Below are 144179 nucleotides of genomic sequence, written 5' to 3'. Positions count from 1 at the left end.
CTGATGTGTTCGAGGTGAGGGAGATTCTGGACTGCAAAAGGGTAGGAGGAAGGACTTTCTATTTGGTGGGCTGGAGAGGGTTTGGTCCTGAGGAGAGCTCCTGGGAGCCAGAAGAGAACCTCAGTGCTCCTGCTCTCATTAAGAAATTCCTCTCTGGCTCCAAGAAAAGGGGGCGTAAGAGGGGGGATACTGTAGCACCATGGCCGCGGGCCACCGGGTTCACTCACCTCCCCACGCCCGCAGCCATGGATCTGTGAACGCTTTTCCCCATCTTCTTCCTAGGAGACGCCAGCATTCACTTCTGCTCCGGTCTGCTGTGTCCCGTAGGGTGCGCGCTCACGCTCGTGCCCGCTCTTAAAGTGCCAGCGCGCAAACATGAAAATAATCAACCCACATGATTTCCTGGTCTATAAGAAGGCCCCAGCCCTTCTGATCCTTGCCTGAGCGTTGTTAGTATATCCCTAGTCTGTCTTGCAAATGGTCCCTGTGTTTCCCGTTCCAGTTGTTACCTGTGCCCTGTTACCTGTTCCTGTATCCCGTACTGTTTTCTTATTTTCTTGTTCCTGTGCCTACTAGTGTTGGAGACATGTCCTACTGCACCTGCTATCGTTTGCCACGTCCAGTGTCTTCTGCCACATCTACTGCCCGCCACATCTGGTGCAACCTACTGCACCGACCTCCATCCGTGCTGAAGCCACAGCCACTGTCTGGACTAGTTCAGGTACCCGAGTATTACAAACTGCTATAGACTTACGAACTGCTATAGACTTTTGTATAGACTGAGACCTGGTCAGCTGCCTCTCCGCTATGGCGGAGCGGCCTAGTGGTTCCACACACCCTGTGACCATGACAGAGCCAATTTGATGGCCAGTAACTCTTGATCCCCAATAGAGTAATTGCGCTATGCAGGGTAAAAACGTTTCGAGTAATAGCCACACACCAATGCCTTTCCTTTGAAACTTCTTTGGAACAGTAGTGCACCTGTACCAACAGAGGAAGCGTCCACCTCCAACGAGATCTGCCGAGACACGTCAGGATGATGGAGGATTGAGGCTGAAGTGAAGACTTTCTTGAGGCTATTAAATGCTGATTCTGCCTCTGGAGTCCACACCTTGGCGTTCATACCTTTCTTGGTAAGAATAGTGATGGGGCCGTCAATAATAAGAAGTTTGGGATAAACTGCCGGTAGAAGTTGGCGAATCCAAAATAAAACGCTTTATGGACCGCAGTCTCCGAGGACGTGGCCATTCCAGGACGCACTTTTCTTTCTCAGGATCCATCTTGAGACCCTGATCCGAGATGGTGTAGCCCAAGAAGGGCAGAGAATTTTTATCAAAAATGCACTTCTACAGCTTGACATACAGACGATTCTCCCTTAAACGCAGCAGAAATTGACGGACATGCCTCCAATGTGTCGTCTGATCTGGAGAGATTATCAAAATATCATCAAGATAGACCACAACACAGAAATAGGGGAGGTCTCGGAATATATCATTGATTCCTGGAAGACTGCGGGTGCGTTACACAGTCCGATGGGCATCACCAAGTATTTGTAGTGCCCGTCTTGCGTTTTGAATGCCGTCTTTCACTCATCACCTTGATGGATTCGGATTAAATTGTAAGCCGCACGCAAGTCTAGTTTAGAGAAAATCCTGGCTCCACGTATGCGGTCAGATAGTTCGGATATTAGTGGCAACGGGTCTTTATTCTTGACTGTGATCTGGTTGAGACCACGGTAGTCAATGCAGGGTCGAAGAGATCCGTCTTAATTTTTAACGCAGAAGAAACTGGCCCCCGGCCGCGGAAGAGGATTTTCGTATGAAACCCCTCTCCAGATTCTCGTTGACATAGGTTAACCTAGACGGAGTCTCTGGCAAGGAGAGTGGATATACCCATCCACAGGGAGGCATTAGGAACCAGTTCAATCGGACAGTCGTACGCCCGGTGTGGAGGAAGCATCTCAGCCTCCTTCTTGCTGAAGACATCTGCAAACTGCAAATAATGAGTGGGTAATCCCGTTAACGACTGAGACAGAAGGCAAAACAGGATGGATCTCTAACAGGCAGCGGTGGAGACATTTGGAGCCCCATTGGAGATCCCCGAAATTCCAGTCCAGGACTGGGTCATGAAGCCGGAGCCAACGCAGGCCCAGCAAAACAAGATTCACAGCTTTAGGCAAGACAAGGAATGTAATCTGTTTGATATGAAGGGCTCCCACTTGGAGCTTCAGTGGCTTGGTCACAGACACCATAGGATCGGGCAGAGGACGTCCATTCACCGAGGCAACAGCCAAGGTTGTCTCCAAAGAAACCGTCGGCAACTGGAGCTGATCCACTAGATCCTGTTGGATAAAGTTTGCCGCGGACCCGCAGTCCAGCTAGGCAGAGGCCTTCTCATCGGACAATATAATCACGGGTTTGGACAATTTTGGAGAGAGTTTCTTATATAGAGCTGTTCCGCCTAGGGTTGTTTCTCCAACCAATCCTAGACACTGGAGTTTTTTGGCTTCTGGAGACACAAACTCACAAAATGGCCTCCTAAGCCGCAATATAGACACAGTCCCAAAGTGCGTCTGCCTTTTTTTTTTCTCCTGCACTGACCATTTGAGCCGGTCCACTTGCCTAGGCTCTACTGGTGGAATCACTGATGAGGGAAGCAGGGGTTGCTGGAAAATAGGAGCCAGCCTAGGGAGTCTTCTCTCCCGGTGGACATCTTGGGACCGTTACCAGTTGCTCATGTCGATCCGGGTGGCCAGAAGGATGAGATTGTCCAGGGTAGGTGGCAGCTCTCGAGTGGCAAGCTCGTCTTTAATCATAGAAGACATGAATGTAGCCACCAAGGCCTCGTTGTTACAGGCCATGGTATGAAACTGAATGTCGTACTCACCCATGGGGAAGTCTCCCTGGCAAAGGATCAGCAGTGATGCAGCTGCAGAAGAGACACTCGCAGGTTCCTCAAATACTATACGTAAAGTCTGTAAAAAAAACAAAACTCTAAGTCGTGGATCTCTGGTTCCTGGTTGTCCCAAATGGGGTACGCCCATGCCAGGGCCTTGCCAGTAAGGAGAGAGATTATGAAGGCGATCCTTGCATCATCAGAAGGAAAGGCCTTTGCATGCACTCTGAAGTCAATCTGGCATTGGTTCAGAAACCCCCTGCAGGTCCTCGCGTCCCCGTCATAGCGAGGAGGTAGTGGCAGGGAGAATCGGGGATAGTCACTAGTACTGACAGGAGATGTAGCAAGAGGAACAGCAGGAGGAACAGGTGCCGCGAAGACTGCAGCTTGTGCATCTAGCCGATGTGCAATGGCATTCACCGCCTGGAGAAGTTGGTCATGTCGTTAGCAAAGATCTCGCATGTCTGCCTGTTTGACTTGTGACCAGCGGGGTCCATGGCCTGAGCTTACTTATAAGTTAATCATGTCCCCCTTAGTCGTCTCTTTTCAAGGCTAAATAGGTTTAATACCTTTAATCTTTCCTCATAACTTAGATTCTCCATGCACCTTATTAGCTTCATTTCTCTTCTTTTGTATTTTTTTCCAAATCTAGGGCCTCCTTTCTATGAACTGGAGCCCAAAACTGAACTGCATATTCTGCATGAGGCTGCACTAATTCTTTGTGAAGTGGTAATATTATATGCCTGTCTGGCGAGTCCATGCCTCTATTAATACACGACAATATCTTGCTGGCCTTAGAAGCAGTTGATTGAAATTGTTGGTAGGGCGTGTGGTGGTGGTGGGGGGGCGTGTTGCTGTTGTGCTGTCAGGTCGGCTGCGGACGGTGTCGCTAGGGAGGGTGTGTGCATGCGCTTGCTCTTCCGCTGTCGGCGGACTGGGGCGAGGCTGGTCTCTCGCGGTAGATCACGTGGTCTTGTGCTTGGCTGGCGGAGGGGCGTGTGGTGGCATATCGCTGCTGCGGATGGGACGGTGCGGGAGGTGGAGAGCGTGTCAGCGTGCGCTCTCACTCTTCGGCTGTCGGTGGACTGGGACGGGACTAGTCTCTTGCGTGAGATCACAGTCTTGTGCTTGTCTCCCAGGCCTGCAGGGGGCGTGTCGCTGCTGCAGACGGTGTTGGGATCTGGAGAGAGGAGAGCGCGGTCCGTGGCGCGTCCCCTTGCCAGTTCGGCAGACGGGTGTGGGATTGATCTTTCACGGTCTTGTCCTTGTCTTCTGGGAAGTGGGAGCGTGCGCGCGCTCTCCCCTCTCTGTCTCTTGCGCTGTTTGCATCGGTGGTGTGCCCCCTTGCCATTGTGTCGGTTCGGCGAGTGGGTCTGTGTGGTCTCTCGTGGGAGATCGGTCTTTGCCTGGTCTGCTGGGGAGTGGGAGCGTGCTCGCTCGCTCTTCTCTCTGGCTTTTTCTGTGGTGCTGTCCGTGGCTGGTTGGGCGGTGTCTCAGCTGTGGTGGCATGCCCTCTTGCCATTGCGCGCCCCATGGGGCTTTTGAATGTCTGGCGCCGAGTGTGGCGGCGCCAGTGTGTAGGTGGCGGAGGAGGGTGGGAGGAGCGTGTGGAGTGCCCCGGGGGTTTGTGCGGCCCTGCCTGTTGCGTGCTGCACTCAGCTGCGCATGTGTGTGCAGGTGAGAGGTTCTCTAACTACTTAGTTGCATAATATGCGATTTGTTACAATGCAGCTCGTCTGTTTTTCTATGTAAAATTCTGCTTAAATTATCTATGCACTATACTAGTACCATGAGTAGTATTTTGTAAACAGAATGTTATTTTATAACCTACTGGTGTTTGGCCAAGCAAACTGTCAATTACCATGAGCTCTAAAAGACGCAGAAAATCGAGCGTCCGTGGCCCTAGAAGAAGCTGACTGACGTCAGCGAAACGCCCGTCGGGACAACCCAGCTGTACATAAGGGAAAGTTTAATCGAGGGATGGTAATTTATGCTTGTAGGCTTGAACTCTATTTGCCCCGCTCTGCCTAAACACAGTGTTTGCATAGCGGAGCAATTCTTACAGACTAGCGAGGAGTTATGCTAGTCTGTATAAGCAGTGCTGTGTCTGTTGGGCCGTATGCCCACCTGTGGTAATAGTGTGGCATGGTTTATCGCAGCTCCACTCACATAACATCTGATTTCTGTCATCTCTATCTGACACACAAGCTTTAGGAGCTTGCTCTCACTAGAAATAAGTGAGAGCGACGTACAATACTGTTACACTTTTGGTTTGCTTCTGTAATCCGTTTACTCAGCGCGATTTGTGCCTCAATAACCAGGGCTGACACTGAGCAATGCATTTCAATAGTTTAAACCTAAGTGCAGCAGTCTTTGGTATTTGTGTTAGCCAAAATTAGTGTGTTAGACTACTAGCTCCGTTCAAGTCTCATGCAAATAGCAACAATCTTTCCTATAAGGTACAAGTGTGCGTGTTTACTACACACTCAGTGTGTCCTTTAACGCCTTAGTGACTAAGCCTGTTTTGGCCTTAAGGACCACTTGAAGTGGAAATAACTTTGGAATGCTTTTATTTTTTTAAGCGATTCTGAGAGTGTTTTCTCGTGACACATTGGACTTTAAGTTAGTGGTAAAATTTGGTTGATACATTCAGTGTTTATTTATGAAAAACACCAAAATGTAGCAAAAATTTTTTTTTTTACATTTAAATGTATCTGCTTGTAAGACAGATAGTAATACCACACAAAATAGCTACTATTTCACATATTCCATATGTCTTCTTTGTGTTTGCATTGTTTTTTTAACGTCCCTTTTATTTTTCTAGAACGTTACAAGGCTTAGAACTTTAGCAGCAATTTCTCAAATTTCTTAAAAAATTTAAAAAGCCTTATTTTAGGGACCGGTTCCGTTCTGAACTGGTTTTGAGGGCATTATATTCTATAAACGCCCTATAAATCACCCCATTTTAAAAACGGAACCCCTCAAAGTATTCAAAACAGCATTTAGAAAGTTTCTAAACCCTTTAGACGTTTCACAAGAAAGCAAATTAAAAGGGGAAATTTACAAATGTCATTTTTATATTTTTTTTGCAGAAAATCCGTTTTAATAAAAAAAAATTCTGTAACTCAGAAGGTTTTACCAGAGAAACGCAACTCAATATTTATTGCCCAGATTCTGCAGTTTTTAGAAATATCCCATGTGTGGCTCTAGTGTGCTACTGGATGGAAACACAGGCCTCAGAAACAAAGGAGCACCTAGTGGATATTGGGGCCTTCTTTTTATTAGAATATGTTTTAGGCACCATGTCGGGTTTGAAGAGGTCTTGTGGGGCCAAAACAAAGAAAACACCCCAAAAAAGACACCATTTGGCAAACTGCACTCGTCAAGGAATTTATCAAGGGGTATAGCTAGCATTATGACCCCACAGTTTTTTTTGGCTGAATTTAGTATAATTAGGCTCTGAAAATGAAAATCTACATTTTTTTTCTAATAAAATGTCATTTTAGCTCAGATTTTTCCATTTTCACAATAGATAAAGGAGAAAAAGAACCACAACATTTGTAAAGCAAAGTACGGAAATACCCCATATTTGGTAATAAACTGCTGTTTGGATCCACGGCAGGGCTCAGAAGGGAAGGATTGGCCGTTTGGCTTTTGGAGCTCAAATTTTGCTAGATTGTTTTTCAGGTGCCATGTTTCAGTTGCAAAGCCCATGAGAGGCCAAAACAGTGGAAACCCCCAAAAGTGACCCCATTTGGGAAACTACACCCCTCAAGGAATCTATCTACACCGTGTTCCAAATTATTATGCATATCGGATTTAAGTGTCATAAACATTTAATTATTCGTTTTTCAATTAAACTCATGGATGGTATTGTGTCTTAGGGCTCTTTGGATCATTGTAATCAATCTTAGACACCTGTGATAAATAGTTTGCCAGGTGTGCCCAATCAAAGGAAAACTACTTAAGAAGGACGTTCCACATTATTAAGCAGGCCACAGGTTTCAAGCAATATGGGAAAGAATAAAGATCTCTCTGCTGCCGAAAAGCGTGAAATAGTGAAATACCTTGGACAAGGTATGAAAACATTGGATATTTCAAGAAAACTTAAGCGTGATCATCGTACTGTGAAAAGATTTGTGGCTGATTCAGAGCACAGATGGGTTCGTTCAGATAAATGCATAATGAGGAAGGTTTCTGACAGACAAATTAATAGGATTAGGAGAGCAGCTGCTAAAATGCCATTGCAAAGCAGAAAACCGGTATTTGAAGCCGCTGGTGCCTCTGGAGTCCTGCAAACCTCAAGGTGTAGGATACTCCAAAGGTTTGCAAGTATGCATAAAGCTATTATTCGGCCACCCCTAAACAATGCTCACAAGCAGAAACGGTTGCAGTGCGCTCAGAAATACATGAAGACTAATATTCAAACCGTGTTGTTTACTGATGAGTGCCGTGCAACCCTGGATGGTCCAGATGGATGGAGTAGTGGATGGTTGGGGAATGGCCACCATGTCCCAACAAGGCTGCGACATCAGCAAGGAGGTGGCGGAGTCGGAGTCATGTTTTGGGCTGGAATCATGGGGAGAGAGCTGGTAGGCCCCTTTAGGGTCCCTGACAGTGTGAAAATGACCTCTGCAAAGTACATAGAGTTTATGACTGACCACTTTCTTCCGTGGTACAAAAAGAAGAACCGTTCCTTCCGTAGCAAAATTATCTTCATGCATGACAATGGACCTTCTCATGCTGCAAAGAATACCTCTGTGTCATTGGCTGCTATGGGCATAAAAGGAGAGAAACTCATGGTGTGGCCCCCATTTTCCCCTGACCTCAACCCTATTGAGAACCTTTGGAGCATCCTCAAGCAAAATATCTATGAGGGTGGGAGGCAGTTCACATCAAAACAGAAGCTCTGGGAGGTTATTCTGACATCCTGCAAAGATATTTAAGCAGAAACTGTCCAAATACTCACAAATTTAATAGATGCAAGAATTGTGAAGGTGATATCAAAGAAGGGTTCCTATGTTAACATGTAACTTGGCCTGTTAAGTTTTTTTTGATTGAAAGAGCTTTTGATTTCTGTAATTATGACCTTCTGATGCTGCAAATTCAAGAAATGACCATTTTAGTTCTCTTTACAACCTTTAAAATGTTTTGATCTCTGTTGTGCATAATAATTTGAAACAGTGCATTTTGAGTTTTTTACTTCTAATAAAATATCTGTTATCATTAGATTTGTTCAAAAAAATTAGCATTATACTCCAACGGTTGATGGCTTGAAGATTATATTGACTGTCATTTGCATCAACTATTTAGGAAAATCAGCGAAAAATAACATATGCATAATAATTTGGAATGCGGTGTAGGGGTATAGTGAGCATTTATACCCCACAGGTCTTTTGCAGAATTTATTGGAATTAGGCCATGAAAATGAAAATCTACATTTTGTTCCACTAAATTGTAGAATGTCTTCATGTTCACAAGGGATACTGGAGAAAAAGCACCCCAACATTTGTAAAGCAATTTCTCTCGATTACGGCAATACCCCACATGTGGTTATAAACTGCTGTTTGGACACACGGCAGGGCTCAGAAAGGCAGGAGCGCTATTTGGCATGCAGATTTTGCTGTATTGGTTTTTGGCCACCATGTCGCATATGCAAAACCCCTGAGGTACCAGAGTACAGTGGAAACACCAAGAAATGACCCCATTTTGAAAACTGCACCCCTCAAGGCATTTATCATTTGCCTGGACAAGACAGGGCTCAGAAGTGAAGAGCACCATGCGCATTTGAGGTCTATTTTGGTGATATTTTTTTTTTTTTTACAGCATTGGCCCACAATTGCAGGGCTCTGAGGTCAAATAGTAAAACAAACCCCTAAGTAGTGACACCCATATTGGACACTACACCCCTTAGGGCATTTTAAGGGGTGTAGTGAGCATTTTGACCCCATAGGAGATTCTACATTAGAAATTAGTGCCCAGTGGATGGTGCAAAGTGAAAATTAAGATTTTCCACTGATATGCCAATTTAGTGCACAATACGTTGTGCCCAGTTTGTGCCACTGAAGACAAATATATCAAACTGTTAAGCTAGTTCTCCTGGGTATGGCATTGTCATGTCTGTGGACGTCAACTGCTGTTTGGGCATGCTGTAGGGCTCATAAGAGAGGGAGCACCATTTGGCTTTTGGAGCGCAGATTTTGCTTGGCAGTTCTGTTTCGGGTATTACTGGTATTTCAGTTTATAATATGGGGACGTATGTAATCTGTGCAGAGTACATCAGGGGATAATAAGAGTGTATAATAATGCGGTAAATAATATTTCCGGTGATTGCGCGGTTTTATATTTCCGGTGATTGCCCGGTGTGAGGGGTTTATATTTCCCGTGATTGCGCGGTGTGAGGGGTTTTATATTTCCGTGATTGTGCGGTGTGAGGGGTGTTATATTTCCGGTGATTGCGCGGTGTGAGGAGTTTTATATTTCCGGTGATTGCGCGGTGTGGGGGGTTTTATAATTCCGGTGATTGCGCCGTGTGAGGGGTTTTATATTTCCGTTGATTGCGGGGTGTGAGGGGTTTTATATTTCCGGTGATTGCATGGTGTGGGGGGGAGGGGTTTATATTTCCGGTGATTGCGCGGTGTGAGGGGTTTTATATTTCGGTGATTGCGCTGTATGAGGGGTTTTATATTTCCGGTGATTGCGCGGTGTGAGGGGTTTATATTTCCGGTGATTGCGCGGTGTGGGTGGTTTATATTTCCGGTGATTGCGCGGTGTGAGGGGTTTATATTTAAGGTGATTGCGCGGTGTGAGGGGTTTTATATTTCCGGTGATTGCGCGGTGGGAGGGGTGGTTTATATTTCCCGTGATTGCGCGGTGTGAGGGGTTTATATTTCCGGTGATTGCGCGGTGTGAGTGGTTTTATATTTCCGGTGATTACGCGGTGTGAGGGGTTTTATATTTCCGGTGATTGCGCGGTGTGAGGAGTTTATATTTCCGGTGATTGCGCGGTGTGGGTAGTTTATATTTCCGGTGATTGCGCGGTGTGGGGGGTTTTATATTTCCGGTGATTGCGCGGTGTGAGGGGGTTTATATTTCCGGTGATTGCGCGGTGTGAGGGGTTTTATATTTCCGGTGATTGTGCGGTGTGGGGGGTTCTATATTTCCGGTGATTGCGCGGTGTGAGGGGTTTTATATTTCTGGTGATTGAGCGGTGTGAGGGGTTTTATATTTCCGGTGATTGCGCGGTGTGTAATGTTTTATATTTCCGGTGATTGCGCGGTGTGAGGGGTTTTATATTTCCGGTGATTGCGCGGTGTGAGGGGTTTTATATTTCCGGTGATTGCGCGGTGTGAGGGGTTTATATTTCCGGTGATTTCGCGGTGTGAGGGGTTTTATATTTCCGGTGATTGCGCGGTGTGAGGGGTTTTATATTTCCGGTGATTGCCCGGTGTGTAATGTTTTATATTTCCGGGGATTGCGCGGTGTGAGGGGTTTTATATTTCCGGTGATTGCGCGGTGTGAGGGGTTTTATATTTCCGGCGATAGCGCGGTGTGAGGGATTTATATTTCCGGTGATTGCGCGGTGTGAGGGGTTTTATATTTCCGGTGATTGCGCAGTGAGGGGTTTTATATTTCCGGTGATTGCGCGGTGTGAGGGGTTTTATATTTCCGGTGATTGCGCGGTGTGAGGGGTTTTATATTTCCGGTGATTGCGCGGTGTGAGGGGTTTTACATTTCCGTGATTGCGCGGTGTGAGGGGTTTTATATTTCCGGTGATTGCGCGGTGTGTAATGTTTTATATTTCCGGGGATTGCGCGGTGTGTAATGTTTTATATTTCCAGTGATTGTGCGGTGTGAGGGGGTTTATATTTCCGGTGATTGCGCGGTGTGAGGGGTTTATATTTCCGGTGATTGCGCGGTGTGAGTGGTTTTTTGTATTTCCGGTGATTGCACGGTTTTATATTTCCGGTGATTGCCCGGTGTGAGGGCTTTATATTTCCCGTGATTGCGCGGTGGAGGGGTTTTATATTTCCGGTGATTGCGCGGTGTGAGGGGTTTTATATTTCCGGTGATTGCGCGGTGTGAGTGGTTTTATATTTCCGGTGATTGCGCGGTTTTATATTTCCGGTGATTGCCCGGTGTGAGGGGTTTATATTTCCCGTGATTGCGCGGTGTGAGGGGTTTTATATTTCCGTGATTGCGCGGTGTGAGGGGTGTTATATTTCCGGTGATTGCGCGGTGTGAGGAGTTTTATATTTCCGGTGATTGCGCGGTGTGGGGGGTTTTATAATTCCGGTGATTGCGCCGTGTGAGGGGTTTTATATTTCCGTTGATTGCGGGGTGTGAGGGGTTTTATATTTCCGGTGATTGCATGGTGTGGGGGGGAGGGGTTTATATTTCCGGTGATTGCGCGGTGTGAGGGGTTTTATATTTCGGTGATTGCGCTGTATGAGGGGTTTTATATTTCCGGTGATTGCGCGGTGTGAGGGGTTTATATATCCGGTGATTGCGCGGTGTGGGTGGTTTATATTTCCGGTGATTGCGCGGTGTGAGGGGTTTATATTTAAGGTGATTGCGCGGTGTGAGGGGTTTTATATTTCCGGTGATTGCGCGGTGGGAGGGGTGGTTTATATTTCCCGTGATTGCGCGGTGTGAGGGGTTTATATTTCCGGTGATTGCGCGGTGTGAGTGGTTTTATATTTCCGGTGATTACGCGGTGTGAGGGGTTTTATATTTCCGGTGATTGCGCGGTGTGAGGAGTTTATATTTCCGGTGATTGCGCGGTGTGGGTAGTTTATATTTCCGGTGATTGCGCGGTGTGGGGGGTTTTATATTTCCGGTGATTGCGCGGTGTGAGGGGGTTTATATTTCCGGTGATTGCGCGGTGTGAGGGGTTTTATATTTCCGGTGATTGCGCGGTGTGGGGGGTTCTATATTTCCGGTGATTGCGCGGTGTGAGGGGTTTTATATTTCCGGTGATTGCTCGGTGTGAGGGGTTTTATATTTCTGGTGATTGAGCGGTGTGAGGGGTTTTATATTTCCGGTGATTGCGCGGTGTGTAATGTTTTATATTTCCGGTGATTGCGCGGTGTGAGGGGTTTTATATTTCCGGTGATTGCGCGGTGTGAGGGGTTTTATATTTCCGGTGATAGCGCGGTGTGAGGGATTTATATTTCCGGTGATTGCGCGGTGTGAGGGGTTTTATATTTCCGGTGATTGCGCAGTGAGGGGTTTTATATTTCCGATGATTGCGCGGTGTGAGGGGTTTTATATTTCCGGTGATTGCGCGGTGTGAGGGGTTTTATATTTCCGGTGATTGCGCGGTGTGAGGGGTTTTACATTTCCGTGATTGCGCGGTGTGAGGGGTTTTATATTTCCGGTGATTGCGCGGTGTGTAATGTTTTATATTTCCGGGGATTGCGCGGTGTGTAATGTTTTATATTTCCGGTGATTGCGCGGTGTGTAATGTTTTATATTTCCGGTGATTGCGCGGTGTGAGGGGTTTTATATTTCCGGTGATTGCGCGGTGTGAGGGGTTTATATTTCCGGTGATTACGCGGTGTGGGGGGTTTTATATTTCCGGTGATTGCGCGGTGTGAGGGGGTTTATATTTCCGGTGATTGCGCGGTGTGAGGGGTTTTATATTTCTGGTGTTTGCGCGGTGTGGGGGGTTTTATATTTCCGGTGATTGCGCGGTGTGAGGGGTTTTATATTTCCGCTGATTGCGCGGTTTGAGGGTTTTATATTTCCGGTGATTGCGCGGTGTGAGGGGTTTATATTTCCGGTGATTGCGCGGTGTGAGGGGTTTTATATTTCCGGTGATTGTGCGGTGTGGGGGGTTTTATATTTCTGGTGATTGCGCGGTGTGGGGGGTTTTATATTTCCGGTGATTGCGCGGTGTGAGGGGTTTTATATTTCCGCTGATTGCGCGGTTTGAGGGTTTTATATTTTCGGTGATTGCGCGGTGTGAGGGGTTTTATATTTCCGGTGATTGTGCGGTGTGAGGGGTTTTATATTTCCGGTGATTGTGCGGTGTGGGGGGGTTTATATTTCCGGTGATTGCGCGGTGTGAGGGGTTTTATATTTCCGGTGATTGCGCGGTGTGAGGTATTTTATATTTCCGGTGATTGCGCGGTGTGAGGGGTTTTATATTTCCGGTGATTGCGCGGTGTGAGTGGTTTTATATTTCTGGTGATTGCACGGTTTTATATTTCCGGTGATTGCCCGGTGTGAGGGCTTTATATTTCCCATGATTGCGCGGTGTGAGGGGTTTTATATTTCCGGTGATTGCGCGGTGTGAGGGGTTTTATATTTCCGGTGATTGTGCGGTGTGGGGGGGTTTATATATCCGGTGATTGCGCGGTGTGAGGGGTTTTATATTTCCGGTGATTGCGCGGTGTGTAATGTTTTATATTTCCGGTGATTGCGCGGTGTGTAATGTTTTATATTTCCGGTGATTGCGCGGTGTGAGGGGTTTTATATTTCCGGTGATTGCGCAGTGTGAGGGGTTTATATTTCCGGTGATTGCGCGGTGTGAGGGGTTTTATATTTCCGTTGATTACGCGGTGTGGGGGGTTTTATATTTCCGGTGATTGCGCGGTGTGAGGGGGTTTATATTTCCGGTGATTGCGCGGTGTGAGGGGTTTTATATTTCTGGTGATTGCGCTGTGTGGGGGGTTTTATATTTCCGGTGATTGCGCAGTGTGAGGGGTTTTATATTTCTGCTGATTGCGCGGTTTGAGGGTTTTATATTTCCGGTGATTGCGCGGTGTGAGGGGTTTATATTTCCGGTGATTGCGCGGTGTGAGGGGTTTTATATTTCCGGTGATTGTGCGGTGTGGGGGGGTTTATATTTCCGGTGATTGCGCGGTGTGAGGGGTTTTATATTTCCGGTGATTGCGCGGTGTGAGGTATTTTATATTTCCGGTGATTGCGCGGTGTGAGGGGTTTTATATTTCCGGTGATTGCGCGGTGTGAGTGGTTTTATATTTCCGGTGATTGCGCGGTTTTATATTTCCGGTGATTGCCCGGTGTGAGGGCTTTATATTTCCCGTGATTGCGCGGTGGAGGGGTTTTATATTTCCGGTGATTGCGCGGTGTGAGGGGTTTTATATTTCCGGTGATTGCGCGGTGTGAGTGGTTTTATATTTCCGGTGATTGCGCGGTTTTATATTTCCGGTGATTGCCCGGTGTGAGGGCTTTATATTTCCCGTGATTGCGCGGTGTGAGGGGTTTTATATTTACGGTGATTGCGCGGTGTGAGGGGTGTTATATTTCCGGTTATTGCGCGGTGTGAGGAGTTTTATATTTCCGGTGATTGCGCGGTGTGGGGGGTTTTATAATTCCGGTGTTTGCGCCGTGTGACGGGTTTTATATTTCCGTTGATTGCGGGGTGTGAGGGGTTTTATATTTCCGGTGATTGAATGGTGTGGGGGGGAGGGGTTTATATTTCCGGTAATTGCGCGGTGTGAGGGGTTTATATTTCCGGTGATTGCCCGGTGTGTAATGTTTTATATTTCCGGGGATTGCGCGGTGTGAGGGGTTTTATATTTCCGGTGATTGCGCGGTGTGAGGGGTTTTATATTTCCGGTGATAGCGCGGTGTGAGGGATTTATATTTCCGGTGATTGCGCGGTGTGAGGGGTTTTATATTTCCGGTGATTGCGCAGTGAGGGGTTTTATATTTCCGGTGATTGCGCGGTGTGAGGGGTTTTATATTTCCGGTGATTGCGCGGTGTGAGGGGTTTTATATTTCCGGTGATTGCGCGGTGTGAGGGGTTTTACATTTCCGTGATTGCGCGGTGTGAGGGGTTTTATATTTCCGGTGATTGCGCGGTGTGTAATGTTTTATATTTCCGGGGATTGCGCGGTGTGTAATGTTTTATATTTCCGGTGATTGCGCGGTGTGTAATGTTTTATATTTCCGATGATTGCGCGGTGTGAGGGGTTTTATATTTCCGGTGATTGCGCGGTGTGAGGGGTTTATATTTCCTGTGATTACGCGGTGTGGGGGTTTTTATATTTCCGGTGATTGCGCGGTGTGAGGGGGTTTATATTTCCGGTGATTGCGCGGTGTGAGGGGTTTTATATTTCTGGTGTTTGCGCGGTGTGGGGGGTTTTATATTTCCGGTGATTGCGCGGTGTGAGGGGTTTTATATTTCCGCTGATTGCGCGGTTTGAGGGTTTTATATTTCCGGTGATTGCGCGGTGTGAGGGGTTTATATTTCCGGTGATTGCGCGGTGTGAGGGGTTTTATATTTCCGGTGATTGTGCGGTGTGGGGGGTTTATATTTCCGGTGATTGCGCGGTGTGAGGGGTTTTATATTTCTGGTGATTGCGCGGTGTGGGGGGTTTTATATTTCCGGTGATTGCGCGGTGTGAGGGGTTTTATATTTCCGCTGATTGCGCGGTTTGAGGGTTTTATATTTTCGGTGATTGCGCGGTCTGAGGGGTTTATATTTCCGGTGATTGCGCGGTGTGAGGGGTTTTATATTTCCGGTGATTGTGCGGTGTGGGGGGGTTTATATTTCCGGTAATTGCGCGGTGTGAGGGGTTTTATATTTCCGGTGATTGCGCGGTGTGAGGTATTTTATATTTCCGGTGATTGCGCGGTGTGAGGGGTTTTATATTTCCGGTGATTGCGCGGTGTGAGTGGTTTTATATTTCCGGTGATTGCACGGTTTTATATTTCCGGTGATTGCCCGGTGTGAGGGCTTTATATTTCCCATGATTGCGCGGTGTGAGGGGTTTTATATTTCCGGTGATTGTGCGGTGTGGGGGGGTTTATATTTCCGGTGATTGCGCGGTGTGAGGGGTTTTATATTTCCGGTGATTGCGCGGTGTGTAATGTTTTATATTTCCGGTGATTGCGCGGTGTGTAATGTTTTATATTTCCGGTGATTGCGCGGTGTGAGGGGTTTTATATTTCCGGTGATTGTGCGGTGTGAGGGGTTTTATATTTCCGGTGATTGCGCGGTGTGAGGGGTTTTATATTTCCGGTGATTGCGCGGTGTGAGGGGTTTTATATTTCCGGTGATTGCGTGGTGTGAGTGGTTTTATATTTCCGGTGATTGCGCGGTTTTATATTTCCGGTGATTGCCCGGTGTGAGGGCTTTATATTTCCCGTGATTGCGCGGTGGAGGGGTTTTATATTTCCGGTGATTGCGCGGTGTGAGGGGTTTTATATTTCCGGTGATTGCGCGGTGTGAGTGGTTTTATATTTCCGGTGATTGCGCGGTTTTATATTTCCGGTGATTGCCCGGTGTGAGGGCTTTATATTTCCCGTGATTGCGCGGTGTGAGGGGTTTTATATTTACGGTGATTGCGCGGTGTGAGGGGTGTTATATTTCCGGTTATTGCGCGGTGTGAGGAGTTTTATATTTCCGGTGATTGTGCGGTGTGAGGGGTTTATATTTCCGGTGATTGCGCGGTGTGAGGGGTTTATATTTCCGGTGATTGCGCGGTGTGGGTGGTTTATATTTCCAGTGATTGCGCGGTGTGAGGGGTTTTATATTTCCGGTGATTGCGCGGTGTGAGGGGTTTTATATTTCCGGTGATGGCGCTGTGTGAGGGGTTTTATATTTCCGGTGATTGCGCGGTGTGAGGGGTTTATATTTCCGGTGATTGCGCGGTGTGAGGGGTTTATATTTCCGGTGATTGCGCGGTGTGGGTGGTTTATATTTCCGGTGATTGCGCGGTGTGAGGGGTTTTATATTTCCGGTGATTGCGCGGTGTGAGGGGTTTATATTTCCGGTGATTGCGCGGTGTGAGGGGATTTATATTTCCGGTGATTGCGCGGTGTGAGGGGTTTTATATTTCCGGTGATTGCGCGGTGTGAGTGGTTCTATATTTCCGGTGATTGCGCGGTTTTATATTTCCGGTGATTGCCCGGTGTGAGGGCTTTATATTTCCCGTGATTGCGCGTTGTGAGGGGTTTTATATTTCCGGTGATTGCGCGGTGTGAGGGGTTTTATATTTCCGGTGATTGCGCGGTGTGGGGGGTTTTATAATTCCGGTGTTTGCGCCGTGTGAGGGGTTTTATATTTCCGTTGATTGCGGGGTGTGAGGGGTTTTATATTTCCGGTGATTGCATGGTGTGGGGGGAGGGGTTTATATTTCCGGTAATTGCGCGGTGTGAGGGGTTTATATTTCCGGTGATTGCGCGGTGTGAGGGGTTTTATATTTCCGGTGATTGCGCTGTGTGAGGGGTTTTATATTTCCGGTGATTGCGCGGTGTGAGGGGTTTATATTTCCGGTGATTGCGCGGTGTGAGGGGTTTTATATTTCCGGTGATTGTGCGGTGTGGGGGGGTTTATATTTCCGGTGATTGCGCGGTGTGAGGGGATTTATATTTCCGGTGATTGCGCGGTGTGAGGGGTTTTATATTTCCGGTGATTGCGCGGTGTGAGGGGTTTTATATTTCCGGTGATTGCGTGGTGTGAGTGGTTTTATATTTCCGGTGATTGCGCGGTTTTATATTTCCGGTGATTGCCCGGTGTGAGGGGTTTATATTTCCCGTGATTGCGCGGTGTGAGGGGTTTTATATTTCCGTGATTGCGCGGTGTGAGGGGTGTTATATTTCCGGTGACTGCGCGGTGTGAGGAGTTTTATATTTCAGGTGATTGCGCGGTGTGAGGGGTTTATATTTCCGGTGATTGCGCGGTGTGAGGGGTTTTATATTTCCGGTGATCGCGCAGTGTGAGGGGTTTTATATTTCCGGTGATTGCATGGTGTGGGGGGGAGGGGTTTATATTTCCGGTAATTGCGCGGTGTGAGGGTTTTATATTTCCGGTGATTGCGCGGTGTGAGGGGTTTTATATTTCCGGTGATTGCCCGGTGTGTAATGTTTTATATTTCCGGGGATTGCGCGGTGTGAGGGGTTTTATATTTCCGGTGATTGCGCGGTGTGAGGGGTTTTATATTTCCGGTGATAGCGCGGTGTGAGGGATTTATATTTCCGGTGATTGCGCGGTGTGAGGGGTTTTATATTTCCGGTGATTGCGCAGTGAGGGGTTTTATATTTCCGGTGATTGCGCGGTGTGAGGGGTTTTATATTTCCGGTGATTGCGCGGTGTGAGGGGTTTTATATTTCCGGTGATTGCGCGGTGTGAGGGGTTTTACATTTCCGTGATTGCGCGGTGTGAGGGGTTTTATATTTCCGGTGATTGCGCGGTGTGTAATGTTTTATATTTCCGGGGATTGCGCGGTGTGTAATGTTTTATATTTCCGGTGATTGCGCGGTGTGTAATGTTTTATATTTCCGGTGATTGCGCGGTGTGAGGGGTTTTATATTTCCGGTGATTGCGCGGTGTGAGGGGTTTATATTTCCGGTGATTACGCGGTGTGGGGGTTTTTATATATCCGGTGATTGCGCGGTGTGAGGGGGTTTATATTTCCGGTGATTGCGCGGTGTGAGGGGTTTTATATTTCTGGTGTTTGCGCGGTGTGGGGGGTTTTATATTTCCGGTGATTGCGCGGTGTGAGGGGTTTTATATTTCCGCTGATTGCGCGGTTTGAGGGTTTTATATTTCCGGTGATTGCGCGGTGTGAGGGGTTTATATTTCCGGTGATTGCGCGGTGTGAGGGGTTTTATATTTCCGGTGATTGTGCGGTGTGGGGGGTTTATATTTCCGGTGATTGCGCGGTGTGAGGGGTTTTATATTTCTGGTGATTGCGCGGTGTGGGGGGTTTTATATTTCCGGTGATTGCGCGGTGTGAGGGGTTTTATATTTCCGCTGATTGCGCGGTTTGAGGGTTTTATATTTTCGGTGATTGCGCGGTCTGAGGGGTTTATATTTCCGGTGATTGCGCGGTGTGAGGGGTTTTATATTTCCGGTGATTGTGCGGTGTGGGGGGGTTTATATTTCCGGTAATTGCGCGGTGTGAGGGGTTTTATATTTCCCGTGATTGCGCGGTGTGAGGTATTTTATATTTCCGGTGATTGCGCGGTGTGAGGGGTTTTATATTTCCGGTGATTGCGCGGTGTGAGTGGTTTTATATTTCCGGTGATTGCACGGTTTTATATTTCCGGTGATTGCCCGGTGTGAGGGCTTTATATTTCCCATGATTGCGCGGTGTGAGGGGTTTTATATTTCCGGTGATTGTGCAGTGTGGGGGGGTTTATATTTCCGGTGATTGCGCGGTGTGAGGGGTTTTATATTTCCGGTGATTGCGCGGTGTGTAATGTTTTATATTTCCGGTGATTGCGCGGTGTGTAATGTTTTATATTTCCGGTGATTGCGCGGTGTGAGGGGTTTTATATTTCCGGTGATTGTGCGGTGTGAGGGGTTTTATATTTCCGGTGATTGCGCGGTGTGAGGGGTTTTATATTTCCGGTGATTGCGCGGTGTGAGGGGTTTTATATTTCCGGTGATTGCGCGGTGTGAGTGGTTTTATATTTCCGGTGATTGCGCGGTTTTATATTTCCGGTGATTGCCCGGTGTGAGGGCTTTATATTTCCCGTGATTGAGCGGTGGAGGGGTTTTATATTTCCGGTGATTGCGCGGTGTGAGGGGTTTTATATTTCCGGTGATTGCGCGGTGTGAGTGGTTTTATATTTCCGTTGATTGCGCGGTTTTATATTTCCGGTGATTGCCCGGTGTGAGGGCTTTATATTTCCCGTGATTGCGCGGCGTGAGGGGTTTTATATTTACGGTGATTGCGCGGTGTGAGGGGTGTTATATTTCCGGTTATTGCGCGGTGTGAGGAGTTTTATATTTCCGGTGATTGTGCGGTGTGAGGGGTTTATATTTCCGGTGATTGCGCGGTGTGAGGGGTTTATATTTCCGGTGATTGCGCGGTGTGGGTGGTTTATATTTCCGGTGATTGCGCGGTGTGAGGGGTTTTATATTTCCGGTGATTGCGCGGTGTGAGGGGTTTTATATTTCCGGTGATGGCGCTGTGTGAGGGGTTTTATATTTCCGGTGATTGCGCGGTGTGAGGGGTTTATATTTCCGGTGATTGCGCGGTGTGAGGGGTTTATATTTCCGGTGATTGCGCGGTGTGGGTGGTTTATATTTCCGGTGATTGCGCGGTGTGAGGGGTTTATATTTCCGGTGATTGCGCGGTGTGAGGGGATTTATATTTCCGGTGATTGCGCGGTGTGAGGGGTTTTATATTTCCGGTGATTGCGCGGTGTGAGTGGTTTTATATTTCCGGTGATTGCGCGGTTTTATATTTCCGGTGATTGCCCGGTGTGAGGGCTTTATATTTCCCGTGATTGCGCGTTGTGAGGGGTTTTATATTTCCGGTGATTGCGCGGTGTGAGGGGTTTTATATTTCCGGTGATTGCGCGGTGTGGGGGGTTTTATAATTCCGGTGTTTGCGCCGTGTGAGGGGTTTTATATTTCCGTTGATTGCGGGGTGTGAGGGGTTTTATATTTCCGGTGATTGCATGGTGTGGGGGGAGGGGTTTATATTTCCGGTAATTGCGCGGTGTGAGGGGTTTATATTTCCGGTGATTGCGCGGTGTGAGGGGTTTTATATTTCCGGTGATTGCGCTGTGTGAGGGGTTTTATATTTCCGGTGATTGCGCGGTGTGAGGGGTTTATATTTCCGGTGATTGCGCGGTGTGAGGGGTTTATATTTCCGGTGATTGCGCGGTGTGGGTGGTTTATATTTCTGGTGATTGCGCGGTGTGAGGGGTTTTATATTTCCGGTGATTGCGCGGTGTGAGGGGTTTTATATTTCCGGTGATTGCGCGGTGTGAGGGCGTTTATATTTCCGGTGATTGCGCGGTGTGAGGGGTTTTATATTTCCGGTGATTGCGCGGTGTGGGGGGTTTTATATTTCCAGTGATTGCGCGGTGTGAGGGGTTTTATATTTCCGGTGATTGCGCGGTGTGAGGGTTTTATATTTCCGGTGATTGCGCGGTGTGAGGGGTTTATATTTCCGGTGATTGCGCGGTGTGAGGGGTTTTATATTTCCGGTGATTGTGCGGTGTGGGGGGGTTTATATTTCCGGTGATTGCGCGGTGTGAGGGGTTTTATATTTCCGGTGATTGTGCGGTGTGAGGGGTTTTATATTTCCGGTGATTGCGCGGTGTGAGGGGTTTTATATTTCCGGTGATTGCGCGGTGTGAGGGGTTTTATATTTCCGGTGATTGCGCGGTGTGAGTGGTTTTATATTTCCGGTGATTGCGCGGTTTTATATTTCCGGTGATTGCCCGGTGTGAGGGCTTTATATTTCCCGTGATTGCGCGGTGGAGGGGTTTTATATTTCCGGTGATTGCGCGGTGTGAGGGGTTTTATATTTCCGGTGATTGCGCGGTGTGAGTGGTTTTATATTTCCGGTGATTGCGCGGTTTTATATTTCCGGTGATTGCCCGGTGTGAGGGCTTTATATTTCCCGTGATTGCGCGGTGTGAGGGGTTTTATATTTACGGTGATTGCGCGGTGTGAGGGGTGTTATAATTCCGGTTATTGCGCGGTGTGAGGAGTTTTATATTTCCGGTGATTGTGCGGTGTGAGGGGTTTATATTTCCGGTGATTGCGCGGTGTGAGGGGTTTATATTTCCGGTGATTGCGCGGTGTGGGTGGTTTATATTTCCAGTGATTGCGCGGTGTGAGGGGTTTTATATTTCCGGTGATTGCGCGGTGTGAGGGGTTTTATATTTCCGGTGATGGCGCTGTGTGAGGGGTTTTATATTTCCGGTGATTGCGCGGTGTGAGGGGTTTATATTTCCGGTGATTGCGCGGTGTGAGGGGTTTATATTTCCGGTGATTGCGCGGTGTGGGTGGTTTATATTTCCGGTGATTGCGCGGTGTGAGGGGTTTTATATTTCCGGTGATTGCGCGGTGTGAGGGGTTTATATTTCCGGTGATTGCGCGGTGTGAGGGGATTTATATTTCCGGTGATTGCGCGGTGTGAGGGGTTTTATATTTCCGGTGATTGCGCGGTGTGAGTGGTTCTATATTTCCGGTGATTGCGCGGTTTTATATTTCCGGTGATTGCCCGGTGTGAGGGCTTTATATTTCCCGTGATTGCGCGTTGTGAGGGGTTTTATATTTCCGGTGATTGCGCGGTGTGAGGGGTTTTATATTTCCGGTGATTGCGCGGTGTGGGGGGTTTTATAATTCCGGTGTTTGCGCCGTGTGAGGGGTTTTATATTTCCGTTGATTGCGGGGTGTGAGGGGTTTTATATTTCCGGTGATTGCATGGTGTGGGGGGAGGGGTTTATATTTCCGGTAATTGCGCGGTGTGAGGGGTTTATATTTCCGGTGATTGCGCGGTGTGAGGGGTTTTATATTTCCGGTGATTGCGCTGTGTGAGGGGTTTTATATTTCCGGTGATTGCGCGGTGTGAGGGGTTTATATTTCCGGTGATTGCGCGGTGTGAGGGGTTTTATATTTCCGGTGATTGTGCGGTGTGGGGGGGTTTATATTTCCGGTGATTGCGCGGTGTGAGGGGATTTATATTTCCGGTGATTGCGCGGTGTGAGGGGTTTTATATTTCCGGTGATTGCGCGGTGTGAGGGGTTTTATATTTCCGGTGATTGCGTGGTGTGAGTGGTTTTATATTTCCGGTGATTGCGCGGTTTTATATTTCCGGTGATTGCCCGGTGTGAGGGGTTTATATTTCCCGTGATTGCGCGGTGTGAGGGGTTTTATATTTCCGTGATTGCGCGGTGTGAGGGGTGTTATATTTCCGGTGACTGCGCGGTGTGAGGAGTTTTATATTTCAGGTGATTGCGCGGTGTGAGGGGTTTATATTTCCGGTGATTGCGCGGTGTGAGGGGTTTTATATTTCCGGTGATCGCGCAGTGTGAGGGGTTTTATATTTCCGGTGATTGCATGGTGTGGGGGGGAGGGGTTTATATTTCCGGTAATTGCGCGGTGTGAGGGTTTTATATTTCCGGTGATTGCGCGGTGTGAGGGGTTTTATATTTCCGGTGATTGCCCGGTGTGTAATGTTTTATATTTCCGGGGATTGCGCGGTGTGAGGGGTTTTATATTTCCGGTGATTGCGCGGTGTGAGGGGTTTTATATTTCCGGTGATAGCGCGGTGTGAGGGATTTATATTTCCGGTGATTGCGCGGTGTGAGGGGTTTTATATTTCCGGTGATTGCGCAGTGAGGGGTTTTATATTTCCGGTGATTGCGCGGTGTGAGGGGTTTTATATTTCCGGTGATTGCGCGGTGTGAGGGGTTTTATATTTCCGGTGATTGCGCGGTGTGAGGGGTTTTACATTTCCGTGATTGCGCGGTGTGAGGGGTTTTATATTTCCGGTGATTGCGCGGTGTGTAATGTTTTATATTTCCGGGGATTGCGCGGTGTGTAATGTTTTATATTTCCGGTGATTGCGCGGTGTGTAATGTTTTATATTTCCGGTGATTGCGCGGTGTGAGGGGTTTTATATTTCCGGTGATTGCGCGGTGTGAGGGGTTTATATTTCCGGTGATTACGCGGTGTGGGGGTTTTTATATATCCGGTGATTGCGCGGTGTGAGGGGGTTTATATTTCCGGTGATTGCGCGGTGTGAGGGGTTTTATATTTCTGGTGTTTGCGCGGTGTGGGGGGTTTTATATTTCCGGTGATTGCGCGGTGTGAGGGGTTTTATATTTCCGCTGATTGCGCGGTTTGAGGGTTTTATATTTCCGGTGATTGCGCGGTGTGAGGGGTTTATATTTCCGGTGATTGCGCGGTGTGAGGGGTTTTATATTTCCGGTGATTGTGCGGTGTGGGGGGTTTATATTTCCGGTGATTGCGCGGTGTGAGGGGTTTTATATTTCTGGTGATTGCGCGGTGTGGGGGGTTTTATATTTCCGGTGATTGCGCGGTGTGAGGGGTTTTATATTTCCGCTGATTGCGCGGTTTGAGGGTTTTATATTTTCGGTGATTGCGCGGTCTGAGGGGTTTATATTTCCGGTGATTGCGCGGTGTGAGGGGTTTTATATTTCCGGTGATTGTGCGGTGTGGGGGGGTTTATATTTCCGGTAATTGCGCGGTGTGAGGGGTTTTATATTTCCCGTGATTGCGCGGTGTGAGGTATTTTATATTTCCGGTGATTGCGCGGTGTGAGGGGTTTTATATTTCCGGTGATTGCGCGGTGTGAGTGGTTTTATATTTCCGGTGATTGCACGGTTTTATATTTCCGGTGATTGCCCGGTGTGAGGGCTTTATATTTCCCATGATTGCGCGGTGTGAGGGGTTTTATATTTACGGTGATTGTGCAGTGTGGGGGGGTTTATATTTCCGGTGATTGCGCGGTGTGAGGGGTTTTATATTTCCGGTGATTGCGCGGTGTGTAATGTTTTATATTTCCGGTGATTGCGCGGTGTGTAATGTTTTATATTTCCGGTGATTGCGCGGTGTGAGGGGTTTTATATTTCCGGTGATTGTGCGGTGTGAGGGGTTTTATATTTCTGGTGATTGCGCGGTGTGAGGGGTTTTATATTTCCGGTGATTGCGCGGTGTGAGGGGTTTTATATTTCCGGTGATTGCGCGGTGTGAGTGGTTTTATATTTCCGGTGATTGCGCGGTTTTATATTTCCGGTGATTGCCCGGTGTGAGGGCTTTATATTTCCCGTGATTGAGCGGTGGAGGGGTTTTATATTTCCGGTAATTGCGCGGTGTGAGGGGTTTTATATTTCCGGTGATTGCGCGGTGTGAGTGGTTTTATATTTCCGTTGATTGCGCGGTTTTATATTTCCGGTGATTGCCCGGTGTGAGGGCTTTATATTTCCCGTGATTGCGCGGCGTGAGGGGTTTTATATTTACGGTGATTGCGCGGTGTGAGGGGTGTTATATTTCCGGTTATTGCGCGGTGTGAGGAGTTTTATATTTCCGGTGATTGTGCGGTGTGAGGGGTTTATATTTCCGGTGATTGCGCGGTGTGAGGGGTTTATATTTCCGGTGATTGCGCGGTGTGGGTGGTTTATATTTCCGGTGATTGCGCGGTGTGAGGGGTTTTATATTTCCGGTGATTGCGCGGTGTGAGGGGTTTTATATTTCCGGTGATGGCGCTGTGTGAGGGGTTTTATATTTCCGGTGATTGCGCGGTGTGAGGGGTTTATATTTCCGGTGATTGCGCGGTGTGAGGGGTTTATATTTCCGGTGATTGCGCGGTGTGGGTGGTTTATATTTCCGGTGATTGCGCGGTGTGAGGGGTTTATATTTCCGGTGATTGCGCGGTGTGAGGGGATTTATATTTCCGGTGATTGCGCGGTGTGAGGGGTTTTATATTTCCGGTGATTGCGCGGTGTGAGTGGTTTTATATTTCCGGTGATTGCGCGGTTTTATATTTCCGGTGATTGCCCGGTGTGAGGGCTTTATATTTCCCGTGATTGCGCGTTGTGAGGGGTTTTATATTTCCGGTGATTGCGCGGTGTGAGGGGTTTTATATTTCCGGTGATTGCGCGGTGTGGGGGGTTTTATAATTCCGGTGTTTGCGCCGTGTGAGGGGTTTTATATTTCCGTTGATTGCGGGGTGTGAGGGGTTTTATATTTCCGGTGATTGCATGGTGTGGGGGGAGGGGTTTATATTTCCGGTAATTGCGCGGTGTGAGGGGTTTATATTTCCGGTGATTGCGCGGTGTGAGGGGTTTTATATTTCCGGTGATTGCGCTGTGTGAGGGGTTTTATATTTCCGGTGATTGCGCGGTGTGAGGGGTTTATATTTCCGGTGATTGCGCGGTGTGAGGGGTTTATATTTCCGGTGATTGCGCGGTGTGGGTGGTTTATATTTCTGGTGATTGCGCGGTGTGAGGGGTTTTATATTTCCGGTGATTGCGCGGTGTGAGGGGTTTTATATTTCCGGTGATTGCGCGGTGTGAGGGCGTTTATATTTCCGGTGATTGCGCGGTGTGAGGGGTTTTATATTTCCGGTGATTGCGCGGTGTGGGGGGTTTTATATTTCCAGTGATTGCGCGGTGTGAGGGGTTTTATATTTCCGGTGATTGCGCGGTGTGAGGGTTTTATATTTCCGGTGATTGCGCGGTGTGAGGGGTTTATATTTCCGGTGATTGCGCGGTGTGAGGGGTTTTATATTTCCGGTGATTGTGCGGTGTGGGGGGGTTTATATTTCCGGTGATTGCGCGGTGTGAGGGGTTTTATATTTCCGGTGATTGTGCGGTGTGAGGGGTTTTATATTTCCGGTGATTGCGCGGTGTGAGGGGTTTTATATTTCCGGTGATTGCGCGGTGTGAGGGGTTTTATATTTCCGGTGATTGCGCGGTGTGAGTGGTTTTATATTTCCGGTGATTGCGCGGTTTTATATTTCCGGTGATTGCCCGGTGTGAGGGCTTTATATTTCCCGTGATTGCGCGGTGGAGGGGTTTTATATTTCCGGTGATTGCGCGGTGTGAGGGGTTTTATATTTCCGGTGATTGCGCGGTGTGAGTGGTTTTATATTTCCGGTGATTGCGCGGTTTTATATTTCCGGTGATTGCCCGGTGTGAGGGCTTTATATTTCCCGTGATTGCGCGGTGTGAGGGGTTTTATATTTACGGTGATTGCGCGGTGTGAGGGGTGTTATATTTCCGGTTATTGCGTGGTGTGAGGAGTTTTATATTTCCGGTGATTGTGCGGTGTGAGGGGTTTATATTTCCGGTGATTGCGCGGTGTGAGGGGTTTATATTTCCGGTGATTGCGCGGTGTGGGTGGTTTATATTTCCAGTGATTGCGCGGTGTGAGGGGTTTTATATTTCCGGTGATTGCGCGGTGTGAGGGGTTTTATATTTCCGGTGATGGCGCTGTGTGAGGGGTTTTATATTTCCGGTGATTGCGCGGTGTGAGGGGTTTATATTTCCGGTGATTGCGCGGTGTGAGGGGTTTATATTTCCGGTGATTGCGCGGTGTGGGTGGTTTATATTTCCGGTGATTGCGCGGTGTGAGGGGTTTTATATTTCCGGTGATTGCGCGGTGTGAGGGGTTTATATTTCCGGTGATTGCGCGGTGTGAGGGGATTTATATTTCCGGTGATTGCGCGGTGTGAGGGGTTTTATATTTCCGGTGATTGCGCGGTGTGAGTGGTTTTATATTTCCGGTGATTGCGCGGTTTTATATTTCCGGTGATTGCCCGGTGTGAGGGCTTTATATTTCCCGTGATTGCGCGTTGTGAGGGGTTTTATATTTCCGGTGATTGCGCGGTGTGAGGGGTTTTATATTTCCGGTGATTGCGCGGTGTGGGGGGTTTTATAATTCCGGTGTTTGCGCCGTGTGAGGGGTTTTATATTTCCGTTGATTGCGGGGTGTGAGGGGTTTTATATTTCCGGTGATTGCATGGTGTGGGGGGAGGGGTTTATATTTCCGGTAATTGCGCAGTGTGAGGGGTTTATATTTCCGGTGATTGCGCGGTGTGAGGGGTTTTATATTTACGGTGATTGCGCTGTGTGAGGGGTTTTATATTTCCGGTGATTGCGCGGTGTGAGGGGTTTATATTTCCGGTGATTGCGCGGTGTGAGGGGTTTATATTTCCGGTGATTGCGCGGTGTGGGTGGTTTATATTTCTGGTGATTGCGCGGTGTGAGGGGTTTTATATTTCCGGTGATTGCGCGGTGTGAGGGGTTTTATATTTCCGGTGATTGCGCGGTGTGAGGGCGTTTATATTTCCGGTGATTGCGCGGTGTGAGGGGTTTTATATTTCCGGTGATTGCGCGGTGTGGGGGGTTTTATATTTCCAGTGATTGCGCGGTGTGAGGGGTTTTATATTTCCGGTGATTGCGCGGTGTGAGGGTTTTATATTTCCGGTGATTGCGCGGTGTGAGGGGTTTATATTTCCGGTGATTGCGCGGTGTGAGGGGTTTTATATTTCCGGTGATTGTGCGGTGTGGGGGGGTTTATATTTCCGGTGATTGCGCGGTGTGAGGGGATTTATATTTCCGGTGATTGCGCGGTGTGAGGGGTTTTATATTTCCGGTGATTGCGCGGTGTGAGGGGTTTTATATTTCCGGTGATTGCGTGGTGTGAGTGGTTTTATATTTCCGGTGATTGCGCGGTTTTATATTTCCGGTGATTGCCCGGTGTGAGGGGTTTATATTTCCCGTGATTGCGCGGTGTGAGGGGTTTTATATTTCCGTGATTGCGCGGTGTGAGGGGTGTTATATTTCCGGTGACTGCGCGGTGTGAGGAGTTTTATATTTCAGGTGATTGCGCGGTGTGAGGGGTTTATATTTCCGGTGATTGCGCGGTGTGAGGGGTTTTATATTTCCGGTGATCGCGCGGTGTGAGGGGTTTTATATTTCCGGTGATTGCATGGTGTGGGGGGGAGGGGTTTATATTTCCGGTAATTGCGCGGTGTGAGGGTTTAATATTTCCGGTGATTGCGCGGTGTGAGGGGTTTTATATTTCCGGTGATTGCCCGGTGTGTAATGTTTTATATTTCCGGGGATTGCGCGGTGTGAGGGGTTTTATATTTCCGGTGATTGCGCGGTGTGAGGGGTTTTATATTTCCGGTGATAGCGCGGTGTGAGGGATTTATATTTCCGGTGATTGCGCGGTGTGAGGGGTTTTATATTTCCGGTGATTGCGCAGTGAGGGGTTTTATATTTCCGGTGATTGCGCGGTGTGAGGGGTTTTATATTTCCGGTGATTGCGCGGTGTGAGGGGTTTTATATTTCCGGTGATTGCGCGGTGTGAGGGGTTTTACATTTCCGTGATTGCGCGGTGTGAGGGGTTTTATATTTCCGGTGATTGCGCGGTGTGTAATGTTTTATATTTCCGGGGATTGCGCGGTGTGTAATGTTTTATATTTCCGGTGATTGCGCGGTGTGTAATGTTTTATATTTCCGGTGATTGCGCGGTGTGAGGGGTTTTATATTTCCGGTGATTGCGCGGTGTGAGGGGTTTATATTTCCGGTGATTACGCGGTGTGGGGGTTTTTATATATCCGGTGATTGCGCGGTGTGAGGGGGTTTATATTTCCGGTGATTGCGCGGTGTGAGGGGTTTTATATTTTTGGTGTTTGCGCGGTGTGGGGGGTTTTATATTTCCGGTGATTGCGCGGTGTGAGGGGTTTTATATTTCCGCTGATTGCGCGGTTTGAGGGTTTTATATTTTCGGTGATTGCGCGGTCTGAGGGGTTTATATTTCCGGTGATTGCGCGGTGTGAGGGGTTTTATATTTCCGGTGATTGTGCGGTGTGGGGGGGTTTATATTTCCGGTAATTGCGCGGTGTGAGGGGTTTTATATTTCCGGTGATTGCGCGGTGTGAGGTATTTTATATTTCCGGTGATTGCGCGGTGTGAGGGGTTTTATATTTCCGGTGATTGCGCGGTGTGAGTGGTTTTATATTTCCGGTGATTGCACGGTTTTATATTTCCGGTGATTGCCCGGTGTGAGGGCTTTATATTTCCCATGATTGCGCGGTGTGAGGGGTTTTATATTTCCGGTGATTGTGCGGTGTGGGGGGGTTTATATTTCCGGTGATTGCGCGGTGTGAGGGGTTTTATATTTCCGGTGATTGCGCGGTGTGTAATGTTTTATATTTCCGGTGATTGCGCGGTGTGTAATGTTTTATATTTCCGTGATTGCGCGGTGTGAGGGGTTTTATATTTCCGGTGATTGTGCGGTGTGAGGGGTTTTATATTTCCGGTGATTGCGCGGTGTGAGGGGTTTTATATTTCCGGTGATTGCGCGGTGTGAGGGGTTTTATATTTCCGGTGATTGCGCGGTGTGAGTGGTTTTATATTTCCGGTGATTGCGCGGTTTTATATTTCCGGTGATTGCCCGATGTGAGGGCTTTATATTTCCCGTGATTGAGCGGTGGAGGGGTTTTATATTTCCGGTGATTGCGCGGTGTGAGGGGTTTTATATTTCCGGTGATTGCGCGGTGTGAGTGGTTTTATATTTCCGTTGATTGCGCGGTTTTATATTTCCGGTGATTGCCCGGTGTGAGGGCTTTATATTTCCCGTGATTGCGCGGTGTGAGGGGTTTTATATTTACGGTGATTGCGCGGTGTGAGGGGTGTTATATTTCCGGTTATTGCGCGGTGTGAGGAGTTTTATATTTCCGGTGATTGTGCGGTGTGAGGGGTTTATATTTCCGGTGATTGCGCGGTGTGAGGGGTTTATATTTCCGGTGATTGCGCGGTGTGGGTGGTTTATATTTCCGGTGATTGCGCGGTGTGAGGGGTTTTATATTTCCGGTGATTGCGCGGTGTGAGGGGTTTTATATTTCCGGTGATGGCGCTGTGTGAGGGGTTTTATATTTCCGGTGATTGCGCGGTGTGAGGGGTTTATATTTCCGGTGATTGCGCGGTGTGAGGGGTTTATATTTCCGGTGATTGCGCGGTGTGGGTGGTTTATATTTCCGGTGATTGCGCGGTGTGAGGGGTTTATATTTCCGGTGATTGCGCGGTGTGAGGGGATTTATATTTCCGGTGATTGCGCGGTGTGAGGGGTTTTATATTTCCGGTGATTGCGCGGTGTGAGTGGTTTTATATTTCCGGTGATTGCGCGGTTTTATATTTCCGGTGATTGCCCGGTGTGAGGGCTTTATATTTCCCGTGATTGCGCGTTGTGAGGGGTTTTATATTTCCGGTGATTGCGCGGTGTGAGGGGTTTTATATTTCCGGTGATTGCGCGGTGTGGGGGGTTTTATAATTCCGGTGTTTGCGCCGTGTGAGGGGTTTTATATTTCCGTTGATTGCGGGGTGTGAGGGGTTTTATATTTCCGGTGATTGCATGGTGTGGGGGGAGGGGTTTATATTTCCGGTAATTGCGCGGTGCGAGGGGTTTATATTTCCGGTGATTGCGCGGTGTGAGGGGTTTTATATTTCCGGTGATTGCGCTGTGTGAGGGGTTTTATATTTCCGGTGATTGCGCGGTGTGAGGGGTTTATATTTCCGGTGATTGCGCGGTGTGAGGGGTTTATATTTCCGGTGATTGCGCGGTGTGGGTGGTTTATATTTCTGGTGATTGCGCGGTGTGAGGGGTTTTATATTTCCGGTGATTGCGCGGTGTGAGGGGTTTTATATTTCCGGTGATTGCGCGGTGTGAGGGCGTTTATATTTCCGGTGATTGCGCGGTGTGAGGGGTTTTATATTTCCGGTGATTGCGCGGTGTGGGGGGTTTTATATTTCCAGTGATTGCGCGGTGTGAGGGGTTTTATATTTCCGGTGATTGCGCGGTGTGAGGGTTTTATATTTCCGGTGATTGCGCGGTGTGAGGGGTTTATATTTCCGGTGATTGCGCGGTGTGAGGGGTTTTATATTTCCGGTGATTGTGCGGTGTGGGGGGGTTTATATTTCCGGTGATTGCGCGGTGTGAGGGGATTTATATTTCCGGTGATTGCGCGGTGTGAGGGGTTTTATATTTCCGGTGATTGCGCGGTGTGAGGGGTTTTATATTTCCGGTGATTGCGTGGTGTGAGTGGTTTTATATTTCCGGTGATTGCGCGGTTTTATATTTCCGGTGATTGCCCGGTGTGAGGGGTTTATATTTCCCGTGATTGCGCGGTGTGAGGGGTTTTATATTTCCGTGATTGCGCGGTGTGAGGGGTGTTATATTTCCGGTGACTGCGCGGTGTGAGGAGTTTTATATTTCAGGTGATTGCGCGGTGTGAGGGGTTTATATTTCCGGTGATTGCGCGGTGTGAGGGGTTTTATATTTCCGGTGATCGCGCGGTGTGAGGGGTTTTATATTTCCGGTGATTGCATGGTGTGGGGGGGAGGGGTTTATATTTCCGGTAATTGCGCGGTGTGAGGGGTTTATATTTCCGGTGATTGCGCGGTGTGAGGGGTTTTATATTTCCGGTGATTGCGCTGTGTGAGGGGTTTTATATTTCCTGTGATTGCGCGGTGTGAGGGGTTTATATTTCCGGTGATTGCGCGGTGTGGGGGGTTTATATTTCCGGTGATTGCGCGGTGTGAGGGGTTTTATATTTCCGGTGATTGCGCGGTGTGGGGGGTTTATATTTCCGGTGATTGCGCGGTGTGAGGGGTTTATATTTCCGGTGATTGCGTGGTGTGAGGGGGTTTATATTTCCGGTGATTGCGCGGTGTGGGGGGGGTTTATATTTCCGGTGATTGCGCAGTGTGAGGGGTTTTATATTTCCGGTGATTGCGCGGCGAGGAGTTTTATATTTCCGGTGATTGCGCGGTGTGGGGGGGTTATATTTCAGGTGATTGCGCGGTGTGAGGGGTTTTATATGTCCCGGTGATTGCCCGGTGTAAGGGGTTTTATATTTCCGGTGATTGCGTGGTGTGAGGGGTTTTATATTTCCGGTGATTGCGTGGTGTGAGGGGTTTTATATTTCCGGTGATTGCGCGGTGTGAGGGGTTTTATATTTCCGGTGATTGCGTGGTGTGAGGGGTTTTATATTTCCGGTGATTGCGCGGTGTGGGGGGGTTTATATTTCCGGTGATTGCGCGGTGTGAGGGGTTTTATATTTCCGGTGATTGCGCGGTGTGGGGGGGTTTATATTTCCGCTGATTGTGCGGTGTGAGGGGTTTTATATTTCCGGTGATTGCGTGGTGTGAGGGGTTTTATATTTCCGCTGATTGCGCGGTGTGAGGGGTTTTATATTTCCGGTGATTGCGTGGTGTGAGGGGTTTATATTTCCAGTGATTGTGCAGTGTGAGGGGGTTTATATTTCCGGTGATTGCGCGGTGTGAGGGGTTTATATTTCCGGTGATTGCGCGGTGTGAGGGGTTTTATATTTCCGGTGATTGCGTGGTGTGAGGGGTTTTATATTTCCGGTGATTGCGCGGTGTGAGGGGTTTTATATTTCCGGTGATTGCGTGGTGTGAGGGGTTTTATATTTCCGGTGATTGCGCGGTGTGAGGGGGTTTATATTTCCGGTAATTGTGCGGTGTGGGGGGGTTTATATTTCCGGTGATTGCGCGGTGTGAGGGGATTTATATTTCCGGTGATTGCGCGGTGTGAGGGGTTTTATATTTCCGGTGATTGCGCGGTGTAAGGGGTTTTATATTTCCGGTGATTGCGTGGTGTGAGTGGTTTTATATTTCCGGTGATTGCGCGGTTTTATATTTCCGGTGATTGCCCGGTGTGAGGGGTTTATATTTCCCGTGATTGCGCGGTGTGAGGGGTTTTATATTTCCGTGATTGCGCGGTGTGAGGGGTGTTATATTTCCGGTGACTGCGCGGTGTGAGGAGTTTTATATTTCAGGTGATTGCGCGGTGTGAGGGGTTTATATTTCCGGTGATTGCGCGGTGTGAGGGGTTTTATATTTCCGGTGATCGCGCGGTGTGAGGGGTTTTATATTTCCGGTGATTGCATGGTGTGGGGGGGAGGGGTTTATATTTCCGGTAATTGCGCGGTGTGAGGGGTTTATATTTCCGGTGATTGCGCGGTGTGAGGGGTTTTATATTTCCGGTGATTGCGCGGTGTGGGGGTGTTTATATTTCCGGTGATTGCGCGGTGTGAGGGGTTTTATATTTCCGGTGATTGCGCGGTGTGGGGGGGTTTATATTTCCGGTGATTGCGCGGTGTGAGTGGTTTTATATTTCCGTTGATTGCGCGGTTTTATATTTCCGGTGATTGCCCGGTGTGAGGGCTTTATATTTCCCGTGATTGCGCGGCGTGAGGGGTTTTATATTTACGGTGATTGCGCGGTGTGAGGGGTGTTATATTTCCGGTTATTGCGCGGTGTGAGGAGTTTTATATTTCCGGTGATTGTGCGGTGTGAGGGGTTTATATTTCCGGTGATTGCGCGGTGTGAGGGGTTTATATTTCCGGTGATTGCGCGGTGTGGGTGGTTTATATTTCCGGTGATTGCGCGGTGTGAGGGGTTTTATATTTCCGGTGATTGCGCGGTGTGAGGGGTTTTATATTTCCGGTGATGGCGCTGTGTGAGGGGTTTTATATTTCCGGTGATTGCGCGGTGTGAGGGGTTTATATTTCCGGTGATTGCGCGGTGTGAGGGGTTTATATTTCCGGTGATTGCGCGGTGTGGGTGGTTTATATTTCCGGTGATTGCGCGGTGTGAGGGGTTTATATTTCCGGTGATTGCGCGGTGTGAGGGGATTTATATTTCCGGTGATTGCGCGGTGTGAGGGGTTTTATATTTCCGGTGATTGCGCGGTGTGAGTGGTTTTATATTTCCGGTGATTGCGCGGTTTTATATTTCCGGTGATTGCCCGGTGTGAGGGCTTTATATTTCCCGTGATTGCGCGTTGTGAGGGGTTTTATATTTCCGGTGATTGCGCGGTGTGAGGGGTTTTATATTTCCGGTGATTGCGCGGTGTGGGGGGTTTTATAATTCCGGTGTTTGCGCCGTGTGAGGGGTTTTATATTTCCGTTGATTGCGGGGTGTGAGGGGTTTTATATTTCCGGTGATTGCATGGTGTGGGGGGAGGGGTTTATATTTCCGGTAATTGCGCGGTGTGAGGGGTTTATATTTCCGGTGATTGCGCGGTGTGAGGGGTTTTATATTTCCGGTGATTGCGCTGTGTGAGGGGTTTTATATTTCCGGTGATTGCGCGGTGTGAGGGGTTTATATTTCCGGTGATTGCGCGGTGTGAGGGGTTTATATTTCCGGTGATTGCGCGGTGTGGGTGGTTTATATTTCTGGTGATTGCGCGGTGTGAGGGGTTTTATATTTCCGGTGATTGCGCGGTGTGAGGGGTTTTATATTTCCGGTGATTGCGCGGTGTGAGGGCGTTTATATTTCCGGTGATTGCGCGGTGTGAGGGGTTTTATATTTCCGGTGATTGCGCGGTGTGGGGGGTTTTATATTTCCAGTGATTGCGCGGTGTGAGGGGTTTTATATTTCCGGTGATTGCGCGGTGTGAGGGTTTTATATTTCCGGTGATTGCGCGGTGTGAGGGGTTTATATTTCCGGTGATTGCGCGGTGTGAGGGGTTTTATATTTCCGGTGATTGTGCGGTGTGGGGGGGTTTATATTTCCGGTGATTGCGCGGTGTGAGGGGTTTTATATTTCCGGTGATTGTGCGGTGTGAGGGGTTTTATATTTCCGGTGATTGCGCGGTGTGAGGGGTTTTATATTTCCGGTGATTGCGCGGTGTGAGGGGTTTTATATTTCCGGTGATTGCGCGGTGTGAGTGGTTTTATATTTCCGGTGATTGCGCGGTTTTATATTTCCGGTGATTGCCCGGTGTGAGGGCTTTATATTTCCCGTGATTGCGCGGTGGAGGGGTTTTATATTTCCGGTGATTGCGCGGTGTGAGGGGTTTTATATTTCCGGTGATTGCGCGGTGTGAGGGGTGTTATATTTCCGGTTATTGCGTGGTGTGAGGAGTTTTATATTTCCGGTGATTGTGCGGTGTGAGGGGTTTATATTTCCGGTGATTGCGCGGTGTGAGGGGTTTATATTTCCGGTGATTGCGCGGTGTGGGTGGTTTATATTTCCAGTGATTGCGCGGTGTGAGGGGTTTTATATTTCCGGTGATTGCGCGGTGTGAGGGGTTTTATATTTCCGGTGATGGCGCTGTGTGAGGGGTTTTATATTTCCGGTGATTGCGCGGTGTGAGGGGTTTATATTTCCGGTGATTGCGCGGTGTGAGGGGTTTATATTTCCGGTGATTGCGCGGTGTGGGTGGTTTATATTTCCGGTGATTGCGCGGTGTGAGGGGTTTTATATTTCCGGTGATTGCGCGGTGTGAGGGGTTTATATTTCCGGTGATTGCGCGGTGTGAGGGGATTTATATTTCCGGTGATTGCGCGGTGTGAGGGGTTTTATATTTCCGGTGATTGCGCGGTGTGAGTGGTTTTATATTTCCGGTGATTGCGCGGTTTTATATTTCCGGTGATTGCCCGGTGTGAGGGCTTTATATTTCCCGTGATTGCGCGTTGTGAGGGGTTTTATATTTCCGGTGATTGCGCGGTGTGAGGGGTTTTATATTTCCGGTGATTGCGCGGTGTGGGGGGTTTTATAATTCCGGTGTTTGCGCCGTGTGAGGGGTTTTATATTTCCGTTGATTGCGGGGTGTGAGGGGTTTTATATTTCCGGTGATTGCATGGTGTGGGGGGAGGGGTTTATATTTCCGGTAATTGCGCAGTGTGAGGGGTTTATATTTCCGGTGATTGCGCGGTGTGAGGGGTTTTATATTTACGGTGATTGCGCTGTGTGAGGGGTTTTATATTTCCGGTGATTGCGCGGTGTGAGGGGTTTATATTTCCGGTGATTGCGCGGTGTGAGGGGTTTATATTTCCGGTGATTGCGCGGTGTGGGTGGTTTATATTTCTGGTGATTGCGCGGTGTGAGGGGTTTTATATTTCCGGTGATTGCGCGGTGTGAGGGGTTTTATATTTCCGGTGATTGCGCGGTGTGAGGGCGTTTATATTTCCGGTGATTGCGCGGTGTGAGGGGTTTTATATTTCCGGTGATTGCGCGGTGTGGGGGGTTTTATATTTCCAGTGATTGCGCGGTGTGAGGGGTTTTATATTTCCGGTGATTGCGCGGTGTGAGGGTTTTATATTTCCGGTGATTGCGCGGTGTGAGGGGTTTATATTTCCGGTGATTGCGCGGTGTGAGGGGTTTTATATTTCCGGTGATTGTGCGGTGTGGGGGGGTTTATATTTCCGGTGATTGCGCGGTGTGAGGGGATTTATATTTCCGGTGATTGCGCGGTGTGAGGGGTTTTATATTTCCGGTGATTGCGCGGTGTGAGGGGTTTTATATTTCCGGTGATTGCGTGGTGTGAGTGGTTTTATATTTCCGGTGATTGCGCGGTTTTATATTTCCGGTGATTGCCCGGTGTGAGGGGTTTATATTTCCCGTGATTGCGCGGTGTGAGGGGTTTTATATTTCCGTGATTGCGCGGTGTGAGGGGTGTTATATTTCCGGTGACTGCGCGGTGTGAGGAGTTTTATATTTCAGGTGATTGCGCGGTGTGAGGGGTTTATATTTCCGGTGATTGCGCGGTGTGAGGGGTTTTATATTTCCGGTGATCGCGCGGTGTGAGGGGTTTTATATTTCCGGTGATTGCATGGTGTGGGGGGGAGGGGTTTATATTTCCGGTAATTGCGCGGTGTGAGGGTTTAATATTTCCGGTGATTGCGCGGTGTGAGGGGTTTTATATTTCCGGTGATTGCCCGGTGTGTAATGTTTTATATTTCCGGGGATTGCGCGGTGTGAGGGGTTTTATATTTCCGGTGATTGCGCGGTGTGAGGGGTTTTATATTTCCGGTGATAGCGCGGTGTGAGGGATTTATATTTCCGGTGATTGCGCGGTGTGAGGGGTTTTATATTTCCGGTGATTGCGCAGTGAGGGGTTTTATATTTCCGGTGATTGCGCGGTGTGAGGGGTTTTATATTTCCGGTGATTGCGCGGTGTGAGGGGTTTTATATTTCCGGTGATTGCGCGGTGTGAGGGGTTTTACATTTCCGTGATTGCGCGGTGTGAGGGGTTTTATATTTCCGGTGATTGCGCGGTGTGTAATGTTTTATATTTCCGGGGATTGCGCGGTGTGTAATGTTTTATATTTCCGGTGATTGCGCGGTGTGTAATGTTTTATATTTCCGGTGATTGCGCGGTGTGAGGGGTTTTATATTTCCGGTGATTGCGCGGTGTGAGGGGTTTATATTTCCGGTGATTACGCGGTGTGGGGGTTTTTATATATCCGGTGATTGCGCGGTGTGAGGGGGTTTATATTTCCGGTGATTGCGCGGTGTGAGGGGTTTTATATTTTTGGTGTTTGCGCGGTGTGGGGGGTTTTATATTTCCGGTGATTGCGCGGTGTGAGGGGTTTTATATTTCCGCTGATTGCGCGGTTTGAGGGTTTTATATTTTCGGTGATTGCGCGGTCTGAGGGGTTTATATTTCCGGTGATTGCGCGGTGTGAGGGGTTTTATATTTCCGGTGATTGTGCGGTGTGGGGGGGTTTATATTTCCGGTAATTGCGCGGTGTGAGGGGTTTTATATTTCCGGTGATTGCGCGGTGTGAGGTATTTTATATTTCCGGTGATTGCGCGGTGTGAGGGGTTTTATATTTCCGGTGATTGCGCGGTGTGAGTGGTTTTATATTTCCGGTGATTGCACGGTTTTATATTTCCGGTGATTGCCCGGTGTGAGGGCTTTATATTTCCCATGATTGCGCGGTGTGAGGGGTTTTATATTTCCGGTGATTGTGCGGTGTGGGGGGGTTTATATTTCCGGTGATTGCGCGGTGTGAGGGGTTTTATATTTCCGGTGATTGCGCGGTGTGTAATGTTTTATATTTCCGGTGATTGCGCGGTGTGTAATGTTTTATATTTCCGTGATTGCGCGGTGTGAGGGGTTTTATATTTCCGGTGATTGTGCGGTGTGAGGGGTTTTATATTTCCGGTGATTGCGCGGTGTGAGGGGTTTTATATTTCCGGTGATTGCGCGGTGTGAGGGGTTTTATATTTCCGGTGATTGCGCGGTGTGAGTGGTTTTATATTTCCGGTGATTGCGCGGTTTTATATTTCCGGTGATTGCCCGATGTGAGGGCTTTATATTTCCCGTGATTGAGCGGTGGAGGGGTTTTATATTTCCGGTGATTGCGCGGTGTGAGGGGTTTTATATTTCCGGTGATTGCGCGGTGTGAGTGGTTTTATATTTCCGTTGATTGCGCGGTTTTATATTTCCGGTGATTGCCCGGTGTGAGGGCTTTATATTTCCCGTGATTGCGCGGTGTGAGGGGTTTTATATTTACGGTGATTGCGCGGTGTGAGGGGTGTTATATTTCCGGTTATTGCGCGGTGTGAGGAGTTTTATATTTCCGGTGATTGTGCGGTGTGAGGGGTTTATATTTCCGGTGATTGCGCGGTGTGAGGGGTTTATATTTCCGGTGATTGCGCGGTGTGGGTGGTTTATATTTCCGGTGATTGCGCGGTGTGAGGGGTTTTATATTTCCGGTGATTGCGCGGTGTGAGGGGTTTTATATTTCCGGTGATGGCGCTGTGTGAGGGGTTTTATATTTCCGGTGATTGCGCGGTGTGAGGGGTTTATATTTCCGGTGATTGCGCGGTGTGAGGGGTTTATATTTCCGGTGATTGCGCGGTGTGGGTGGTTTATATTTCCGGTGATTGCGCGGTGTGAGGGGTTTATATTTCCGGTGATTGCGCGGTGTGAGGGGATTTATATTTCCGGTGATTGCGCGGTGTGAGGGGTTTTATATTTCCGGTGATTGCGCGGTGTGAGTGGTTTTATATTTCCGGTGATTGCGCGGTTTTATATTTCCGGTGATTGCCCGGTGTGAGGGCTTTATATTTCCCGTGATTGCGCGTTGTGAGGGGTTTTATATTTCCGGTGATTGCGCGGTGTGAGGGGTTTTATATTTCCGGTGATTGCGCGGTGTGGGGGGTTTTATAATTCCGGTGTTTGCGCCGTGTGAGGGGTTTTATATTTCCGTTGATTGCGGGGTGTGAGGGGTTTTATATTTCCGGTGATTGCATGGTGTGGGGGGAGGGGTTTATATTTCCGGTAATTGCGCGGTGCGAGGGGTTTATATTTCCGGTGATTGCGCGGTGTGAGGGGTTTTATATTTCCGGTGATTGCGCTGTGTGAGGGGTTTTATATTTCCGGTGATTGCGCGGTGTGAGGGGTTTATATTTCCGGTGATTGCGCGGTGTGAGGGGTTTATATTTCCGGTGATTGCGCGGTGTGGGTGGTTTATATTTCTGGTGATTGCGCGGTGTGAGGGGTTTTATATTTCCGGTGATTGCGCGGTGTGAGGGGTTTTATATTTCCGGTGATTGCGCGGTGTGAGGGCGTTTATATTTCCGGTGATTGCGCGGTGTGAGGGGTTTTATATTTCCGGTGATTGCGCGGTGTGGGGGGTTTTATATTTCCAGTGATTGCGCGGTGTGAGGGGTTTTATATTTCCGGTGATTGCGCGGTGTGAGGGTTTTATATTTCCGGTGATTGCGCGGTGTGAGGGGTTTATATTTCCGGTGATTGCGCGGTGTGAGGGGTTTTATATTTCCGGTGATTGTGCGGTGTGGGGGGGTTTATATTTCCGGTGATTGCGCGGTGTGAGGGGATTTATATTTCCGGTGATTGCGCGGTGTGAGGGGTTTTATATTTCCGGTGATTGCGCGGTGTGAGGGGTTTTATATTTCCGGTGATTGCGTGGTGTGAGTGGTTTTATATTTCCGGTGATTGCGCGGTTTTATATTTCCGGTGATTGCCCGGTGTGAGGGGTTTATATTTCCCGTGATTGCGCGGTGTGAGGGGTTTTATATTTCCGTGATTGCGCGGTGTGAGGGGTGTTATATTTCCGGTGACTGCGCGGTGTGAGGAGTTTTATATTTCAGGTGATTGCGCGGTGTGAGGGGTTTATATTTCCGGTGATTGCGCGGTGTGAGGGGTTTTATATTTCCGGTGATCGCGCGGTGTGAGGGGTTTTATATTTCCGGTGATTGCATGGTGTGGGGGGGAGGGGTTTATATTTCCGGTAATTGCGCGGTGTGAGGGGTTTATATTTCCGGTGATTGCGCGGTGTGAGGGGTTTTATATTTCCGGTGATTGCGCTGTGTGAGGGGTTTTATATTTCCTGTGATTGCGCGGTGTGAGGGGTTTATATTTCCGGTGATTGCGCGGTGTGGGGGGTTTATATTTCCGGTGATTGCGCGGTGTGAGGGGTTTTATATTTCCGGTGATTGCGCGGTGTGGGGGGTTTATATTTCCGGTGATTGCGCGGTGTGAGGGGTTTATATTTCCGGTGATTGCGTGGTGTGAGGGGGTTTATATTTCCGGTGATTGCGCGGTGTGGGGGGGGTTTATATTTCCGGTGATTGCGCAGTGTGAGGGGTTTTATATTTCCGGTGATTGCGCGGCGAGGAGTTTTATATTTCCGGTGATTGCGCGGTGTGGGGGGGTTATATTTCAGGTGATTGCGCGGTGTGAGGGGTTTTATATGTCCCGGTGATTGCCCGGTGTAAGGGGTTTTATATTTCCGGTGATTGCGTGGTGTGAGGGGTTTTATATTTCCGGTGATTGCGTGGTGTGAGGGGTTTTATATTTCCGGTGATTGCGCGGTGTGAGGGGTTTTATATTTCCGGTGATTGCGTGGTGTGAGGGGTTTTATATTTCCGGTGATTGCGCGGTGTGGGGGGTTTATATTTCCGGTGATTGCGCGGTGTGAGGGGTTTTATATTTCCGGTGATTGCGCGGTGTGGGGGGGTTTATATTTCCGCTGATTGTGCGGTGTGAGGGGTTTTATATTTCCGGTGATTGCGTGGTGTGAGGGGTTTTATATTTCCGCTGATTGCGCGGTGTGAGGGGTTTTATATTTCCGGTGATTGCGTGGTGTGAGGGGTTTATATTTCCAGTGATTGTGCAGTGTGAGGGGGTTTATATTTCCGGTGATTGCGCGGTGTGAGGGGTTTATATTTCCGGTGATTGCGCGGTGTGAGGGGTTTTATATTTCCGGTGATTGCGTGGTGTGAGGGGTTTTATATTTCCGGTGATTGCGCGGTGTGAGGGGTTTTATATTTCCGGTGATTGCGTGGTGTGAGGGGTTTTATATTTCCGGTGATTGCGCGGTGTGAGGGGGTTTATATTTCCGGTAATTGTGCGGTGTGGGGGGGTTTATATTTCCGGTGATTGCGCGGTGTGAGGGGATTTATATTTCCGGTGATTGCGCGGTGTGAGGGGTTTTATATTTCCGGTGATTGCGCGGTGTAAGGGGTTTTATATTTCCGGTGATTGCGTGGTGTGAGTGGTTTTATATTTCCGGTGATTGCGCGGTTTTATATTTCCGGTGATTGCCCGGTGTGAGGGGTTTATATTTCCCGTGATTGCGCGGTGTGAGGGGTTTTATATTTCCGTGATTGCGCGGTGTGAGGGGTGTTATATTTCCGGTGACTGCGCGGTGTGAGGAGTTTTATATTTCAGGTGATTGCGCGGTGTGAGGGGTTTATATTTCCGGTGATTGCGCGGTGTGAGGGGTTTTATATTTCCGGTGATCGCGCGGTGTGAGGGGTTTTATATTTCCGGTGATTGCATGGTGTGGGGGGGAGGGGTTTATATTTCCGGTAATTGCGCGGTGTGAGGGGTTTATATTTCCGGTGATTGCGCGGTGTGAGGGGTTTTATATTTCCGGTGATTGCGCGGTGTGGGGGTGTTTATATTTCCGGTGATTGCGCGGTGTGAGGGGTTTTATATTTCCGGTGATTGCGCGGTGTGGGGGGGTTTATATTTCCGCTGATTGTGCGGTGTGAGGGGTTTTATATTTCCGGTGATTGCATGGTGTGGGGGGGAGGGGTTTATATTTCCGGTGATTGCGCGGTGTGAGGGGTTTTATATTTCCGGTGATTGCGCGGTGTGGGGGTGTTTATATTTCCGGTGATTGCGCGGTGTGAGGGGTTTTATATTTCCGGTGATTGCGCGGTGTGGGGGGGTTTATATTTCCGCTGATTGTGCGGTGTGAGGGGTTTTATATTTCCGGTGATTGCATGGTGTGGGGGGGAGGGGTTTATATTTCCGGTAATTGCGCGGTGTGAGGGGTTTATATTTCCGGTGATTGCGCGGTGTGAGGGCTTTTATATTTCCGGTGATTGCGCTGTGTGAGGGGTTTTATATTTCCTGTGATTGCGCGGTGTGAGGGGTTTATATTTCCGGTGATTGCGCGGTGTGGGGGGTTTATATTTCCGGTGATTGCGCGGTGTGAGGGGTTTTATATTTCCGGTGATTGCGCGGTGTGGGGGGTTTATATTTCCGGTGATTGCGCGGTGTGAGGGGTTTATATTTCCGGTGATTGCGTGGTGTGAGGGGGTTTATATTTCCGGTGATTGCGCGGTGTGGGGGGGTTTATATTTCCGGTGATTGCGCAGTGTGAGGGGTTTTATATTTCCGGTGATTGCGCGGCGAGGAGTTTTATATTTCCGGTGATTGCGCGGTGTGGGGGGGTTATATTTCAGGTGATTGCGCGGTGTGAGGGGTTTTATATGTCCCGGTGATTGCCCGGTGTAAGGGGTTTTATATTTCCGGTGATTGCGTGGTGTGAGGGGTTTTATATTTCCGGTGATTGCGTGGTGTGAGGGGTTTTATATTTCCGGTGATTGCGCGGTGTGAGGGGTTTTATATTTCCGGTGATTGCGTGGTGTGAGGGGTTTTATATTTCCGGTGATTGCGCGGTGTGGGGGGGTTTATATTTCCGGTGATTGCGCGGTGTGAGGGGTTTTATATTTCCGGTGATTTCGCGGTGTGGGGGGGTTTATATTTCCGCTGATTGTGCGGTGTGAGGGGTTTTATATCTCCGGTGATTGCGTGGTGTGAGGGGTTTTATATTTCCGCTGATTGCGCGGTGTGAGGGGTTTTATATTTCCGGTGATTGCGTGGTGTGAGGGGTTTATATTTCCAGTGATTGTGCGGTGTGAGGGGGTTTATATTTCCGGTGATTGCGCGGTGTGAGGGGTTTATATTTCCGGTGATTGCGCGGTGTGAGGGGTTTATATTTCCGGTGATTGCGCGGTGTGGGGGGGTTATATTTCAGGTGATTGCGCGGTGTGAGGGGGTTTATATTTCCGGTGATTGCGCGGTGTGAGGGGTTTTATATTTCGGATGATTGCGCGGTGTGAGGGGTTTATATTTCCGGTGATTGCGCGGTGTGAGGAGTTTTATATTTCAGGTGATCGCGCGGTGTGAGGGGTTTTATATTTCCGGTGATTGCGCGGTGTGGTGGGGGGGTTTATATTTCCGGTGATCGCGCGGTGTGAGGGGTTTTATATTTCCGGTGATCGCGCGGTGTGAGGGGTTTTATATTTCCGGTGATTGCGTGGTGTGAGGGGTTTTATATTTCCGCTGATTGCGCGGTGTGAGGGGTTTTATATTTCCGGTGATTGCGTGGTGCGAGGGGTTTATATTTCCAGTGATTGTGCGGTGTGAGGGGGTTTATATTTCCGGTGATTGCGCGGTGTGAGGGGTTTATATTTCCGGTGATTGCGCGGTGTGAGTGGTTTTATATTTCCGGTGATTGCACGGTTTTATATTTCCGGTGATTGCCCGGTGTGAGGGCTTTATATTTCCCATGATTGCGCTGTGTGAGGGGTTTTATATTTCCGGTGATTGCGCGGTGTGAGGGGTTTTATATTTCCGGTGATTGTGCGGTGTGGGGGGGTTTGCGCGGTGTGTAATGTTTTATATTTCCGGTGATTGCGCGGTGTGTAATGTTTTATATTTCCGGTGATTGCGCGGTGTGAGGGGTTTTATATTTCCGGTGATTGCGTGGTGTGAGGGGTTTTATATTTCCGGTGATTGCGCGGTGTGGGGGGGTTTATATTTCCGGTGATTGCGCGGTGTGAGGGGTTTTATATTTCCGGTGATTGCGCGGTGTGGGGGGGTTTATATTTCCGCTGATTGTGCGGTGTGAGGGGTTTTATATTTCCGGTGATTGCGTGGTGTGAGGGGTTTTATATTTCCGCTGATTGCGCGGTGTGAGGGGTTTTATATTTCCGGTGATTGCGTGGTGTGAGGGGTTTATATTTCCAGTGATTGTGCGGTGTGAGGGGGTTTATATTTCCGGTGATTGCGCGGTGTGAGGGGTTTATATTTCCGGTGATTGCGCGGTGTGAGGGGTTTATATTTCCGGTGATTGCGCGGTGTGGGGGGGTTATATTTCAGGTGATTGCGCGGTGTGAGGGGGTTTATATTTCCGGTGATTGCGCGGTGTGAGGGGTTTTATATTTCCGGTGATTGCGCGGTTTGAGGGGTTTATATTTCCGGTGATTGCGCGGTGTGAGGGGTTTTATATTTCGGATGATTGCGCGGTGTGAGGGGTTTATATTTTCGGTGATTGCGCGGTGTGAGGAGTTTTATATTTCAGGTGATCGCGCGGTGTGAGGGGTTTTATATTTCCGGTGATTGCGCGGTGTGGTGGGGGGGTTTATATTTCCGGTGATCGCGCGGTGTGAGGGGTTTTATATTTCCGGTGATCGCGCGGTGTGAGGGGTTTTATATTTCCGGTGATTGCGTGGTGTGAGGGGTTTTATATTTCCGCTGATTGCTCGGTGTGAGGGGTTTTATATTTCCGGTGATTGCGTGGTGTGAGGGGTTTATATTTCCAGTGATTGTGCGGTGTGAGGGGGTTTATATTTCCGGTGATTGCGCGGTGTGAGGGGTTTATATTTCCGGTGATTGCGCGGTGTGAGTGGTTTTATATTTCCGGTGATTGCACGGTTTTATATTTCCGGTGATTGCCCGGTGTGAGGGCTTTATATTTCCCATGATTGCGCGGTGTGAGGGGTTTTATATTTCCGGTGATTGCGCGGTGTGAGGGGTTTTATATTTCCGGTGATTGTGCGGTGTGGGGGGGTTTATATTTCCGGTGATTGCGCGGTGTGTAATGTTTTATATTTCCGGTGATTGCGCGGTGTGTAATGTTTTATATTTCCAGGGATTGCGCGGTGTGAGGGGTTTTATAGTTCCGGTGATTGCGCAGTGTGAGGGGTTTTATATTTCCGGTGATTGCGCGGTGTGAGGGGTTTTATATTTCCGGTGATTACGCGGTGTGGGGGGTTTTATATTTCCGGTGATTGCGCGGTGTGAGGGGGTTTATATTTCCGGTGATTGCGCGGTGTGAGGGGTTTTATATTTCTGGTGATTGCGCTGTGTGGGGGGTTTTATATTTCCGGTGATTGCGCGGTGTGAGGGGTTTTATATTTCTGCTGATTGCGCGGTTTGAGGGTTTTATATTTCCGGTGATTGCGCGGTGTGAGGGGTTTATATTTCCGGTGATTGTGCGGTGTGGGGGGGTTTATATTTCCGGTGATTGCGCGGTGTGAGAGGTTTTATATTTCCGGTGATTGCGCGGTGGGAGGTATTTTATATTTCCGGTGATTGCGCGGTGTGAGGGGTTTTATATTTCCGGTGATTGCGCGGTGTGAGTGGTTTTATATTTCCGGTGATTGCGCGGTTTTATATTTCCGGTGATTGCCCGGTGTGAGGGCTTTATATTTCCCGTGATTGCGCGGTGGAGGGGTTTTATATTTCCGGTGATTGCGCGGTGTGAGGGGTTTTATATTTCCGGTGATTGCGCGGTGTGAGTGGTTTTATATTTCCGGTGATTGCGCGGTTTTATATTTCCGGTGATTGCCCGGTGTGAGGGCTTTATATTTCCCGTGATTGCGCGGTGTGAGGGGTTTTATATTTACGGTGATTGCGCGGTGTGAGGGGTGTTATATTTCCGGTTATTGCGCGGTGTGAGGAGTTTTATATTTCCGGTGATTGAATGGTGTGGGGGGGAGGGGTTTATATTTCCGGTAATTGCGCGGTGTGAGGGGTTTATATTTCCGGTGATTGCGCGGTGTGAGGGATTTTATATTTCCGGTGATTGCGCTGTGTGAGGGGTTTTATATTTCCGGTGATTGCGCGGTGTGAGGGGTTTATATTTCCGGTGATTGCGCGGTGTGAGGGGTTTATATTTCCGGTGATTGCGCGGTGTGGGTGGTTTATATTTCCGGTGATTGCGCGGTGTGAGAGGTTTTATATTTCCGGTGATTGCGCGGTGTGAGGGGTTTTATATTTCCGGTGATTGCGCGGTGTGAGGGGTTTTATATTTCCGGTGATTGCGTGGTGTGAGGGGTTTTATATTTCCGGTGATTGCGCGGTGTGGGGGGGTTTATATTTCCGGTGATTGCGCGGTGTGAGGGGTTTTATATTTCCGGTGATTGCGCGGTGTGGGGGGGTTTATATTTCTGCTGATTGTGCGGTGTGAGGGGTTTTATATTTCCGGTGATTGCGTGGTGTGAGGGGTTTTATATTTCCGCTGATTGCGCGGTGTGAGGGGTTTTATATTTCCGGTGATTGCGTGGTGTGAGGGGTTTATATTTCCAGTGATTGTGCGGTGTGAGGGGGTTTATATTTCCGGTGATTGCGCGGTGTGAGGGGTTTATATTTCCGGTGATTGCGCGGTGTGAGGGGTTTATATTTCCGGTGATTGCGCGGTGTGGGGGGGTTATATTTCAGGTGATTGCGCGGTGTGAGGGGGTTTATATTTCCGGTGATTGCGCGGTGTGAGGGGGTTTATATTTCCGGTGATTGCGCGGTGTGAGGGGTTTTATATTTCGGATGATTGCGCGGTGTGAGGGGTTTATATTTCCGGTGATTGCGCGGTGTGAGGAGTTTTATATTTCAGGTGATCGCGCGGTGTGAGGGGTTTTATATTTCCGGTGATTGTGCGGTGTGAGGGGTTTTATATTTCCGGTGATTGCGTGGTGTGAGGGGTTTTATATTTCCGCTGATTGCGCGGTGTGAGGGGTTTTATATTTCCGGTGATTGCGTGGTGTGAGGGGTTTATATTTCCAGTGATTGTGCGGTGTGAGGGGGTTTATATTTCCGGTGATTGCGCGGTGTGAGGGGTTTATATTTCCGGTGATTGCGCGGTGTGAGGGGTTTATATTTCCGGTGATTGCGCGGTGTGGGGGGTTTATATTTCCGGTGATTGCGCGGTGTGAGGGGTTTATATTTCCGGTGATTGCGTGGTGTGAGGGGGTTTATATTTCCGGTGATTGCGCGGTGTGGGGGGGTTTATATTTCCGGTGATTGCGCAGTGTGAGGGGTTTTATATTTCCGGTGATTGCGCGGCGAGGAGTTTTATATTTCCGGTGATTGCGCGGTGTGGGGGGGTTATATTTCAGGTGATTGCGCGGTGTGAGGGGTTTTATATGTCCCGGTGATTGCCCGGTGTAAGGGGTTTTATATTTCCGGTGATTGCGTGGTGTGAGGGGTTTTATATTTCCGGTGATTGCGTGGTGTGAGGGGTTTTATATTTCCGGTGATTGCGCGGTGTGAGGGGTTTTATATTTCCGGTGATTGCGTGGTGTGAGGGGTTTTATATTTCCGGTGATTGCGCGGTGTGGGGGGGTTTATATTTCCGGTGATTGCGCGGTGTGAGGGGTTTTATATTTCCGGTGATTGCGCGGTGTGGGGGGGTTTATATTTCCGCTGATTGTGCGGTGTGAGGGGTTTTATATTTCCGGTGATTGCGTGGTGTGAGGGGTTTTATATTTCCGCTGATTGCGCGGTGTGAGGGGTTTTATATTTCCGGTGATTGCGTGGTGTGAGGGGTTTATATTTCCAGTGATTGTGCGGTGTGAGGGGGTTTATATTTCCGGTGATTGCGCGGTGTGAGGGGTTTATATTTCCGGTGATTGCGCGGTGTGAGGGGTTTATATTTCCGGTGATTGCGCGGTGTGGGGGGGTTATATTTCAGGTGATTGCGCGGTGTGAGGGGGTTTATATTTCCGGTGATTGCGCGGTGTGAGGGGTTTTATATTTCGGATGATTGCGCGGTGTGAGGGGTTTATATTTCCGGTGATTGCGCGGTGTGAGGAGTTTTATATTTCAGGTGATCGCGCGGTGTGAGGGGTTTTATATTTCCGGTGATTGCGCGGTGTGGTGGGGGGGTTTATATTTCCGGTGATCGCGCGGTGTGAGGGGTTTTATATTTCCGGTGATCGCGCGGTGTGAGGGGTTTTATATTTCCGGTGATTGCGTGGTGTGAGGGGTTTTATATTTCCGCTGATTGCGCGGTGTGAGGGGTTTTATATTTCCGGTGATTGCGTGGTGCGAGGGGTTTATATTTCCAGTGATTGTGCGGTGTGAGGGGGTTTATATTTCCGGTGATTGCGCGGTGTGAGGGGTTTATATTTCCGGTGATTGCGCGGTGTGAGTGGTTTTATATTTCCGGTGATTGCACGGTTTTATATTTCCGGTGATTGCCCGGTGTGAGGGCTTTATATTTCCCATGATTGCGCTGTGTGAGGGGTTTTATATTTCCGGTGATTGCGCGGTGTGAGGGGTTTTATATTTCCGGTGATTGTGCGGTGTGGGGGGGTTTGCGCGGTGTGTAATGTTTTATATTTCCGGTGATTGCGCGGTGTGTAATGTTTTATATTTCCGGTGATTGCGCGGTGTGAGGGGTTTTATATTTCCGGTGATTGCGTGGTGTGAGGGGTTTTATATTTCCGGTGATTGCGCGGTGTGGGGGGGTTTATATTTCCGGTGATTGCGCGGTGTGAGGGGTTTTATATTTCCGGTGATTGCGCGGTGTGGGGGGGTTTATATTTCCGCTGATTGTGCGGTGTGAGGGGTTTTATATTTCCGGTGATTGCGTGGTGTGAGGGGTTTTATATTTCCGCTGATTGCGCGGTGTGAGGGGTTTTATATTTCCGGTGATTGCGTGGTGTGAGGGGTTTATATTTCCAGTGATTGTGCGGTGTGAGGGGGTTTATATTTCCGGTGATTGCGCGGTGTGAGGGGTTTATATTTCCGGTGATTGCGCGGTGTGAGGGGTTTATATTTCCGGTGATTGCGCGGTGTGGGGGGGTTATATTTCAGGTGATTGCGCGGTGTGAGGGGGTTTATATTTCCGGTGATTGCGCGGTGTGAGGGGTTTTATATTTCCGGTGATTGCGCGGTTTGAGGGGTTTATATTTCCGGTGATTGCGCGGTGTGAGGGGTTTTATATTTCGGATGATTGCGCGGTGTGAGGGGTTTATATTTTCGGTGATTGCGCGGTGTGAGGAGTTTTATATTTCAGGTGATCGCGCGGTGTGAGGGGTTTTATATTTCCGGTGATTGCGCGGTGTGGTTGGGGGGTTTATATTTCCGGTGATCGCGCGGTGTGAGGGGTTTTATATTTCCGGTGATCGCGCGGTGTGAGGGGTTTTATATTTCCGGTGATTGCGTGGTGTGAGGGGTTTTATATTTCCGCTGATTGCTCGGTGTGAGGGGTTTTATATTTCCGGTGATTGCGTGGTGTGAGGGGTTTATATTTCCAGTGATTGTGCGGTGTGAGGGGGTTTATATTTCCGGTGATTGCGCGGTGTGAGGGGTTTATATTTCCGGTGATTGCGCGGTGTGAGTGGTTTTATATTTCCGGTGATTGCACGGTTTTATATTTCCGGTGATTGCCCGGTGTGAGGGCTTTATATTTCCCATGATTGCGCGGTGTGAGGGGTTTTATATTTCCGGTGATTGCGCGGTGTGAGGGGTTTTATATTTCCGGTGATTGTGCGGTGTGGGGGGGTTTATATTTCCGGTGATTGCGCGGTGTGTAATGTTTTATATTTCCGGTGATTGCGCGGTGTGTAATGTTTTATATTTCCAGGGATTGCGCGGTGTGAGGGGTTTTATAGTTCCGGTGATTGCGCAGTGTGAGGGGTTTTATATTTCCGGTGATTGCGCGGTGTGAGGGGTTTTATATTTCCGGTGATTACGCGGTGTGGGGGGTTTTATATTTCCGGTGATTGCGCGGTGTGAGGGGGTTTATATTTCCGGTGATTGCGCGGTGTGAGGGGTTTTATATTTCTGGTGATTGCGCTGTGTGGGGGGTTTTATATTTCCGGTGATTGCGCGGTGTGAGGGGTTTTATATTTCTGCTGATTGCGCGGTTTGAGGGTTTTATATTTCCGGTGATTGCGCGGTGTGAGGGGTTTATATTTCCGGTGATTGTGCGGTGTGGGGGGGTTTATATTTCCGGTGATTGCGCGGTGTGAGAGGTTTTATATTTCCGGTGATTGCGCGGTGGGAGGTATTTTATATTTCCGGTGATTGCGCGGTGTGAGGGGTTTTATATTTCCGGTGATTGCGCGGTGTGAGTGGTTTTATATTTCCGGTGATTGCGCGGTTTTATATTTCCGGTGATTGCCCGGTGTGAGGGCTTTATATTTCCCGTGATTGCGCGGTGGAGGGGTTTTATATTTCCGGTGATTGCGCGGTGTGAGGGGTTTTATATTTCCGGTGATTGCGCGGTGTGAGTGGTTTTATATTTCCGGTGATTGCGCGGTTTTATATTTCCGGTGATTGCCCGGTGTGAGGGGTTTTATATTTACGGTGATTGCGCGGTGTGAGGGGTGTTATATTTCCGGTTATTGCGCGGTGTGAGGAGTTTTATATTTCCGGTGATTGAATGGTGTGGGGGGGAGGGGTTTATATTTCCGGTAATTGCGCGGTGTGAGGGGTTTATATTTCCGGTGATTGCGCGGTGTGAGGGATTTTATATTTCCGGTGATTGCGCTGTGTGAGGGGTTTTATATTTCCGGTGATTGCGCGGTGTGAGGGGTTTATATTTCCGGTGATTGCGCGGTGTGAGGGGTTTATATTTCCGGTGATTGCGCGGTGTGGGTGGTTTATATTTCCGGTGATTGCGCGGTGTGAGAGGTTTTATATTTCCGGTGATTGCGCGGTGTGAGGGGTTTTATATTTCCGGTGATTGCGCGGTGTGAGGGGTTTTATATTTCCGGTGATTGCGTGGTGTGAGGGGTTTTATATTTCCGGTGATTGCGCGGTGTGGGGGGGTTTATATTTCCGGTGATTGCGCGGTGTGAGGGGTTTTATATTTCCGGTGATTGCGCGGTGTGGGGGGGTTTATATTTCCGCTGATTGTGCGGTGTGAGGGGTTTTATATTTCCGGTGATTGCGTGGTGTGAGGGGTTTTATATTTCCGCTGATTGCGCGGTGTGAGGGGTTTTATATTTCCGGTGATTGCGTGGTGTGAGGGGTTTATATTTCCAGTGATTGTGCGGTGTGAGGGGGTTTATATTTCCGGTGATTGCGCGGTGTGAGGGGTTTATATTTCCGGTGATTGCGCGGTGTGAGGGGTTTATATTTCCGGTGATTGCGCGGTGTGGGGGGGTTATATTTCAGGTGATTGCGTGGTGTGAGGGGGTTTATATTTCCGGTGATTGCGCGGTGTGAGGGGTTTTATATTTCCGGTGATTGCGCGGTTTGAGGGGTTTATATTTCCGGTGATTGCGCGGTGTGAGGGGTTTTATATTTCGGATGATTGCGCGGTGTGAGGGGTTTATATTTCCGGTGATTGCGCGGTGTGAGGAGTTTTATATTTCAGGTGATCGCGCGGTGTGAGGGGTTTTATATTTCCGGTGATTGCGCGGTGTGGTGGGGGGGTTTATATTTCCGGTGATCGCGCGGTGTGAGGGGTTTTATATTTCCGGTGATCGCGCGGTGTGAGGGGTTTTATATTTCCGGTGATTGCGTGGTGTGAGGGGTTTTATATTTCCGCTGATTGCGCGGTGTGAGGGGTTTTATATTTCCGGTGATTGCGCGGTGTGAGGGGTTTATATTTCCGGTGATTGCGCGGTGTGAGTGGTTTTATATTTCCGGTGATTGCACGGTTTTATATTTCCGGTGATTGCCCGGTGTGAGGGCTTTATATTTCCCATGATTGCGCTGTGTGAGGGGTTTTATATTTCCGGTGATTGCGCGGTGTGAGGGGTTTTATATTTCCGGTGATTGTGCGGTGTGGGGGGGTTTGCGCGGTGTGTAATGTTTTATATTTCCGGTGATTGCGCGGTGTGTAATGTTTTATATTTCCGGTGATTGCGCGGTGTGAGGGGTTTTATATTTCCGGTGATTGCGTGGTGTGAGGGGTTTTATATTTCCGGTGATTGCGCGGTGTGGGGGGGGTTTATATTTCCGGTGATTGCGCGGTGTGAGGGGTTTTATATTTCCGGTGATTGCGCGGTGTGGGGGGGTTTATATTTCCGCTGATTGTGCGGTGTGAGGGGTTTTATATTTCCGGTGATTGCGTGGTGTGAGGGGTTTTATATTTCCGCTGATTGCGCGGTGTGAGGGGTTTTATATTTCCGGTGATTGCGTGGTGTGAGGGGTTTATATTTCCAGTGATTGTGCGGTGTGAGGGGGTTTATATTTCCGGTGATTGCGCGGTGTGAGGGGTTTATATTTCCGGTGATTGCGCGGTGTGAGGGGTTTATATTTCCGGTGATTGCGCGGTGTGGGGGGGTTATATTTCAGGTGATTGCGCGGTGTGAGGGGGTTTATATTTCCGGTGATTGCGCGGTGTGAGGGGTTTTATATTTCCGGTGATTGCGCGGTTTGAGGGGTTTATATTTCCGGTGATTGCGCGGTGTGAGGGGTTTTATATTTCGGATGATTGCGCGGTGTGAGGGGTTTATATTTCCGGTGATTGCGCGGTGTGAGGAGTTTTATATTTCAGGTGATCGCGCGGTGTGAGGGGTTTTATAATTCCGGTGATTGCGCGGTGTGATGGGGGGGTTTATATTTCCGGTGATCGCGCGGTGTGAGGGGTTTTATATTTCCGGTGATCGCGCGGTGTGAGGGGTTTTATATTTCCGGTGATTGCGTGGTGTGAGGGGTTTTATATTTCCGCTGATTGCTCGGTGTGAGGGGTTTTATATTTCCGGTGATTGCGTGGTGTGAGGGGTTTATATTTCCAGTGATTGTGCGGTGTGAGGGGGTTTATATTTCCGGTGATTGCGCGGTGTGAGGGGTTTATATTTCCGGTGATTGCGCGGTGTGAGTGGTTTTATATTTCCGGTGATTGCACGGTTTTATATTTCCGGTGATTGCGCGGTGTGAGGGCTTTATATTTCCCATGATTGCGCGGTGTGAGGGGTTTTATATTTCCGGTGATTGCGCGGTGTGAGGGGTTTTATATTTCCGGTGATTGTGCGGTGTGGGGGGGTTTATATTTCCGGTGATTGCGCGGTGTGTAATGTTTTATATTTCCGGTGATTGCGCGGTGTGTAATGTTTTATATTTCCGGTGATTGCGCGGTGTGAGGGGTTTTATATTTCCGGTGATTGCGCAGTGTGAGGGGTTTTATATTTCCGGTGATTGCGCGGTGTGAGGGGTTTTATATTTCCGGTGATTACGCGGTGTGGGGGGTTTTATATTTCCGGTGATTGCGCGGTGTGAGGGGGTTTATATTTCCGGTGATTGCGCGGTGTGAGGGGTTTTATATTTCTGGTGATTGCGCTGTGTGGGGGGTTTTATATTTCCGGTGATTGCGCGGTGTGAGGGGTTTTATATTTCTGCTGATTGCGCGGTTTGAGGGTTTTATATTTCCGGTGATTGCGCGGTGTGAGGGGTTTATATTTCCGGTGATTGTGCGGTGTGGGGGGGTTTATATTTCCGGTGATTGCGCGGTGTGAGAGGTTTTATATTTCCGGTGATTGCGCGGTGGGAGGTATTTTATATTTCCGGTGATTGCGCGGTGTGAGGGGTTTTATATTTCCGGTGATTGCGCGGTGTGAGTGGTTTTATATTTCCGGTGATTGCGCGGTTTTATATTTCCGGTGATTGCCCGGTGTGAGGGCTTTATATTTCCCGTGATTGCGCGGTGGAGGGGTTTTATATTTCCGGTGATTGCGCGGTGTGAGGGGTTTTATATTTCCGGTGATTGCGCGGTGTGAGTGGTTTTATATTTCCGGTGATTGCGCGGTTTTATATTTCCGGTGATTGCCCGGTGTGAGGGCTTTATATTTCCCGTGATTGCGCGGTGTGAGGGGTTTTATATTTACGGTGATTGCGCGGTGTGAGGGGTGTTATATTTCCGGTTATTGCGCGGTGTGAGGAGTTTTATATTTCCGGTGATTGAATGGTGTGGGGGGGAGGGGTTTATATTTCCGGTAATTGCGCGGTGTGAGGGGTTTATATTTCCGGTGATTGCGCGGTGTAAGGGATTTTATATTTCCGGTGATTGCGCTGTGTGAGGGGTTTTATATTTCCGGTGATTGCGCGGTGTGAGGGGTTTATATTTCCGGTGATTGCGCGGTGTGAGGGGTTTATATTTCCGGTGATTGCGCGGTGTGAGGGGTTTTATATTTCCGGTGATTGCGCGGTGTGAGGGGATTTATATTTCCGGTGATTGCGCGGTGTGAGGGGTTTTATATTTCCGGTGATTGCGCGGTGTGAGGGGTTTTATATTTCCGTGATTGCGCGGTGTGAGTGGTTTTATATTTCCGGTGATTGCGCGGTTTTATATTTCCGGTGATTGCCCGGTGTGAGGGGTTTATATTTCCCGTGATTGCGCGATGTGAGGGGTTTTATATTTCCGTGATTGTGCGGTGTGAGGGGTGTTATATTTCCGGTGATTGCGCGGTGTGAGGAGTTTTATATTTCGGGAGATTGCGCTGTGTGAGGGGTTTTATATTTCCGGTGATTGCGCGGTGTGGGGGGTTTTATATTTCCGGTGATTGCGCGGTGTGGGGGGTTTTATATTTCCGGTGATTGCGCGGTGTGAGGGTTTTATATTTCCGGTGATTGCGCGGTGTGAGGGGTTTATATTTCCGGTGATTGCGCGGTGTGAGGGGTTTTATATTTCCGGTGATTGCGCGGTGTGAGGGGATTTATATTTCCGGTGATTGCGCGGTGTGAGGGGTTTTATATTTCCGGTGATTGCGCGGTGTGAGGGGTTTTATATTTCCGTGATTGCGCGGTGTGAGTGGTTTTATATTTCCGGTGATTGCGCGGTTTTATATTTCCGGTGATTGCCCGGTGTGAGGGGTTTATATTTCCCGTGATTGCGCGGTGTGAGGGGTTTTATATTTCCGTGATTGTGCGGTGTGAGGGGTGTTATATTTCCGGTGATTGCGCGGTGTGAGGAGTTTTATATTTCGGGAGATTGCGCGGTGTGAGGGGTTTATATTTCCGGTAATTGCGCGGTGTGAGGGGTTTTATATTTCCGGTGATCGCGCGGTGTGAGGGGTTTTATATTTCCGGTGATCGCGCGGTGTGAGGGGTTTTATATTTCCGGTGATTGCATGGTGTGGGGGGGAGGGGTTTATAATTCCGGTAATTGCGCGGTGTGAGGGGTTTATATTTCCGGTGATTGCGCGGTGTGAGGGGTTTTATATTTCCGGTGATTGCGCTGTGTGAGGGGTTTTATATTTCCGGTGATTGCGCGGTGTGAGGGGTTTATATTTCCGGTGATTGCGCGGTGTGAGGAGTTTATATTTCCGGTGATTGCGCGGTGTGGGTGGTTTATATTTCCGGTGATTGAGCGGTGTGAGGGGTTTTATATTTCCGGTGATTGCGCGGTGTGAGGGGTTTATATTTCCGGTGATTACGCGGTGTGAGGGGTTTTATATTTCCGGTGATTGCGCGGTGTGAGGGGTTTTATATTTCCGGTGATTGCGCGGTGTGAGTGGTTTTATATTTCCGGTGATTGCGCGGTTTTATATTTCCGGTGATTGCCCGGTGTGAGGGCTTTATATTTCCCGTGATTGCGCGGTGTGAGGGGTGTTATATTTCCGGTAATTGCGCGGTGTGAGGAGTTTTATATTTCCGGTGATTGAGCGGTGTGGGGGGTTTTATAATTCCGGTGTTTGCGCCGTGTGAGGGGTTTTATATTTCCGTTGATTGCGGGGTGTGAGGGGTTTTATATTTCCGGTGATTGCATGGTGTGGGGGGGAGGGGTTTATATTTCCGGTAATTGCGCGGTGTGAGGGGTTTATATTTCCGGTGATTGCGCGGTGTGAGGGGTTTTATATTTCCGGTGATTGCGCTGTGTGAGGGGTTTTATATTTCCGGTGATTGCGCGGTGTGAGGGGTTTATATTTCCGGTGATTGCGCGGTGTGAGGGGTTTATATTTCCGGTGATTGCGCAGTGTGGGTGGTTTATATTTCCGGTGATTGCGCGGTGTGAGGGGTTTTATATTTCCGGTGATTGCGCGGTGTGAGGGGTTTATATTTCCGGTGATTGCGCGGTGTGAGGGGTTTTATATTTCCGGTGATTGCGCGGTGTGAGGGCGTTTATATTTCCGGTGATTGCGCGGTGTGAGGGGTTTTATATTTCCGGTGATTGCGCAGTGTGGGGGGTTTTATATTTCCAGTGATTGCGCGGTGTGAGGGGTTTATATTTCCGGTGATTGCGCGGTGTGAGGGGTTTTATATTTCCGGTGATTGCGCTGTGTGAGGGGTTTTATATTTCCGGTGATTGCGCGGTGTGAGGGGTTTATATTTCCGGTGATTGCGCGGTGTGAGGGGTTTATATTTCCGGTGATTGCGCGGTGTGGGTGGTTTATATTTCCGGTGATTGCGCGGTGTGAGGGGTTTTATATTTCCGGTGATTGCGCGGTGTGAGGGGTTTATATTTCCGGTGATTGCGCAGTGTGAGGGGTTTTATATTTCCGGTGATTGCGCGGTGTGAGGGCGTTTATATTTCCGGTGATTGCGCGGTGTGAGGGGTTTTATATTTCTGGTGATTGCGCTGTGTGGGGGGTTTTATATTTCCAGTGATTGCGCGGTGTGAGGGGTTTTATATTTCCGGTGATTGCGCGGTGTGAGGGTTTTATATTTCCGGTGATTGCGCGGTGTGAGGGGTTTATATTTCCGGTGATTGCGCGGTGTGAGGGGTTTTATATTTCCTGTGATTGCGCGGTGTGAGGGGTTTATATTTCCGGTGATTGTGCGGTGTGGGGGGTTTATATTTCCGGTGATTGCGCCGTGTGAGGGGTTTTATATTTCCGGTGATTGCGCGGTGTGGGGGGTTTATATTTCCGGTGATTGCGCGGTGTGAGGGGTTTATATTTCCGGTGATTGCGCGGTGTGAGGGGTTTATATTTCCGGTGATTGCGTGGTGTGAGGGGGTTTATATTTCCGGTGATTGCGCGGTGTGGGGGGGTTTATATTTCCGGTGATTGCGCAGTGTGAGGGGTTTTATATTTCCGGTGATTGCGCGGTGAGGAGTTTTATATTTCCGGTGATTGCGCGGTGTGGGGCGGTTATATTTCAGGTGATTGCGCGGTGTGAGGGGTTTTATATTTCCGGTGATTGCGCGGTGTGGGGGGTTTTATATTTCCGGTGATTGCGTGGTGTGAGGGGTTTTATATTTCCGGTGATTGCGCGGTGTGGGGGGTTTTATATTTCCGGTGATTGCGTGGTGTGAGGGGTTTTATATTTCCGGTGATTGCGCGGTGTGGGGGGTTTTATATTTCCGGTGATTGCGTGGTGTGAGGGGTTTTATATTTCCGGTGATTGCGTGGTGTGAGGGGTTTTATACTTCCGCTGATTGCGCGGTGTGAGGGGTTTTATATTTCCGGTGATTGCGTGGTGTGAGGGGTTTATATTTCCAGTGATTGTGCGGTGTGAGGGGGTTTATATTTCCGGTGATTGCGCGGTGTGAGGGGTTTATATTTCCGGTGATTGCGCGGTGTGAGGGGTTTATATTTCCGGTGATTGCGCGGTGTGGGGAGGGTTTATATTTCCGGTGATTGCGCGGTGTGAGGGGGTTTATATTTCCGGTGATTGCGGGTTGTGAAGGGTTAATATTTCCGGTGATTGCGCGGTGTGAGGGTTTTATATTTCCAGTGATTGCGCGGTGTGAGGGGTTTTATATTTCCGGTGATTGCGCGGTGTGAGGGGTTTTATATTTCCGGTGATTGTGCGGTGTGAGGGGTTTATATTTCCGGTGATTGTGCGGTGTGAGGGGGTTTATATTTCCGGTGATTGTGCGGTGTGAGGGGTTTATATTTCCGGTGATTGCGCGGTGTGAGGGGTTTATATTTCCGGTGATTGCGCGGTGTGAGGGGTTTATATTTCCGGTGATTGCGCGGTGTGAGTGGGTTTATATTTCCGGTGATTGCGGGTTGTGAAGGGTTTATATTTCCGGTGAGTGCGCGGTGTGAGAGGTTTTATATTTCCGGTGATTGCGCGGTGTGAGGTGTTTATATTTCCGGTGATTGCGCGGTGTGAGGGGTTTATATTTCTGGTGATTGCGCGGTGTGAGGGGTTTATATTTCCGGTGATTGCGCTGAGGGGGTTTATATTTCCGGTGATTGCGCGGTGTGAGGGGTTTTATATTTCCGGTGAGTGCACGGTGTGAGGGGTTTTATATTTCCGGTGATTGCGCGGTGTGAGGGGATTTATATGTCCGGTGATTGCGTGGTGTGAGGGGTTTTATATTTCCGGTGATTGCGCGGTGTGAGGGGTTTATATTTCCGGTGATTGCGCGGTGTGAGGGGTTATATATTTCCGGTGATTGCGCGGTGTGAGGAGTTTATATTTCCGGTGATTGCGCGGTGTGAGGGGTTTTATATTTCCGGTGATTGCGCGGTGTGAGGGGTTTTATATTTCCGGTGATTGCGCGGTGTGGGGGGTTTATATTTCCGGTGATTGCGCGGTGTGAGGGGTTTATATTTCCGGTGATTGCGCGGTATGAGGGGTTTTATATTTCCGGTGATCGCGCGGCGTGAGGGGTTTTATATTTCCGGTGATTGCGTGGTGTGAGGGGTTTTATATTTCCGCTGATTGCGCGGTTTTATATTTCCGGTGATTGCGCGGTGAGGAGTTTTATATTTCCGGTGATTGCTCTGTGTGGGTGGGTTATATTTCAGGTGATTGCGCGGTGTGAGGGGGTTTATATTTCCGGTGATTGCGCGGTTTGAGGGGTTTATATTTCCGGAGATTGCGCGGTGTGAGGGGTTTTATATTTCGGGTGATTGCGCGGTGTGAGGGGTTTATATTTCCGGTGATTGCGCGGTGTGAGGGGTTTTATATTTCCGGTGATCGCGCGGTGTGAGGGGTTTTATATTTCCGGTGATTGCGCGGTGTGAGGGGTTTATATTTCCGGTGATTGCGCGGTGTGAGGGGTTTTATATTTCCACTGATTGCGCGGTGTGAGGGGTTTTATATTTCCGGTGATTGCGTGGTGTGAGGGGTTTATATTTCCAGTGATTGTGCGGTGTGAGGGGGTTTATATTTCCGGTGATTGTGCGGTGTGAAGGGTTTATATTTCCGGTGATTGCGTGGTGTGAGGGGTTTATATTTCCGGTGATTGCGCGGTGTGGGGGGGGTTTATATTTCCGGTGATTGCGTGGTGTGAGGGAGTTTATATTTCCGGTGATTGCGCGGTGTGGGGGGTTTATATTTCCAGTGATTGTGCGGTGTGAGGGGGTTTATATTTCCGGTGATTGTGCGGTGTGAGGGGTTTATATTTCCGGTGATTGCGCGGTGTGAGGGGTTTATATTTCCGGTGATTGCGCGGTGTGGGGGGTTTATATTTCCGGTGATTGCGCGGTGTGAGGGGGTTTATATTTCCGGTGATTGCGGGTTGTAAAGGGTTTATATTTCCGGTGAGTGCGCGGTGTGAGAGGTTTTATATTTCCGGTGATTGCGCGGTGTGAGGTGTTTATATTTCCGGTGATTGCGCGGTGTGAGGGGTTTTATATTTCCGGTGATTGCGCGGTGAGTTTTATATTTCCGGTGATTGCGCGGTGTGGGGGGGTTATATTTCAGGTGATTGCGCGGTGTGAGGGGGTTTATATTTCCGGTGATTGCGCGGTGTGAGGGGTTTTATATTTCCGGTGATTGCGCGGTGTGAGGGGTTTATATTTCCGGTGATTGCGCGGTATGAGGGGTTTTATATTTCGGGTGATTGCGCGGTGTGGGGGGGTTATATTTCAGGTGATTGCGCGGTGTGGGGGGGTTACATTTCAGGTGATTGCGTGGTGTGAGGGGTTTTATATTTTCGGTGATTGAGTGGTGTGAGTGGGTTTATATTTCCGGTGATTGCGCGGTGTGAGGGGTTTTATATTTCCGGTGATTGCGCGGTGTGAGGGGGTTTATATTTCCGGTGATTGCGCGGTGTGAGGGGTTTTATATTTCCGGTGATTACGCGGTGTGAGGGGAATATATTTCAGGTGATTGCGCGGTGTGAGGGGTTTTATATTTCCGGTGATTGCACGGTGTGAGGGGTTTATATTTCCGGTGATTGCGCGGTGTGGGGAGTTTATATTTCCGGTGATTGCGCGGTGTGAGGGGGTTTATATTTCCGGTGATTGCGCGGTGTGGGGAGTTTATATTTGCGGTGATTGCGCGGTGTGAGGGGTTTTATATTTCCGGTGATTGCGCGGTGTGAGGGGTTTTATATTTCCGGTGATTGCGCGGTGTGAGGGGTTTTATATTTTCGGTGATTGCGCGGTGTGAGGGGTTTAATATTTTCGGTGATTGCGCGGTGTGAGGGGTTTATATTTCCGGTGATTGCGCGGTGTGAGGGGTTTTATATTTCCGGTGATTGCGCGGTGTGAGGGGTTTTATATTTCCGGTGATTGCGCGGTGTGGGGGGGGGGGTTATATTTCCGGTGATTGCGCGGTGTGAGGGGGTTTATATTTCCGGTGATTGCGCGGTGTGAGGGGGTTTATATTTCCGGTGATTGCGCGGTGTGGGGGGGGGTTTATATTTCCGGTGATTGCGCGGTGTGGGGGGTTTTATATTTCCGGTATTGCGCGGTGTGAGGGGTTTTATATTTCCGGTGATTGCGCGGTGTGAGGGGTTTATATTTCCGGTGATTGCGCGGTGTGAGGGGGTTTATATTTCCGGTGATTGCGCGGTGTGAGGGGTTTTATATTTTCGGTGATTGCACGGTGTGAGGGGTTTTATATTTCCGGTGATTGCGCGGTGTGAGGGGTTTTATATTTCCGGTGATTGCGCGGTGTGAGGGGTTTTATATTTCCGGTGATTGCGTGGTGTGAGGGGTTTATATTTCCAGTGATTGTGCGGTGTGAGGGGGTTTATATTTCCGGTGATTGCGCGGTGTGAGGGGTTTATATTTCCGGTGATTGCGCGGTGTGAGGGGTTTATATTTCCGGTGATTGCGCGGTGTGGGGGGGTTATATTTCAGGTGATTGCGCGGTGTGAGGGGGTTTATATTTCCGGTGATTGCGCGGTGTGAGGGGTTTTATATTTCCGGTGATTGCGCGGTTTGAGGGGTTTATATTTCCGGTGATTGCGCGGTGTGAGGGGTTTTATATTTCGGATGATTGCGCGGTGTGAGGGGTTTATATTTCCGGTGATTGCGCGGTGTGAGGAGTTTTATATTTCAGGTGATCGCGCGGTGTGAGGGGTTTTATAATTCCGGTGATTGCGCGGTGTGATGGGGGGGTTTATATTTCCGGTGATCGCGCGGTGTGAGGGGTTTTATATTTCCGGTGATCGCGCGGTGTGAGGGGTTTTATATTTCCGGTGATTGCGTGGTGTGAGGGGTTTTATATTTCCGCTGATTGCTCGGTGTGAGGGGTTTTATATTTCCGGTGATTGCGTGGTGTGAGGGGTTTATATTTCCAGTGATTGTGCGGTGTGAGGGGGTTTATATTTCCGGTGATTGCGCGGTGTGAGGGGTTTATATTTCCGGTGATTGCGCGGTGTGAGTGGTTTTATATTTCCGGTGATTGCACGGTTTTATATTTCCGGTGATTGCGCGGTGTGAGGGCTTTATATTTCCCATGATTGCGCGGTGTGAGGGGTTTTATATTTCCGGTGATTGCGCGGTGTGAGGGGTTTTATATTTCCGGTGATTGTGCGGTGTGGGGGGGTTTATATTTCCGGTGATTGCGCGGTGTGTAATGTTTTATATTTCCGGTGATTGCGCGGTGTGTAATGTTTTATATTTCCGGTGATTGCGCGGTGTGAGGGGTTTTATATTTCCGGTGATTGCGCAGTGTGAGGGGTTTTATATTTCCGGTGATTGCGCGGTGTGAGGGGTTTTATATTTCCGGTGATTACGCGGTGTGGGGGGTTTTATATTTCCGGTGATTGCGCGGTGTGAGGGGGTTTATATTTCCGGTGATTGCGCGGTGTGAGGGGTTTTATATTTCTGGTGATTGCGCTGTGTGGGGGGTTTTATATTTCCGGTGATTGCGCGGTGTGAGGGGTTTTATATTTCTGCTGATTGCGCGGTTTGAGGGTTTTATATTTCCGGTGATTGCGCGGTGTGAGGGGTTTATATTTCCGGTGATTGTGCGGTGTGGGGGGGTTTATATTTCCGGTGATTGCGCGGTGTGAGAGGTTTTATATTTCCGGTGATTGCGCGGTGGGAGGTATTTTATATTTCCGGTGATTGCGCGGTGTGAGGGGTTTTATATTTCCGGTGATTGCGCGGTGTGAGTGGTTTTATATTTCCGGTGATTGCGCGGTTTTATATTTCCGGTGATTGCCCGGTGTGAGGGCTTTATATTTCCCGTGATTGCGCGGTGGAGGGGTTTTATATTTCCGGTGATTGCGCGGTGTGAGGGGTTTTATATTTCCGGTGATTGCGCGGTGTGAGTGGTTTTATATTTCCGGTGATTGCGCGGTTTTATATTTCCGGTGATTGCCCGGTGTGAGGGCTTTATATTTCCCGTGATTGCGCGGTGTGAGGGGTTTTATATTTACGGTGATTGCGCGGTGTGAGGGGTGTTATATTTCCGGTTATTGCGCGGTGTGAGGAGTTTTATATTTCCGGTGATTGAATGGTGTGGGGGGGAGGGGTTTATATTTCCGGTAATTGCGCGGTGTGAGGGGTTTATATTTCCGGTGATTGCGCGGTGTAAGGGATTTTATATTTCCGGTGATTGCGCTGTGTGAGGGGTTTTATATTTCCGGTGATTGCGCGGTGTGAGGGGTTTATATTTCCGGTGATTGCGCGGTGTGAGGGGTTTATATTTCCGGTGATTGCGCGGTGTGAGGGGTTTTATATTTCCGGTGATTGCGCGGTGTGAGGGGATTTATATTTCCGGTGATTGCGCGGTGTGAGGGGTTTTATATTTCCGGTGATTGCGCGGTGTGAGGGGTTTTATATTTCCGTGATTGCGCGGTGTGAGTGGTTTTATATTTCCGGTGATTGCGCGGTTTTATATTTCCGGTGATTGCCCGGTGTGAGGGGTTTATATTTCCCGTGATTGCGCGATGTGAGGGGTTTTATATTTCCGTGATTGTGCGGTGTGAGGGGTGTTATATTTCCGGTGATTGCGCGGTGTGAGGAGTTTTATATTTCGGGAGATTGCGCTGTGTGAGGGGTTTTATATTTCCGGTGATTGCGCGGTGTGGGGGGTTTTATATTTCCGGTGATTGCGCGGTGTGGGGGGTTTTATATTTCCGGTGATTGCGCGGTGTGAGGGTTTTATATTTCCGGTGATTGCGCGGTGTGAGGGGTTTATATTTCCGGTGATTGCGCGGTGTGAGGGGTTTTATATTTCCGGTGATTGCGCGGTGTGAGGGGATTTATATTTCCGGTGATTGCGCGGTGTGAGGGGTTTTATATTTCCGGTGATTGCGCGGTGTGAGGGGTTTTATATTTCCGTGATTGCGCGGTGTGAGTGGTTTTATATTTCCGGTGATTGCGCGGTTTTATATTTCCGGTGATTGCCCGGTGTGAGGGGTTTATATTTCCCGTGATTGCGCGGTGTGAGGGGTTTTATATTTCCGTGATTGTGCGGTGTGAGGGGTGTTATATTTCCGGTGATTGCGCGGTGTGAGGAGTTTTATATTTCGGGAGATTGCGCGGTGTGAGGGGTTTATATTTCCGGTAATTGCGCGGTGTGAGGGGTTTTATATTTCCGGTGATCGCGCGGTGTGAGGGGTTTTATATTTCCGGTGATCGCGCGGTGTGAGGGGTTTTATATTTCCGGTGATTGCATGGTGTGGGGGGGAGGGGTTTATAATTCCGGTAATTGCGCGGTGTGAGGGGTTTATATTTCCGGTGATTGCGCGGTGTGAGGGGTTTTATATTTCCGGTGATTGCGCTGTGTGAGGGGTTTTATATTTCCGGTGATTGCGCGGTGTGAGGGGTTTATATTTCCGGTGATTGCGCGGTGTGAGGAGTTTATATTTCCGGTGATTGCGCGGTGTGGGTGGTTTATATTTCCGGTGATTGAGCGGTGTGAGGGGTTTTATATTTCCGGTGATTGCGCGGTGTGAGGGGTTTATATTTCCGGTGATTACGCGGTGTGAGGGGTTTTATATTTCCGGTGATTGCGCGGTGTGAGGGGTTTTATATTTCCGGTGATTGCGCGGTGTGAGTGGTTTTATATTTCCGGTGATTGCGCGGTTTTATATTTCCGGTGATTGCCCGGTGTGAGGGCTTTATATTTCCCGTGATTGCGCGGTGTGAGGGGTGTTATATTTCCGGTAATTGCGCGGTGTGAGGAGTTTTATATTTCCGGTGATTGAGCGGTGTGGGGGGTTTTATAATTCCGGTGTTTGCGCCGTGTGAGGGGTTTTATATTTCCGTTGATTGCGGGGTGTGAGGGGTTTTATATTTCCGGTGATTGCATGGTGTGGGGGGGAGGGGTTTATATTTCCGGTAATTGCGCGGTGTGAGGGGTTTATATTTCCGGTGATTGCGCGGTGTGAGGGGTTTTATATTTCCGGTGATTGCGCTGTGTGAGGGGTTTTATATTTCCGGTGATTGCGCGGTGTGAGGGGTTTATATTTCCGGTGATTGCGCGGTGTGAGGGGTTTATATTTCCGGTGATTGCGCAGTGTGGGTGGTTTATATTTCCGGTGATTGCGCGGTGTGAGGGGTTTTATATTTCCGGTGATTGCGCGGTGTGAGGGGTTTATATTTCCGGTGATTGCGCGGTGTGAGGGGTTTTATATTTCCGGTGATTGCGCGGTGTGAGGGCGTTTATATTTCCGGTGATTGCGCGGTGTGAGGGGTTTTATATTTCCGGTGATTGCGCAGTGTGGGGGGTTTTATATTTCCAGTGATTGCGCGGTGTGAGGGGTTTATATTTCCGGTGATTGCGCGGTGTGAGGGGTTTTATATTTCCGGTGATTGCGCTGTGTGAGGGGTTTTATATTTCCGGTGATTGCGCGGTGTGAGGGGTTTATATTTCCGGTGATTACGCGGTGTGAGGGGTTTTATATTTCCGGTGATTGCGCGGTGTGAGGGGTTTTATATTTCCGGTGATTGCGCGGTGTGAGTGGTTTTATATTTCCGGTGATTGCGCGGTTTTATATTTCCGGTGATTGCCCGGTGTGAGGGCTTTATATTTCCCGTGATTGCGCGGTGTGAGGGGTGTTATATTTCCGGTAATTGCGCGGTGTGAGGAGTTTTATATTTCCGGTGATTGAGCGGTGTGGGGGGTTTTATAATTCCGGTGTTTGCGCCGTGTGAGGGGTTTTATATTTCCGTTGATTGCGGGGTGTGAGGGGTTTTATATTTCCGGTGATTGCATGGTGTGGGGGGGAGGGGTTTATATTTCCGGTAATTGCGCGGTGTGAGGGGTTTATATTTCCGGTGATTGCGCGGTGTGAGGGGTTTTATATTTCCGGTGATTGCGCTGTGTGAGGGGTTTTATATTTCCGGTGATTGCGCGGTGTGAGGGGTTTATATTTCCGGTGATTGCGCGGTGTGAGGGGTTTATATTTCCGGTGATTGCGCAGTGTGGGTGGTTTATATTTCCGGTGATTGCGCGGTGTGAGGGGTTTTATATTTCCGGTGATTGCGCGGTGTGAGGGGTTTATATTTCCGGTGATTGCGCGGTGTGAGGGGTTTTATATTTCCGGTGATTGCGCGGTGTGAGGGCGTTTATATTTCCGGTGATTGCGCGGTGTGAGGGGTTTTATATTTCCGGTGATTGCGCAGTGTGGGGGGTTTTATATTTCCAGTGATTGCGCGGTGTGAGGGGTTTATATTTCCGGTGATTGCGCGGTGTGAGGGGTTTTATATTTCCGGTGATTGCGCTGTGTGAGGGGTTTTATATTTCCGGTGATTGCGCGGTGTGAGGGGTTTATATTTCCGGTGATTGCGCGGTGTGAGGGGTTTATATTTCCGGTGATTGCGCGGTGTGGGTGGTTTATATTTCCGGTGATTGCGCGGTGTGAGGGGTTTTATATTTCCGGTGATTGCGCGGTGTGAGGGGTTTATATTTCCGGTGATTGCGCAGTGTGAGGGGTTTTATATTTCCGGTGATTGCGCGGTGTGAGGGCGTTTATATTTCCGGTGATTGCGCGGTGTGAGGGGTTTTATATTTCTGGTGATTGCGCTGTGTGGGGGGTTTTATATTTCCAGTGATTGCGCGGTGTGAGGGGTTTTATATTTCCGGTGATTGCGCGGTGTGAGGGTTTTATATTTCCGGTGATTGCGCGGTGTGAGGGGTTTATATTTCCGGTGATTGCGCGGTGTGAGGGGTTTTATATTTCCTGTGATTGCGCGGTGTGAGGGGTTTATATTTCCGGTGATTGTGCGGTGTGGGGGGTTTATATTTCCGGTGATTGCGCCGTGTGAGGGGTTTTATATTTCCGGTGATTGCGCGGTGTGGGGGGTTTATATTTCCGGTGATTGCGCGGTGTGAGGGGTTTATATTTCCGGTGATTGCGCGGTGTGAGGGGTTTATATTTCCGGTGATTGCGTGGTGTGAGGGGGTTTATATTTCCGGTGATTGCGCGGTGTGGGGGGGTTTATATTTCCGGTGATTGCGCAGTGTGAGGGGTTTTATATTTCCGGTGATTGCGCGGTGAGGAGTTTTATATTTCCGGTGATTGCGCGGTGTGGGGCGGTTATATTTCAGGTGATTGCGCGGTGTGAGGGGTTTTATATTTCCGGTGATTGCGCGGTGTGGGGGGTTTTATATTTCCGGTGATTGCGTGGTGTGAGGGGTTTTATATTTCCGGTGATTGCGCGGTGTGGGGGGTTTTATATTTCCGGTGATTGCGTGGTGTGAGGGGTTTTATATTTCCGGTGATTGCGCGGTGTGGGGGGTTTTATATTTCCGGTGATTGCGTGGTGTGAGGGGTTTTATATTTCCGGTGATTGCGTGGTGTGAGGGGTTTTATACTTCCGCTGATTGCGCGGTGTGAGGGGTTTTATATTTCCGGTGATTGCGTGGTGTGAGGGGTTTATATTTCCAGTGATTGTGCGGTGTGAGGGGGTTTATATTTCCGGTGATTGCGCGGTGTGAGGGGTTTATATTTCCGGTGATTGCGCGGTGTGAGGGGTTTATATTTCCGGTGATTGCGCGGTGTGGGGAGGGTTTATATTTCCGGTGATTGCGCGGTGTGAGGGGGTTTATATTTCCGGTGATTGCGGGTTGTGAAGGGTTAATATTTCCGGTGATTGCGCGGTGTGAGGGTTTTATATTTCCAGTGATTGCGCGGTGTGAGGGGTTTTATATTTCCGGTGATTGCGCGGTGTGAGGGGTTTTATATTTCCGGTGATTGTGCGGTGTGAGGGGTTTATATTTCCGGTGATTGTGCGGTGTGAGGGGGTTTATATTTCCGGTGATTGTGCGGTGTGAGGGGTTTATATTTCCGGTGATTGCGCGGTGTGAGGGGTTTATATTTCCGGTGATTGCGCGGTGTGAGGGGTTTATATTTCCGGTGATTGCGCGGTGTGAGTGGGTTTATATTTCCGGTGATTGCGGGTTGTGAAGGGTTTATATTTCCGGTGAGTGCGCGGTGTGAGAGGTTTTATATTTCCGGTGATTGCGCGGTGTGAGGTGTTTATATTTCCGGTGATTGCGCGGTGTGAGGGGTTTATATTTCTGGTGATTGCGCGGTGTGAGGGGTTTATATTTCCGGTGATTGCGCTGAGGGGGTTTATATTTCCGGTGATTGCGCGGTGTGAGGGGTTTTATATTTCCGGTGAGTGCACGGTGTGAGGGGTTTTATATTTCCGGTGATTGCGCGGTGTGAGGGGATTTATATGTCCGGTGATTGCGTGGTGTGAGGGGTTTTATATTTCCGGTGATTGCGCGGTGTGAGGGGTTTATATTTCCGGTGATTGCGCGGTGTGAGGGGTTATATATTTCCGGTGATTGCGCGGTGTGAGGAGTTTATATTTCCGGTGATTGCGCGGTGTGAGGGGTTTTATATTTCCGGTGATTGCGCGGTGTGAGGGGTTTTATATTTCCGGTGATTGCGCGGTGTGGGGGGTTTATATTTCCGGTGATTGCGCGGTGTGAGGGGTTTATATTTCCGGTGATTGCGCGGTATGAGGGGTTTTATATTTCCGGTGATCGCGCGGCGTGAGGGGTTTTATATTTCCGGTGATTGCGTGGTGTGAGGGGTTTTATATTTCCGCTGATTGCGCGGTTTTATATTTCCGGTGATTGCGCGGTGAGGAGTTTTATATTTCCGGTGATTGCTCTGTGTGGGTGGGTTATATTTCAGGTGATTGCGCGGTGTGAGGGGGTTTATATTTCCGGTGATTGCGCGGTTTGAGGGGTTTATATTTCCGGAGATTGCGCGGTGTGAGGGGTTTTATATTTCGGGTGATTGCGCGGTGTGAGGGGTTTATATTTCCGGTGATTGCGCGGTGTGAGGGGTTTTATATTTCCGGTGATCGCGCGGTGTGAGGGGTTTTATATTTCCGGTGATTGCGCGGTGTGAGGGGTTTATATTTCCGGTGATTGCGCGGTGTGAGGGGTTTTATATTTCCACTGATTGCGCGGTGTGAGGGGTTTTATATTTCCGGTGATTGCGTGGTGTGAGGGGTTTATATTTCCAGTGATTGTGCGGTGTGAGGGGGTTTATATTTCCGGTGATTGTGCGGTGTGAAGGGTTTATATTTCCGGTGATTGCGTGGTGTGAGGGGTTTATATTTCCGGTGATTGCGCGGTGTGGGGGGGGTTTATATTTCCGGTGATTGCGTGGTGTGAGGGAGTTTATATTTCCGGTGATTGCGCGGTGTGGGGGGTTTATATTTCCAGTGATTGTGCGGTGTGAGGGGGTTTATATTTCCGGTGATTGTGCGGTGTGAGGGGTTTATATTTCCGGTGATTGCGCGGTGTGAGGGGTTTATATTTCCGGTGATTGCGCGGTGTGGGGGGTTTATATTTCCGGTGATTGCGCGGTGTGAGGGGGTTTATATTTCCGGTGATTGCGGGTTGTAAAGGGTTTATATTTCCGGTGAGTGCGCGGTGTGAGAGGTTTTATATTTCCGGTGATTGCGCGGTGTGAGGTGTTTATATTTCCGGTGATTGCGCGGTGTGAGGGGTTTTATATTTCCGGTGATTGCGCGGTGAGTTTTATATTTCCGGTGATTGCGCGGTGTGGGGGGGTTATATTTCAGGTGATTGCGCGGTGTGAGGGGGTTTATATTTCCGGTGATTGCGCGGTGTGAGGGGTTTTATATTTCCGGTGATTGCGCGGTGTGAGGGGTTTATATTTCCGGTGATTGCGCGGTATGAGGGGTTTTATATTTCGGGTGATTGCGCGGTGTGGGGGGGTTATATTTCAGGTGATTGCGCGGTGTGGGGGGGTTACATTTCAGGTGATTGCGTGGTGTGAGGGGTTTTATATTTTCGGTGATTGAGTGGTGTGAGTGGGTTTATATTTCCGGTGATTGCGCGGTGTGAGGGGTTTTATATTTCCGGTGATTGCGCGGTGTGAGGGGGTTTATATTTCCGGTGATTGCGCGGTGTGAGGGGTTTTATATTTCCGGTGATTACGCGGTGTGAGGGGAATATATTTCAGGTGATTGCGCGGTGTGAGGGGTTTTATATTTCCGGTGATTGCACGGTGTGAGGGGTTTATATTTCCGGTGATTGCGCGGTGTGGGGAGTTTATATTTCCGGTGATTGCGCGGTGTGAGGGGGTTTATATTTCCGGTGATTGCGCGGTGTGGGGAGTTTATATTTGCGGTGATTGCGCGGTGTGAGGGGTTTTATATTTCCGGTGATTGCGCGGTGTGAGGGGTTTTATATTTCCGGTGATTGCGCGGTGTGAGGGGTTTTATATTTTCGGTGATTGCGCGGTGTGAGGGGTTTAATATTTTCGGTGATTGCGCGGTGTGAGGGGTTTATATTTCCGGTGATTGCGCGGTGTGAGGGGTTTTATATTTCCGGTGATTGCGCGGTGTGAGGGGTTTTATATTTCCGGTGATTGCGCGGTGTGGGGGGGGGGGTTATATTTCCGGTGATTGCGCGGTGTGAGGGGGTTTATATTTCCGGTGATTGCGCGGTGTGAGGGGGTTTATATTTCCGGTGATTGCGCGGTGTGGGGGGGGGTTTATATTTCCGGTGATTGCGCGGTGTGGGGGGTTTTATATTTCCGGTATTGCGCGGTGTGAGGGGTTTTATATTTCCGGTGATTGCGCGGTGTGAGGGGTTTATATTTCCGGTGATTGCGCGGTGTGAGGGGGTTTATATTTCCGGTGATTGCGCGGTGTGAGGGGTTTTATATTTTCGGTGATTGCACGGTGTGAGGGGTTTTATATTTCCGGTGATTGCGCGGTGTGAGGGGTTTTATATTTCCGGTGATTGCGCGGTGTGAGGGGTTTTATATTTCCGGTGATTGCGTGGTGTGAGGGGTTTATATTTCCAGTGATTGTGCGGTGTGAGGGGGTTTATATTTCCGGTGATTGCGCGGTGTGAGGGGTTTATATTTCCGGTGATTGCGCGGTGTGAGGGGTTTATATTTCCGGTGATTGCGCGGTGTGGGGAGGGTTTATATTTCCGGTGATTGCGCGGTGTGAGGGGGTTTATATTTCCGGTGATTGCGGGTTGTGAAGGGTTTATATTTCCGGTGATTGCGCGGTGTGAGGGGGTTTATATTTCCAGTGATTGCGCGGTGTGAGGGGTTTTATATTTCCGGTGATTGCGCGGTGTGAGGGGTTTTATATTTCCGGTGATTGCGCGGTGTTAGGGGTTTATATTTCCGGTGATTGTGCGGTGTGAGGGGGTTTATATTTCCGATGATTGTGCGGTGTGAGGGGTTTATATTTCCGGTGATTGCGCGGTGTGAGGGGTTTATATTTCCGGTGATTGCGCGGTGTGGGGGGTTTATATTTCCGGTGATTGCGCGGTGTGAGTGGGTTTATATTTCCGGTGATTGCGGGTTGTGAAGGGTTTATATTTCCGGTGAGTGCGCGGTGTGAGAGGTTTTATATTTCCGGTGATTGCGCGGTGTGAGGTGTTTATATTTCCGGTGATTGCGCGGTGTGAGGGGTTTATATTTCCGGTGATTGCGCTGAGGGGGTTTATATTTCCGGTGATTGCGCGATGTGAGGGGTTTTATATTTCCGGTGATTGCACGGTGTGAGGGGTTTTATATTTCTGGTGATTGCGCGGTGTGAGGGGTTTTATATGTCCGGTGATTGCGTGGTGTGAGGGGTTTTATATTTCCGGTGATTGCGCGGTGTGAGGGGTTTTTATTTCCGGTGATTGCGCGGTGTGAGGGGTTATATATTTCCCGTGATTGCGCGGTGTGAGGAGTTTATATTTCCGGTGATTGCGCGGTGTGAGGGGTTTTATATTTCCGGTGATTGCGCGGTGTGAGGGGTTTTATATTTCCGGTGATTGCGGGTTGTGAAGGGTTTATATTTCCGGTGAGTGCGCGGTGTGAGAGGTTTTATATTTCCGGTGATTGCGCGGTGTGAGGTGTTTATATTTCCGGTGATTGCGCGGTGTGAGGGGTTTATATTTCCGGTGATTGCGCTGAGGGGGTTTATATTTCCGGTGATTGCGCGATGTGAGGGGTTTTATATTTCCGGTGATTGCACGGTGTGAGGGGTTTTATATTTCTGGTGATTGAGCGGTGTGAGGGGTTTTATATGTCCGGTGATTGCGTGGTGTGAGGGGTTTTATATTTCCGGTGATTGCGCGGTGTGAGGGGTTTTTATTTCCGGTGATTGCGCGGTGTGAGGGGTTATATATTTCCGGTGATTGCGCGGTGTGAGGAGTTTATATTTCCGGTGATTGCGCGGTGTGAGGGGTTTTATATTTCCGGTGATTGCGCGGTGTGAGGGGTTTTATATTTCCGGTGATTGCGCGGTGTGGGGGGTTTATATTTCCGGTTGATTGCGCGGTGTGAGGGGTTTTATATTTCCGGTGATTGCGCGGTGTGATGGGGTTTATATTTCCGGTGATTGCGCGGTATGAGGGGTTTTATATTTCCGGTGATCGCGCGGTGTGAGGGGTTTTATATTTCCGGTGATTGCGTGGTGTGAGGGGTTTTATATTTCCGGTGATTGCGCGGTTTTATATTTCCGGTGATTGCGCGGTGAGGAGTTTTATATTTCCGGTGATTGCTCTGTGTGGGGGGGTTATATTTCAGGTGATTGCGCGGTGTGAGGGGGTTTATATTTCCGGTGATTGCGCGGTGTGAGGGGTTTTATATTTCCGGTGATTGCACGGTTTGAGGGGTTTATATTTCTGGAGATTGCGCGGTGTGAGGGGTTTTATATTTCGGGGGATTGCGCGGTGTGAGGGGTTTATATTTCTGGTGATTGCGCGGTTTGAGGGGTTTTATATTTCCGGTGATCGCGCGGTGTGAGGGGTTTTATATTTCCGGTGATTGCGCGGTGTGAGGGGTTTATATTTCCGGTGAATGCGCGGTGTGAGGGGTTTTATATTTCCACTGATTGCGCGGTGTGAGGGGTTTTATATTTCCGGTGATTGCGTGGTGTGAGGGGTTTATATTTCCAGTGATTGTGCGGTATGAGGGGGTTTATATTTCCGGTGATTGCGCGGTGTGAGGGGGTTTATATTTCCGGTGATTGCGCGGTGTGGGGGGTTTATATTTCCAGTGATTGTGCGGTGTGAGGGGTTTATATTTCCGGTGATTGCGCTGAGGGGGTTTATATTTCCGGTGATTGCGCGGTGTGAGGGGTTTTATATTTCCGGTGATTGCACGGTGTGAGGGGTTTTATATTTCCGGTGATTGCGCGGTGTGAGGGGTTTTATATGTCCGGTGATTGCGTGGTGTGAGGGGTTTTATATTTCCGGTGATTGCGCGGTCTGAGGGGTTTATATTTCCGCTGATTGCGCGGTGTGAGGGGTTTATATTTCCAGTGATTGTGCGGTGTGAGGGGGTTTATATTTCCGGTGATTGCGCGGTGTGAGGGGTTTATATTTCCGGTGATTGCGCGGTGTGAGGGGTTTATATTTCCGGTGATTGCGCGGTGTGGGGAGGGTTTATATTTCCGGTGATTGCGCGGTGTGAGGGGGTTTATATTTCCGGTGATTGCGGGTTGTGAAGGGTTTATATTTCCGGTGATTGCGCGGTGTGAGGGGGTTTATATTTCCAGTGATTGCGCGGTGTGAGGGGTTTTATATTTCCGGTGATTGCGCGGTGTGAGGGGTTTTATATTTCCGGTGATTGCGCGGTGTTAGGGGTTTATATTTCCGGTGATTGTGCGGTGTGAGGGGGTTTATATTTCCGGTGATTGTGCGGTGTGAGGGGTTTATATTTCCGGTGATTGCGCGGTGTGAGGGGTTTATATTTCCGGTGATTGCGCGGTGTGGGGGGTTTATATTTCCGGTGATTGCGCGGTGTGAGTGGGTTTATATTTCCGGTGATTGCGGGTTGTGAAGGGTTTATATTTCCGGTGAGTGCGCGGTGTGAGAGGTTTTATATTTCCGGTGATTGCGCGGTGTGAGGTGTTTATATTTCCGGTGATTGCGCGGTGTGAGGGGTTTATATTTCCGGTGATTGCACGGTGTGAGGGGTTTTATATTTCCGGTGATTGCGCGGTGTGAGGGGTTTTATATGTCCGGTGATTGCGTGGTGTGAGGGGTTTTATATTTCCGGTGATTGCGCGGTGTGAGGGGTTTTTATTTCCGGTGATTGCGCGGTGTGAGGGGTTATATATTTCCGGTGATTGCGCGGTGTGAGGAGTTTATATTTCCGGTGATTGCGCGGTGTGAGGGGTTTTATATTTCCGGTGATTGCGCGGTGTGAGGGGTTTTATATTTCCGGTGATTGCGCGGTGTGGGGGGTTTATATTTCCGGTGATTCCGCGGTGTGAGGGGTTTATATTTCCGGTGATTGCGCGGTATGAGGGGTTTTATATTTCCGGTGATCGCGCGGTGTGAGGGGTTTTATATTTCCGGTGATTGCGTGGTGTGAGGGGTTTTATATTTCCGGTGATTGCGCGGTGAGGAGTTTTATATTTCCGGTGATTGCTCTGTGTGGGGGGGTTATATTTCAGGTGATTGCGCGGTGTGAGGGGGTTTATATTTCCGGTGATTGCGCGGTGTGAGGGGTTTTATATTTCCGGTGATTGCGCGGTTTGAGGGGTTTATATTTCCGGAGATTGCGCGGTGTGAGGGGTTTTATATTTCGGGTGATTGCGCGGTGTGAGGGGTTTATATTTCTGGTGATTGCGCGGTGTGAGGGGTTTTATATTTCCGGTGATCGCGCGGTGTGAGGGGTTTTATATTTCCGGTGATTGCGCGGTTTGAGGGGTTTATATTTCCGGTGAATGCGCGGTGTGAGGGGTTTTATATTTCCACTGATTGCGCGGTGTGAGGGGTTTTATATTTCCGGTGATTGAGTGGTGTGAGGGGTTTATATTTCCAGTGATTGTGCGGTATGAGGGGGTTTATATTTCCGGTGATTGTGCGGTGTGAAGGGTTTATATTTCCGGTGATTGCGCGGTGTGAGGGGTTTATATTTCCGGTGATTGCGCGGTGTGGGGGGGGTTTATATTTCCGGTGATTGCGCGGTGTGAGGGGGTTTATATTTCCGGTGATTGCGCGGTGTGGGGGGTTTATATTTCCAGTGATTGTGCGGTGTGAGGGGTTTATATTTCCGGTGATTGCGCTGAGGGGGTTTATATTTCCGGTGATTGCGCGGTGTGAGGGGTTTTATATTTCCGGTGATTGCACGGTGTGAGGGGTTTTATATTTCCGGTGATTGCGCGGTGTGAGGGGTTTTATATGTCCGGTGATTGCGTGGTGTGAGGGGTTTTATATTTCCGGTGATTGCGCGGTCTGAGGGGTTTATATTTCCGGTGATTGCGCGGTGTGAGGGGTTATATATTTCCGGTGATTGCGCGGTGTGAGGAGTTTATATTTCCGGTGATTGCGCGGTGTGAGGGGTTTTATATTTCCGGTGATTGCGCGGTGTGAGGGGTTTTATATTTCCGGTGATTGCGCGGTGTGGGGGGTTTATATTTCCGGTGATTGCGCGGTGTGAGGGGTTTTATATTTCCGGTGATTGCGCGGTGAGGAGTTTTATATTTCCGGTGATTGCGCGGTGTGAGGGGTTTTATATTTCCGGTGATTGCGCGGGGTGAGGGTTTTATATTTCCGGTGATTGCTCGGTGTGAGGGGTTTTATATTTCCGGTGATTGCGCGGTGTGAGGGGTTTATATTTCTGGTGATTGCGCGGTGTGAGGGGTTTATATTTCCGGTGATTGCGCGGTGGGGGGGTTTTATATTTCCGGTGATTGCGCGGTGTGTAATGTTTTATATTTCCGGTGATTGCGCGGTGTGAGGGTTTTATATTTCCGGTAATTGCGCGGTGTGAGGGGTTTTATATTTCCGGTGATTGCGCTGTGTTATATTTCCGGTGATTGCGCGTTGTGAGGGGTTTATATTTCCGGTGATTGCGCGGTGTGAGGGGTTTTATATTTCCGGTCATTGCGCGGTGTGGGGGGTTTTATATTTCCGGTGATTGCGCGGTGTGAGGGGTTTATATTTCCGGTGATTGCGCGGTGTGGGGGGTTTATATTTCCGGTTATTGCGCGGTGTGAGGGGTTTTATATTTCCAGTTATTGCGCGGTGTGAGGGGTTTTATATTTCCGGTGATTGCGCGGTGTGGGGGGTTTATATTTCCGGTGATTGCGCGGTGTGAGGGGTTTTATATTTCCGGTGATTGCGCGGTGTGAGGGGTTTTATATTTCCAGTGATTGCGCGGTGTGAGGGGTTTATATTTCCGGTGATTGCGCGGTGTGAGGGGTTTATATTTCCGGTGATTGCGCGGTGTGGGGGGGTTATATTTCCGGTGATTGCGCGGTGTGAGGGGTTTATATTTCCGGTGATTGCGCGGTGTGGGGGGGTTATATTTCCGGTGATTGCGCGGTGTGGGGGGGTTTATATTTCCGGTGATTGCGCAGTGTTGGGGGTTTATATTTCCGGTGATTGCGCGGTGTGAGGGGGTTTATATTTCCGGTGATTGCGCGGTGTGAGGGGTTTTATATTCCCGGTGATTGCGCGGTGTGAGGGGTTTTATATTTCCGGTGATTGCGCGGTGTGAGGGGTTTATATTTCCAGTGATTGAGCGGTGTGAGAGGTTTTATATTTCCGGTGATTGCGCGGTGTGAGGGGTTTATATTTCCGGTGATTGCGCGGTGTGGGGGGTTTATATTTCCGGTGATTGCGCGGTGTGAGGGGTTTTGTGGGGCGAGATGTAGATTTTGTTGGTGACATTTTGGGGACTTTTTATTCCATACGTTGGAGAATCGCGGCGACCAATAACAGCGACTCGCACATGTGAATTATTTCTGAGGGTAAATAACTTGATATTTAAATAATTTGGACATAACGGATGCGGCGATTACGTTACTTATTTTTAATGTTCACATCATTTTTTTCTAAAAAAACAAAACTTATTACACTGGTAACCGGTCGGAATCGCGGAATTTCATCGGAGAACAGAGGAAGCCGCGATCTCTAACTGATCAGATGCCGCGGTCACTATTGGTCACGGTATCTGAGGGGTTAAACAGCAGGGATTGCGCTGTCTCTGATCTTAGCGTTTGCAGGCGGCTGTCAGTAGTCTTGTACGGTGCAGGCTCCGCTCCTTCTAGTGTGACGGCGCACGTACAACATAATACTATAGATCTGATGTCACCAAGGGGTTAATCCCTCCCACTTAAAAGAATTAATAATAGTTACCAACACTGTGCCAAACAAAAACGCACCAAAACCGGATAGAAATGACCTCATGTAACCTTACTACTGCATCATGGGAAAGTTCCTGACTGATAACAGAGAACACAACAGCGGTGACCGGTAGTCATGTAGACCCAGCCTGCGATGCTCCATCGAATACCCGGCAAAAGCTGAAGGACCTGTGATGACGTCACCACCATGTGACCAGGACGGGATGGGCCAGAGCTCCGCCCCACATGTCACGTGATCCTCGTCACAGGTCTTTCATACATCGATCAATCTTTCCACTTGTAAGCTACGCCCCTGATGCCGCGGTCACGTGATCTTGATATGGTCAGGTCTATTCGCCACGTCTTCTCTCCACTGATAAGCTCCGCCCCTCCTGCCCCGGTCACATGGGGGTGACGTCATCAGAGGGACTTCCGCTATTGCCGTGTTCGAGGTGGAGAGAAGCGCTGATCGGGTGTTCTCTTTGTTATCAGTCACCCCTGTATGAGTGTGTATACAAATAACTATCAATCATCGAGTGACCCCGCCCACTGGACTCCTAGCCCGGATTTAACCCCTCCAGTGCCGGCCTCTTTGGGGTAAGTTGTTATTTCTGGTCTTTGTAGTGGTCGGATGGTTTGTGGGACGAGTCGTGTTTTGTAATGACATAATATTCGGGACTTACAACTTATTCACTGACTCTTGTTTGTTTTGTTATTATTGTGTTCGCCGTGCGGGTAAATAACGTTCTGTTGTATTTCTGACTCACGGACGCCGTTATTCCACTTATGTTTCTGGTTCTGGTTTTTTACGTTACTTTACAGAATATTTGGGAAAATCGTTTGTGGAGGGTTTTTTTTTTTTATTCATAAATGAAAACTTTATTTGACTGTTTTTTGTAATAAAGTCATTCCTGTTCTGGGGGACGTGAACGAGTGATGATCAGATCGCCGGTACAATTCACTGTAATACTAATATATCGTGATTAATATTAAGGGGTTAATGGGAGCAGAAAGATGGCGGACCGTCATTACCCCCCAGGCTGCCATGACAACCATCTGCACCCCGTGATTACATCGGAGAAGCCGATGAGCGGATCACTCCCTCTCTTACAGCTTAGATTCCAGAAACACTATTTTCCACGGCATCTAAGTAGTTAAATGTCTGGGATCGGCGATCTCCCTGATCCTGGCTGTTAGCGCGAGGTGTCCGCTATAATACACCCGCAGCGTGTGGAGCGGGCTCAGCCTGTAAACCCCTCCATACTTCTCCCCCCGCACCGTGACATTCAGTGTTGTCATGGGGACGGCTGCGCTTGGACATGACTGAGGGATTGCTGGCGTCTTTCTTGTTAGGGAGTGTTCACACGCAGTGACCAGAAACGTCTGAGAATACCGAGATGATTTCAGTCGAAAACAGCTCCTGATTTTCAGACCTTTTTTTAACTCCTCACGTTTTTCGTGGCGTTTTTTTCACCAGTTTTTGGAACTGTTTTTCGATGGAGTCAATGAAAAACGCCTCCAAAAACGTGTTTTGTTTACATATACAAACTACCTCTGTAGTCTGTGGAGACTGCTCCTGTACGCTTGTGTCAGGGGGAGGTGTTTCGCTTCCTTCTGTGGGCGCGTCTGTATCGGAGTGGGCACGGCTCATCGGCGTCAGTCGCCGGCGACCCGGCCCCCCTCTGATGACGCGTGGCCGGAAGTCCCTTAGCGACCATCTTCATGCCTGGCACATGACGCCGTCGTTACCGTCTCCTGTAACACACCTGTGTTACATACACACGATTGGACAGATGACGCCTTAAAAGGGTGACCCTGGCTGGAGAGACGCCACTCCCGGACGAAGGCATCCCGCCGAAACGCGCGTCGGGTCTGACGATCTCTCCTGCCTGAGACATCACCATGGGTATGTGACCAGCTACATTCATCTTTCTTTGCTGTTTTATTCATAGACCTGATTTTCTAACCTGTATTGACACAGAGATTTCACCAATGTATTTATCCATTTTTTCACTTGTGTTTTACAATCTCTGTCCTGTCTGATTAACTTCTAATCAAACTTGTATGGTCTATCTATTCAACATAGCTGTTACTACCATATATATGTGTCTACCCACCCATGGTGCACTTGTATCTCTGGCATCAGACGAACTTTTTACTTTCATGCTGTGCATGACTCATCTTTTTAATCCTGTGATTTTTTCAATAAAGATTGTTATTCTCTTTCCTGCTACATTGTTGTGTTAATTGTACCCCACACCTTATAGGCTTTATATCAATAGATATCAGGGATACTTCTCTTCATGTTCCCATTGTTCAAGTACATCAGCGTTTCTTGCACTTTGCAGTAGGTTCAGAGCTTTTCCAGTTTATGGCCTTCCCCTTTGGGCTGGCCATGGCTCCAAGGGTCTTCACCAATGTCATGGCGGCGCCCATGGCTTTTCCCAGATCCAGGGGGATAGCGGTTATCCCATATTTGGCCGATCTTCTGGTGAAGGCACCTTTCAAACAGGACAGTGACAGTACTCCACAGGAATGCTCCATTCGCTTCATGAAAGTCTTGGGGACTTCATGGCAGTCCCATTTGCTAAATTTTACTCCCGATCTCTAGCTGGCTATTCTATTTAGTTGGGACAAGTCTCCGGAGTCCTTGGATCTGATGATCCGTCTGCCCCCTTCAGTCAAGGAGGAGCTGCTGTGGTGGATGTCTTTCCCAGGCATCTTTCAGGAAAAACCCAACAACTATCAACTGGCAAGTCATCACAACGGATGGAAGTTTGTCTGGATGGGGGGGGGGGGTTTCTTTGGCTGTCTCACAGTCCAGGGCATCTGATCCGATTCGGAAGCTCCGCTACAGATCAACATGAAGTCTCGTCTCCAGACTCTTCCAGTGCGGATACAGACAGACCACTCTACAGCAGTGGCTTACCTCAATCATCACGGAGGTACAGGAAAGAGGACTCTATGGAAAAAAACCTCTAAGATCCTTCACTGAACGGAACAAAATGTCCCAGAAATCTCAGCGGTGGCCTCTTATGAGCAGCAGTGACAGAGGCCAGAACACCCCGGCATCCCCGGAAAGGAGGTGGAGGATGCCGGCACGGAGGTGATAGAAGCTGGCGCCCGCCCGGGGAAGTAGGACGGTGACGATCGGCGGCTGAAAACATTACAACATTCCAGGAGTAGACAACTGGAAGGCGGAATGCCTGGATCCCAGAGAATGATCTCTTCATCCAGAGATTTTCAGCGCATTTGCATTCGGTGGGGTTTCCCAGACGTGGATCTCTTCGCCTCTCACCTTAATCACAAGTGCCCGGACTACGTCACCAGAACCAGGGATTCCAGGGCCATAGGAGCCGACGCTCTGGTTCTACCCTGGTCATCCTTCAACCTCCTTTATCTTTTTCCTCCCCTTCTACTCCTGCATCGAGTGCTGAAAAGGGTCAAGGACGCAGGAATCCCAGCCATTATAGTGGCCCCAGACTGGCCTCGCAGGGCTTGGTATGCGGATCTCATGCTCATGTTAGCAGATGCCCCATGGCCGCTTCCTTAGCGGCACAACCTCTTTTCCAGAGGTCCAATGTTCCACTCTGTTTTATCTCGGCTGCTTTTGACGGCTGTGCTATTGAATTTGCGATTTTGAAGTTCAAAGGGGGGGCTGGTGATGATCCAGCTGTCGTGGTCCATGTCGGTACCAACGACAGAATAAATGGTAGGTGGAGGAGCCTTAAGAATAATTTTAAAGAACTAGGCTACAAGCTGAAGGGAAGGACCTCCAAGGTTGTATTCTCAGGAATACTGCCTGTGCCATGCGCATCACAGGAAAGACAGCGGGAGCTTAGGGAGTTAAATGCATGGCTGAAGTCTTGGTGTAGAGGAGAAGGATTTGGGTTCCTAGAGCACTGGGCTGACTTTTCATTGGGGTACAAACTGTATTCTGCAGATGATTTGCACCTAAATGGAAGGGGGTCCGCTGTGCTGGGGGAGAGAATTCTAGCTGGGGTGGCGGAGTATTTAAACTAGGGCTGAGGAGGGAGGTCAATGTAGAAAAAAAAGGGGTAGCCAGATTAGAGAGGGGTCAGACTATATTGGTGGGGGGAGAAACAGAATGTGGGGAGAGGACTAGACAACAAGATAAGGAGATCCTTTCGTTACAAAACATCAGTGTAAATAAAAAGGACCGATTAATGTCAAATCACATTTCTAATAATAAAAGTGAAAAACTGACAGGCAAGTTAAAGTGTATGTTCACAAATGCCAGAAGTCTAGCAAGTAAAATGGGGGAGCTGGAGGCCTTGATACTGGAAGAAAATATAGATATAGTTGGTGTTGCTGAAACATGGCTGGACTCTTCACATGACTGGGCTGTAAATCTACAGGGTTTTACACTTTTTCGGAAAGACAGGACAAATAGGAAAGGTGGTGGTGTATGTCTGTATGTGAGAAGTGATATGAAGGCGAGTGTGAAAGAGACAATAGTGGGTGAAGACTGTGAGGAGGTTGAAACCTTGTGGGTGGAACTAGAAAGGGAGGTAAACACTGAAAAAATTACTTTTGGTGTAATCTATAGACCCCCCAATATAACTGAGGAGATGGAAGTTCAGCTATATAAACAGATGGAGCGGTTGCACAGGCGGGTACTGTAGTGATAATGGGAGATTTTAATTACTGGGATATTAATTGGTGTCATGGTTCGGCTTCAACTGCAAAGGGGAGACATTTCCTCAACCTGTTGCAGGAAAATTTTATGGGCCAGTTTGTGGAAGACCCGACTAGAGGTGAAGCTCTGTTGGATCTGGTCATTTCTAATAATGCAGATCTTGTTGGGAATGTCAATGTTCGTGAAAACCTCGGTAACAGTGATCACAATATAGTTACATTTTACCTATACTGTAAAAAACAAACGCAGGCTGGGAGGGCAAAAACATTTAATTTTAAGAAAGCCAATTTCCCCAGGATGAGGGCGGCAATTCAGGATATGGACTGGGAAGAACTAATGTCAAATAATGGAACAAATGATAAATGGGAGATTTTCACATCTACTTTGAGTTATTATAGTGCAAAATTTATTCCTACAGGTAATAAGTATAAACGACTCAAATTAAACCCCACATGGCTTACACCTTCTGTGAAAGGGGCAATACACGACAAAAAAAGGGCATTTAAAAAATACAAATCTGAGGGTACAGCTGTAGCCTTTGTAAATTATAAAGAGCTTAATAAAATCTGTAAAAATGTAATAAAATTAGCAAAAATACAAAATGAAAGGCAGGTGGCCAAGGATAGTAAAACAAATCCTAAAAAATTCTTCAAGCATATAAATGCAAAAAAGCCAAGGTCTGAACATGTAGGACCCCTAGATAGTGGTAATGGGGAGTTGATCACAGGGGATCAAGAGAAGGCAGAGTTACTAAATGGGTTCTTTAGCTCTGTATATACAACTGAAGAAAGAGCAGCTGATGTAGCCGGTGCCAGTGCTGTTAATATATCAGTTGATATACTGAATTGGATGAATGTAGAGATGGTCCAAGCTAAATAAAATAAAATAAATGTGCACAAGGCCCCGGGACCAGATGGGTTACACCCTAGAATTCTTAAAGAGCTTAGTTCAGTTATTTCTGTCCCCCTTTTCATAATATTCAGAGAATCTCTAGTGACTGGTATAGTGCCAAGGGACTGGCGCAGCGCAAATGTGGTGCCTATTTTCAAAAAGGGCTCTAGGTCTTCCCCGGGTAATTATAGACCAGTAAGCTTAACATCCATCGTGGGGAAAATGTTTGAGGGGCTATTGAGGGACTATATACAGGATTATGTGACAATAAATAGCATTATAAGTGACAGCCAGCACGGTTTTACTAAGGACAGAAGTTGTCAAACTAACCTAATCTGTTTTTATGAAGAGGTGAGCAGAAGTCTAGACAGAGGGGCCGCTGTGGATTTAGTGTTTTTGGACTTTGCAAAGGCATTTGACACTGTCCCCCATAGACGCCTAATGGGTAAATTAAGGACTATAGGTTTAGAAAATATAGTTTGTAATTGGATTGAGAATTGGCTCAAGGACCGTATCCAGAGAGTTGTGGTCAATGATTCCTTCTCTGAATGGTCACCGGTTATAAGTGGTGTACCCCAGGGTTCAGTGCTGGGACCACTATTATTCAACTTATTTATTAATGATATAGAGGATGGGATTAATAGCACTATTTCTATTTTTGCAGATGACACCAAGCTATGTAATATAGTTCAGACTATGGAAGATGTTTGTGAATTGCAGGCAGATTTAAACAAACTAAGTGTTTGGGCGTCCACTTGGCAAATGAAGTTTAATGTAGATAAATGTAAAGTTATGCATCTGGGTACCAACAACCTGCATGCATCATATGTCCTAGGGGGCGCTACACTGGCGGATTCACTTGTTGAGAAGGATCTGGGTGTTCTTGTAAATCATAAACTCAATAACAGCATGCAGTGTCAATCAGCTGCTTCAAAGGCCAGCAAGATATTGTCGTGTATTAAAAGAGGCATGGACTCGCGGGACAGGGATGTAATATTACCACTTTACAAAGCATTAGTGAGGCCTCATCTAGAATATGCAGTTCAGTTCTGGGCTCCAGTTCATAGAAAGGATGCCCTGGAGTTGGAAAAAATACAAAGAAGAGCAACGAAGCTAATAAGGGGCATGGAGAATTTAAGTTATGAGGAAAGATTGAAAGAACTAAACCTATTTAGCCTTGAAAAAAGACGACTAAGGGGGGACATGATTAACTTATATAAATATATTAATGGCACATACAAAAAATATGGTGATATCCTGTTCCTTGTAAAACCCGCTCAAAAAACAAGGGGCACTCCCTCCGTCTGGAGAAAAAAAGGTTCAAGCTGCAGAGGCGACAAGGCTTCTTTACAGTAAGAACGGTGAATTTATGGAATAGCCTACCGCAGGAGCTGGTCACAGCAGGGACAGTAGATGGCTTTAAAAAAGGGTTAGATAATTTCCTAGAACAAAAAAATATTAGCTCCTATGTGTAGAAATTTTTCCTTTCCTTTTCCCTTCCCTTGGTTGAACTTGATGGACATGTGTCTTTTTTCAGCCGTACTAACTATGTAAAGGTTTCTCTGATCCGGTCATTCAGACCATGATTAAGGCCCAGAAGACTCAATCCCAAAGAATTTACCATCGCGATTGGTTGGCTTATTGTAGATGTGTGAATCCCATCAGCTCCACCCCCTCCGTTTTTCCATCTCACAAATTTTGGCCTGCTTCCACGTTGGCTCGGCTCATGGACTCAGATTGGCTACTCTATAAAGGGGCAGGTTTCAGCCCTATCTATTTTTTTTCCAACACTTAATGACTTTCCGCGCTCCAATTAAGACTTTTTTGCAGGGAGTCACACATTGTGCTCCTTCTTATCCATCTCCTCTCGAATCATGGGATCTCAATCTGGTCCTTGACGCTCTCCAGGCTGCACCCATCGAACCTTTGTGGGAAGTTTCTCTCAGGATCTTATTTTGGAAGGTAGTTCTCCTTGTGGCGATCACCTCTATCCGTAGAGTTTATGAGCTGGCAGCCTTGTCCTGCAAACCTCCGTTTACGTTTTTTCATAGGGTCAAGGTCGTGCTACGTCCATTTCCATCTTTCCTTCCTAAGGTGGCTTCCTCCTTCCAACTTAATGAGGACATTGTCTTTCCTTTGTTTTGTTCTAAACGTTCTCATCCACGTGAACGTGCCTAACATTGCATGGATGTCGTCACAGCCACTCGGGTCCACATTGCTATGAAGTCCTTCCGAAAGTCGGACTCCCTATTTGTTGTTCCTAAGGGCCCTCATAAGATTGGCCCAGCTTCAAAGGCCACCTTTGCTAGCTGGATCTGGTTGGTCGTTTAAAAGTGCCTACTCTGCTAAGGGTTTATAACCTCCCTTCCGGGTCACTGCTCATTCTACCAGGGCAGTTGGGGCCTCCTGGGAGGTGTTCTATCATGTTTTTGTCCTTCAGGTTCGTAAAGCTGTCACCTGGTCCTCGTTACATATTTTTCTGAGGTTTTACTGGATCCATTCTTTGGCCTCTGCCGATGCCAGTTTGGGTCGGATGGTGTTGCAAACACCCATTGTTTAGGCTGCTCGCATGGCTATGATTCTTTTTTCCGACCCTAATGGACTACTTTAGGATGTCCAATGGTACTGTGTTCCCCAGTGAGTACTTTAACGAGAAAACAGGATTTTTGTACTTACCAGTAAAATCTCTTTCTCGTTAAATTCACTGGGGGACACAGGTTCCGCCCTATTTTTTTACTGTTATGTTTTTGGGCTTCTTGAAATTGCCTTTCTCATGGAATACATATTGTGTTAAATCTTCTCTGCTCCTCTACTGCTCTTGGTACAAGAGGAGCTGAGTGTTCAACAGAGGTTATAGCCCACTGGGTGGAGCCACACTTTTTTTCATATTTACCTAGTATCAGTCTCCTAGTGACTGCGGCTTATACCCATGATACTGTGTCTCCCAGTGAATTCAACGAGAAAAAGATTTTACTGGTAAGTACAAAAATTCTGTTATCAATCTGCTCAACTCCTCCTGCGCCATAACATAAGAGATCACACTGCATGTTCCATTTATTTATAATGTCACCTCAGCTGCTGCAGAACCTCAAAGTTCATATCATTCACTGACTGCATAGTGTATCATGTCTTGTGAGATGCGAGGAATGTCTCCCCAGTATCCGCCATGTGTTAAGTTGTAAGGAGTCAGGTCTTCATTGTGTGGGGAAATGTCTTCATTTTACTTTTCTAAGCTGCAAATTCTCACCTGAGAGAGATGCCATAAATGTCTGATAACTGGGGTCCCACCTGTATGTGGAGAACGGGGTACCCCAAATAGCCTGGTGAGGTGATGATCCATGTGGAGAAATGACCACACATGTGCAGGACTCTCTCCATTCACTTGTATAGGAGTTCCAGAAACAGCCGAGCACGGCCAGAGGTGGGAGCCGCATCTATCAGACATTTCTGGCATATCCTGGGGAGAAATTTCCGTGTTGGGCATACACATTTTAATCCATGTGGTGACGGCTCTGAGAAAATGTTTCTCTCAATGATCAGTAAGTGAGGTTCTTGTTTTTGTTTTTTTTATACATGATATTGTCTCCTGCATGATTTTCCATCTTCTCCTCTCCTCATAAAGACATCTGCAGTACTAGATCCTCCAGTTTCCCCATGTTCTCCTCCACAACGTTCTTTCTCCTGAAAGACCCACCAAGGATGGACAAGGACAGGAATGAGATGAGCAGAAGAATATTAAACTTCACCTTGGACATCATCTACCTGCTGAGCGGAGAGGTAAACTTTTCTACATTATAGAACAAGTCACACATAGTGAAGGGACAATACATAATAGGTAGAATCCAGTGTCCTGTATAACAGCGTCCAGACCTTCCAAGTGATGTCAAGCCAACAGCAGAAAAGCTGAAGATCAGCCACCAATATGGTCAGTTATGTGTCATGTCACCAGTGAAGCAATAGTAATGTTGTAGAGCAATGAGAATGACCAGGAACCAGGAGGATCAGGATGACCTCTATATAGAAACGTAGAAGATGACTGCAGGAGGAGAGCACATGGTCCATCTTGTACCCCTAATATTATTTCCTTTTTAGTTTTGGCCTTGTTCTAATTTCTCAATGTCTTTTTGTAGGTGAGGTCTCCAGTATTACAGATGTGGGGTCACTAGAGCTCTATACAGCGGGGTCACAATCTCCCTCTTTCTACTGAGGGGGCAATACTGTGTTCAGTTCTCTAAGTGTCTCTCTCCATACACAGGAGTACACCATAGTGAAGAAGACATCGGGTGACTGTACGACTCCCATCATCCATGAGTCAGGAGGATGGAGCAGTAGTCGGAGCCCCATCACAGAGCCTCCCCCTCACTCCCGGATAGATGAGAAGAAGATCTTAGAACTTATCTACAAGATGACGGAGCTGCTGACTGGAGAGGTGACACTGCTGGGAATGCTGGGAAATTCTACAGCAACAGCACTGGAGGTGTCTGGGTGATGACTGTATCATTATGTGTGTCAGGTTCCTATAAGGTGTCAGGATGTCACACTCTATTTCTCCATGGAGGAGTGGGAGTATCTAGAAGGACACAAGGATCTGTACGAGGAGGTTATGATGGAGAACTACCGGCCGCGCACATCACAAGGTAAGAAGATATAGATATATATATATGTTTGGCATTACTGTGGACACAGGCTGGACTAGCGGCCATGTTGAAGCCATGTTGAGAACACCTGCTGTAAATCTGTGATGTGGGGGCCATAACATTACACATCTGTGCACATTTGTGGGGAGGGTAATTCATCACGTGTGTCTTCTCCTTCCAGGGTGTGACTGGCCCACACGTCATGATGTCCTCTCATTTAGACCACGCCCACATTTTAACCCCTTCCCGCCACAGCCAGTTTTTCAGATTTTAATTTTTTCCTCCCCACCTTCCAAAAGCCATAACTTTTTTTCATTTTTTTGTCGATTGAAGCGGCATAAGGGCATATATTTTGCGGGACAAGTTGTAGTTTTTAATAAAACCATTTTGGGGTACTTGCGAGGTTTTAATCACTTTTTATTCCATTTTGTTATTTTTATTTTTTTTAAATAACATTTTATTGAGGTTTTAGAGAGAGGCAATATGTGAGTTACAATATGCATAAGAGCCACACTACATACAATATACGTATGGCTTTTGAAAAAGCCATCTACGCGAAACGCGCGTCGGGGTCTCTCCGTACTCGGGAAGATACTGAACTGCAGGAACCACATGGGTTAGTAACACTTTATTCTGTGCTTTACATATTTTACTTGCTCCTTTCTTGTGGCGATAATACTCTGGGAAGACTTGTCTGCTTTGTGGGGATTCTCTGTGAGCACTTTTTGCTCTGATTGAAATCCACTCACAATGTTTACCTTCGATAGCTCTGACTCTGGCTGTATGCATGATGTTATTTACTTAAATTTACATACCCTGACCTTTATGCCTAGTGCTACTTTATTGTATTTTCTGCCCTAGTCCTAGTCGGTATTTTATTATCTGTCAGATAAGCTTTTTCTTCCTGCAACTGCCAATATAAGGAGTGTTTCCTTTAGGTTCATCCTCACCACTTGGGAGGTGTACAGTCTTCAGATTTGTAGTCTTTTTTTTAACTCTATGTATTTTGTATTGTCCAATAAAACTTATTTTTCTATGCCATTGGCAAACTTTATTACAATAGTGCATGACTCCTTCTGTTCCTAGTGTTTTTCATACAATATACGGGTAATTGTTAGAATTCACAATAAGAAGAATCGTATGTACAATTCGTTATCTCAATATTAAACAGACCAAATCATACAAACAGAACATTAAAGAAGTATGAGCATCTTGTTGTATGTTCTCACCACATGCACCCAACGTCAAGGGGGAGGGGGTAGAGAAGGAGGCAATAGAGAAGGAGGGAAAATAAACGCTCAAGGAGAGAGGTCTCCAAGAACATCAGGCCTTGTGGGAATGTTTAGAAAGTATTCCCAAACTAGAATATCAGTCAACATTATCCAACACAGAGGGGGGGGGGGGTCTGCACCCCAGAGGTGTTGAAAGGAGTAATTTTTGCAGAATTCAAACCAGGGTGCCCAGATAATTTGGAACTTGGAATGAGAGTGCTACTCAGGATGCGAGAGCTCCCCCATTCTCACAAGCTGGGCTCCCTTCCTAAGCCAATGGTGGCGCAACCTCGGTCTTCCAATACAACGGTAGTAGAGATTTGGCCTCCGCGAAGAGCTGTAACCATAGCTCCTTGGGGGCCACCCCAGGGAATGTTGGCCACAGGTTTAGGAACACTACACGAGGGGTAATAACAATAGAGGAATGAGTTATGGTGTTGAGGACATTTTGTATCTGGACCAAAAGGGGGAGATTTTCTCCCACTCCCACCACAAGTGTAGATATATTCCCGGGTCTTTATGACACCTCCAACAGTCTGGTGAGATGTTGTTACACATTTTATGCAATACCCAGGGAGTCTTGTACCACCTAGAGGTCAGTTTGTATGAGGATTCTTGCAAATTAATACATCTTGAGGTCCCAAGGGAGTTTCGAAAAACCTCCTTGGTGTCCTCGTCAGAAAAAGTAGTCTTAAGTTCCAACTCCCAAGCTTTAAGAAAGGAGGGCTGTATTGTTGAATTCATCTTAATGAGATTATTATAGTATAGTGTAATAAGCTTCTTAGGTGGTTGTCGAAGGAGGAGGGTTGCTTCCAACCAGGATAACAGGCGGTCTATTGGTCGCTGCCTAAACGCTCCCAGGTAACACCTTTTGAGGTGAGTGTAAGTGAGAAAATTGACAGACGAGAAACCAGGTTGAGACCGCAATTCAGGGAGGGTAGGAACAGTAGCTTACCTGCAAACGCCGATGCTGCTGCAGAATCAACTGTAGCCTCTGGCGCCGATGTGTCCTCGCTCGTCCGACACGATGCAGGACCTGGGGCAGGAAGTGAGTGACGACACAGCGTGATCTCTCGAGAACACGCTGTGTCTGCACTGCCAGAAGCTGGGCGTTCTGAAGAGAAGTGGATGATACTTCTATACACAACACCCAGCTAGTAAAAGAAGTAAACACGCCCATATGTAACACACATAATACACGCCCAGTTGGACTTTAGCAAGCCTCATTTGCATAAATACAAAAATGGTCATAACTTGGCCAAAAATGCTCGTTTTTAAAAAATAAAAACGTTACTCTGATCTACATTGCAGCGCCGATCTGCTGCAATAACAGATAGGGGTTGCAAAATCTGGTGAAAGAGCCTCTTTAACAAAACCCGTCTTCTCTGGGTCAATCAGGAATGGGAGTGTAATGTCGGGCTAGGGAGACAGACAGGTGAGCCCTAATCTACCCGCCACTCAGTTCCTGCTTACTTGCACGGCACGTCCTAGGCGACGGCGTACAACTGGGCGACGGTCCCTACGCTCAATATGTGCACGACAGACAAACAGACAAGGGTACACAGAAGCTAAGGGAAATGGGGCAGTTGCCCACGGCAACACCGTGAGCAACAAGAGTAGTGAACGAGCCGAGTCAAACCAGGAGTGTACGAGGTACCAAATGCAGAGCAGGAGCGTAGTCCGTAAAGCCAGGGTCGATAAGAAGCAGAGGTCAATAGTAATAGCAGGGGCAGCAGAGCCAGGAAACATGAAAGAATCACAGGCAAAGACAAGCAGGAAATGAAGGTATAAATAGACCGAGGGCAGGAGCTAGAACCGTCTGGCCAGGCTGTGATAGGTTCTCCCACTCCTAAGCCTACCAGCCTGAGTGGTAGCAGATCCAGTCACTCTATCAGACCTAGGTGCAGACTGATTAACCACGGGCGCCGTGTCTGGCAGATCCTTTACAGGGAGTAAGGATTGCATCCTGTTAGCTATGATTTTGGCATATAATTTAACATCCACATTCAAAAGTGATATAGGGCGATAACTACCGCATAGCGACGGGTCTTTACCCTCTTTTGGTAATACCGAAATATGTGCTTCGAGCGCTGAAGGAGAGAAATGTTGAGAAGCGTTAAGAGAGTTACATACTCTGAGGCAGAATGTCAGCAGGACGTCTCCAAACTGTTTATAGTATGAGGCTGGAAGGCCGTCAAGACCTGGGTACTTACTAGAGGGCATACTGGAGAGCGCATCACAGATTTCTTTAAGTGTAAAAGGGGATTCTAGTTGGGCTTTTTTCGTAGCAGTTAAGGTACGAAGAGAAAGGGAGTCTAGGAAAGACTCAATTATCTCAGTTCTGTCCGCAAGGTCCTTGGGCGTCTCCCCAGGACATAGGTCATACAGTGTTTGATAGAAGGAGCAAAACTCAGCAACAATGTCATTGGTGTCCTCAAGTACAGCTCCAGTAGGAGACTGGATTTTGGAGATATAGTTCTGCTTTCTTCTCTTTTTAGCTAAGTAAGCCATGAGTTTGCTCCCCTTATCGCCATGCATGTAGTGTTTGTGAGTAGCAGAGGTATATGCCTTTGCCGTGCGCAAATTCAAACATTGTTTGAGTCTTTCTCTGTATAGATAGCGCCACACACACACACCCCCTGTAAAGAGCACCACACAGCCCTCCCCCTCTTGTATAAAGTGCCATACCCCCTTGTATATAATTTCACACAGACCCTACCTTGTATATACTGCCACACAGCACGCCCTTGTATATAGTGCCAAACTTCCCCCCTCTTGTAAATAGTGCCACACAGCCACTCCTCTTGTAAATAGTGCCACATAGCCTTATATTGTACTTACCTTTCCTCTTTCCCGCAACGGACAGAGCGCTGCACAGCCTTGCGGGCAGGACCGCTTGCGCAGACCACCGTTATGCAGTGACGTTATCATGCCAGCCTGTGAAGGGGGTTTTCCCAACGCATTATAGGCTGCATTATTTGTATCTGCATCCTGAGGACGCAGATGCAAGTGAATATAGCTGTCGCTAGCGCCGGGTCCGCCCTCCGGTGCTAGCGACACCAACGGCATGATCTGCCACTGCATCCACCCACCGGCCGTGACCGTGCGCGGAATTAGTGTTAATTTAGTGAGCACAGCCACGCACTTTATAGGGAACAGTGGTGGGGACACAAATACTATAATTAATTTACGCTCTAAAAGTAAACATGTAATTGCAGGTCTTGAGGGAAGTGTCTGATTATATAGACAGATCTACAATGGTCATGTATTCATTCACTGTGTGTTTGCTACAGATGGATCCAGTAGGAGAAATCCTCCAGAGAGATGTCCCAGTCCTCTGTATTCCCAGGACTCTCCAGAGGAAAATCGCAATGTCCCAGAGAATCATCAGGTAGATGAAGCTGAGTCCTATACCAGATCTATATAGGGGGGTGTGGAGCTTTTGGGTCTTGCGATCATAAATGTGGTCATAGATTTTGGTGGTTTCTTATGTTGATGTGTTAGATTCTTCGCACTCTGCTGTATTGTACTGAATTGTTACATATGTGAAATCAGGGGGAAGATCTGACTGACATTAAAGCGGAGGATGAAGCCGAAATAGAGCGGGCGAGGGGCGATCAACCGTGTAAGAGTGAAGTTGAGGAGGAAATTCCAGGAGGTGTTACCACAGGTAAGTAATAATTAATTCATAAAGTGACTTCAGCGAAAAGCTGAACCGAACACTAAAGTTAGTAGAAGATGGATGCGCATAAATGGAGTGGATGGCAGATGAATAGCATGACAGCAGTTAGAGGATCTGTCACCAGTTTATTAATTCCCTATCTCCTAACAGTGTAATGTTATCTATAGGACACTATCCAATCGTCATACAGCTTCTACCCCTTCCCGACCCAGCAACACAGTGTGATCATATAGTATACAGCTTCCATTCCCGACTGTATTTAAATGGCAATATCTCCGGTTGTGTCACAGCTAGAACTGCAATTCTGGTGTCATATGAAACATTAGAATCTCATCTTTCATATACCACTGTTATAGGTGGTCCACAGCCCGAGATGTGGCTGTTTTAAGTGATCCCCCTACCCTCCAGCTTCATTCTCTCATTCTGTGTGAAGCAGCTTCGTGCTGATAGGACAGCGTCAGAGGCTGTGAGGTAGCTTCACGAAAAGAGAATCGCTGCTGTTGATACCCACTTGTCTAATAAAGGCTCATTTACATATTTAGAAAAAAGCTCATAACTTTTAAAGTAATAAACGCACAATTTTCACTAGCATTGTCAGTGTGACAGCGCCTATTAGATTAGCTAGGAGATAGGGCATTACTAAACTAGTGAGAGAGCCTCTTTAACAGATGAATAGACAGTGGGAAAGAATTAACAGCACTAACTGACCCTATCTGAATACTATCCCACAGCAGGGAAAGACAACACCTTGGCAGCAGATCAAATGCACAGGAAAGGCAAACAAACCAGGGGAACTATTGATACCAAGATACACATAAAAGCCACTTTACAAAAACTAGATCTCTCGGAAGACCAACAGGTCTCACACTTCAAACAAACACCTATACATAGACAAAAAAAACATCACCAACTAGAATCTGTAAAGAATTTAGCACATGAGAGAAACAGTATAACCAGTACATGAGTAATCCAGGCCTGAAGTATATACTAGCCCCCAGAAAAGTACTCTGCCCTAATTAACCAGGCAAAGCTAAATGATGACCAAATCCAGACACAGATCAAGGGCATTGTCTAGCAACGCCCAAACATAGAGATAACAGAAATCATTGATTAGCAGCAGTCCTGCTGCTAATCGTAACATTACCAAGCCCTTCAAAGAGGGCTGATGATCCCTTAAAGGAACAGTGTCACCACAATTTTTTTTTTCATATCAGTTTAATGTTAGTGTTTTATTAAAAACGTTTTTATTTATTTGTGTGTTTGTGTGTTACTTTTTTCTATTTTTTTCACTTTTTCTTCCCTATGGGGGCTGCCATTTTTTTTTCCATTTCTGTATGTGTCGATTAACGACACATACAGACATGGAATACGGCAGCCACAGTCCCATAGGGACTGCGAACGGGGCCCGTCCCATCCACTTCTGTGTACGCCGTCTGTGTTTGAACTGCGCATGCGCCGCTCCCACACAGTCCAATTTGAAATGCGCGCCGTCCGGCGCCATTTTCCTGTGAACCGGAAGTCGCGGCCGGACAGTAAGATTACTACTTCCGGTCGCGGCTTCCGGACTTGTGCACTTGGACCAGCGGCAGCAGACGGAGCGGACGGGCCGGAGGGAGCCGCGGCGGCAGGAGCAGGTAAGAGATTTCTATGTATGTTCGTGTTTGTGTGTGTTTACTACTGTATGTAAACCTACTACACTGTGTGTTCGCTCAAAAAATGGCGACACACAGTGTAGGAGGTTAGACCGTTCAATCCCCTCGTTTATCCCGGCACTAGCCAGGATAAAGGAGGGGGGGATTCTCAGAGCTCACTAGAGCGAGTGCTTTTTTTCCAAATTTTGCAGCAAAAAAAAGCTAGAAGAAGGGAGGGGGGATTGTGTGACGATACTAGAGAGAGTGTGTCTACCCCAAATTTGCAGCATAAAGCAATGAGGTTGCTTTACCACATTGACCATGCTGCAATTTTGGGAACTGCTCCATCTAGTGCCCAGCACATGGAAATTTTATAAATTAGAATCTAATTTATAATATTTCCTGACTTGTGAAACATTTTAAAAATTAAGACCATGTGTAATCACTTAAATAATAATTGTTTAACTAAAAAAATCTATCAGAATGGATGTTTCTAGCTGTTCCCAGGACTTTTCCTCTGGGCCGTTACCCCGTAAATCAAGAAGGTAATGGAGTTGTCTGCCACGCCATTCAAAATCAAGGATCCTCTGGACCACAAACTCAGGCTGACAACGGACCAAAACAGGAGGAGTTCTACGGATCGCCCTTCTGAAAGTATACACAGGCCTAAAAAGAGAACAATGAAAAGTCCTGGGCATTCTCATGCTTTGTTGTAAATTCACCATTAAGGAAACTGGATTAATTTGTCTTAAAATCTTAAAATGACCAATAAATCTAGATTCAACTTGCCACATGGTTGTCTTAAACTGATGTTTTTGATGGACAACCACACTCTATTTCCCACTTTGAACTTATGTGGCCTGCGGTGGCGAGCAAACTTGCATTTAGCACGAAGGGCAGCTGAGCCCAAAGCCCCATGGACCTTACTCCAGTTTTACTTCAACATCTTAATCCTCAGTCTGAGCAATGGAATGTCAAAACCCGCACTGACGGTAAATGAAGATGCCTATGGGTGAAAACCATAGTTACAGAAAAATGGAGAGACATTAGTGGATGCATGACACATTGTTACAAACAAATTGCCCATGGCAAAAACTGGACCCAATCATCATGTAAATCTGAAACAACACCGGAGATAGTGCTCTAATGTCTGGTTCACTATCTGTCTGACCATTGGTTTGTGGATGATAGGTGGCGGAGGACCCAAATCAATACCTACATTTGCACAAAGGCCTTCCAAAATTGAGTCATAAACTGTGAACCCATGTCAGATACAATATTATCAGATACAATATTTTCAGGAATACTATGAAGTCTCACCACTAGTTGAACAAAGTGAGTAGCCAGCTTATCGGCAGAGGACAAGCCAGACAAGGGTATAAAATGGGCCATTTTACTGAACCGGTCTACAACAACCTATTTGGTATCTCTCCCCCCGGATCTGGTCACCTTGAAAATAAAGTCCATGGATATGTGTGTCCATGGTTTCCTGGGAGTTGGCAAAGGTTCTAACTGACCAAAAGGTAATGCTGTAGATGTCTTATTGCGAGCACAGATGTCACATTCCACAGCAAACCTTTCTACATTTCTCCGCATATCTGGCCACCAAACTGATCGAGACATGGTCTTACACATCTTAGTGATACCTGAAAGACCCGCCAACTTACTGCCATGAATCTCTAAAAGAACAGCAGGTCTAAGGTCACTAGGAAAAAAAAAAGCGTTGGGCGGGTTTCTCTGGAGGTTCCTGAGACTGAGCCTGCAAGAGTAAATCAGAAATATCCTTTGTTGGCCCTGTCACCATTTTATCAGGAGGAATGATGAAAGAAGGTACAGGTGTCTCCACATGTTGCTGTAGAAAACTGCGAGAAAGGGCGTCCGCCTTAAGGTTTTTAGAACGTGGAACTAGATCAATGGAGCAGTCATACTCTCTATGAGGGGGAAGAAGATCAGCAGTTTTGTCACAAAACATTCACAAATTCTCTATACTTAACAGGCAGACCCTGGTGACTGCGACTAGAATCGGGGGAAGTAAAACCTCTCCCTGAACAAAACTTTCCCACTGCACTAATTCTCCTGAAGTCTAATCAAACACTGGATTATGGAGGAACAACCAAGGATACCCCAAAATAATTGTATAGGAGGAGAGAGAACTAACAGAAGAGAAATAGTCTCACAGTGGATACTTCCTACTGAAAATTTCAGACCAGGAGTACGGCATCTTACCGATCCTCCAGACACATGAGTACCATCCAACGAACAAATGTCGATGGGTTTCTCCAGAGGTGCAGGGATAATCCACAACTTCTTGGCCAAATCAGAATCTAGAAAATCTGCTGCAACATCAGAATAAACAATGGCCTACATAGAAGAGTACATAGGAAGAGAGAATTACAACTCCCAATATGTCTATGCTGCTATTATGGGATATCAGAGGACATTACAGGGAGGAGTATATGAGGAGAGGACCACAACTCCCAGCATATCCAGGCTGTTACGATGAGATATCAGACGACATTACAGGGAGGAGATATGAAGAGAGAACTACAACTCCCAGGCTGTTATGGAATATTAGAGGACATTACAGAGAGATGATATAACGAGAGAACTACAACTCCCAGCATGTCCAGACTGTTATGTGATATCATTACAGGAAGGAGGTATAAGATGAGAGAACTAAAACTCCCAGCATGTCCAGGATATTATTATGGAATATCAGAGGACATTACAGGGAGGAGATATGATGAGAGAACTACAACTCCTAGCATGTCCAGACTCTTAGTTGGTGTTGCAGAAACATGGCTAGACTCTTCTCACGACTGGGCACAGGGTTTTACACTGTTTCGGAAAGACGCCAAATAGGAAAGGCAGTGGTGTATGTCTGTATGTGAGAAGTGATATCAAGGCGGTGGTGTATGTCTGTATGCGAGAAGTAATATGAAGTTGAGTGTGAAAGACAATAGTGGGTGAAGATTGTGAGGAGATTGAAACCTTGTGGGTGGAATTACAAAGGGAGGTAAACACTGAAAAAATTGCTTTTGGTGTAATCTATAGACCCCCCAATATAACTGAGGAGATAGGTCAGCTATATAAACAGATGGAGCGGTTGCACAGGCGGGTACTGTAGTGATAATGGGAGATTTTAATTACTAGGATATTAATTGGTATCATGGTTTGGCTTCAACTGCGATGGGGAGAAATTTCCTCAACCTATTGCAAGAAAATTTTATGGGCCAGTTTGTGGAAGACCCGACTAGAGGTGAAGCTCTGTTGTATCTGGTCATTTCTAATAATGCAGAGCTTGTTGGGAATGTCAATGTTCGTGAAAACCTCTGTAACAGTGACCACAATATAGTTACATTTTACCTATTATTTTAAGAAGGCCAATTTCCCCAGCATGAGGGCTACAATTCAGGACATAGACAGGAAACATCTAATGTCAAATAAAGGTACAAATGATCTATGGGAGATCTTAAAATCCACTTTGTATAATTTATAGTGCAAAATTTATTCCTATAGGTAACAAGTATAAACGACTAAAATTAAACCCCACGTGGCTTACACCTTTTGTAAAAAGGGCAATATATGACAAAAAAAAGGGCATTTGAATAATACAAATCTGAGGGTACATCTGTAGCCTTTGTAAAACATAAAGAGCTTAATAAAATCTGCAAAAACAGTAATAGAATCAGCAAAAAATGCAAAATGAAAGGCAGGTGGCCAATAATAGTAAAACAAATCCCCAAAAATTGTACAAGTATATAAATGCAAAGAAGCCAAGGTCTGAATATGTAGGACTCCTAAATAGTGGTAATGGGGAGTTGGTCACAGGGGATCAAGAGAAGGCAGAGTTACTAAATGGGTTCTTTGGCTCTGTATATACAACAGAAGAAAGAGCAGCTTCCGGTGCCAGTGCGGTTTATATATCAGTTGATTTACTGAATTCGCTGAATGCAGATATGGTCCAAGCTAAGTTAAATAAAATAAATGTATACAAGGCCCCGGGACCAGATGGGTTACACCCTAGAGTTCTTAAAGCGCTTAGTTCAGTTATTTCTCTCCCCCTCTTCATAATATTCAGAGATTGTCTAGTGACTGGTATAGTGCCAAGGGACTGGCGCAGGGCAAATGTGGTGCCTATTTTCAAAAAGGACTCTAGGTCTTCCCTGGGTAATTATAGACCAGTAAGTTTAACATTCATCGTGGGGAAAATGTTTGAGGGGCTATTGAGGGACTATATACAGGATTATGTGACAATAAATAGTAGTATAAGTGACAGCCAGTACGGTTTACTAAAGGACAGAAGTTGTCAGACCAACCTGATTTGTTTTTATGAAGAGGTGAGCAGAAGCCTAGACAGAGGGGCCGCTGTGGATTTAGTGTTTTTGGCCTTTGCAAAGGCATTTGACACTGTCCCCCATAGACGTCTAATGGGTAAATTAAGGCCTATAGGTTTAGAAAGTATAGTTTGTAATTGGATTGAGAATTGGCTCAAGGACCGTATCCAGAGAGTTGTGCTCAATGATTCCTACACTGAATGGTCCCCGGTTATAAGTGGTGTACCCCAGGGTTCAGTGCTGGGACCATTATTATTCAACTTCTTTATTAACCACTTCAGGACTGAGCCTGTTTTGGCCTTCAGGACTAAGCCGATTTTTCAAATCTGACGTGTCACTTTATGTGGTAATAACTCTGGAATGCTTTTACCTATGCAAGCGATTCTGAGATTGTTTTCTCGTGACATATTGTACTTTATGTTAGTGAAAAAATTTGGTCGATAAATTCAATATTTAATTGTGAAAACCATCAAAATTTAAATTTTTCGAAATTTAAATCTTTCTGCTTGGAAGACAAATAGTATTACCACACAAAATACTTACTAGTTTATATTTTCCATATGTCTACTTTATATTTGCATCGTTTTTTGGAACCTACTTTTATTTTTCTAGGACGTTACAAGGCTTAGAACTTTAGCAGCAATTTCTCATATTTTCAAGAAAATGTCAAAAGGCTATTTTTTCAGGGACCAGTTCAGTTCTGAAGTTAGTTTAGGGGCCTTATATATTAGAAAGTCTCCATAAATGAACCCATTTTGAAAACTGCACCCCTCAGAGTATTCAAAACGGCATTCAGAAAGTGTTTTAACCCTTTAGGCATTTCAGAGGATTTAAAGCAAACTACAGGTGAAATTTACAGATTTCATTTTTTTTTGCCAAAATTCATATGTAATCCATTTTTTTCAGTAACACAGAAGGTTTTTTCCCAAGAAATGCAACTGAATAGTTATTGCCCAGATACTGCACTTTTTAGAAATATCCCACATGTGGCCCTAGTGTGCTAACGGACTGAAGCAAAGGCCTCAGAAGCAAAGGAGCACCTAGAGGATTTTGGGGCCTCCTTTTTTTAGAATATATTTTAGGCACCATGTCAGATTTGAAGAGTTCTTGTGCTGTCGATACAGTAAAAACAGAGAAAAAGTGACCCCATTTTGGAAACTGCACCCCTCAATGAATCTTTCTAGTGGTATAGTTAGCATTTTGACCCCACAGTTGTTTTGCAAAATTTATTTGCATTCGTGTGTGAAGATGAAAACCTACATTTTTTCTGAAAAAACATAGAAATTTTAGATTTTAAAAAAGAATAAAGGACAAAAAGCAATTTGTAAAGCAATTTCTCCCGATTACGGCAATACCACATATGTGGTAATACACTGCTGTTTGGACCCACAGGCTCAGAATAGAAGGAGCGTCATTTGGATTTTGGAGCGCAGATTTTGCTAGAATAGTTTTTAGTGCCATTTCGCGTTTGCAATGCACTGTGGGGGACCAAAACAGTGTAAACACCCCAAAAGTGACCCCATTTTGAAAACTACGCCCCTCAAGGAATTTTTTTCTAGTGGTGTGATCACTTTTTTAACCCCATAGTTTTTTTGCAGAATCTTGTGGATATCTGGCGTGAAAAAGAACATATGACAAATGCTTCATTTATAGGACAAAATTTTCAGACACAGAGCATGCAAGTGAAGAAAAGCACCTAAACATTTATCGGGATATTTCTTCTGAGTTTAGAAATACCCCCAAATTGGCCCTAATTCTCTGTTGCTGGACATATGGTCAGGGACAGAAAATATTGGAACATCACAAGGATTTTGAGGCCTTATTTTACTTGGATGATTTTTGGGCACATGTCATGTTTGCATAGGCCTAAAAAATTGTGCAGATACTACACCATATTACAAATCCTAGATATTCATCTAGGGGTATAATGGGAATTTTTAGTTTTGTTATGGGGATGTTCACATTTTAAATGGTGAAATGGTTATGGTAAATGCGAGGGCCGGCAATTGTAAATGAAAGGGCCGAAAATTAAAAATGAAAGGGACAGATGAAAATAAAATTTAGAAATCCAGAGAGGTGTGGTATATCCGGAAGCACTCCTTCATACACAGTCCAGGGTGGGTGGGACAGGTGTTACACTGGTATGTCGTGTCTTTTCTTATGCCTCTTTTGGCACAGACACGACACCTCTTCTGGGGGTGGCTTTTTTTTGAGGTGGGCGGCAATTCACCAGGAAATTGCTGCCCTGGAACTATCCTGGGGACATCCGTACTTGCAGAGGCAGAACTTTCTCCTACCTCTGCCACATTCCCAAAGAGAAGGGATTTGATTACCTTCTCCTGGAACTCCAGGTATGTCCCCTCCTGACCAGTGCTCCTGTATATTACAAAGGAGTTGTACAATGCCATTTGGATAAAGTACACCGCAAGTTTTTTATACCAAATTTTTGATTTCCGCATGGCATTGTACGGCTTGAGCATCTGGTCAAAAAGGTCCACTCCCCCCATAAATTTGTTATATGCCTGGATGCAGACAGGCCGTGACGTGGTGGTGGGTGTTGCACCACGCACAGGGACAAGAGAGCAGGTGGCATCATGAATGGATGTTAGCATCAACACATCCTTCTTGTCCTTGAATTTCAAAAATAGGACCCCTTCGCCTTGGACCGCCCTGCTCTCCCCACGCTGCAGGGGTTGGCCGAGAAGGGTTTTTGGGAGCGGTCTCTGGTTTTTGCGGACCGTCCCACATGCCACCGGTTTTTGTTCCGCCAGGCATTTGAACAGGGGTACACTTGTGTACCAGTTGTCAATATACAAGTGGTACCCCTGATTAAACAGTGGGTGCAGGAGGTCCCAGACAATCCTCCCAGTTGTGGTCAGGATGGGTGGACAGTTTGGGGGTTCAATCTGACTGTCTCTTCCCTCGTATATTTTAAAAGTATGTGTGTAGCCCGACTCCGACTCGCACAACTTGTAGATCTTGATGTCATGCCTGGCACGTTTGTTGGGCAAATACTGCCTGAACTTCACCCTTCCCTTCAAATGCACCAGGGACTCGTCAATAGCAATTTCTCTTCCAGGGGTATATGACATGGAAACCTTTTGGGCCAAATGGGAAATAAGGGGTCTAATTTTATAGAGTCGATCGAAATTTGGGTGATCCTGGGGGGGGGGGCACTGGGAATTATCATTGAAGTGCAAAAACTTCTGTATTGCCTCAAAACGAGCCCTGTGCATTGTGGTGCGGTATAAGGGGCAGTGGTAAAGAATATCAGTGGACCAATAGGCCCTCACTGATGGCTTCTTTGTTAGGCTCATATTTAGGACCAATCCCCAGTACTGCAGCATTTCTGCTTTGTCGGTGGGATGCCACCTGTATGGCCTGGCATAAAAACTACCGGGGTTGGCAGTAATAAATTGTTGAGCACAAAGATTAGTTTGCTCAACAATTTTGTCCACAATGCTGTCCGAAAAAACTCAATTTCAGACACCGCTGCTGCCTGGACTTGGACCCCTGCAGCAGCAGTAAAGTCCGGTACTTGGGGGGTGTAGGAGGTTGGGGGCAACCAATTAGGTTCAGGTGCAGGTGTAACCTGAACACTAACCCTCCTGCGACTGCGAGGAGGTTCCTCAGTGTCACTTGTGGAAGAGGACAGCACAAAAGCGGACCCTACATCACTCGCAGTATCTCATACGCCTCCTATGCAGAAAATGTTTTGCGGGCCATTTTTTATTTTTGTGTATAGTAAAGGTTTATGTAATCTTGTATACTGTAGAAAGTGTATACAAAAAAATGTAGAATAGAACTTTTTTTTTTTTTACATAAAACGCTAAATACTAACACTAACGTACACTAATATATTTTTAAATTTTTTTTTTATTGTATGACACTATAACTGACTAACACTAAACTACACTTGCAAAAAGACAATGACTACCTGACAATCACACACTGACTGACGCTAACTGAAGGACGCTAACTGACTGAGACTAACTGACGCTGACGAACAGGCGGTCTGACGATGACTAATGGACGATCTGACACGAACAGGCGTTCTGACGCTGATAGGCGGTCTGTCATTGACTAAATTGACGCCAACACTGACGATGACTAACACTGACTAAATTGACGCTGACTAGATCTGACTAAACTAACACGGGCGATCTGACGCTAACGGGCGATCTGACGCTAACGGGCGATCAAAATACGGCGCGTAAAAAGACGCCCGCGAAAAAGAAGTGCATGTCACTTCTTGGGACGTTTTTGGAGCGGTTTTTCATTGACTCCATTGAAAAACTGCTCCAATAACGTCTGTAAAATACGCAGCGAAAAACGCGAGTTGCTACAAAAACGTCTGAAAATCAGGAGCTGTTTTCCCCTGAAAACAGCTCCGTATTTTCAGACGTTTTTGATCACTGCGTGTGAACATACCCTCAGAGAGATCGTAATATCGTACAAATTAAATGCTAATTAACATTTCCCATATGTCTACTTTAGATTGACATCATTTTTTGAACATCCTTAGGCTTAGAACTTTAGCAGAAATTTCTCACATTTTCAAGAAAATGTCAAAAGACTGTTTTTACAGGGATGAGTTCAGTTGTGTAGTGGTTTTGAGGTGCCCATACAATGCAAATCCCCATAAATCACCCCCATTTTAAAAACTGAACCCTCAAAGTATTTAGAACAGCATTTAGGAAGTTTATTAACCCTTTCGGCGTTTCACATAAATTGCCGCAAAGTAAGGATGAAATGTACAAATGTAATTTTTTTTTTACATTTTTAATCCTTTTTTCCTGTAACACAGAAGGTTTTACCAGAGAAACACAGCTTAATATTTATTGCCCACATTCTGCAGTTTTTAGAAATATCCCACATGTGGCCCTAGTGTCCCAATTCGCTGAAATACAGACCTCCGAAGCAAAGGAGCACCTAGAGGATTTTGGGGCCTTCTTTTTACTCAAATATATTTTTGCACCATATCCGTTGGAAGAGGTCTTGTGATACCAAAACAGTGAAAACACCCCAAAAATACACCATTTCGCAAACTACACCCCTCAAGGAATTTATCAAGGGGTATAGTGAACATTTAGACCCTACAGTGTTTTTACTGAATTTAGTGGACTGAAGCCGTGAAAATTAAAATATACATTATTTTGAATATATCGTAGAAATTTTTAATTTTTACAAGGCATAAAGGGGAAAAAAACTACCCAACATTTGAAAAGCAATTTTTCCCGATTACGGAAATACCCCATATGTGGTGATAAACTGCTGTTTGGACACACGGCAGCGATTAGAAAGGAAGGAGCACCATTTGGCTTTTTGAGCTCAAGCTTTGCTGCAATGATTTTTTGGGTGCCATGTCACATTAGCAAAGTTCCTGAGGGATGAAATCAGTGGAAACCCCCCAAAAGTGACCCTATTTGGGAAACTACACCCTTCAAGGAATTTATCGAGGTGTATAGTGAGCATTTTGACCCCACAGGTTTTCTGCTGACTTTAGTGGAATTAGGCTGGGAAAATGAAAATCAAATTTTTTTTCTAATAAAAAGTTGAAATTTTCAATTTTTACACGGCATAAAGGAGAAAAAGCAGCCCAACATTTGAAAACCAATTTCTCTCGATTACGGCAATACCCCATAAGTGGTCATAAACTCTGGCAGGCAGGGGTCAAAAAGGGAACACACGGCAGGGGTCAAAAGGGAAGGATCACCATTTGGAGCTCAAATGGTTTTCGGGTGACCTGTCACGTTTGCAAAGTGCCTGCAGGACTAAAATAGTAGGAAATCCCCAAAAGTGACCCCTTTTGGGAAACTACACCCCTTAAGGAATCTTTCTAGGGGTATAGTAAGCATTGGTCTTTTGCAGAATTTATTGGAATTAGGCCGTAAAAATTAATATCAGCATTTTTTTCACTAAAAAGTAGATTATTTTTATTTACTCAGGGATAAAAGGAGAAAAAGCACCCCAACATTTGTAAAGCAATTTCTCCAGAGTACGTAATTACCCCACATGTGGTCATAAACTGCTGCTTGGACAAACGACAGGGCTCCGAAAGGCAGTAGCGCTATTTGGCATGCAGATTTTGCTGGATTGGTTTCTGGGCGCCATGTTGCATTTGCAAAACTCTAAGGTACCAGAGTACAGTAGAAGCCCCCAAGAAGTGACCCCATTTTGGAAACTACACCACTCAAGGCATTTAACATTTGCCTGGACATTTTACAGAGCTCAGAAGTGAAGAGCAACATGCGCATTTGAGGTCTATTTTGGTGATTTTCACAGCATTGGACCACAATTGCAGGTCTCCGAGGTCAAATAGTAAAACAAACCCCCAAGTAGTGACCCCCATTTTGGAATCGACACCCCTTGAGGCATTTTAAGGGGTGTAGTGAGCATTTTGCCCCCACAGGTGTTCTTCCATTAATAATTAATGCGTAGCGGATGGTGCAAAGTGAAAATTTACATTTTCCGCCGATATGCCATTTTAGTGCACAATATGTGGACGTAAACTGCTGTTTGTGCACTCTGTAGGGTTCAGAAGAGAGGGAGCGCCATTTGGCTTTTGGAGCGCAGATTTTGCTTGGTAGTTCTGTTTAGGGGTTTTGCTGGTATTTTAGTATATAATGTGGGGGCATATGTAATCTGCTGAGAACATCAGGGTATAATAAGGGGGTATAATAATTTGGTAAATAAATAATATTTCAGAGATATGTGGCCAGTTTCGCACTGATAAATGGTGCCCGATCTTATTCGCTTTGGACACTCTTCACATTTTGTGTCGCCATATTCGGAAAGCCAGAACTTTTTTATTTTTCAGTCAAAAAAGCTGTGTAAGGGCTTGTTTATTGCGGGACGGGTTGTAGTTTTTATTGCTACTGTTTTGGGGGTATATGGGACATTATGATCATGGCATTGTTGTTTTATTGTTTTTATTTTGCGGTGTTCACCGTGCGGGAAAAATAACATTAAAGGACTTGAGGGCCTGCACCTCTGATCTTTACTCTAATGCATTGCACTACCCACGTAGTGCAATGCATTAGATCTGTCAGTCATTCTCTGACAGCAAGCCTATTAGGTCCCGTCTGTGGGCGGGGCCTAATGGGCTATTGTACGTGGCAGACCAGGACGCCATTATTAGGCCTCCGGTTGCCATAGCAAGGATCGGCTTTGTCACGATCACGTCGTGTTGATGCCGATCTCTACAAACCACTAAGATGCCGCGATCGCTTTTGATCGTGGCATATAAGTGGTTAATGGCAGAGATCGGAGCTAGCTCCGTTCCCTGCCGTTACAGCATGTTGTCAGCTGTAACATACAGCTGACACCAGCGGCTGATGTCGCAGGCTCAGCTTCTGAGCCTGCACGATTTTGTTACTGCGGCCGGAAGACTTTTAGGCCCCGCCTCTGGGTGGGACCTAGCATGCGTCTGTTCTAGGCAGATAGGAGGCCATTGCTAGGCTTCCGGTCTGCCGGAGCAGTCATCAGAAACCCTGCAATTTCATTGCAGAGTTCCGATCTGCTTGTAAACACCATAGATGCAGCGCTCGGTTTTGAGGGCTGCATCTAAGGGGTTAATCGGCGGATCGGAGGCTAGCTCTGGTCCTGGCCTTGAAGCAGTGGTATCGTTAAGCTGTCACTGCTTTAAAACTGTGTCTGCAGACACAGTACCCTGTTAACGTGATGAAGTAATAGTACGTCAGTTCGCGTTAACCCCACCGCCCGTGAGTAATAGGGCGTTAAGGGGTTACAAAAAAAAAGTTACACATATTTGGTTTTGCCACATCCGTAATGACCCCAACTATAAAGTTATTACATTATTTAGCCCGCTCGGCGAACGCCGTAAAAAATAAAATAACAATCAATGCAAAAATTGCTGTTTTCTGTGAAACCTGCCTTAAAAAATATCTGATAAAAAGTGATCAAAAAGTTGCGTGTACTCCAAAATGGTACCTATAAAAAATACAAGTTGTCCCGCAAAAAAAAGCCCTCATACAACTGCATCAACACAAAAATATAAAAAGTTATGGCTCTTTAAATATGGAGACACAAAAACAAGTCATTTTGAAAAAAAAAAGGGTTTTTACTGTGTAAAAGTAGTAAAACACAAGAAAACGATACATTTGGTGCGCTTGATAAAGACCCATTCATGAGTTGAAATGTTGCAAGTGTTTTTATGATTGGTGAATAAATCAAATACACTTCTTTAGATTAACTTGAGTGCTGCAGTTCCTTTCTTCGATTGTATATAAATTTGGTATCGTTGCAATCGTAACAACCCGCTGAATAAAGTTATTGTGTTATTTATACAATACGGTGAACGGTATAAATTTAGGACACAAAAAAGAGTGGCGAAATTGCTGTTGATTTTTCGTCCCCCCTTAAAAAATATTAATAAACGTTAATAAATTATATGTAACCCAAAATGGTGCTATTAAAAAATGCAACTTGTCCCGCAAAAAACAAGATCTTACACAGCTATGTCGACGCAAAAATAAAAAAGTTATAGCTCATTGAATGAGACGGTTTAAAAATGTAAAAACTAGCTTGGTAATGAAGGCAAAAAATAGGCTGGTCACTAAGGGGTTAATTACTCCTAAAAATAATAAAATCGAGATTAAAATCGAAAATCGTCTATAGGGTTGAAAATAATCTAGTTTTTTTTCGGTAAAATCGCCCATTCTGTAAACCTTCCCCATACTTCTCTCCCGCACCATGACATTCAGTGTTGTCATGGGGATGGCCGTGTTTGGACATGACTGATGGATTACTGGCGACTTTCTTGGTACGGTCTAGAAGAGGTTTATGTATTCGCACCATTAATGTTGTGCAACCGACATATTGAACCTGACATTGGTATAGAGCGGATGAGATAAATGACGTGATGTGTTATAATCTATATCTGTCTTACTAGTGACCCCGTTATCTGTACAAGACGAAGAACTATTTGTAGCTTTGTCATTATTCCAGGATCGGCTTTTTATGACCACGGTGGAAATAACCTTCAGTGGTGAGACAAGTCTGACTCCGTATTTCACCCTCACATAAACTCGGGGGAGACGTTGTCCTCGTGTTGGGGTCTCTCTGCAATAACTCTTACACCATCCCGAATAATGTCATCCAGTCCTGACCGCAAATGGGAAGACACTTTACAATAATGTTTCTAAACTCCTTAAACTTCACGCTGAAAGAAGTCGTAAAACATCGTAATTCATAAGTCCGGTCATTATTTTTGGGGTGAAAACAATTATTTATAGTTTAAAAAAAAATCCATAATAAAACATTTTGTAAGTGAAGTTATTTTTTCCTCTCTACACAATTGAAATTGACAACTCATCATTAGTCCACAACCTCGAGGCGAGGATGAACTTACAGAGGAGCCCCCCCCCCCCAAACACTTAGATGCCTCAGTCACTATTGACCGCAGAATCGAAGGGGTGAAACGGTTATAATCGTAGTTCTCTCAGATCTCCAACCTTTGCAGCAGGTGTCCGGACTTCCCTATAGCCTGTGAACAACTCCTGAGCGGTAAATGTTCTGTGCAGGAAGGGGTTAAATTAGTAAAATACAAGTTTATACAGAATCTTATCCCACAAAACAATGAATCACTCTGCTCCGCTCCACCTGCGCTATAACATGATGATAAGAAATCACACTGCATGTTTCCTTTATATATAATGTGACCTCAGCTGCTGCAGAACCTCACAGTTTATATCAAACGCTGACTGCATAGTGTGCACCACGTCTTGTGAGATGTCAGCAAAGTCTCCCCAGTATCCGCCATGTGTCAGGAGTCAGGTCTTCATCGCCTGGGGGGGGGGGGGGGGGGATGTCTTCATTTTACTCTTCTCACCTGAGAGATATGTTGCAAGTGTCTGATATATGGGGTCCCATCTCTATGTGGAGAACTGGGGTCCCCCGACCCGCCTGGTTAGGTGATGACTACATCCAGTTGAGGAATGAATGGAGAGGTGACCACACATGTTCACGACTCTTCATTGACTTGTATAGGAGTTCCAGAAACAGCCGAGCACGGCCAGAGGTGGAGCCGCATCTATCCGACGTTTCTGGCATATCCTGGGGAGAAATGTTCGTGTTGGGAATACCCTTTTAACCCTTTCCCGCCGCAGTAATTTTTCGGATTCAAAATTGCCGTATAATGTAGTGGGAAACTGGAAAAAAACTATTTGTGTGATGGAATAGGAAAAAAATAGCGATTCCTTAATCTTTTGGGGAGTTTAGTCGTTACGTGTTCAGCGTGTGGTAAAAACGGCATGTTAACTTTCTTCTGCGCGTCAATACGATTACAGCGATACCAAATTTATTTAGGTTTTTATTATGTTTTGCTACTTTTACAAGAAAAAAAAATTGATTGTTAAAAATAAAATTCGAGTTTTGTCACCATATTCTGAGAGCCATAAGTTTTTTCTTTTTCTGTTGACTGAGCGATATGAGGGCTTTTTTTTTTTTTTTGCTGGGCGAGCTATATTTTTTTTTTCTGTTTTTTGCTGTTGATAAAGTGACCAAAAAATAGCAATTCTGATGGTTTACATTTTTTACAGCGTTCACGGTGCGGACTAAATAATGACATATTGTAATAGTCCAGGCTTTTACGGACGCGTTGATACCAGTTATGTTAATTTGTTTTATTTTTTTGTTACATTGTGCTTGAGGGAAAATGGGAAAAGGGGCTTTTTTTTTTACTTTTTTATTTATTTTACTGTTTTTCACATTTTTTTTTTACTCGTCCCCCTAGGAGACTTTAACCAGTGATCGTTGGATCTCTTGCACGATATGATAGCGGACCTGGGGACCTTCATCAAGCCCTCAGGCTGCCATTCTATCCAACGGTGCCCCCTGATCGCGTCGCGTGGGGGGCCATTGGAACGTAACGGGGCCACCCCCTGTTTCTAGTAATTTAAATGCCGCGTTCGCTTTTGAAATCCCTCTCGTTACCCTGAAGTGTTAGCTGCAACACACAACCGACACATTCGCTCGTTTTCCCCCATCCAACGTGCGCCGTATATATACGGCGAATGTAGGGAAGGGGTTAATCCATGTGGTGACGGCTCTGAGAAAATATTTCTCCCAATGATCAATAAGTGAGGTTCTGTATGTCACACATGATGTTGTCCCCTGTATGATTTCCATCTTCTCCTTTCTTCATAAAGACGTCTGCAGTACTAGATCCTCCAGATCCTCCAGTTTTCTCATCTTCTCCTCCACAACGTTCCTTCTCCTGAATGACCCACCAAGGATGGACAAGGACAGGAATGAGATGAGCAGAAGAATATTAAACTTCACCTTGGAGATCATCTACCTGCTGAGCGGAGAGGTAAACTTTTCTATATTATAGAACAAGTCCCACATAGGGAAGGGACAATACATAATAGGAAGAATCCAGTGTCCTGTATAACAGCGTCCAGACCTTCCAAGTGACGTCAAGAAGCTGAAGATCAGCCACCAATATGGTCAGTTATGTGTCATGTCACCAATGCAGCAATAGTAATGTTGTAGAGTAATGAGAATGACCAGGAACCAGGAGGATCAGGATGACTATATAGAAACATAGGAGATGACGGCAGGAGGAGAGCACATGGTGCAGCTTGATGCCCTCAATATTATTTCCTTTTTAGTTTTGGCCTCGTTCTATTTTCTCAATGTCTTTTTGTTGGTGAGGTCTCCAGTATTACAGATGTGGGGTCACTAGAGCTCTATACAGCGGGGTCACAATCTCCCTCTTTCTACTGAGGGGGGAATACTGTGTTCAGTTCTCTAAGTGTCTCTCTCCATACACAGGAGTACACAATAGTGAAGAAGACATCGGGTGACTGTACGACTCCCATCATCCATGAGTCAGGAGGATGGAGCAGTAGTCAGAGCCCCATCACAGAGCCTCCCCCTCACTCCCGGATACATGAGAAGAAGATCTTAGAACTGATCTACAAGATGACGGAGCTGCTGACTGGAGAGGTGACACTGCTGGGAATGCTGGGAAATTCTACAGTAACAGCACTGGAGGTGTCTGGGTAATGACTGTATCATTGTGTGTCAGGTTCCTATAAGGTGTCAGGATGTCACTGTCTATTTCTCCATGGAGGAGTGGGAGTATCTAGAAGGACACAAGAATCTGTACGAGGAGGTCATGATGGAGAACTACCGGCCACGCACATCACAAGGTGAGATATAGATGTATAATTTATATATTAATTTTTTTGTTGAAGTGTTAATTTCATCATGTGCAGTATACACAGACATGTGATTCCTGATCTCAGATCACACGCTCCTTGCTTTGCTGCAGGGCTGCACTAGAGAATGGTCACAGATTTGTAGTGGAAGTTTCTATATAACTGAATGTTGTTCTTTCTGCATCAGGTAAATTAATTTTTACTAACCACAATCAGATGAGTTGGACAATCACAGAAATTTCTGCCACCATTTTTCCATGTGTGAACATAGTCTTATATAACCAGCAAATGATCTGCGACTGATGTGGGAACAGCAGACATGACAATCATGTCCAGATATAACAAAGGACAACTGTCTCGTACTGAAAACATGATTTCAGTACGGGACCGTTGTCCTGCTGCGAGACAGGGACTCCTAGCATCGTACATAAGTATGATGCTAGGAGCCCGGCTCCCTGCACTGTTTTCGGTCCGGTACTTGCGGCCGAAATACGCCTGTCAATTACGGACGTAATTAGTGTTTTGCACATACCCTAAGACACAATACACAGGGTCAGTGGTAGTAATGTAGAATAGGGATCTGTTCGATTGTCAGCCGGGGCAGGGAGGTATTTTCTACTTTATGTAGAATTGGGTCTTTGTCGTGTAAAGATTGTTTTTTACCTTCCTCTGGATCTACTGGGATTCGTTGTGTAAATTAAATACTTGCATATCCCATAATTTAATAATTATACATCACCTTTTCTTAGAACTTTTTATTGTGCTGTTCCTCTGTTATTCCTCCTAGAAATGTATGAATGATTTGACATCTAGTGTGTTACCATCTGGGGGCGTGTCCATATAGACAATGTCCAATCAGTGCTGACAATATCAGAAGGTGTAGGGACACGACTATTTCCCAAAGGGAATGGTAACACGCTTTTCTGAATTTAATCTTACATTTCCAGTAGGAATAACAGGAACGGCATGGTGCATAGTTCTGAGAAAAAATGCTCCAGAATTGTTGATTCACGGGGAATACAATTATGCACTAAAATAGACGTGTGAGGAGAGCCGACAAGTCCTCTATAAAGTATTTTTTGTCATCCTCTGGATGAATTGGGATTTGTCAGTCTAAAAAGTTTAAACTTGATGGACTTAGACCTTGTTTAACCCACTAACTATGTAAAATGTCTCTCTCTGTCTAGCCTGATCAGCCATAACATTAAAACCACCTGCCTACGATTGTGTAGGTCGCCCTCAGGCTGCCAAAACAGCTCTGACCCATGGAGATGTGACATCTCCATGAGATCTGGCACAAGACGTTAGCAGCAGATCTTTCAAGTCCTGTAAATTGTGAGGTGCGGGCTCCATGAATCAGACTTGTTCTCCAGACCATCCCACAGATAATCGATCGGATTGAGATCTGGGGTATTTGGAGCCAAGTCAACTCCTTGAACCATTCCTGATCAATATTTGCATTTTGTCAGGGGGCATTATCCTCCTGAAAGAGGGCACTGCCGTTCGGGATACCGCTGCCATAACGGTTACTTGTCTGCAACAATGTTTAGGTAGGTGGTACGTGTCACATTTACATGAATTCTGGGACCAACAGAACATTGTCCAGATCATCACACTGCCTCTACCGGCTTCTCTTCCCATAATGCATCCTGCTGCCATCTCTTCCACAGGTAAGTGACATAACCCGGCCGTCCACATGATGTAAAAGAAAACAGGATATATCGGACCACGTCACGTTTTATTTCCCAGTTCTGATACTGCCTATTGTAGCCACTTTTGGTGGTGGACAGGGGTCAGCATGGGCGCCCTGACTGGTCTGCGGCTACACAGCCCATAAGCAGTAAGCTGTGATGCTCTGCGTGTACAGACACCTTACTATTATAGCCAGCAGTGACTTTCAGGCCTGGTTTACACGAGCGTGTGCGTTTTGCGCACGCAAAAAATGCGGCGTTTTGCGTGCACAAAAGGCACTTACCAGCTCCGTGTGTCAGCCCTGTATGATGCGCGGCTGCGTGATTTTCACGCAGCCGCCATCATGATGACACTCCGTTTGGATGTTTGTCAACAGAAAAGCACGTGGTGTTTTCTGTTTGCAAACATACTTTTGACTGCTGTTGCGCGAATCACACGCATCCCACGGAAGTGCTTCCGTGTGGTGCGCGTGATTTTCATGTACCCATTGCCTTCAATGGGTGCGTGATGCGCGAACAGCGCACAAATTTAGGACATGTCGTGAGTTGTTTTTTTTTAGCGGACTCACGCTGAGCAAAACTCACGGACTGTCTGCATGCCCCCATAGACTTTTATATAGGTCCGTACGACACTCGTGAAAAGCACGCGCGTCGCACGGACGTATATCACGATCGTGTAAACGAGGCCTTACAGTAATTTGTCGTACATAACCCTTCCGTGGGTTGGGACCAGATGAGCTCACGCACATTGAGTCTTGACCTCCAATCACCCTGTTACCGGTACATCGGTTGTCCTTCTTTGGAGCACTTTTGGTAGGTACGAACCTTTACATACCAGAAACACCCCACAAGACTGGCAGTTTTTGGGGATACTCTGACCAATTTGTCCTTTGTAATTTTATACTTCTCCATGTTTCAAACACATTAACTTAATGAACTGACTATTCACTTCGTGTCTAATATCCCCCCTTTGTCAGGCACCATTGTCACGAGATCATCAATGTTCTTCACTTCACCTGTCAGTGGTTTTAATGTTATGGATGATCAGTGTATATATGGAGGAGGACAGTGTAGTTCTTCTCATAGACTCACAGAAAACCAATTACTGGTAAATGTATTCATAAATATTATTTTTTTCCCCATCCGCCATAACAGCACCAGGGAAATTAAACTTGGAGGTTTATAACTATAGCGCTTCCTCCAACACCTCAGTGGTTTTCCATCCCTTGTAGAGAGGAATCTTGGAGTAGTTGTTTTCTTTACAGGTACTTTGTCTGACCGTGGGTTCCCTCTCGTAAATTTTGACTTCCCATATAAGCAGGGAGTATTGTTCCTGGTCAACAATCTGGTACTCTTTTGTTTGGCACGGGGCTCTAATAATAGGACCCATGTGTGCTGGCGATTTCAGGTGTATTCACATCCTTAGGAGACAAATGCAATTGAATACTATGGTGGAGTAGAAGGCAGTCTAACAGGGGTAACACAACAAAGCTCAGGCAATGAAGGAAGGGGCAGGGCCCTTCTTATAATCCAGGGTGATCATGGGAGCAATTAGTCAATCTAAAACGTGTGTGCTCTGGCCCATTAAGGCCGGGAATTAGATTGAGTGCGCACCCCAGAGGTCACTGCAGGACAGGATGGCCGCATGTGCTGGCATCTCTAGGGAGGAAGACATCTGCAGGATGATAGGAGTCTGCGACCGCGGACATTACAGTATGCCCCCTCTTCTTGGGGCCAGAATGAGAGAGGAACTTCTTAATGAGGGAAGACGTTTCGGTTCTCCTCTGACTCCCAGGACTTCTCTTCTAGACCAAACCCCTTCCAATACACCAAGTAAAAGGCTTTTCCTCTTGAATCAAGATCTCCTTTACCTGAAATACATCGGCAGAACCGCTGGGGGCAACTACAGGGCTAAGAGTCTTAGAGTAGCGGTTCAGGACCACAAGCTTCAGAAGAGACACGAGAAAGGAGTTGGGGATTCTGAGGGTAGGATATCGGACAGCCAAAGCTTATAAGAGACCGGGTTGATCCGCTGGAGGATCTCAAAGGGTCCGAGGAACCTGGGAGCGAATTTGCACGATGGCACACTCAGCCGGATATTGCATGAGGACAGCCAGACCTTGGTACCCAGAAGAAATTGGGGAGGCTCTCTTCTCCTTGTGTCTGCCTTCGCTTCATGCGGCTGACCGCCAGCAGAGTAAAGGATCAGGTTTGCTGACAGATTTTTAGGAAGTCCCTGAATGCAGAGTCAGCTGTAGGCACCTGGAACGTAGCTTACACAGGGAGAGGAATTTGTGGCTGTTGACTGTAGACATTAAAGAACGGTGTAGAAGCGGTAGACTCACTTGTGTGGTTGTTATAGGAGAACTCGGCCCAAGGAAGAAGCTGCACCCAGTCATCATGCTGCCTGGAGATGAAGTGTCGTGGATAGTTCTCCATGATTTGGTTTGATCCTCTCGACTTGGCCATTGGACTGGGCTGAGGAAAAGTTCAAGTTTACATCAAGGAGTTTGCAGAGGGTTCTCCAAAACTTTGAAGTGAACTGAAGCCCCCGATCCGACACGATATGCAGAGGTAAGCCATGCAGGTGGAAGATGTGTTGGATGAAGACGTCGGCCAGTCGAAAGGCAGAAGGTATACCGGTCAGCGGAACGAAATGACCCATCTTCGAGAATCGGTCCACAACCACCCTGACCGCACTGCATCCAGTAGAGGGAGGCAGGTCCGTAACAAAGTCCATTGCTATATGCTGCCAGGGAGCATTGGGCACAGGCAGCGGCTGGAGCCGGCCAGCAGGCTTGGAGTGAGCAACCTTGTTAGCCGCGCGCATCGTTCAGGACGAGACAAAGTCCATGATGTCTTTGGGCAGCGTGGGCCACCAGAAATGACTGGCAATCAGGTCTCGTGTTTTACGGACACCCACGTGACCCGCCAGTCTAGAACTGTGTCCCCAGCGAAGGATTCTTCTGTCTGCCAAGCGCTCAAAAGTCCTCCCCGGAGGGTTGTCTCTTACTTGCAAAGGATTGACAGAGATAATGCAGGACGGATCAATGATGTTTTGTGGAGACTCCATGTTGTCCTCTATCTCGAATGACCTGGACAAGGCATCGGCCCTCACATTCTTATCGGCAGGGCGATACTGGAGCTCAAACTGGAACCTGGCAAAGAACAGCGACCACCTGGCTTGACGGGGGTTCAGTCATTGGGCCGTCTGGAGATAGGTGAGGTTCTTGTGGTCAGTAAATATCAGGATGGGATGGACTGCACCCTCTAGTAGATGTCTCCACTCCTCCAGGGCCAATTTGATGGCCAGTATCTCCCGATCCCCAATTGAGTAGTTGCGCTCTGCAGAAGAGAAAGTTTAGAGTAACAAAACTGTCGAGATACATCAGGATGATGGAAGGTAGAGGCTGACGTGAAGGCACTCTTCAGGCTTTTAAATGCGGATTCCGCTACTGGAGTCCACACCTTGGCGTTCATGCCTTTTTTGGTGAGGGTGGAGATGGGAGCTGCCAGTGAGAAGTTTGGGATGAACTGCAGGTAGAAATTGGCGAATCCCAGGAAACGCTGTATGGACCTTAAGCCTTGAGGATGTGGTCATTCCAGGACGGCCTTTACCTTCTCAGGATCCATCTTGAGGCCTTTATCCGAGATGATGTAGCCCAGGAAGGGTAGAGCATTTCTCTCAAACACGCACTTCTTCAACTTGGCATACAGGCGATTCTCCCTTAATCTCAGCAAAACTTGACGGACATGTCTCTGATGAGTCGTCGGGTCTGGATAAAAATGTAAGATGTCATCAAGATAGACCACAACACAGACATAGAGGAGGTCACGGAAGATGTCATTAACAAATTCTTGGAAGACCATGGGAGCGTTACACAGACCGAAGGGCGTCACCAGGTATTCATAGTGCCCGTCTCGGGTGTTAAATATAGCGAATCCGGACTAGGTTGTAAGCCCCACGCAGGTCTAGTTTAGAAAAAATCTTGGCTCCTCGTATGCGGTCAAAAAGCTCAGAAATCACTGGCAATGGATATCTATTTTGATCTGGTTGAGACCCCGGTAGTCGATGCAGGGTTGAAGAGATACGTCCTTTTTGATAAAGAAGAACCCGGCCGGGGAGAAGGATTTTCGTATGAAGCCCCTCTCCAAATTCTGCTTAATATAGGCGGACATAGACTGAGTCTCTGGCAAGGAGGGAGGGTATACCCTTCCACGGGGAAGGGATGTGTCAGGAACCAATTCAATTGGGCAACCATACACCCGGTGTGGGGGCAGAGTCTCCGCCTCCTTCTTGCTAAAAACATCCGCAAACTGAATATTGAGAAGGCAATCCTGCCAATGACTGAGGCTGGGGAGGCTGGGCCAGATGGATGTTCCCCAGGCAGCGGTTGAGGCACTTGGACCCCACTGGAGAACCTCTCCAGAATTCCATTCCACAACTGGGGCATGTAGTCGGAGGGTCAGTACTGCCCGGAGGTGTAGTAGGAGAAACAGCAGAGGCAATAGGAGCAGGTGCTGGGGAAACTGCAGCTTGCACATCCAGCCAATGTGCAATAATGTTCAACGCCTGGAGGAGTTGGTCCTGTCGAGACCGGAGGTCTAGCATATCCGCTCACATCACTTGTGACGTCGTCATGGCCTTGGGTTGACCAGCGGGTCCATCGCCTGAGCTTACTGTCATGATGGGTGTGGACCCACTGGGCCGTCCTGCCGTAGCGGGATAGCAGCTGGCCAAACGGGATACCAAGGCAAAGTCAATTGTTCGAATAAGGGTACCTGTGGCAATACAGACAGTAGCGATGGCAAGCTCTGATGGGACCTTGGCAGCAGGAAGACACCAGGCGTGGCAAAATACAGCAGGCGTATTATACGACACAACACGACTCCAACTTTCTACGGCACAGGAACAAGGTAGCACGGGATGCAGGTAGCATGAACAGGAAAACTGGGAACTGGAAAACACTAAGGGACCATTTGCAAAGACTAACACGGGTAACACAACAACGCTCAGGCAATGAAGGAATGGGCAGGGCCCTTCTTATAGTCCATGGTGACCATGGGAGCAATCAGTCAATCTAAAACATGTGTGTTCTCTGGCCCATTAAGGCCAGAAATGAGCTTGTGCACACCCCAGTGGTTACTGCAGGACAGGACGGCCGCATGTGCTGGCATCTCTGGGGAGGAAGACATCTGCATGATTATAGAAGTCTGAGGTCTACGATCGCGGACGATACAATAGGCCTGCGGCTTACAAAGCACTGGGACCGCGGCGCAGTTGGTGAGAAGCACAACATTGTCATTTCGGCTCTGATCAATAAGCATAGAAGTGTTGAGGGAAGTGTCTGATATATATATACAGTAGTCATGGATTTAGTCACTGTGTGATTCCTACAGATGGATCCAGTAGGAGAGATGTCCCTGTCCTCTGTATTCCCAGGATTGTCCAGAGGAAAATCACAATGTCCCAGAGAATCATCCGGTAGATGAAGCTGAGTTCTATACCAGAACTATATAGGGGTGTGTGGACCATTTTGGTCCTGCGGTCATAGATGTGGTCATAGATTTTGGTGGTTTCTTATGTTGATCTGTTAGATTCTTCGCACTCTCTGCTGTATTGTACTGAATTGTTACATATGTGAAATCAGGGGGATGATCTGACTAATATGAAAGTGGAGGGTGATGCAGAAGAAGAATGGGTGATCGGCGATCAACCGTATAAGAGTGGAGTGGAGGAGGAAATTCCAGAAGATGTTACCACAGGTAAGTAATAATGAATTTAGAAAGTGAAATGGGAGGTTTGTTAAAGGGTTGTCCAGCCCTTAAAAATTGATGGCCTATCCTCATGATAGGCCATCAATAGCTCAAAATAGTCATGCTCCCCAGTACCCGACAATGTTATGATATCGTACCTGCATTTCAGAGCTTTGAATATTCTTGCAAATAAAAGCAAAACTGTTCAATTTTGCCGCAATTTTTTATAAAGTCAAGGCATAATGCCACGATTTCCTGCAATTCTCTGCAAAAGACATATTTTTAGTGTGGGGTGAGAACTCTGTACATGCAGCTTTTTAGTTATTATTGAGAAATACTTGCAGCAAACATTAGATATCTAGGACAAAGTGCACATCGGAGTCAGATGCTGGAAATTCAGAAAAAATCTTTAACAAAGCAGACAGATGCAATACGCTACTGCAAGGAATACATGAGCGAGTTCAGGTAGGCTATGAGTACAGGGAGCTTTAGCAGAGAGAGGCATCCCCATTTTCTGCATGTCTACTGTTCTCTGTAACTAGGGACTGAATTTGTAGAACAACCACAGGTCGACAACAAGTTATAGAAAAGGAGTCACCTAGTGGCAGTTACTTTATACAGACTTTGCAAGGATAATGCAGACATTTTTTAAAGAGCGAAAGTAGCAAAATTCCTAGATATCAGGTATACTATTAGATTAACACAAGTTTTTCATTAAAAATTATTGTCCATTTAAAGTGTTTTTGAAAGATTTATAAGGCTGGAATTAGGCAATTCAATTTCTGTGGCAGTATTTGGTGAATTTTTTTGAGCCAACTCCAGTGCTGGTTTTGAAAGGAATGGCTCAAACCTTTCCTTCCTGCTGGATCCACTTCTGATTGACCATATAAAAAAAAAAACCTGCACGCAGCCTAATATGTCATAAAGTTGTCTACTTTGTGGTTTGAAAAATCTAAAAATCACAAAATTAATTTTTAATCCTAACAGAAGATGCCAGTAAGAACTCTGAGGGAAACTTAATGTTTTCGATAAATTATGAAGTAGAAGATGAAGATATCAAGCAACAGTCTTCAGGAAAAAAACACATTGCCCTTAATGTACATCCAGGACTTCACAGTAAAGATCTATCATATAATTCCCCTAATCATGAGGAACCTTCTCCTGACCAATCACAGATTGTTACCACATGTGCAGCTCAGGAAGGGGGTAAAAGTTTTCAATGTGGTAAACCGTTCACAAAAATTTCAGGTCTTTATAAGCACAGAAGAATTCACGCAGGAGAGAAGCCGTATTCATGTTCAGAATGTGGGAAATATTTTACACGCAAATTAAATCTTGTTGCACATGAGAGAATTCACACAGGAGAGAAACCATTTTCATGTCCAGATTGTGGGAAATGTTTTACAACAAAATCAAATCTTGTTTCACATATGAGAAATCACACGGCAGAAAAGCCGTATTCATGTTCAGAATGTGGGAAGTGCTTTAGAGATCAAGCAGATCTTACTTTACATGAGAGAATTCACACAGGGGTAAATGCACATTCATGTTCAGAATGTGGAAAATATTTTACAAAAAAATCACAACTTACTTTACATGAGAGAATTCACACAGGAGAAAAGCCATATTCATGTTCAGAATGTGGAAAATGTTTTCGAGAAAAAGCATACTTTGTTATACATGAGAGAATTCACACAGGAGTGAAGCCGTATTCATGTTCAGAATGTGGGAAATATTTTACACGCAAATCATATCTTGTTACACATAAGAAAACTCACACAGGAGAGAATCTGTATTCATGTTCAGAATGTGGGAAATGTTTTACAATCAAATCAAATCTTGTTAAACATGAGGGAATTCACACAGGACTGAAGCCGTATTCATGTTCAGAATGTGGGAAGTGCTTTAGACTTAAAGCACAGCTTACTTTACATGAGAGAATTCACACAGGAGTAAAACCATATTCATGTTCAGAATGTGGGAAATGTTTTGCAGATCAATCAAGTCTTGTTACACATAAGAGAAGTCACACAGGAGAGAAGCCGTATTCATGTTCAGAATGTGGGAAATGTCTTCCAGATAAATCAAGTCTTGTTAAACATGAGAGAATTCACACAGGAGAGAAGCCGTATTCATGTTCAGAATGTGGGAAATGTTTTAGAGAAAAATCATACCTTGTTACACATAAGAGAACTCACACAGGAGAGAAACCATTTTCATGTTCAAAATGTGGGAAATGTTTTGTACTAAAATCAATTCTTGCTACACATGAGAGAAGTCACACAGGAGAGAAGCCATATTCATGTTCAGAATGTGGGAAATGTTTTGCACATAAATCAAATCTTGTTACACATGAGAGAATTCACACAGGAGTGAAGCCGTATTCATGTTCAGAATGTGGGAAAAGTTTTGCACATAAACCAACTGTTGTTAAACATGAGAAAACTCACAGAGGGGAGAAGACATTTTGATGTTCTATATATGGAAAATATTTTACATGAAATAAAATGTTACAACTCATCAAAAAAATTGCATCAAAAAATCCTGTATTCTTGTTTGGAATGTGGGAAAAGCTATAGGAGGGAAAAAAAATATTTTTAACTCACCAGGTTATTCACAGACAATAACCCCTTGGTGACTCAGCAAATTATGGCCTTGTAAACACAGACCCATTGTTTTAAAATCCGATGTGTCACTTTGTGAGATTTATTTAACCCCTTAAGGACACAGCCACTTTTGGACCTTATGACACAGCCTCATTTTTTAAATCTGACGTGTCTTACTTTATGTGGAAATATTTTGGGAATGCTTTTACCTATCGAAACGAGTCTGAGATTGTTTTCTCGTGACATATTGTACTTTAAGTTAGTGCAAAAATTTGGTCGATATATTTAATATTTTTGTGTGAAAAACACCAACATTTAGAGAAAATTTGCAAAAAATTAGCATCTTCTAATTTCAAATGTATCTGCATGTAAGAAAGATAGTTATACCACACATTAGTGACTAGCTAACATTTCCCATATGTGTACTTTAGATTGGCAGAATTTTTTGAACATCCTTTTATTTTCTAGGACGTTACAAGGCTTATAAATTTAGCAGCAATTTCTCTAATTTCAAAGAAAATTTCAAAAGCCTATTTTTTTAAGGGACCAGATCACTTCTGAAGTGGCTTATATATTAGGAACCCCCACAAATCACCACATTTTAAAAACTGCACCCCTTAAATTATTCAAAACAGCATTTAGAAAGTTTCTTAACCCTTTATGCGTTTCACAGGAATTAAAGCAAAGTGGAAGGGAAATTTGCAAATTTCATTTTGTTTTGCAGAAATTCTATTTTAATCCATTTTTCCTGTAATACTGAAGGTTTTTACCAGAGAAACACAACTGAATATTTATTGCCCTGATTTCTGAAGTTTTTAGAAATATCCCACATATGGCATTAGTGCGCTACTGGACTGAAACAAAAGCCCCAGAAGCAAAAGAGCACCTAGAGGATTTTTGGGCCTTCCTTTCCTTAAATTATATTTCAGGCACCATGTCAGGTTAGAAGAGGACTTGTGGTGCAAAAATAAAGGAAACACCCCAAAAAAGACCCCATTTGGAAACTACACCGCTTGAGGAATTAATCTAGGGGTGTAGTGAGCATTTTGACCCCACAGGTGTTTTATAGATTTCATTAGAATTGTGCAGTGAAAATGAAAAATTACATTATTTTCCAATAAGATGTAGGTTTACCTCAAAATGTTTAATTTTTTTCAACAAATAAATGAGGAAAAGCACCCCAACATTTGTAAAGCAACTTCTCCAGAGTACGGAAATACCAAACATGTGGTCATAAACTGCTGTTTGGGCAAGCGGCAGGATTCGGAAGGGAAGGCACGCCATTTAGCTTTTGGAGCACTGATCTTGCTGGATTCATTTCTCTGCACCATGTCGCATTTGTAAAGCTCCTAAGGTACCAGTACAATGGAAAACCCCCAAAAGTGACTCCATTTCGGAAACTACACCCCTTTGCGGAATTCATCTAGGGGTGTAGTGAGCATTTTGAACCCACAGGTATTTCATAGATTTCATTAGAATTGGGCAGTAAACCTGAAAAATTAAAAAAAAATTCCACTAAGAGGTAGCTTTAGGTCAAAATGTTTCATTTTCTCATAAAATAAAGGAGAAAAAGCACAATAATATTTGTAAAGCAACTTCTCCAGAGTACGGAAATACCCCATATGTGGTAATAAACCACTGTATGAATACACATCAGGGCTCAGAAGGGAAGGAGCGCCATTTTGCTTTTGGAGAGCAGATTTTGCTGGATTGATTTTTCTGCACCATGTCGCTTTTGCAAAGCACCTTAGGTACCAGTACAGTGGAAACTACCCAAAAGTGACTCTATCTGGCAAACTACACCCATTGAGGAACTCATCTAGGGGGGTAGTGAGAATTTTGACCCCACAGGTGTCTCATAGATTTTATTAGAAATGGGCAGTGAAATTGAAAAATTACATTCTTTTCCAATAAGACGTAGCAGAAATTCAAAATTTTTCATTTTCTCATCAAATAAAGGAGAAAAAGAGCAACTTCTCCAGAGTACGGAAATACCCATGTGGTCATAAACTGCTCTTTAGACATACAGCAAGGCTCTAAAGGGAAGGAGCACCTTTTAGTATTTGGAGTGGAGATTTTCCAATGTTCGTTTTTTGACACCATGTTGCATTGAGCTATAGTACCAATACAGTGGTACCCCTGAAAAATTACTCCGTTTTGGAAACTAAATCCCTCAAAAAATGTATCTAGGGGTGTAGTGAGCATTTTGACCGCACAAGTGTTTTGCAAAAATGAGTAAACAATAGATGTTGCAGATTGAAAATTGCCGTTTTCCACAGATATGCCATTTCAGTGCCCAGCTTGTACCACTGTAGACACACATCCCATAAATTGTTAAGCAGGTTCTCCAGAATACAGTAATACCCCATATGTGGTCATAAATTGCCATTTGGACACACTGCCAGGCTCAGTTGGACCACCATTTGGCTTTTGAAGCGCAGATTTTAGTGGTATTTTATTTTATAATGTGGGGGCATATGTAAGCTGGGCGGAGTACATCAGGGTATATGTAAACTGTGCGTAGTACATCAGGGTATATGTAAACTGTGCATAGTACATCGGTATATGTAAGCTGGGCGGAGTACATCAGGATATATGTAATATGTGAGGAGTACATCAGGGTATATGTAAGCTGTGCGGAATACATCAGGGTATATGTAAACTGCGTAGTACATCTGGGTATATGTAAACTGTGTAGTACATCGGTATATGTAAGCTGGGCAGAGTGCATCAGGGCATAATAGGATGATGTAATAATGGGGAGAATGAATAATCCATGGATTGGTGTGGTACGCTTTGAACCAATCCTTTATACACAGGCCGGGTTTATTGGGTATTATACAAAATATCTGCGCTCCAGTATTGCCTAATCTTTGACTTCTTCACTAGCCCTATAAACAGCACAAGGCCCTAAAGTTTCCTCATCTCTGCTGCACGGGGTCCATTTGTGGGGTCCAGCAAATGTGAGATGATGTGGGGTATTTAGTGAAATTCTACGGGACCTAAAAAATTAGTCTGGGCCGTCATGTTGCGTCACTGCGTTTTGAGAGTCATGACGTGTTATTTTTCCGTTGACGGAGCTGTGTGAGGGCTTGTTTTTTGTGGAACGAGCTGTAATTTTTACTGGTTCCATTTTGGGGTACATGCGATTTTTTTTTTATTTTTTTTTCTATCACTATTTATTCCATTTTTTTGGGAGATAAGGAAACCAAAAACTTTTTTTTGTTGTTTTTTCTACAGTGTTCACCATGCAGTATAAACAACATGTTAACTTTATTCTGCGGGTCGATACGATTACAGTGACACCAAATTTATATGTTTTTTTTTACGTTTCACTACGTTCCCACAATAAAAATATTATTTTCTAAAAAAAAATAATGTTTTAGTCTCGCCATTTTCTGACAGCCATAAATTTTTTATTTTTTAGTTGATATCGCTGCGGGAGGGCTTGTTTTATGCGTGACGAAATGTAGTTTCTATTGGTATCATTTTGTGTTACTTACAACTTTTTGATCACTATTTATTAAAAAAATTTTGAGACAAGATGACCAAAAAATAAAATGCTGTCATTGTTTTTTATTAAAAAAATTTACGCTGTACACCGTGCGGTAAAAATAATGTGACATTTTTATAGATCAGGCCGTTCCAAACGTGGCGATACCTATTATGTATAGTTTTTTTTCATGTTTTCCTTTTTTTTTTTTAATAATAAAGGAGTTGATCAGGGAAACAGGGCGATTTATTGTTTTTATTAGTTAAAACTTTTATTTATTTATTTTTCTTTAACATTTTTTTTAACTTTTTTCACTTTTTTTTTTTTTTTTACACTGACCTGGGGACTTGAAGATCTGGTCTTATGATCCCCGGTACGATACACTGCACTACTTATGTAGTGCAGTGTATTGCAACTGTCATTCATCATCTGACAGTTAGCATATTGGGTCCTGCCTCGGGCAGGACCTAATAGGCTTCCGTACCTGGGCAACCAGGTAGCCTAGCAACGGCTTCCTGGTTGCCATAGCAACCATCACTACCTGCGATCCATCGCGGGGGTACAGAGGGAGCTTCCTCCCTCTGTCAACCACTTCAATGTGGCGGACGCCATTGACAGCTGCATTGAAGGCGTTAAATGTCTGCGATCGGCGGTAACAGCCATCGCATCGGGATGTCAGCTGTGTATGACCGCTGACAGCCGCTGAAGATAAAGCGCGCACAGCTCTTGTGCTCGCTTTATCTACAGGGCGTCACTGTACGCCCGAGTGCGGGAATGCACTTTGTATCTGGACGTACAGTCACGCCCAATAGCGGGAAGTGGTTAAATGTCCTTTACACTTTCCTGATATCTGCCGCGTAGATACAGCACTGTTGGAAAAGCATTTCCACAAACCGCTGTGCATGCATCGCAGGGAGTCTGCATCATCACCAGTGGGTGTCAGCTGTACAGTCCTGGGCGAAAGATTTTTCACAAAATTTGCTGCTTCAGTTTTTATAGGGGCAATTTACATTCTCTAGATTGTTATGAAGAGTGATTAGATGAATTGTAATTAATTGCAAAGTCATTCCTTGCCATGAAAATTAACTTAATCACAAAAAAAAACATTTCCACTGCATTTCAGCCCTGCCACAAAATGACCTGCTAACATGATTTCAGTGATCTTCTCGTTCGCTCAGGAGAAAGTGTTAACGAGGACAAGGCAGATATCACCCTGTCATGCTGATTGAATTAGAAGAGAAGACTGGTTGCTTTAAAAGGGGGATGGTTTTTGACATGTCACTTCTGCCCATTAAGGACCGTGGTGTGATGACGACTGTGCTCTCCCCACCATTCTCTCTCCGTGCTGAATGCTGCAGATGCCATGCACTGCTAGCCTCCAGGGGCCACTGCTGAATATTCTGGGCTGACCCCTGGAGTTTGTGCTAAGCTTGAGCGGGATTGATCGCCCTCACCCTGAATTTATCCTCTTCCTTTAAATGTATGTGGTGCCAGCCTGCTGTGGCATCACAGATATCTTAGCTGGCCTGCTGTGATACTGGCGCTACTGTGCTATTGTCTCTGTGCTGCTCCACCTGTACTGCTCCACCTGTGTTGCCCCACCTATGATAGTTTGCCTGGTCTCCCTGTAGCTAGGGGGTTAATCCAACTTAGGGGCTGAGTTGTGCAAATGCTCTTAGGAGCTCTGGAGTGCCCTGAACTTTTAACATGACCACATATGAGGAATAGTCTGTTAAACATTAAAAGCAAGTCACTAGATTAGCTATATATCTACAGTAGATATAAAAAGTCTACACACCACTGTTAAAATGCCAGGTTCTTGTCATGTGAAAAAATCCGTACAAGATGAATAATTTCAGAACTTTATCCACCTTTAATGTGACCCATAATCTGTACAATTCCATTGAAAAACAAACTGAAATCATTTAGAGAGGAAAATAAAAATAACAAAACTACAATAATGTTGTTGCATAAGTGTGAACACCCTCCTATAATTAGGGATGTGGTTGTGTTCAGAATTAGCCAATCACATTTAAACTTATGTTAAATAGTAGTCAGTACACAGCTGTCATTATTTAAAGTGATTCTTAGTAACCCCATATAAAGTTCAGCTGTTCTATTAGGATTTTCCTGACATTTTCTTTGTTGCATGTGGCAGCAAAAGCCATGGTCCATAAAGAGCTTACAACACATCAAAGGGATCTGATTGTTGAAAGGCATAAGTCAGGGGAAGGGTAACAAAGATTTTCCAAAGCATTAGATATACCATGGAACACAGTGAAACGGTCATCAAAAAGTGGATTACATTTGGCACAACAGTGACATTACCAAGAACTGGACGTCCCTCAAAACTTGATGAAAAGACAAGATGAAAATTGGTCCGGGAGGCTACCAAGAGGCCTACAGCAACATTACAGGAGCTGCAGGACTTTCTGGCGGGTACTGGTTGTGTAGTGCATATGACAACAATCTCCAGTATTCTTCATATGTCTGGCCTGTGGGGTAGGGTGGCAAGATGGAAGCCTTTTCTAACAAAGAAAAACATCCAAGCCTGGCTATGTTTTGCAAAGACCTACATCAAGTCTGCCAAAAGCATGTGGGAAACCGTGTTATGGTCTGATGAGACCAAGGTCAAACTCTTTGGCCATAATTCCAAAAGTTATGTTTGGCGCAAAGCCAACACTGTACATCATCAAAAGAACACCATACCCACAGTGAAGCATGGTGGAGGCAGCATTATGCTCTGGGCTGTTTTTCTGCAGCTGGAACTGGGGCTTTAGTCAAGGTGGAGGGAATTATGAACAGTTTCAAATACCAGTCAATATTGGCACAAAACCTGCAGGCCTCTGCTAAAAAGATGAAGAGGAATTTTAGTTTGACAACGACCCAAAGCCTCCAAATCAACAAAGGAATGGCTTCACCAGAAGATCAAAGTTTGGGAAAGGCCCAGCCAGAGCCCAGACCTGAACCCTATTGAAAATCTGTGGGGTGGCCTAAAGAGGGCTGTACACAGGAGATCCCCTCGTAATCTGACAGATTTGGAGCAATTTTGCAAGGAAGAGTGGGCAACAATGTGGGCTGTTTTGTTAAGGACAGAAATGTCCAAAGAGTGTATTCTAGAGTAAAATACTCCTAGCATCAATAACTCAGATAGCCTTACCCATAATAGTAGTCCTGGTAGCCTGGATACCTGTGTGTAGAACCCCGACGCACGTATCGTGATATCCGCTTCCTCAAGGCTATCTGAGTTATTGATGTTAGGAGTATTTTACTCTAGAAAACACTCTTTGGACATTTCTGTCCTTAACAAAACAGCCCACACTCAAACAACTAAATTTATACATGATAGTACACTGCCCTATTCATATGTCCTCAATATAAGGACTTTAAATACATTGTACACCTGGCTTTCCTATTTACCTGTGTTTATATCATATAGAGTCTTTCCACTCATGTACCTTTTTAACATGTATGTTTTTATATGTATTTAATAAAATTAGTTATTCTTTTCATATATACTTGGCTCTATACTCTGTTTCTTGTGTGCATATGTAATTATTATGGAGTTGCCTTTTCATTATACAAGGGAGGTTGTTCCGTAGGGACATTACCTAGCCCATTACTATTTTTTGCATTACGAGATATTAAAGAGGCTCTGTCACCACATTATAAGTGCCCTATCTCCTACATGATGTGATCGGCGCTATAATGTAGGTGACGGTAATGCTTTTTATTTAGAAAAACGATCTATTTGAAACCACTTTATTAGCGATTTTTAGGTTTATGTTAATGAGTTTCTTAATGCCTGAGTGGGTGTGTTTTTACTTTCGACCAAGTGGGCGTTGTACAGAGGAGTGTATGACGCTGACCAATCAGTGACCAGTCAGCGTCATCCATTCATTTACACAGCAGCATCGCGTTCTTACTAGAACACGATGTGCAGCTACATACACAGACATTAACGTTAATCAAGTGTCCTAAACTGAACTGCATATTCTAGATGAGGCCGCACTAATGCTTTGTAAAGTGGTTATATTATATCCCTGTCCCGCGAGTCCATGCCTCTTTTAATACACGACAATATCTTGACATTGCATGATGTTATTTAATTTATGATATACAAGTACACCAGATCCTTCTCAACAAGTGACTCCCCCAGTGTAGCTCCCCCTAGGACATAAGATGCATGCACGTTGTTCGTACCCAGATGCATAACTTTGCAATGATCTACATTAAGCCTCATTTGCCAGTGTGTCCAAATCAGCTTGCAATTCACGAACATCTTCCATAGACTAAACAATACTACATAGCTTGGTGTCATCTACAAAAATAGAAATAGTGCTATTAATCCCATGCTCTATATCATTAATAAATAAGTTGAATAATAGTGGTCTCAGCACTGAGCCCTGGGGTACACCACTTATAACCGGTGAACATTCAATGTAGGAATCATTGAACACAATTCTCTGGGTAGGGTCCTTGAGCCAATTCTCAATCCAATTACAAACTCTAATTTCGAAACCTATAGTCCTTAATTTACCCGTTAGACGTCTATGAGGGACAGTGTCAAATGCCTTTGCAAAGTCCAAAAACACTATATCCACAGGGGCCCCTCTGTCTAGGCTTCTGCTCACCTCTTCATAAAAACAATTCATGTTGGTTTGACGACTTCTGTCCTTAGTAAAACCGTGTTGGCTGTCACTTGTAATACTGTTTTTTGTCACATACTCCTGTATATAGCCAAAGTAGAAAATTTGAAGCAGCACAAGTCCCGAGTCCTTTGCGGTGCATGCTGTCAAGCCAGGCAAACCCACTCTGGCATAATGCAAATTCTAAGAAAAGTAGTAGGACAACAGCACAAGTCTCCAGATCTTCAAAACGGTTTTATTGTCAAAACATTTTACGGCAAACAGGCAACGTTTCGACCCATAGTGAGTGAAGGGTCTTTTTCAAGCCTAACATCATATCTAAAAAAATCATCTTTAAATAGGTAGATACAAAAAGTCACATGGTTTATTTCAGCCTGTGAAAATTGTCATCAGTGTCTCCCAGGTGAATTCTACATTAGTTCAATTGACATCAATCAACTTGTTACATAATAAAATGTGTCAAAAAACGACATACAATACATTTTCAATAAACCCACACTCAGGATGAACATGTCCCTGGCACGTACATATATTGGTCACTGAAATCTGTCGATCCCAATTTTTCCTTGGGGTAGGTGATACACGCATCCCGAGTTTTATATTTGGCGATCCTCTGTTGGATTGTGCCCCTGTATACAGGGACATATTCCTCCTGATTGTCGGTGGTTCCGAGAACCATAAATATAGTGCCGTTCTATATGTATATTCCCTGTTAAAAATAACTGTTCGGGTTCTGGGACTTGGTTCCATGCAATAAGTCAGGGGAATTAAGTAATAAATGCAATGATAATGCATTTACGGTCATATGACCTCACAACCTTCCCCAATCTAACACATGATTGGTGGTTAGTGAGAACTCAATGATCCGATGTGAGCATGCGCAGTGGGTTTTTCAAAACACCGAGATTTCTGCGCGTCATGACGGTAATAGAACATTACCTTGATTTTCTTACCCAGAACAGGTATGGTGTTCGTGACAACTATGGGTGAGTGCCAGCTGTAACTCTTATCACTATAATTTATACTTTATGACATATCTATGTATTTTATGTGATTATTTTTAGATATGTTTATACTTGATATTAAACTAATTGCTTCACATATTTTCTACATGTTCTGTATTAATTGCAAACACTTTATTCTGTACTATTCTATTGTATTGCTGACATTATTGTTAATCATGTATGATTATCTTACATTGCCGATTTGCATGTTTTGCACACTATATATATATATGCTTTGAGCACACGTATTCATTGCTTGAAAATGCCTTCATGGGGAAGGTGAAACGTTGCCTGTATTTTGGGTGAATACATTTTGTATTTTTCTATACTATCGGAGTGCTGCCTCTTCTTGTGGATTGGATCTAATTTTGGTTTGAGGTTTTTTGTCAAGGTTCCTCTGAGGATAACACCAATATATGCTACAGTGCAGCTCCTACATTCCGTTTGTTTCTTTAATGACAACAAGCCATGTTCAGTGGATGCTACTATAGTGTATGCTTCTGTCACTGATATTACATGTGATATAGAATAGGTTACTAATGACAACAAGCCATGTTCAGTGGATGCTACTGTAGTGTATGCTTCTGTCACTGATATTACATGTGATATAGAACAGGTTACTAATAGCAACAAGTCGTGTTCAGTGGATGCTACTATAGTGTATACTTCTGTCACTGATATTACATGTGATATACAACAGGTTACTAATGACAACAAACCGTGTTCAGTGGATGCTACGACAGTGTATGCTTCGGTCACTGATATTACATGTGATATACAACGGGTTACTAATGGCAAGAAGCCGTGTTCAGTGGATGCTACTATAGTGTAGATTCTGTCACTGATATTACATGTGATATACAACAGGTTACTAATGGAAACAAACTGTGTTCAGTGGATGCTACTATAGTGTAGATTCTGTCACTGATATTACATGTGATATACAACAGGTTACTAATGGCAACAAGCCGTGTTCAGTGGGTGCTACTATAGTGTATACTTCTGTCACTGATATTACATGTGATATAGAACAGGTTACTAATGGCAACAAGCCGTGTTCAGTGGATGCTACTATAGTGTATGCTTCTATTACCGATATTACATGTGATATACAACAGGTTACTAATGACAACAAGCTGTGGTCAGTGGATGCTACCATAGTGTATGCTTCTGTCACTGATATTACATGTGATATAGAACAGGTTACTAATGATAACAAGCTGTGTTCAGTGGATGCTACTATAGTGTATGCTTCTGTCTCTGATATTACATGTGATATAGAACAGGTTACTAATGACAACAAGCCGTGTTCAGTGGATGCTACTATAGTGTATGCTTCTGTCTCTGATATTACATATGATATAGAACAGGTTACTAATGACAACAAGCCGTGTTCAGTGGATGCTACTATAGTGTATGCTTCTGTCACTGATATTGCATGTGATATACAACCGGTTTTTAATGACAACAAGCCGTGGTCAGTGGGTGCTACTATAGTGTAGCTTCTGTCACTGATATTACATGTGATATAGAACTGATTACTAATGGCAACAAGCCGTGTTCAGTGGATGCTACTATAGTGTATGCTTCTGTCATTTATATTACATGTGATATAAAACAGGTTACTAATGGCAACAAGCCGTGTTCAGTGGATGCTACTATCATGTATGCTTCACCACTGATATTACATGTGATATACAACAGGTTACTAATGGCAACAAGCTGTGTTCAGTGGATGCTACTATAGTGTTGCTTCTATCACTGATATTACATGTGATATACAACAGGTTACTAATGGCAACAATCAATGTTCAGTGGATGCTACTATAGTGTATGCTTCACCACTGATATTACATGTGATATACAACAGGTTACTAATGGCAACAAGCTGTGTGCAGTGTATGCTACTATAGTGTAGCTTCTGTCACTGATATTACATGTGATATAGAACAGGTTACTAATGACAACAAGCCGTGTTCAGTGGATGCTACTATAGTGTATGATTCACCACTGATATTACATGTGATATACAACAGGTTCCTTTTGACAACAAGCTGTGTTCAGTGGATGCTACTATCGTGTATGCTTTGGTCACTGATATTACATGTGATATAGAACAGGTTACTAATGGCAACAAGCCGTGTTCAGTGGATGCTACTATAGTGTAGCTTCTGTCACTGATATTACATGTGATATAGAACAGATTACTAATGACAACAAGCTGTGTTCAGTGGATGCTACTATAGTGTATGCTTCTGTCACTGATAGTACATGTGATATACAACCGGTTTTTAATGACAACAAGCCGTGTTCAGTGGGTGCTACTATAGTGTAGCTTCTGTCACTGATATTACATGTGATATAGAACTGATTACTAATGGCAACAAGCCGTGTTCAGTGGATGCTACTATAGTGTAGGCTTCACCACTGATATTACATGTGATATACAACAGGTTACTAATGGCAACAAGCTGTGTGCAGTGTATGCTACTATAGTGTAGCTTCTGTCACTGATATTACATGTGATATAGAACAGGTTACTAATGACAACAAGCCGTGTTCAGTGGATGCTACTATAGTGTATGATTCACCACTGATATTACATGTGATATAAAACAGGTTACTAATGGCAACAAGCCGTGTTCAGTGGATCCTACTATAGTGTATTCTTCTGTCACTGATATTACATGTGATATACAACAGGTTCCTTTTGACAACAAGCTGTGTTCAGTGGATGCTACTATCGTGTATGCTTTGGTCACTGATATTACATGTGATATAGAACAGGTTACTAATGGCAACAAGCCGTGTTCAGTGGATGCTATTATAGTGTAGCTTCTGTCACTGATATTACATGTGATATAGAACAGTTTACTAATGACAACAAGCTGTGTTCAGTGGATGCTACTATAGTTTATACTTCTGTCACTGATATTACATGTTGTCATTAGTAACCTGTTGTATATCACATGTAATATCAGTGACAGAAGTATAAACTATAGTAGCATCCACTGAACACAGCTTGTTGTCATTAGTAAACTGTTCTATATCACATGTAATATCAGTGACAGAAGCTACACTATAATAGCATCCACTGAACACGGCTTGTTGCCATTAGTAACCTGTTCTATATCACATGTAATATCAGTGACCAAAGCATACACGATAGTAGCATCCACTGAACACAGCTTGTTGTCAAAAGGAACCTGTTGTATATCACATGTAATATCAGTGACAGAAGAATACACTATAGTAGGATCCACTGAACACGGCTTGTTGCCATTAGTAACCTGTTTTATATCACATGTAATATCAGTGGTGAATCATACACTATAGTAGCATCCACTGAACACGGCTTGTTGTCATTAGTAACCTGTTCTATATCACATGTAATATCAGTGACAGAAGCTACACTATAGTAGCATACACTGCACACAGCTTGTTGCCATTAGTAACCTGTTGTATATCACATGTAATATCAGTGGTGAAGCCTACACTATAGTAGCATCCACTGAACACGGCTTGTTGCCATTAGTAATCAGTTCTATATCACATGTAATATCAGTGACAGAAGCTACACTATAATAGCATCCACTGAACACGGCTTGTTGCCATTAGTAACCTGTTCTATATCACATGTAATATCAGTGACCAAAGCATACACGATAGTAGCATCCACTGAACACAGCTTGTTGTCAAAAGGAACCTGTTGTATATCACATGTAATATCAGTGACAGAAGTATACACTATAGTAGGATCCACTGAACACGGCTTGTTGCCATTAGTAACCTGTTTTATATCACATGTAATATCAGTGACAGAAGCTACATTATAGTAGCACCCACTGAACACGGCTTATTGTCATTAGTAACCTGTTCTATATCACATGTACTATCAGTGACAGAAGCATACACTATAGTAGCATCCACTGAACACAGCTTGTTGTCATTAGTAACCTGTTGTATATCACAAGCTGTGTTCAGTGGATGCTACTATAGTGTATGCTTCTGTCACTGATATTACATGTGATATAGAACAGGTTACTAATGACAATAAGCCGTGTTCAGTGGGTGCTACTATAATGTAGCTTCTGTCACTGATATTACATGTGATATAGAACTGATTACTAATGGCAACAAGCCGTGTTCAGTGGATGCTACTACAGTGTATGCTTCTGTCATTTATATTACATGTGATATAAAACAGGTTACTAATGGCAACAAGCTGTGTTCAGTGGATGCTACTATAGTGTGTCTTCTATCACTGATATTACATGTGATATAGAACAGGTTACTAATGACAACAAGCTGTGTTCAGTGGATGCTACTATAGTGTATGCTTCTGTCTCTCATATGACATGTGATATAGAACAGGTTACTAATGACAATAAGCCGTGTTCAGTGGGTGCTACTATAATGTAGCTTCTGTCACTGATATTACATGTGATATAGAACTGATTACTAATGGCAACAAGCTGTGTGCAGTGTATGCTACTATTGTGTATGCTTCTATCACTGATATTACATGTGATATACAAGAGGTTACTAATGGCAACAAGCTGTGTTCAGTGGATGCTACTATAGTGTATGCTTCTGTCACTGATATTACTTGTGATATACCACAGGTTACTAATGACAACAAGCCGTGTTCAGTGGGTGCTTCTGTAGTGTAGCTTCTGTCACTGATAGTACATGTGATATACAACAGGTTACTAATGGCAACAAGCTGTGTTCAGTGGATGCTACTATAGTGAATGCTTCTATCACTAATATTACTTGTGATATACAATGGGTTACTAATGACAACAAGTCGTGTTCAGTGGATGCTACTATAGTGTATACTTCTGTCTCTGATATTACATGTGATATAGAACAGGTTACTAATGACAACAAGCCGTGTTCAGTGGGTGCTACTATAACGTAGATTCTGTCACTGATATTCCATGTGATATAGAACTGATTACTAATGGCAAGAAGCCGTGTTCTGTGGATGCTACTATAGTGTATGCTTCTGTCACTGATATTACATGTGATATACAACAGGTTACTAATGACAACAAGCTGTGTTCATTGGATGCTACTACAGTGTATGTTTCACCACTGACATAGTATGTGATATTGAACAGGTTACTAATGGCAACAAGCTGTGTTCAGTGGATGCTACTACACTGTGTGCTTCTGTCACTGATATTACATGTGACATAGAACAGGTTACTAATGACAACAAGCCGTGTTCAGTGGATATTAATATAGTGTATGCTTCTGCCACTGATATTACATGTGATATAGAACAGGTTACTAATGGCAATAAGCCGTGTTCAGTGTATGCTACTACAGTGTATGCTTCTGCCACTGATATTACATGTGATATAGAACAGGTTACTAATGACAACAAGCCGTGTTCAGTGGGTGCTACTATTGTGTATGCTACTATCACTGATATTACTTGGGATATACAACAGGTTACTAATGACAACAAGTCGTGTTCAGTGGATGCTACTATAGTGTATGCTTCTGTCTGATATTACATGTGATATAGAACAGGTTACTATTGACAACAAGCCGTGTTCAGTGGATGCTACTACAGTGTATGCTTCTGTCACTGATGTTACATGTGATATAGAATAGGTTACTAATGACAACAACAACCTAGAAGCACTAAAGCAAAAGGGACGAAGCACCCCAATACACCGCGTTCCAAATTATTATGCAAATGTTATTTTTCTTTAACACAATTTTTATTATAGGTTTTTCAAAGTTATACAAAAATAAACTAGACATTAAAATTGGAAATATTGAAATGTTTTTTTCCAAATTTATGAAATCGCAAAAAGCATAAAGATTTAAAGTTAATCTAATAGTCAGTATACACATACATGTATTAGAAACATACAGGGTACATAATAAGATAATCATAGTGTCGTTAATTAATAATGTAACCAGAGTTGAACTTCCATAAGTTTAATTTTTACTATTTTACACCTTTCCAATGTAAAAAAAAAAACAAAAACATACAGACAAACATAAAGTCCCTGCCCTAGGAGTTAGAATATACATAAGGACCCTAATACACTTTTATGAGGTCTTTCTATAAAGGAAGCTGTGAGCCATTAAAAGCAAGCCATTTAGACCATTTGTAAACAAATTCCTGTGTCTTATGTAGTCTTGTGGAAATTAAATGTTCCATTATACAATTGTACTGAACCTTGTGCAAGATTTCTACCTTAGACGGAATAGAAGCGCTTTTCCATCTCTGAGCAATACTTGTTCTCGCTACAGTTAGCACATGTACCTTAACTGTACTATTCTCAATGCCTATATCCTCTTTTTTCAAAGAAAGCAGTGCTACTTTTGGTCCCCAAGGAACCGGAAAACCGATTATGCTGGTTAACATCTCTACCCAAAACGGAGCGATGACATCACAACTCCACCAAATATGTAATAATGAGCCAACAGAAGCGTTGCATCGCAAACAGATATAGGACACCATAGGAAACATTTTGGATAGGCGGTATGGAGTCATGTACCATCTATAAAGCAATTTTCGAGAGGCTTCCAGATGATTTACACAGTGGGAAGACTTAGAACAGATTTTAAAAGCCGCCTCCCACTGTTCAATACTATATGTACCTCCCAACTCCAATTCCCATTTTTGTATAAAATTAAGGGTAGGCAAAGAAGATTCATCCTCATGAATTGCCTCATAGGCTTTAGATATTCCTTTAGTTATCAACTTGGGGTTATAAAAATATTTTTCATAATTAGAAGTGGGGGCATTGACTGTAAACTTAACAGTGGAAAGAAAATGTCTCAACTGAAAATATTTATAAAAATCCTTAGGGTTTAGATCATATTTAGAAGAGATTATAGAATAGGGTAACAATAAATTGTTATCGTATAATAATTCTAATGAACTAATACCTTTAGTAGTCCATTCTGAAAAATTTGAATTAGGTATGCAACGTTGCACCATAGCTAAGGAAACCATACTACGTCTAAGAGGAAGAATAGAGGCATTATCAGACACACCGTTCCAAATCTGAATAGATGCTTTAATTGTAGGGGATAATTTACCCAATATGTGTTCCCCCATCCTCACAGAGCCCAACACATCCTTTAAGTCTGAACTGTGTAATATATGCGCTTCTAACTCCACCCAGCGCTTATTTTTATCATATAACCACCAATGTTTTAATTGGTCCAGAATAGCCGCATTATAGTAAGCAACAATATTCGGATATCCCAGACCTCCTTTAGCTACAGACAAATGCAGTATTTTTGCTGCAACCCTTGGCTTCTTCCCATTCAAAATGAATCTTGTAAACACCATGCGAATACGTTTTAGAATAGATTTGGGAATTGGGATTGGGAGGTTTCGAAAGTAATACAACACTTTTGGGAGAAGTAGCATTTTAGAGGCTGCAATACGGCCCATCCAGGATAAAGGAAATCTAGAGTAGGATATGATGTCCTTATTCAAAACCTGCAGTAAAGTGTTATAGTTAACCGACATCAACTTACCACATGGGTAGGTAAGAGAAATCCCTAAATAAGTAATTGTTCCTTCAGCCCATTTATTTCAAAACTGTTTTTATTGATTTTTCTCCAAAAATACATACAAAGATATGTCATTCAAAACGATAGCATGTCATACAAAAAATTCACATCTATCAGGAATCATATTTGGATTTTCGGCATTGCAGGCAATAAGTGTAATAACATAGTTTGAGCAGTGTAAATTCCATTAAGAATGTGGAGCACATATTGATTTACATATCTTTTGACCAACAAGAAGGGAGGGGAAAGGGGAGGCAGGGGGGGAGCAGGTCAGGGATATGGAAGGAGGGAGGGATAAAATTGAGAAGGGGATGGGGGGGGCTGGACTGGTGTTGAATTCAACTAACATTGATGTCATTTATGATATTGGTGAAGACAAAGTATACTAACCCCGTTGTGTATGATATAGAAACTGCCATATTACAATTACTCTTACCAAATTCAAAGTTGCCCGGGCCTTCCATGGTCCCCATATTTTAAGATACTTCTTTCTAGTTAGCAGTTCCCAATGTGCTAATTCCTCTAGTCTTTCTAACTCCGACGCCTTGTTCACCCAATGACTCAACTGTGGGGGTTCTGTTGATCTCCAACAACTCGGTATTAATAGCTTAGCTGCTGTAAGCAACAAGGTTGGAAGATAATGCTTCTTGGGGGTAAGAGTGGGTGTCGGTTTCCACAATAGGATTAACTCAGGTGTTAAGTGCAAGTTTGTAGAGCATATGTTATTAATTTTCTGCTCAACTTGCTGCCAAAAAGGCACAATAAGGGGGCAGGACCACCAAATGTGTGGATAAGTACCCCTTGAAGTGTTCCACCTCCAACACAGGTCCGTAACCTCTTGATCAATAGCGTGTAAGACCACAGGCGTCTTATACCACCTAGTTAACAGTTTGTAGGAGCTTTCCTGTATTCTAGTACACCTAGAGAAACCTAATGCGTTAGACAGTATGAATCTAATTTCGGGTTCGGTCAATGATATGTGGAGGTCAGTCTACCACTTTTCCATATAGCTTGGTTTTGATGGGCAGGTCAGTGAGATCAGATTATTATATGAGGTAGATAGAAACTTACGCTGGGGTATAGAGCTCATGAGCATCTTATCTAACCAATTCTGAGGAGAGGTTTGGGTTGGCAAGGAGCTAAGCATAGCCGTGCAACATTTCATGAAAGTGTGTTTAAAGAGGAAATCACGAGACTTTATTCCTAATTTATCAAATACCGTGGAAACACTTCTCTGCGGAGTATCAGTCATCAGGATCGAAACTTTGATGTGGTGTGGAATGTCCCACGGATCTGGCATTAGTGTAGAATCCCGATGTACATAGCAAGGCACTAAACATAGAGGCATACTTGGTGAAGGCATCCTGAGTAAGCTCAATCTATTATGTATGTCTTGCCACACCAGGATGGTTCCCTTTAAAAGAATGCTAGAGTATTGGTCAAGGTGTGAACTTTTAGCGAGACTCCACAGCGCCCTCTGTTCCCAGCTAAGCATGAGAGTATTTTCTAATTCCGTATAAAGAGAAGTCTGAGAGGGATGTTGCAGCCCAGCCCATCTGTTCAAGTGATTAGTAATATAATATGTGTGTATGTCGGATAGTCCCATGCCTCCCATTTTAACCGAGTTAATCAGTTGTATGTGTCTCTGTCTTGGTCTGTTCTTGTTCCATAGAAAGTTCGAGAAGATACGCTTTAGGGAGAGAGAGAATGATTTTGGTAGCCACAGTGGTAATGTCTGAATCAGGTATAAAAAATTGTAGACTATAAAAGTCTTTAGGAAATTTTTCCGCCCCATCCATGACATAAACGGTAGCTTCAAGCAATTGAGTTGACGTTTAATAGCCGCTACTAGAGGTATATAGTTGAGGGTATACAATTGTGATGGGCAATTAGAGATGGTAATGCCTAAGTACGAGATCGATGTAGAAATCCAGCGAAACTGAGACGTTCCCGTCATCGCAGCAACTACCTGTCGAGGCACAGAGACATTAAGGATCTCAGATTTACTATAGTTAATTTTAAAATTAGATATTGCACCAAATTCTGTAAAAGCTTGTGTTATGTTCCGAAGGGAGACAGACGGCTTAGTCACCAACAGCAGCAGATCATCCGCAAACGCAGCCGTTTTATGTGTGAACTGACCTATCTTCAGGCCGGCTATATTATCATCTTGGCGGATCCTTTGTATCAAGGTCTCCATCACCATCACAAACAGTGTAGGCGATAGAGGGCATCCTTGCCTAGTACCATTTGAAATTTGAAAGGAATCCGACAATATGGCATTCACTCTAACTTTAGCACTCGGATTATGATAGAGTGTCAATATAGCTTGTATGAATTCAATAGGGATCCCAAATTTTGACAAGGTAGCTACCATACATTGCCAGCTCACCCTGTCAAAAGCCTTTTCGGCATCTGTGCTAAGGAGTACCATTGGGGTGTGTGTCGAGCGAGCGTGTTGAACTAACCTAACTACTCTTGTTGTATTATCCTTACCCTGACGACCTCCCACAAATCCTGTTTGTTCTGGGCCAATGAGTTTGGGCAGAAGCTTCCCCAATCTAGTCGCCAAAGCTTTCGCCCACCATTTAAGATCTGTGTTTAGCAAAGATATGGGTCTATAGCTACCACATAGTGCTGGATCCTTCCCGTCCTTTGGCAGGACTGTGATGTGAGCTTTCAAAGATTGGCGAGTCAATTGAGCTCCCCCCATCAGTGAGTTACACATAGATGTGAAATGGGGCAACAGAATACCGCTAAATGTCTTATAGTACTGAATCGTATAGCCATCTGGGCTAGGACTTTTCCCAGATGGTATTGTTTTAAGAATTTTATGAAGTTCTTCCGTGGTGAAGGGTGCAGTAAGCGCTAGTTGATCTTCCTGTGTGAGTTGAGGTAAGCTAAGTTTATCCAGAAACTCCCTAGTGCTATCCCCTAGGTTACCCTGCGGACTATCGCTGCTATTAAGATTATATAGCCCATGGTAGAAATGGGTAAAGGCCTGTGCTATTTCCTTCGATTCAGTAGCTCTAACACCTGAAGAAGTCAGGATCTCAGAGATAAAAGATTTCTCATGTTGTTGTTTAAGCAGTGCAGCCATGATTCTGTTGCCCCTTTCCCCATGCGCATAATGTTTAAATTTGGTATAGTGAAAAGTTTTAGTGGTTTTTATATTCAAAACATTTTTAACCTCTTCCCTTAGTTCCCCAAGCTCAATCTGTTCTGCAGCTGCTTTCGTTCGTTTGTGAATAGTCTCAAGCGTAGATATTCTCGAGAACAGATCGTTCAGTCTTGCTGACGGTTGCTTTTTGATATGTGAGCATAGTGATATCAGTTCTCCCCGTATTACTACTTTATGTGCTTCCCATCTAATAGTATCCGATAAATCCGGAGAGGAATTTATATCAAAATACTTCTGAATATTATCCTGTATCGCAGAGGAGTGTTTAGGGTCACTCAAAACCGTATTGTTCAACCTCCACAGTCTGTCTCCCCTCGGAACACTATTTAGCTTCATAGACACAAACACCGGTGCGTGATCAGAAAGGAGAAGGTTTCCTATTCCTGCCGACAGAACCATCGGGAGGAGACTATCCGACAACAGAACATAGTCTAATCTAGTATATACATTATGTGCTGCAGAATAATAAGAGAAATCCTTTGTGGTGGGATATAGAAGTCTCCACGCGTCAGTGACCTGTAGGTTTCTAAGTACCCTGTGGAGTCTCGCTCTAGCTCGATGGGATATTTTATCCTTCCTGGTGGAGTCAATAATGGGGTTAAGTGGAATGTTAAAGTCCCCGCCTATTATTCTAACCCTTCCGCAAACAACTTAAAATTCTCTAAGGTCTGAATAATCCACGATATTTGATCCGTATTGGGAGCATATAAGTTGGCTATAGAAAATAAATCTGTACCAATGTGAGCTTTGATAAAAAGAAATCGACCTTCAGGGTCTTTCTGCATTGACAGTAATTTAAAAGGCAAATGTTTCCGTATCAAAATACTCACTCCTCTGCTAGCAGTAGAGTAGGTGCTATGAAAGGCATTGGAGAAGATAGCCCTAGATAGCTCCAGAGTTTTATTATGTTTGTGATGAGTTTCCTGGAGAAGGGCTATATCAGTATTATCTTTTTTCAATTGTTGGGCAATCTGGTATCGTTTGCGTGGAGTATTCAGACCCCGTACATTATACGATGTTATCTTAATATCAGACATGGTAAAAGACCGTATACTTCAGCAAATATGTCATCACCGTTTTCAGGACACCAGTAGGAGGGGGAGGTTGTAATACAGGAAAGAGTGAAATCAATGTAAAGGTATGTACTGCCCCAGTGTATAGAGCATGTACCTGGGGAGGGGGGGAGTTAACTGTTAACAACAGTTGTGTAGTTGGCATAACCCGCATGCCAGCCAAAACCCAAGTAAGAACAGTGTGAAACAATAAGAAGCAATAGGATAGGATCGCCCACAATAGCCACAATAGAGTCACTTTAAAGTATACTCTATATCTTGATCTTCTCCAGTGACAGTGACTTGCTCCTACTCACGGTTCCAATTCGAAAGTAGAGGTGGCGTCCGTCAACCCGAATACTGGAGCCGTGTGGAGAACAGTCCCCGCAATATTGGCAATGCATTTCAATTTTCCATCGCTCCAGATCTTAGCGCCGGTCTTTTATTCTTAGGCGATTTCAGTTTCCCCACCACTTTCCACGGCAGAAGTTCCAGCAATGGAGGTAATTTCAGCTCTGGAGGTACCATCATCCATGGCGAGATTTCCATAGGCGGTATACCCAGGGTTTCCCACGCATGGGCCAGATCTTCGTGCTTCCTGATGGTGATTTGGCGGCCATCTTTTTGTATCGCTAGGCCAAACGGATATAGCCAGCCAAAAGGCGTCTTGGTGGAGCGCAGCACATCAAGGAGAGGTCGGAAAACTTCCCGCTTTTGTAGTGTGGAGGATGCTATATCTTGATAGAGGTATATTGTTGTTCCTTCAAATTCAATTGTACCTTTCATCCGTGCAGCCTTTAGAATCTCCGCTGTGTCGGTGTAGCTCAGTAGACCACATATAATGTCGCGTGGGGGGTCATTAGAGTGAGGTTTTGGGCGGAGTGCTCTATGGACGCATTCAATCCGAACTGTATCATGGCTGTTCACTCCCAGAACTGAAGAGAATATGTCATGAGCAAGTTTGCCCAGAGTCTCATGTGCGTATGACTCAGGTACACCCCGCAGTCTGATGTTCTTCCTCCGACTCCTATTTTCCTGGTCTTCTGTCCGCATAAATATCTCATTCAATTGGTCTTGTTGTGAATGTAGAATGTCCCGCACTTTTTCATGATAAACTCTCATGTCTGTCTGTACCGATTCAAGCGTCTCCACCCGTGTTCCTATCTGACGTAAATCAGTGCTTATCTCTGACCGTTCTTTAGTAATAGGAGTCAAGGCTTTGTATAAGATCCTCTTCATGAACCCCCGTGACACTGGTGCTGAACCATAAGTGTCTCCCGACTCGGATTTCTCACCTCCACTATCCTCTTCTGAGTCATCATCTTGGCTCTGTGGAGCAGCATGCGCGGCGGCCATCTTAGATTTCCGGGCCGGCGATTCTTCATGCCTTTTGTGGAGAAATGTCTGCTTGCGCTTTCCCCGGTTTGGGTGTGCCAGTGTGGTCTTTAAGTTTTTCCTTTGCCGGTTTAACCATTTTCTAACGGTGTGGGTCAATATAGCTCGGGTTTTGGCTGGTATCAGTGAGGAGCTCTAGTCTCAAGCTGCCATCACGCTGCACGGCTACGCTCCGCCCCCTTCAGCCCATTTAAAGGGAAATTCCTTTTGTAATTGCAACTGTGTATATTTTGGAATGCCCATGTTTAAAATTAAAGATTTTGATGTATTGATTTTATAATAACTGATCTCCCCAAATTCCTGGATGAGTCGGAGTATATAAGGCAAAGTGTCTCCAGGAGAGGACAAACACAATATAACGTCATCCGCAAAGAGACCTATACGATGTTCAATGTGTCCTATGGAGACTCCTCTAATACGGGATGATATTTTGACCGCCGCAGCAAAGGGCTCCATCACCAATGTAAATAAATTTCAGAGGGAAATGCTTCATTTTTAATTGCCTCATTAAAAGTTTTAACCATATAGGGGGCTAAGATCGTTTTATAAAGTTTAAAATATTCACCAGTTAGCCCAACAGGCCCAGGGGATTTATGGGCTTTAAGTGACATTATAGCTTTAAGAATCTCTCCCTCCGTTATAGGTATAGAGAGGCTTTGTAATTGGGTCTGAGAAATAGAAGGGAGATCTATTTGAGCTAAAAAAAACTTTTAATATTATCTACTCCAGATTATCTTTTTTCGTTTATTAATGCTTTGAATAGCAATTCTCTTAATATCAAACTTACTTATAAATGGAGCCACTCAAATATTGATTTTTTGGATATTTTGATTAAAAAAGATACTGATGGTCTATTGCAGACGGACCTTTATCGTAAGGAGACATCGACCAATTCGCTATTGCATGCCACTTCCTCACACCCTCGACATACCATTGATGCGATCCCAGTAGGCCAATTTTTACGCGTTAAGAAGATTTGCTCTAGTGAAGATGACCTCAAGTCTTGTTTTGATGAATTGGGAGACAGGTTCACTCAGAGAGGTTATAGTCAACGTTGTATACGTAAAGCCCGTCATCGAGCATCAGAAGTGAGTCGACAACAACTACTTCAGGTCACTCCAAAGCACCGTAAACAATCAAAGGTGAGATTTGTTACCACTTTCAACTCACGTTGGGTTGAGATGCGCAACATTTTGAATAAATTTTGGCCCATTTTGATGACCGACTCTATTTTACAGAGGGTACTTCCACACTACCCTGCCATGGTGCCACGCAGAGCTCCCAATCTGCGTGATGCCATGGTACATAGCTATCTCTCACCCACCAAGCCTGGTAAGGTTTTTGGTACAAAGGGACCCAAATGGGGCTGCAAACCGTGTGGTGACTGTATCAGTTGTCCCAATGTCGAGCGGTCAAACAATTTTGTGGACTCTAGTGGCACCAATAATTTCAAAATCTGTTGGCCCATATCTTGTAATACCAAAGGGGTCATTTATTACGCAACTTGTCCGTGTCCCAAGATATACATAGGCATGACCACCCGTGAGTTGCGTTTGCGAGTTAGAGAGCATGTCAGGGATATCGAAAATGTGAAAAACGCAGATGACGTTGAACAACTTAAAACAATCCCCAGACACTTCCGCCTCCACCATGCTTGTAACTCTAGAATGTTGAAGGTG

General features: G+C 45.8%; 1 protein-coding gene across 1 annotated transcript; it reads left to right on the top strand.

Moving 5' to 3' along the window:
- Positions 1-77205: 77205 nt before the first annotated feature.
- On the top strand, positions 77206-120467 carry LOC142670724 (uncharacterized). Its single transcript, XM_075847114.1, has 10 exons — positions 77206-77415; positions 85992-86146; positions 86625-86798; positions 86883-87006; positions 91571-91668; positions 91833-91947; positions 109099-109262; positions 109727-109900; positions 109983-110106; positions 118551-120467. Exons 2-10 carry the CDS (start codon positions 86024-86026, stop codon positions 120032-120034), a joined length of 2580 nt encoding a protein of 859 aa, XP_075703229.1. The 5' UTR covers positions 77206-77415; positions 85992-86023; the 3' UTR covers positions 120035-120467.
- Positions 120468-144179: the final 23712 nt, after the last annotated feature.

Source organism: Rhinoderma darwinii, assembly GCF_050947455.1.
Source record: "Rhinoderma darwinii isolate aRhiDar2 chromosome 1 unlocalized genomic scaffold, aRhiDar2.hap1 SUPER_1_unloc_16, whole genome shotgun sequence".
Classification (NCBI taxonomy): domain Eukaryota; kingdom Metazoa; phylum Chordata; class Amphibia; order Anura; family Rhinodermatidae; genus Rhinoderma; species Rhinoderma darwinii.
The sequence above is the reverse complement of the archived record's forward strand: the minus strand, read 5'-3'. Positions and strand labels throughout refer to the sequence as shown.

Excerpts from the sequence above, each read along its gene's own strand:
- LOC142670724 (XM_075847114.1), top strand. The coding sequence starts at position 86,024 with ATGTTCTCCTCCACAACGTTCTTTCTCCTGAAAGACCCACCAAGGATG. Across the intron at positions 91,669-91,832 it reads ATGTCCCAGAGAATCATCAG|GGGGAAGATCTGACTGACAT; the intron begins GTAGATGAAGCT and ends ATGTGAAATCAG. Across the intron at positions 109,901-109,982 it reads CGGAGCTGCTGACTGGAGAG|GTTCCTATAAGGTGTCAGGA; the intron begins GTGACACTGCTG and ends ATTGTGTGTCAG.